This window comes from Corvus cornix, chromosome 13, assembly GCF_000738735.6.
Source record: "Corvus cornix cornix isolate S_Up_H32 chromosome 13, ASM73873v5, whole genome shotgun sequence".
NCBI lineage: Eukaryota > Metazoa > Chordata > Aves > Passeriformes > Corvidae > Corvus > Corvus cornix.
The window spans coordinates 2,007,868-2,142,874 of NC_046343.1; the positions used below are offsets into that span (position 1 = coordinate 2,007,868).

General features: G+C 59.4%; 6 protein-coding genes and 1 long non-coding RNA gene across 30 annotated transcripts in view; 2 read left to right on the forward strand and 5 right to left on the reverse strand.

The window, feature by feature from the left end:
• Positions 1–6,637: 6,637 nt before the first annotated feature.
• On the reverse strand, positions 6,638–15,566 carry LOC120410764. The gene is made up of 2 exons (XR_005603086.1): positions 15,348–15,566; positions 6,638–8,787 (listed from the first exon to the last, which is right to left on the reverse strand). It is a non-coding gene; the product is annotated as an uncharacterized LOC120410764 (long non-coding RNA).
• A 3,864-nt stretch (positions 15,567–19,430) lies between these two features.
• On the forward strand, positions 19,431–25,406 carry IL17B (interleukin 17B). Of its 3 annotated transcripts, XM_039559948.1 has the most exons (4): positions 21,486–21,710; positions 23,143–23,208; positions 24,104–24,390; positions 24,578–25,406. In XM_039559948.1, the coding sequence occupies exons 2-4, from the start codon at positions 23,188–23,190 to the stop codon at positions 24,834–24,836; spliced, it is 567 nt and encodes a 188-aa protein (XP_039415882.1). In that variant the 5' UTR covers positions 21,486–21,710; positions 23,143–23,187; the 3' UTR covers positions 24,837–25,406. The 3 variants fall into 3 exon arrangements, with proteins under 3 accessions (XP_039415884.1, XP_039415882.1, XP_039415883.1); XM_039559950.1 differs by lacking the exons at positions 21,486–21,710; positions 23,143–23,208 and adding an exon at positions 19,431–19,553; XM_039559949.1 differs by lacking the exon at positions 23,143–23,208.
• Positions 25,407–25,835: 429 nt separating this feature from the next.
• On the reverse strand, positions 25,836–28,892 carry PCYOX1L (prenylcysteine oxidase 1 like). Its single transcript, XM_039559904.1, has 6 exons — positions 28,784–28,892; positions 28,309–28,515; positions 27,698–27,872; positions 27,406–27,617; positions 27,177–27,317; positions 25,836–26,651 (listed from the first exon to the last, which is right to left on the reverse strand). The coding sequence occupies exons 1-6, from the start codon at positions 28,890–28,892 to the stop codon at positions 25,993–25,995; spliced, it is 1,503 nt and encodes a 500-aa protein (XP_039415838.1). The 3' UTR covers positions 25,836–25,992.
• Positions 28,893–30,943: 2,051 nt separating this feature from the next.
• On the reverse strand, positions 30,944–42,744 carry GRPEL2 (GrpE like 2, mitochondrial). Of its 3 annotated transcripts, none has more exons than XM_039559710.1 (5): positions 42,625–42,744; positions 37,985–38,153; positions 36,742–36,823; positions 34,590–34,791; positions 30,944–33,540 (listed from the first exon to the last, which is right to left on the reverse strand). In XM_039559710.1, the coding sequence occupies exons 1-5, from the start codon at positions 42,690–42,692 to the stop codon at positions 33,384–33,386; spliced, it is 678 nt and encodes a 225-aa protein (XP_039415644.1). In that variant the 5' UTR covers positions 42,693–42,744; the 3' UTR covers positions 30,944–33,383. The 3 variants fall into 3 exon arrangements, with proteins under 3 accessions (XP_039415644.1, XP_019141635.2, XP_039415645.1); XM_019286090.3 differs by lacking the exon at positions 42,625–42,744 and adding an exon at positions 42,205–42,461; XM_039559711.1 differs by having other exon boundaries at positions 33,448–34,791; positions 42,625–42,743.
• A 1,226-nt stretch (positions 42,745–43,970) lies between these two features.
• On the reverse strand, positions 43,971–64,748 carry AFAP1L1 (actin filament associated protein 1 like 1). 3 transcript variants are annotated; one of them, XM_039559844.1, is made up of 19 exons: positions 64,655–64,748; positions 52,101–52,229; positions 51,534–51,617; positions 51,137–51,234; positions 50,888–50,999; positions 50,455–50,553; positions 49,867–50,078; positions 49,435–49,614; positions 48,691–48,777; positions 48,370–48,463; positions 48,091–48,243; positions 47,476–47,687; positions 47,072–47,217; positions 46,680–46,758; positions 46,452–46,566; positions 46,132–46,296; positions 45,750–45,928; positions 45,369–45,497; positions 43,971–45,112 (listed from the first exon to the last, which is right to left on the reverse strand). In XM_039559844.1, exons 1-19 carry the CDS (start codon positions 64,668–64,670, stop codon positions 45,089–45,091), a joined length of 2,313 nt encoding a protein of 770 aa, XP_039415778.1. In that variant the 5' UTR covers positions 64,671–64,748; the 3' UTR covers positions 43,971–45,088. The 3 variants fall into 3 exon arrangements, with proteins under 3 accessions (XP_039415778.1, XP_039415777.1, XP_039415779.1); XM_039559843.1 differs by having other exon boundaries at positions 46,452–46,569; XM_039559845.1 differs by lacking the exon at positions 50,455–50,553 and having other exon boundaries at positions 46,452–46,569.
• A 1,700-nt stretch (positions 64,749–66,448) lies between these two features.
• ABLIM3 (actin binding LIM protein family member 3) lies at positions 66,449–112,731 on the reverse strand. 10 transcript variants are annotated; one of them, XM_039559725.1, is made up of 23 exons: positions 112,424–112,731; positions 85,556–85,693; positions 83,208–83,391; positions 82,962–83,074; positions 80,921–81,047; positions 80,725–80,818; positions 77,655–77,742; positions 77,060–77,118; positions 76,758–76,829; positions 76,232–76,387; positions 75,360–75,389; positions 74,722–74,851; positions 73,858–73,956; positions 72,531–72,581; positions 71,214–71,348; positions 70,909–70,973; positions 70,448–70,595; positions 69,744–69,773; positions 69,267–69,325; positions 68,712–68,772; positions 68,506–68,513; positions 67,900–67,980; positions 66,449–67,623 (listed from the first exon to the last, which is right to left on the reverse strand). In XM_039559725.1, the coding sequence occupies exons 1-23, from the start codon at positions 112,434–112,436 to the stop codon at positions 67,108–67,110; spliced, it is 2,457 nt and encodes an 818-aa protein (XP_039415659.1). In that variant the 5' UTR covers positions 112,437–112,731; the 3' UTR covers positions 66,449–67,107. The 10 variants fall into 10 exon arrangements, with proteins under 10 accessions (XP_039415659.1, XP_039415660.1, XP_039415658.1 ...); XM_039559726.1 differs by having other exon boundaries at positions 71,214–71,333; positions 85,556–85,696; XM_039559724.1 differs by having other exon boundaries at positions 85,556–85,696.
• An 8,613-nt stretch (positions 112,732–121,344) lies between these two features.
• Positions 121,345–135,007, forward strand: part of SH3TC2 (SH3 domain and tetratricopeptide repeats 2) — a 20,195-nt gene continuing 6,532 nt past the window's right edge. The window contains exons 1-14 of one of the 9 annotated variants that reach the window (XM_039559790.1): positions 121,345–121,560; positions 123,806–124,266; positions 125,890–125,994; positions 127,760–127,864; positions 128,110–128,237; positions 128,635–128,740; positions 129,027–129,170; positions 129,253–129,454; positions 129,917–129,990; positions 130,604–130,799; positions 131,723–131,859; positions 132,020–132,061; positions 132,333–134,018; positions 134,113–134,293. In XM_039559790.1, coding sequence (XP_039415724.1) covers positions 124,134–124,266; positions 125,890–125,994; positions 127,760–127,864; positions 128,110–128,237; positions 128,635–128,740; positions 129,027–129,170; positions 129,253–129,454; positions 129,917–129,990; positions 130,604–130,799; positions 131,723–131,859; positions 132,020–132,061; positions 132,333–134,018; positions 134,113–134,293 — 3,239 coding nt within the window. In that variant the 5' untranslated portion in view covers positions 121,345–121,560; positions 123,806–124,133. The other 8 variants (XM_039559789.1, XM_039559788.1, XM_039559795.1 and 5 more) reach the window with 8 other exon arrangements.

Below are 135,007 nucleotides of genomic sequence, written 5' to 3' on the forward strand. Positions count from 1 at the left end.
CTTCCAGCGTGCGAGCTGCCAGCCCAGCTCCTTCCTGCAGAGAGGCCTCCAGGTGCAGCGTCAGCTCCTGCCGGGGTTGGGCTGGGACAGGCGGCTTTCCCAGGCTCGGGAGCGGGAGGGGAGGCTGCCAGCTCCGGGAGGCAGAGCTCTGGAGGCTGAGATACGCCTCGGACTTGCACGTCCTGTCAGATAAGCGCTTCTCCTCTCAGCGTGCTCCCTGGGCACGACCAACGCCTTCTTCTCAAAGCCGCCACGCCGCTCCTGCTGTCAGCAGGATTTCATCAGGAGAACGTGTGCTCTGGCTGCTCACCCCAGGGAAGGTCCCCTCCTGCACTGCTCCCACCTCATCAGCTGACAGCCCTGGGAGCCCCCAGCCACTGCTGGCCCACCCTGTGCCTCTCTCCTGTCCCTCCACCTGCCTCTGAGTCCCTGGGGCTGGCTGGAAGTGTCCCCTGGCTGGTGGGCTCAGGAAGGAAGGAATGTGCAGCATGAGGTTCCTTCCAGACTGGGCTTCTCTTTCCCTGGCAATAAAAACTTACAGGGCAGTTTTTAAAATGCTCTGAACTGGCTGCTCTGTCCCGAGTGACTCTGGAGCTGCCGGGCTCAGGCAACTTTGTGCCACCCCCAAGCAGCCGGTTCCAGCTCCTTCATCCCACTTAGCCCAGATTTTCTTCTAAATAGGTCACTCATTAATTGAGGGCAAGTACAAAGTTGCTCTGTTTCTCCTTGTTCTCCGAGGCTGGATGGACCCACTTCAGGAGCTGCCAGACCTGGGGCAAGGCCGGGAGGTGAAATCCTCATGGGCTGCGGCAGCTCCGCCTGCATTCGGCAGCTCCAGGACTCTGCTGGAGTGTGAAGCTGTGCAGGGCAGGTTGGGGCTGACTCTCTCCCTCAAAGGCCGTGTGAAAGCCCAGCCCTGGCTTGTTTGCAGGAGGAGAGGCCAGTAAAAGTCTGGGTTGTGGCTGCTGGGAGGGAAGGAGAAGCCCTGGTCTGGCGGGATGGGGTTTTATCCTCCCTGGTGGACAGGAGACAAGTGCTGTGTGTGTTCCTGCCTCGAGAACTGCTCGGCTCGGGGCTGGTGGTGGTAGCCCAGCTGCTGGGGAGGGGGCTCCGGGGTGCAGACCCCCACAAGGACTCAGTGCTGGGTCAGGGGACACCGTGAGCTTGCTGTTCCCCGCTGTGGCTGGGCTGTGAACACCCCAGGGGTGCCCCTGCTGTAAGGGGATCCCACAGGGCCCATTCCAGCAGCTCCCTGCCCCTGCCCCGTGCAGGCTCTGCCTCCCATCTCTGTGGCTGGGCTTGTTTAGCTTGCCCTGCTTGTTTCCATGCAGCCGAGTGAGGATGGAGGGAGCCAGCTGCAGCCTCTGGATCCCAGGAGCAGGGACCAAAGTCCAGCTGGAAGCACAGGCACAGCCAGCTCGTGTCTTTTTGCTGCCCGGGGAGGATCTGTTGGAGCAGGATTAGGAGTGGTACAGGGTGCCACCACCTTGGTCATGGCACTGCCCTGCTCTGGATGGTCCTGCGCTGGTTTACCCTGCACAGGAGCTCATCCCCAGCCCCGGGGTGGGGTTAATGCAGCCTCAGGACCCGGTGGGAGGACTTGGGCTGCTCCCCCAGGGCAGGAGGAGAGATAAGGCCGAAGCCAGGCCCATGGCGCCGAGGCGGAGCTGTGCCTTGGGTCAATATTGGCTGATGACAGCCCGCGGGCAGCAGGGCCCTCAGCTGCTGCTGCCCCTCCGGGCTCAGCCCGTGCTCCCAGGGCAGAGCCAGCCCCAGCAGGATCCAAACCCGCCCTCATCCCAGGCCCCACGGCGTGCGGGAAGGAGGGAAACGCGGTGGGAACCTGCCCTGTGCCTCCCTGGGCAGGTTCATCTTCCCCAGGCAGGGAGCGGGGCCGGGCGAGCAGGTTTGGGGCTGGGAGCTGCTGACGGAGGCCTTCGGGAGCGGGGTGAGCGGGCAGGGCTGTGCCTCCCCCGGGATGGGCTGGGCACGGCTCTGGGCACGGCTCTGGGCACGGCTCTGGGCACCCTGGAGCTGTGCTGGGGGCTCCCACCGAGACCCCTCATGCTGGGGACACAGGGCTGGTGAGGGGGTGCTGGCAGTGCCCAACCCACCTCCGCTGTGCCCAGCCGGGCCACGGCAGCTGGGTTTGGCCACGGCAGCCGGGTTTGGCACCAGCTCTGGCACCGCAGGCGCTGGGGCGCGCCGGGCAGGCCTGGCGAGCCCGGCTGGGACGCGACCTGCCTGCTGCTGACTCAGCAGGGTGGTGACTGCCAGCCCAGGCTGGGTGGCTTCGAGTGCTGGGCAAGCTGAGCCCCTGGGCAGGGACAGCCCTGCCAGGCTGCCACCCCGCTCCCTGCTCCAGGGCTCCTGGGGGGCCATGGTGATGCCTTTTCCTGGTCTTAAAACCAAGAGTCAAACACGGTTAGAAGGGGAAAAGGGATTTTACCTTGGGATTTATTTTAAGGATCCTTAGGTGCACACGTCCAGGTCATATGCACCAAAATGTACCCCACAAAATGCCCACCCCAAAAGATCGGGTATAACATTCTAGGTGTTACTAATTAGCAGATCTATCAAAGATTCCCCAATGAGAGGCTCAAGTGAGCCGCCCCTCCCCAAGGAGCCTTCCCCTGGATGGTTCTATCTCAGTTTACAGAATGTGTTCTGGAGAGGACCTTGGGGCCTGGGGCACACTGATCCCTAACTACGAAGCTTCTAAAATGTTTAGTCTCTCAGCTTGACAAAAAAGTCCAAGAATGTAGGCAAAAAGCACTGAGAATACAGAAGTTGTAAAAAAGGTATAACAGGGGGATAAAAGAAAAGGCAAAAAATCTTCATGGCATCAATGGCTGCCCTGTTCCTCTCCCCCATCCCATCCCATCCCATCCCATCCCATCCCATCCCATCCCATCCCAGCAGCAAGAGCAGCTCACCCCTGTGGGGCTGTGTTTGGGGGGCAGCTCCTGAGCTGGGTCCCTGGGATGCTGGGAGACCCCAGGCCTGAACCACACCGTCCTGCTTGCATGGAGCTGCCCAAGCTCCCATTCCCGTGTTTCCAGCGCAGCTCAGGGAGCTGGGGGCCGCTCTCTAGAGCCAGGGGTGGGTGTGGAGGGTCCCGGGAAGGGCTGTGCGGAGCAAGGAGGAGCAGAGACCCTCGGGAGAGCCCTGGGGACGCAGATGGGCCCTGGTGCGTGGGTGAGCGCACGCTGCACTCCCAGCCCTGCCGAGCCTTGGAAAACCTGTGTTTGCAAAAAGCCCCAATCCAGAGCCTTTCCCCAGCCCAGGGGTGCTCCCAACCATGCTGGGGCCCAGTGCTGTGACACCCACAGGGCTGAGCGTGCTGGGCACGCGGGGCTGGCACCTGGGCACCCTCACACCATCCCAGGAGCTTGGAGAAGGGCAGTGAGCTGCCCTGCCGGGGGTGACACGTGTGTGCCAGCGTCATCCAAGGGCTGCCACAGCAGCACCCACCAGCCCTGACTCAAAATGCCCTGTGGGCCCTGGCAGGGGCATTTCCAGCCCCCCGGGCAGCCCTGAGCCCGGGGCCAGTGCAGGACACGGCCGGGGATTATTTTTAAGCCGATTGCTGCTGCCCGTTGACGAAGTGCTGAGGTACTGGGCTGTGGCTGTGGGCCATGGGGGGAGCGTGGCCACCGTGGGGCTGGCACTGCCCCCCCTGGGGCAGGGGGAGGTTTTGCCCCTTCCCCAATCCCTTTGGGTTTGCCAAACACTGCTCTGAGGGCCTCTAGGAGTGAGGGGAACCATCCTCTGACACCCAGACCCTCTGCCCACCTCCACCCCACAGGGACAAACCTCCCTGCCTGGCACAGGGACGGCTGTTTCCCTGCAGCCTGTGGATATAAATAAATATATGGGAAGAAATTCCCATTTCTTGGGAATGGGGTTTGACTGCCAGCACGGTTCTCTCCAGCAAGGCTCTGAGAGCCCCCCAATAAATTTTTTTGAGGGATGTGGCCATACCTGGCTCTGGGAGAAGATGGAGACGAAGTAGGGAAGCACAAGCAGGTGGTCCTGGGGACAGAGGAGGATTTATGGCCACCGAGTTTCTGCAAAATTGGGGGTGGCTTGAGAGCACCAAAGGGTTTCAGGCACATGGGTGCCACACCAGCACCCACCACTCCCTTACTTTATATCCCAGTGTTTCCCTGCACACCCTGGCAGGGAGGCACTGCCAGGGAGCCCTGAGCGTGGGGCCAGCCCAGGACTCTTGGAAGGGGAAAAACTGCCCCCAAAAAAGGGAGCATGGCAGCTTGGCCTCCCCTCCTGGGTGCTTTGCAGAGAGCGGCGAACACGTGGAGCTCATCCTGCCGGGAGCAGGGAGGCGAAGAATGAGCAGGGAAGCAGCCCCGCTCTGCCACTGCTGCCACCTCCCTGCTCCGTGCCCGGGGCGGTGCCAGCGGCTGCTGCTGCTCCCAGGTGGTGCCGGTTTTGCCGGCTGAGTCAGGACAACTCCCTTCCCTTCCTGCTCCTGGGCCAGCCGGGGAGGCTGAGCTGTGCTGGGAGGCTCAGCATTCTGCAGGGATCCTGTGCCAACAGCGGGGAAACTGAGGCAGGGAGCGTGCGGCGCCTGTTGTGGGTGCCCAGGGCATCCTCACCCACACCATGCTGGGGTGGAGCAGAGCCATGGCTGGGTTGTTCTGGATGCAAGACAGTTGTGTGTGCCTCGGTTTCCCTGTCAGGTGGCTGGGGCAGCACTCCTGGAGCTGGGGATAATCCCGGTGCTTGGAGCTGGGGATGCACCTGGAAAATTCCAAGGAAACCACCTGGCTGGATGCTGAATCCCAGCCCTGGGCAATCAGGAATTCTCCAATTAAAGAGCTTTTTCTGGCCAGAAATTACTAATATTGCCCAAACCTAAATCTCTCTCAGGGACAGGGTCAACTTTGATGAATTTTCTGGCTGAAAAAAAAAAAGGGGGAGGAAAGAAAGAAGGAAACAATCAAAGCTCTCTGAGCTGGCATTTCCTCCACTAAGTGCCATATTTTTTTAATTTGGGTGTGTGAGAGACATGGCTTCCCCTCCTGCCCCGGCATGTCCTGCAACCCCCTGACAACCAAAATCCAAACAAAAGCTTGGAAAGTGTTGAAACGGAGCGGTTGGAGCCGTGGCAAACCAGCAGTGCTGTCACGGGGAGGAGCACGCTTGGATTTGGGCTTTCCATCTCCAGAGAGCTTTTGTGATTTCCACTTTTCCTTCTCGTGAGGGGCAGGAAGGACTTTCCCCATGTCTGCCTTCCCTCAGCTGGCTTTGGGGTGTCCTCCTGGGCGGGTTCTCCTTGCCCATCCAGGGACCCCAAACCCTTCTGTGTGCCCATTCCATCTCTCCAGATGAGTTCCCAGGTCCTGGCAGAGCAGGCAGCGAGGGGAGGTGGGCATGGGGCGTGTGGGGGGTCGCAGCCCACGTCACTGTCCCCCAGGGTGGGCTGTGCCCCGCTGGCTCAGTGGGATGGGCAGGGAGGTGGCTGGGCCGGTGGCATTGCCGGAGCTGGGAACAGGCCAGGTGGGCACACGGCTGTGGGGTGTGCCAGCCCAGCAGCGTGGGGCTGGTGGCATCCCCTGGCTGGCCCCGGGGTCCTGTCCCTGGTGGGGGTGGCTGGAGGACCAGGGCCTCTCGCCTGAGCTGGTGGGGTGACGGAGGCCAGGCTGACCAGCCCATGGTGTCCCCTGCACTGTTCTTACAGCCAGGGGTGGGGCTCATCCACTGCTGGAGCAGGGACAAGCAGGGTCCCTGTCCCCATGGCACCCGCCCGGGCTGGCAGGGGGCAGCGACAGCGGTGGGTGGGAAGGGGGGGACAGCGGCTGCTGCTGGCCTGGGGACGGCTCTGCTGCTGCCAGGCGTGGGGGAGCCCCTGTGGGGTGGCCCGGGGGGCTCCATGCTGGGAACTGGCGAGTGCGGGATGGGCAGGAATGGGACGGGATGGGATGGGATGGGATGGGATGGGATGGGATGGGATGGGATGGGATGGGATGGGCAGGGCTGTCCCTACCTGCTCCCATCGAGGCAGCAGTGCCACCTGCCGGCCTGCCCAGCCGCTGCCTGCACCTGCCTGCTGTGCCAGGGGAGGCTCAGGGTGGACAGCAGCAGGAATTTCCCCAGGGAAAGGGTGCTCAGGCCTCGGCAGGGGCTGCCCAGGGAGGTTTGGAGTGCCCATCCCTGGAGGTGCCCAAGGAAGGGCTGGAGGTGGCACTCAGTGCTCTGGGCTGGGGACAAGGTGGGGATGGGGCACAGCTTGGACTCGATGGGCTGGGAGAGCTTTTCCAACCGAAATGGTTCTGGGATTCTTCTGTCTCCATCCAGTGCTGCCCACACCCACCCTGGTGCAGGCAGGGATCAATGCAGGATGCCCGGGGGGCTGCACGGAGAGCCCCCAGCCCATCCCCAGGCAGCTGCTGCCTAAGACGCTCTCACTGCCCCACAGGATCACACATCAGTGTCCCTTTTGCAGGAGCTCAGCAGGGCTGGGAATGGGGGACATGGTGGGGGACAGCACAGGAGGAAGAAAGCAGCCCCCAGGGTGGTTCTTGTCCCACCTTTCTGCCCCAAACGGTGCTGGCACCACCCCCTTGGGTCCCACCCTGCTCCCAGCCCCAAAGGACCCGCCAGGACAGAGTCACTCAGGAATGGAGACCTTTATTGACCCTGGGTGGCCCGGGCAGGGCAGGAGGGGTGTGAGGCCACCTACCCACCAGCCACATCCCCTGGCAGTGAGTGGTGACCCACGGGGACATCCATCACCCCCCGTGTGGGATCTCCAGGGGCTCCCCTCCCACTCCCACCCCTCCCCGTGGCCCTGTACCTCCATTCCCGGCTCTTCCGCAGGCTGTGGCTCCCACAGGATGGGCCGCCGAGCCGTGGCCCCAAGAACAGTATTTCCAGGAATCCCCAACCTAGTGCCTAAGGGATTCCTGGGAAAACTGGACCCTGAGGACACGGCAACCCGGGCTCTGTGCCAGCCCGGCGCGTCCTCGCCGCTCTCCCGGCTCCGTGTGTGGCTGATGGGGGGAGCCCCCACCCCTCCCATCTCTGTGGGACCCCTCCCACTGGTGCCCAGAGCCGGGCTGGGGGTCCCCAGCAGACACAGGGGTCCCTCTGCTGCAAGGAAAAACCTCCCCACCCTCCTATCCCTGCTGGATCTCTGCAGGGAGCTTTGGGATGAGCCCTTTTCCTGCAGCCAGGGCCGAGCTCTCCTTGTGTCACTTGTCCCAGCGGGGGGGGTCCCCAGGGTGCGCAGTTCCTCCCTTCCCGAGCTACAGTGCTTCATCTCAGACTCCCAATTGACCAGAGATGCAGCACTGCACCTTGGGCTGGGAGACATGGACGTGTCCGGGGTCCCCCTCGCTGCGTGGCCGTGGGTGGGGACACGGCCAGGCTGTGTCTGGGTGCGGGCCAAGAGGTGTCCCCCGCCTCCAGAGCTGTGTGCCCGTGTCCCCAGCATGATGGCAGCACAGGCCTGGGCTGGGAAGCTCAGCCTGGCCCCAGCTCTGCAGGGACAGACAGGGACAGGGGATGGGGATGTGGTGGGGCTGCCTCTAAATCCCAAATGTATCCCCCCAGAGAGCTGGTGCAGAGCTGGGCAAGAGGGTGAGGGAGATGGGGGTGACCAGGACAATGTGGGGCTGCGGGTGCCACGCAGCACATCCCTCCCTGCCCCAGAGGATGAGGAGCATGTGAAAGCTCCTGCTGTCCCTCCCTGCCCTTGTCCTTGTCCCTGTCGCCAGGAGAGCCTGCAGCTGGCTGGCACCTCGGCTTCCCAAGCTCAAACCTTGGCCTGATCCATCCCCAGGCTGGCAGAGCCCAGCCCAGCCCTTCCCATGGGCAAGAACCAGGGGCTGTGGGACAGAAGCTCCCTGGATCTCCACCCTTGGGTCTGGAAAGGCTTCGGCCCACCTGGCCTGGAGAGCAAAGATCCGGGGGGAAGCAGGAGGCGAGGGAGGATAGAGGGAGCGACCGAGCCCAAAAATATCCTTCTCAGGCGAACACTAACATCCTGAGCAGGGCTGAAGCTGATAAACAGACCATCTATCACAGCCCCAGCAGCCTGATGAGAAGCAGATGCTGCATCTCTGCCGTGAGCCCCTGCATCCGGCCCGGCCCCCCCGGCCACACGCACCCAGCTGGGACCCGGGGCAGGAACCACCCCCTGCACTGGGCTGGGCTCCCCCCACTGCTGCCCCTTGTTCTTTGGGGGGAAAGAGCCCTGGGGAGCCCCAAGATTGCAGCATCCATTGCTCAGGAGAGACAGTTTGCAGCAGCCTTGGCCAGCACGGCGTTGTCTCTGTACCAGCCATGGCCAGGCCAGCCCTGAGCCCTGGCCAAGTGTGACAAGAGCCACAGGGACCCAGAACCAGGGGAGGTGCTGCAGGGACCCTCCTGCCTTCACAGAGCCTCTGCCTGGTGCCCTGCACGCCCCTGGGAAGGGGCTGCTGTGCTTTCTGCAGGAGGGATGTGAGGCACTGCAGCGTGCCCTGCGATCTGTGCACTGGGATCCAGTCCCTGGGAGCCAGTCCCTGGCATCCATCCTCTGGGATCAAGTCCCTGGGCTCCAGTCCCTGGGATCCAGCCCCCTCTGCATGACTGGGCAGGGGAAAATAAGCCCACGGCCTGTCCCTGCCTGTGCCCAGGAAAGGACCTGCGGTGGTGCCCCTGTGGCGGCGTGGTGGCACATCAGCTCTGCCCATCGCTCGTGGTGGCCATTTCGGGGGGCTGTACCATCCTCTCGTGTGTTCAGCAGCTTCAAAACCCCATGGACAGCCAGAGCTGAGCCTGTAAAACACAGAGGGTGGGAGTCAGCAGAGCAGTGAAGAGCTGAGCGTGGAGCCACGAGCCCTTGGGTCCTGTCCTGGGCAGCAGCTGTGGGGCCCCTCTGGGTGCTCAGCACCCCATGGGCCTGAGGACGGCAATGCCAACAGCTCTGTGCACGCAAAAAACCTTAAAACACTCACTCAAAATCCTCCCTTTGTTGCTCAAAGCCATCTTTTCTCAAAGCCCACAGGTGTGGGACACGTCTCCTCTCCTGGGAGTGACTTCCAGGTCCCCAGGTGTGAGGGGATCCCTGCACTGGGCCTGGGGATGGCCCTGTCCTCCCCCTGCCACCGTCCCCTGGTGGGAAAAGACAGGACAAAGCCTTGTCTGCCCCTGTGGTGCAGGGCTGGGAGAGCTCAGCTGCCGTCCCCGGGGAGGTGCTGGGGGGGGGAAGAAACGCCGAGAAACTCCGGAGGAATGCGCCGGGCTGCGCATCCCGCCGGGATGGAGGCAAAACATCCGCCACAGCCCACCCAGCCCTGCCCCAGAGAGGGTCCCAGGGCAGACAGACACCCCAAGCAGTGTCCCCAAGATGGGGCAAAACCCCAGCACTGCAGGGCCTGCCCTGTCCCCCTTGATTCCACTTGGTCTTCTCCCAAATTCCCACGAAAGACAACTGCTACCAGCACGCTCTGGTCACCACACTCACACTGCTGCTGGGGCACCTCCGTGGGGGGGACACCGGTGTCCCCCGAGCCAGGAGAGCCCCAGCCCCAGGCTGCTCATCCCACTCGTGCGGGTGCCAACGCGCCACACAGATTCGGAAGGATCCAGAACGACAAATGGCTGGATCATGGTCCTGCCAATGCTGGGGATCCACCAGCCACTGCCGCATGCGCACGTTCAGCGTGTCTGGAGGTGCCCAGGGCATGGCCAGGACAGTCCCCTGGCACCTTCCATGGTCACAGCAGCTCTGCTGGCATTGCCCGTGCCCCGACCCGCCGCTCACCTCCAGCCTCTCCTGTCCCAAGCCGTTTCCCTGCGTGTCCCCTGCTGCTGCTGGCGATGCCAGAGGGCGAGGAGTGGGCGAGTGCTCCGAGAGAGCTCCGTGGCCACCCCGAGCTGCTCCCGGCAGCGCTGGGCTGAGTCAGAGCTCGGCCCTCCCCGCGGTTACAACACAGCGCCCTTTCCCCTCTCCAGGCAGGCCTGCGCTGCAGGAAATGTCCTTTTTTAATTGCACTTGGGATTTGTTCCTCCTTGAAATTCCCCAGCCTTGCGAGGCCAGGCTGGGGCTCCTCAGGGACGCCCGAGCCCCCCGGCCAGGAAGGTTCTGCTGTGAGCAGCTCCCTGCTCTCTGGAGGGTGGAAGGCACTGGGTGATGCTCGATCCCATGCAGGAGCCCTTTCCCCTCCTCCTGGCCCCCAAAATCCAGATCTCTACCAGCCATCAGAACCCCATCCCTGCCCCAGACAATCTTTAATCCATCAGCTTCCCAGACAGCCCTGATGACACCACCAAGGTAGCACCAGGCAAGGTAAATCCTGCCTAAGAACCCCCTCAGACACCTCTCCTGGGTGCTGAGGACTGGGATCATGTAGGAGAGCGTGCCCTTGCTGGAAGGACTCACTCAGCTCCAGGAATGTAAGGGGCTGACCCCAGGGCAGCTCCTGCTGCCTGTTGGGTCCCTGCAGCGATTCCACAGGGATGCTGCTCCCTGGCACTCTGCAGCACGAGCTGGTGGCAGGACAGCTCCAATGCTCCTTCCCACTGGGGCCTTCCAGCTCTCCCAACATCTCCATCCCATCCCTCAGTGTCTCCATCCTGTCCCCCACAGCCCAGGGTGGCCTCTGCAGAGGAAAGGTGCCTCCTCTCTCCCTTCCTCCCTCCTTCCCTCGCCAGCGCTGGTATTAAATCAAAGGTTTATGAGAAAATGGAGGGGCCAGGGGAGATCCTAATCTGGTCACAGGCTGATTAACCCCGAGTTCAGGCTGAGGTCCTGATGCTCAGCTATAAATAGCTCTGCCTTCCCTTTCCCATCCTCCTGCCGGGGCTGCGTGCCTGCCCTTTTATGGTCAAAAAGGCAGATTTGGAGCCCAAGCGGCCCCCATCTCCCCCCATCTCCCTTGCTGGGGACGAGCCAAGGGGGCCCAGGGGGATGCTGCTCTTGCTCGCTGGGTTTTGCTGGGATGAATTATGATGCCAAGAACAAAGGAGCAGGTTCGGGGGGCTGCGAGCAGGGGATGGGTGCAGAGGGGAGAGCGCATCTGGTTTGTGGGGCCAGGGCGAGGGAGAAATCACCCAATTTGGTGTCTCTGCAGAGCTGGAGCCTCCGCACTCAGCTCTGCTGGTGGTGGCACGGCCTGGCATGGCATGGATGGCTGGAGGGACAAACGAGGCCTCTGCCACCTCCCTGTTTGTCACCGCAGGGAAGGGCACTGACCCCGCTGTCCCTGCCATGCAGAACCCACTGGTGCCAGTGCTGTGGTGAGGGGCTGAAACCCTCCAGCTACAGAGCCTGCCTTGGGGGTGAGGAGTCTCCATTCGGGGAGGAGCAGCAGAACAGGGACTCGTGGCTGGAAGAAGCCATGGAAGCTACGGAAGAGTCAAGGCACACAGGAGCCTGGTCACCGCCTTTCCCACGGCCTCAGCCTTTCCCCGCTGCTGCCAGCCCTCGCGTCACCATCTCCCCATCCTCGGCTGCTTTCCTCCCCCCAGAGCCGCTCCCCGTGCCCCAGCCCCATGCCCGCTCCCCGTGCCAGCCCTGGAAGGTGTTTTGGGGCACGGGGATGCTGCTGGTGCCGGGGCCGGCCCTGGGGCACACGGAGCGTGGGAGCCCAGGCCAGCACCAGCCTTCCCACTCTGTTTACACGTCACATTCCCGGCCCGCAGGAAGTGGTGCAGGGGTGAAGTCCCAGAGGGGACAGGCCAGCACGTCAGCGGCCTCCAGCCCGGCTGGGAAGGGCTGGTGGGAACCTGGAGCGCCGCGGGGAGAGCTCCCCATGGACACGGTTCCCAAGCAGGGCAGGGAGGCTGCTCCAGCATCCTCCTCACTCCCAGGTTCTGCTCCTCATCCCACTCTTGCAGGGCTCTGAGGAGCTGCTGAGGGGACAGCTGGCATGGTGGGCATGCAGGAGCTTCCCAGAGCCTGGAGCGGGCAGGGAGCAGCCAGGCTCTGTCTCCTCGGGCAGAGGCACAGCCCATGGTGTGCTCCTCAAGCTGCCACAACTTTGGCTGCTTCTCCTGGTTCTATCCCCTTATCTCTGCTCCAGCAGAGCCCAGGTTACAATTCATGTCCCTCACAGGCTCCCAGTTTTCCCAGCCCTGCCTGCTGCCCACGAATCCGAGCAGTAAAAATCACTAAATAAAATGCCCTAAATGGCTCCAGTTCCCAGCACTCGGGAGATGAGGTGTGGAAAAACAGGGAGCAAAAAGTCACACTGGGACTGGTGTAACAGGCATCGTTCCCCTGCAGAGCCTCCAGCAGGAATTGTGGGGCTGCAGGTGGGGAAGAATCAAAACGAGAATTTAAAAAAGAAGGTTGAAAAGGGAGAGGAAAAAAACAAAAGACAAATTTGCAGTGAGGGATCCCAGTTAAAAAGGCCAGGCCGGGAGAGAGACGTTCCCCTAAGTACCAGTGGCCACTGAGCTGGTCCCACAGCAAGACCAGGGTGACCTGGTGGCCACCACAGAGCATCTGCCCCACACATGGCACATCAGACCCCACAGCCCCATCGCCCGGCCCTGGCTGCTGCCATCCCTTGTCCACGGGGAGCTGCTCATCCCGGCAGAGCTCAGCCCAGGCTGTCCCTGCTCAGTGGGGACATCTGCTTGCTCCCAGAGGTCTCAGGGCAAGGACCACAGCACCAGCCAGCCCCCACGGGTCCTGCTGGCCCAGGGTGGGAAGCCTCCAGCACTGCCAGCGCTATCCCAGTCCCTGCCACCACAGCACGGCACCGTCACAGCCCATCGCAGCACAGACCCAGCCAGGGCTGAGCCCCCTGAGATCCCCTGGGAACAGGTGGCACCGGTGCCCTCCAGGGCTGCCAGAGCCCTGGGCAGCCCCACCAGGACCTCCTGCTCCTTGGCCATCCCCTGCAGCTCCAGCACTGCACACAGCAGGTTCCAGTGATGGTAGGACAGGGAAGGTGCTGCTGCTCGGAAGCTCCTGCTTGGATGTGTCACCTCACGCAGCGCCTGGGCAGGGTGACCACACACATCTGTCACCCCCACAGCTGACAGCCACACACGCTGTGTGCCTACTGGGGGCACAGGGCTGGCCCAGGGGCCTGCCAGCCCTCCAGAGTGCCCTTCCCCATGGACAGCATGACCATCCCCAGCCTGTCCACCAGCACAAAGCAGCCCTCACCTGGAGCCAGCAGCTGCAGCCCAGGCACCGACTCTGCAGGGAGTCTGCTCCCATCACCTCCTTTCTGCTCCCAGCCAAGGCCAGGACATGCTGAAACAGCCCCAGAGCTCAGATTTCCAGCCTCTTGCCTCACTGCTGAGCTGGCGCTGCCTCTGCCCCGCACACGCTCGGGTGCTGGGGCTGCCCTGGGGACAGCCAGGTCCCCAGCCTGGCACAGCCCCTGCGCTGCCCGTGCTCCTGCCTGTGCCACGCCACTGCCCAGCACCCTGCCGTGGAGTGGCAGTGACCAGCGGCACAGTGCAGAGCCAGAGCTGTCACTGACCCGGAGGCTGCGGTGCCACGGCCGGAGCAGTCACTGACCAGGAGGCTGTGGGTGCCGTGGGCTGAAGGAGCCACTCATCCCAGCCCTGCTCTCCAGGAGCCACTGCAGGATGAACCACCAGGCACCAAGCACTGGCTCTTCCCCCTTAGTCCCAGAGAGGAGCAGGATGCCAGGGATGAGCAAAGGCAGGTTACCCCGGGCTGCAGAGGAACAAGCCTCGGAAAAGCCTGATCAGGGACAAGGGTGGTTCTTGGACAGAAAAGGAGACGAAGAGGGAAAAAAAGGGCTCTTAATCATCTGCAGACTCTCTCTTGACAAGTGTAGAGGGAAATGCCACTCTATCCAGCAGCCACCCAGAGCTGCAGCCTGTCTAGACGCAGCCTTTCCCGAATTCCTGCTGATAACTGCCTGGGAAAGCTTTGGCGGAGGCGTCTGCCTGTGTTTGTTGGGTGGTGACTTCTTTCCCACCGGCCGGCAGCGGGGAGGCAATTCCATCACCCTTTGGAGGGCTCCCTGGATGGTGCATGGGGTCTGGGGAGCCAGGCTGGGCACAGGCAGGACAGCCCCGTGCCAGGGACATTGCCACTGGGATGGGGACACAGGTCATGTCCCACCCCTGGCTCCCCAACTCCATCCCAGTGCCAGGATGCTGCCGCTTCCCCAGGAGCAGCCAGCAAAGGTGGGAAGCTCTGGAGGAACAGCAGAGTGGGGACAGACTGGGACCATGGTGGCTGAGAGGCTGCAGTGCCCTGGTCACTGTCACTGTCCCATGGCAGAGGGACACAGAGCCCCTACAGAACCTGTACCCCCCCCAGGGATATCATTGTGTCCTGGCTGGACCCACTGTCCTTGTGGTGGACCCAAATAACACCTGGTGGTTGTCCCTGCAGAGGAAGGAGGCAGGAGGACACAGCACCTTGCAGCCACAAGTGTCCCCAGGTGACCCACTGGGAGGGGACAGCCACTGCCGCCGCTTTGGGAGCAGAGGGAGAGCACAGAGCCAGCCATAAACCCCACAAAGGCAGCCCTGAGGGAGGAGACACCACCCGGGGAGCCTCTGCAAGGCCAGCAGCCCTGCTGGCCATCACCTGCTGCCCTCCCCGTGCCCTCCCCTGCGGCCAGGACAGGGCTCAGCCCCCGCAGGGTCACACACACTGCAGCCACCATTCCCTCAGAGAGCGATGGAGCCGGGGAAGTGCCCCCGGCTGGGATAACGTCCGTGGGGCCGGCCGGGGCCATTCCCGGAGGATAGAGAGAAGCAGGGCACAGGCGGGGCTGGCCCCGGGATCCCAAAAGCCGCGGGCAGCGGGATGCTCCCAGTCACGGCGGCTGCAACACCCTGCGAGCCTCGGGCAGCGAGCCCCGGCCCCATTCCCTCCCCAGCTCGTTCTCCCCAAAAGCGGCAGCAGCACAGGCAGAGGAGCCAAGCAGGGGTTCCATGTCTCCGCTGCGTGGGAGCCTCCAGTTTCCCAGTTTTTCCATCCCAGACATCCGCGGAGCAGAAAGCAATTCCTCCCCCAGCCCCGGGAGGGTCCGTGCCCGCCTCTGAAAAGCTGGGCGAGCCCCACCAAGGCCAGCGCCAGGACGGAGCTGTAAGGGAACAGATTTTGGGGAACCCCTTTGCCCAGGTAACCCCGAGGAGGCTTCGGCCACTTCTCGCCAGCCCAACACCCGGCACATTTCCCTGCTCGTGGCTATGCTCCGCTCACCTCCCGGGGTGCTGAGCATCCCGGGCTGGGCTGCCACAGGGGGATGCCGGAGGAGTTGTGTTTTCCAGCGGGCACAGCCGGAGCTCCAACCCTGCACAGCAGCCCCAGCACCAACCTCCCCATCCCCACTGCCCCACACACCCACCCGTGCCCCCTCCCGCTCCCTGCACCCACAGCCACCTACCTGCGACCCCACACCAGCCCTGGGGCACCGCGGGGACACGGCCACGTGCCCGGTACATTATAACCCGCCAGCGGCACCCCGACGACGCCGGGCAGGCCCTTTGGAAGCGGCCCGCATGGGAGCCCTGGGTGCAAAACTCCTCGCAGGCTCCTCAGAAGCTGGAAAAACCTTTTCTTTTTACCTTATATGCGCTGGCGGGGGAGGCCAGGCCGCGGCGGGCAGCGCTGTCAGGGGCGCCGTGGGGATCCATTGGCTGGGGGGCCGTCACGTGGCCCCCGGCCGCCACCGCCGCCGCGAGGCCCAGTGTTGCTTTTACCCCCTAAGGAAGGGCCGCTTGACAATTTTCATATTTCTTCTAAATTTGGAGATTTCAGACAATGCTGGGAGGCTTGGCTCGGGCTGCCAGAGGCCCATGTGGAAGTCATTAAGGCGGAGAGGGGGAGCGGAGGGAAGGAGGGTTGGGGGAAGCGAGGGGGAGGAGAGCGGCCAGGGCGACGCGCCTGGGAACCCGGGCCGTGCCGGCCGGAGAAAGTTGTTTGGAATAACTCACTTCCTCCCGACCACCGTGCACGGGGGGGATGTGCATCCCACTGCCCGTGGGGTGGGGGTCAGCGGGGCTGGATGGCCCTGGGGAGCCAGGGCGGTGCTGGCGCCCGTCCCACCGGCCAGCGGAGGAAGAGCGGAGATGCTCCCTGGCCTGGCTGGAGGTGTCCCGTGACTCCCATGACTTTGAAAAGCTCCATCTGGCCTGGGAAAAAAAGGCATTGTGGCAGCACCGGGGCTCTGCTGTGAGCCCAGGGTGAAGTCCCTGAGTGTCCCCGGGGCTGGGATCCCTGCGGGGTGGTGGTGGCGGGGCACATGGGCCTTTCCCGGGTGCCAGGGGCACGGGGAGCCTGTGTGAGAGCTCTGGCACCGGCCCCATGAGTCCATGTACGGCCTCCAGCCGGCACTGGGTCCCACAGAGAGCAGCCAGTTGGCAGCTGGGGCGGGGAGCAGCCGGCACCGAGCGCCTTCATCCTCCTGTTCCATCGGCCCCCGCATGGCAAGGAAGGAGTTTGTCCCTGCTCCGGACACTGCCGCGCTGCCTGGGTGACGCAGGGCTGTGCTGGCCCCCCTGGGCAGTGAATCCAGCACGGAGCACAGCTCTGGAGCAGCAGGAACAGCCTCTGCTGCATGAAATCGCTGAGGGAGAGCTGGGGAGCACAGGGAGACACCGCCAGCTCCAGCTCTGGCTTTCCAAGGTGGTGACATTCCCTGAGGGGAGCACAGAGCTGGGTTCTAGGGTCTCATGTCCATCAGAGGGTCCTGGCTTCTGGGAAGGAGCCGGATCCTGAGCCATGCACAGGCACAGTGGAGGGGACAAATGAGTAAGAGTCTGGCAGGGCAGGACTTCGACCAGAAACACATCCCAGGGAGGGCTCCTACCATCCCCAGACCCCTGAGCCTGTTGGGACAGCCCCAAAGGCCGGGCCAGGGCCTCTCTGCCATCATGCCAGGCTTTGCACAGGGATGGTGTGGAGTGCTTGGCATCCCTGATGCCCCCCCCAGATTTAAGCATCACTTCAGCACCAGAGCCACTGCTGCAGGAGCTGAACATCCCCTCAGCACCTCTGTGTGTGTCCCGGGGACATCCCTCATCCCGGAGGGAGCTTCCCTGCCAGCTGCAGGAAAGGAGAAACTGGGAACCAGCCTGTGCTGGATGAGGCAACAGAAATCTGCCCAGCACCTGCCAGGAGAGCAGGGATGGGAGCAGCAGTGCCTGGATCTGCCAGCAGCATGCCCAGGCCCAGCAGGGACAGGCATCTGGTGTCCTGCAAGGACTCAGAGCTGCCAGCCAGGTGGTGAAGCACTTCCCGGTGGCTACTTGGGAAAAAACGCCAATTCTTGTTGGAATTGCTGCACACACAGAGATGCAGCAGCCCTTGGCAGCACAAGCCTTGGTTTTGCCAGGGTCCAGGAGCAGCAGGCTCCCAGCAGGTGTGCCCGCTGTCACCGGGGCACAGAGATGAGCCCAGGCTCACTGAGCACATGATGGGCATTGCACAGCCCACAGCAGGACATCCCCTTCCCCTGCTGCCAACAACCTTGGTGCACGGCACTGAGCTGGGACAGCGCCCGTGGGATGTCCCTGGGACACGCTGGGGCTCTCTCTGGGCACAGACCCTCCCTCACTGCTTCCAATCCCCAAACCCCTCGCTGTCCCCAGGCTCATCCCCATCCCATGCCCTGGGATCCAGCAGGGAGATCTCCCAGCCCTGCTGATCCCCTCTCCCTGTGCTCTCGGGGGGCTGGCTTTGAGGGAGGCACAACCACGGGCTGCCATTAAACAAACACTATAATTAGAAACCAGGTTCCCTAAATGAAGTGAAAAATGTAATGTAAGCCTCTGTTTGTTCGCTGGATGCTGCGCTCTTGTTCCATGACCCAGAGGGGTCGTGCCCTGTGGTTTCTGAGAAGCCTTAATAAGGTAATGTTTAGGAGGTTACTATCTTTACAGCTCTTGTCTTATTACAACTCCATAAGAAAAACATTTGGGGCAAAGCAGGATTCCTTGGCGCGGGTTTGTTTTTGTTACTCCTTTGCTAAGATGCTGCCCAGCCATCCCTCCTCACCACGGATTCAGTTTCAGTATCTTCTCAAAAGTGACTTTTTTTCCCAGCTCCCGCTGACCTCCAGCCTCTCTGGCTGGGTGTAAGGGCAGGGGTCAAGTGGCTGGGACAGCTCCATCCCAGGCAGGTGGGGAGGGGACCACTGGCTGCAAACAGGGTGATGCCACTGGGCAGTGATGGAGAAGGAGCCCCAGGGCTGCTTGCAGCTTCCCAAGAGGCTGGGACGTGATAAGAGAAACCCTTCTCCTACAAGCCATCCAAACACACCAAATTTACAACCCTTTCATCTGCTGCCTGACGTCAGAGGGGGCTGCTGGAGGGCAGGAGGGCATTTCTCAGCCCATATATTATTACAGCCCCTGCCTCCCTCAGCCCCTTCAGGGGCAGGACAGTGATCAATGGGCGAGCTGGGCTGGGGCAGCTCTGAAGGTGACCTTCAGGACTGGCCTGTGCTGCCCTGTAAATCCCTTCCCTCCCTGGACTGCAGCACACAGGAGCAGGGAAGGGGGACCGGGACAGGAGATTGTCTGCTCTAACTTCAAACCACCAACTCCCACCTGGTGATGATTCCCCAGGAGTTTGGAGGTCCCTGCATGTGATCCCTTGCCCAGGGACACAGTTTGGCTTGAGCACAACCCTCCAGGACAGACGTCAGTGCCACCGCCCAGCTTTCCATTTACCTCCACCCTTCGCCTTGCCCTGGGAACTTGGACTCCTGCCCACAAGAAAAAGCCACCAAAGCCCTTAAAATAAGAGGCTTTCTCCTCACAGACCCAGAGGGCACTGCTGCCCTGGCAGCACGTCCCTGGGAGCATCCTCCAGCCCCCTGGCCTTGCAGGGAAGGCGGTGGGGAGGCTCCAGGCTGCTCCGTGTGTCCCACACGGGGCTGAAGGACCAGCCCTTCCCACAGCCAGGAGCTGGGATGCAGAGGGCACCCTGGCAGGACTGTCTGACCTTTGCAATCCAGCACAAAATGAAGCCACCCCTCCAAAGCACTCAGGGGTTGGTGTCCGACTGCCTTAGGCTGCAGGGGGAAAGAGAACTGAGTTGTTTGGAAAGCCAGCATTGCCCACCCATGCTCTACGCTGGTGGGCAGTGGGGCACAGCCAGGACAGGCTGAGGCCAGGAGCCCAAGGGGCTGGAAAAGGTCAGAGGGCAAGCACAGGGGTCACGGAGGGAGCAGGGTATGGGGCCAGGCAGGATGAGGGGACCCATGTCCAGATAGTGCCTCAGTGGTCCCTGCAGCCTCCCAGCCTGGAGGAGACCGTGGTTCTGTCCCCCTCTGTCCTATGGGGGCCTGAGACTGACCCGCACAGAGCTCCCAGAGGGAGCAGTGCCATGCCCTCACACCAACCTCCCCCCAGTGCCACCATCGGGGACCAGACCCAGAGCACCAAGGCAGGGCGGCACCGGGGCAGCCACCGGCCCCGCAGCGGGCGCTGTGCCGGGCAGGGACGGAAGGAAGCGGCTGTTTCCAGCCCGGCGAGCGGCAGAGCAGGCTTTTTCCATCAGGTGCTCTGTCTCCAGCAGCAGGAGGCAAAAGAAAACAAAAGGCAGGAGAGGAGCGGGCCAGGAGGAACCTGCGCGTCTGGATCGTGTAAGCAGCGCCGTGCTGTAAACGCCGGGCGGGTGATGGATGTGCCGGAGGGGCCGCGCAGGATGTGCCGGACGCGCATCTTCCCCCGCCCCGCCCGCCCGGCGCTGCCGGCAGCCCTGGCCCGACGCCTCCGGTCCCCCCGGAGCCTCCCAGCCGGGGGCTGGCGGCTCGGGGTGCTGCTGGCCCCGCGGCCCCCAGCCCCAGCGGACAGCCCTGCTCGGCTCTGCCTCCCGCCGCCCAGATCTGGCTGTTATCTGCCGCGTGGGATCCAAAGGGCGTGATTTACAGCCAGCCCCGAGCATCGCCCAGCTCCCCGCCCGGGGGGGCAGGAGGGCCGCCGGGACAGCTGGATTAGGGCTGTGTAAATAATATTGTGCAGTGATGCAGAGCCCGGGCCAGCGAGCTGCCAGCGTGGGCACCCCTCCTGCCCGCGGCACCCGGGCACCACAGCGGGGCAATGCCCCCTCCCTCCCTCGGGAAAACCCGTCTTGCCAGGATGAGGGCTTTTGGGACAATGCGGGCAGAGAAGAGGATGAGTCCTTGTCCCACAACAGCTGCTGGGAGGAGAGCACCCATCCCGCTCGATGCCAGCAACAAATTCCTGGCCGCCCTGTCCAGCCGTGCCGTGTCTCTGTGTTTATGCAATGGCAGGAGCCGGCAGAATTAAGCACTTTTTGTTTTTCCCTTTTTTGAGAACGGGGAGTTTTAATTCCCACCAAACAATGTTCTTTTTCCAGCAAGCTTAAAATAAGCCTTTTTGGCTCGGGCGTCTCTGGAGCCGTTGTGCAAATAAGGATGTGAGCTCCGTGCTCTGGCTGGGCCAGCACTACCTGCCAGGGGGGTTTTGGGGGGACATGGGAGGCCCCCAGGCCTGGCCCTCCTCCCACCACGGCACAGGGCTGGCTCTGGCCAGGACAGCTCGCTGGAGCTTTCCTTTGATGAGTGGAAAATATTGCTCACACAGAGATAGGGATGTGGCCGTGCTGGAGCCGCCTGCCAGACGCGTCTGCCTGGCCCCGGGGTGGGTGTGTGCTCAGGTGTGCTGGGGCCTCACAAACCCCATGAGGAGCCGGGTTCTGGAGCTGCCTGGTGCCCAGAGAAGTGGCCATGCCTTGCAGAGTGGCACCAACAGTGATGCTGCCCACCACTCTCTGTGGGCAGAGGGGACTGGAGACCCCACATCAGCAGCTCCCACCCTGACGGGGACATTCCTGCCTGTGGGAAAAGGCACAAAGCTGTTTTCTGCCAGCGTGGAACTGTGGCCTGGTTTCCCCGCATTCTCTTACCTGCAGCCCCCGTGGTGTGCTCTGCCACACGAGCCCTGCCCAGCACATCCCTGCTGCCAAGCACAAGCATGGCATGACTGCCCTGCATCTCTTGAGCTGGGGTGGGTTCCATGAGGGTTATCTGCCAAAGAAGCACCTGGGTTTACTCAGGCCAGGTGGAGCCAATCTTCACAGCCCCTCCTGCCCCACCTGGATCCCTGTCCCCCACCTCCAGGCCCTGCTCTCCACCCAAGTTTTCCATGGCAGTGTGGCAAAGAGGTGACAGCAGCAGAGACGAGCACGTACAAAACCTGAGGGCACCTCTCTGGGTAGCCCCCTCCCAGGAGAGCTCTGGGGGGGTTTCCAGCACTCCAACCCCAGCACACCCTGCTCCCTCAGGGATGGCACTGCAGCCAGGATGGGCACACAGAGCCCTCCAGCCCTCCTGTCCCAGCCTGGAGGCAGAGCTGGCCATGACCCAGCCTCCCCATCCCAGCCCCTTCCCTTGTGCGAGGCCGGTGGGGAAAAGCCTCCCGTGCCCGCCCCCGCCTCCCCCAGCTTATCAAATTTGGCCATGTCTGAAAAGGCCTGGTTTCCTTTTCACCAAAAAAGATCAAAACTGGGTAATTGGCTGCCGGCATAGATGCCTCTGTGCCTCTCTCATGTGTAAACAGCATTGCCGAGCGCTGACACAACGCAGGCGGCCGCGGCACACGCAGGCGCCCCGGGGCTGCCACCGGCCCTTCTGGGGGTCCCACAACGGGGTGAAGTTGCTGGGTGCAGGCAGGGGTTGGCTCAGCAGCCCAGAAAATGCTGGTGGCCAAAGGCCGGGTGCTGCCGTACACCTGAAGCACGAGCAGGTGGTTGCAGGGCTCCTCTGGCAGGTCCTGAGGTGAGGAACGGGACACTGTGTGCTCAGATCTCAGCCAAGGGGACAGCAAAGCCCCCGAAATGCTGTGCTGGGGCTGTCCTTGGGGATGTTAACAAGGGTTGGGGTGGATGGGAGCAGCCAGGCTGTCCCCTGCTGCATCCCAGGGCTGGCAGGAGGAGAGGGACAGCATGAGTTGGGGATACAGAGACCTTTACCCTATTTATGGAGTTTTCTAGAGGCCCAGTTCAGGGACTGGGAAAAGGAGGTTGAAATTTCCCACCGCCCTACAATGCCCAAGGGCCTTCAAATCCCTCGGGACGTGCAGCGAGGCGGGAGGAGGAGGGAAACAACATCCAGTGCTGCCACCGAAGGAGCAGGGCAGAGCCTGCTGCCCGGGAGCGTGGGGAACAGCGCCGGGCACCCGCCTGCGGCTGGGCTGGAGGGGAGGAGGGAGGGATGGAGGGCGGGATGGAGGGGCGGAGGGATGCGGGGAGCGATGGAGGGCGGGATGGAGGGGCGGAGGGATGCGGGGAGGGATGGAGGGCGGGATGGAGGGGCGGAGGGATGCAGGGAGGGATGGAGAGGAAGGAGGAGGGATGCAGACGGGAAGGACGGAGAGCTGGGAGCGGTTGGGTGGCGGACAGCACCATCGCGTGGCACTTGACCGCAGGGACAGCGACAGCCCAGAGCTGGGGTGCAATCCCAGCCCCTGGCCCCCGCACGGGGAATTACAGCCAGCACCCCCGTGCCTCAGTTTCCCCCACCGCAGCACCCTGAACCCCGGTACTTGGCCCCGGGAGGCCAGAGCAGCACCCACCAGCACCCCGCAGATGCAGGGCCCAGCCCCACGGCCGGCTGTGGGCACAGCTGGTGTGTCCCCACGGCAGGAGCTGGAGGACGGCAGAAGGGGAAGGGTTTGGGGACAGACAGCCCAGGGGCGCAGGGAGTGATGGATGCCATCATCTCACTGCTGGCCAGAAGGGTCTGGGGGCTCCTGGGGACAGCAGAGCTGCCGGTGGTGGTGGCACGCAGATGGCAGTGGGCCCTCAGCCCCAGGTTACCTGCTCACCTTGCTGCCAGCACAGGACACAGCCACGCCTGCTCCTCCTGGGAGCTCCTGCTCCGCCAGCCCAGCAGCCGTGTCCCTCCTGGCCGTGTCTGGGCTGTGACCATGCCAGTGACACCAGCAGAGCCCAAACCCCCTCCCCAGAGCACGTTGTTGCCAAGAGAGCCCCTCGGGGCTGCCTGGTCCGGAGGGGACCCGCCGCTGACCACAGTCGCCACCGCCAGCGGAGCCAGCGCCCAGGGCGGCGACGGGTGGCCGAGTCCCAGACCACGCTGGCCCCCTGCCCTGTCTGCTCCGAGGCTCCCTGGCACCTTGGGGACCGGACACACCTCCGGCGGGGCACAGCCAGGGGCTGGGGCTTTCCCTTTTTAGCTGCCCGGTTTGCAGGGACCGGCCACACTGCAGGACAGCAGCCGGCACCCCTCCGCGGCCATGGAGCGGGCTCCAAACCTGGTAGGTGCCTCCCCGGCGGCTCAGGGCTTGCTCCTCGTTTTCTTTCTCGAACAGAATTATTTGCACGCTTGTTTACCTGGGGTTGTTTGCTTTGGAGGTGCCCTCTGTGGCCTGCCAGGGCCATCGCTGCCACGCCTGGCACGGCGAGGATGCAGCAGCCTGGGAGAGCAACGCCACGCCAGTCCGGCCGGACAGTCCGGCACCGGCCGGGGAGAACAGCCCTGGCCGAGCGGTCCCTGCCCCAGAGCACTGCACACCCACGGGCAGGGTGTGGGGCTGCCTGGGCCGCTGCAGGGACACGAATAGCAGGGAGCAGGACTACAGAAAGCAACTTTGTTCCCTGCTGGGCAGCCTGCCGGGTGGCAGCTCACGGCAGCTGGGCCCGGCGAGGCCGGAGGGAGAAGGGAAGGAAAAAGCATCTTTTCTCTCTCACCGTCCTCAGAGCACAGAGGGAGGGAGAGGAGGGTTTGGATAAAGATTCCATTCTTGACTGTCTCATCTCTGTAAGGCTCCTTTTAAACCAGAGGCTGCCCAGGTACAGCCTGAGCTGGGTCCCTCCCAGCATGCAGCTGCCTCGGGGTGGGCAGGGAGGGGACTGGGCACAGCTCGGGCAGCACAGGCAGGGGCACTTTGGGCAACACAAATTGCCAGCTGCGAGCAGGGCGAGGGGCAGCCACACACCTCAGCTCACCGTGACCATGTGCCCACCATCCCTGCAAACTGCCCTCAGGTGCTTCTCACCTGCAGGCCAGCGCTGCCTTTGGGCACTGAATGTGCCACCCCAAAGTCAGTGTGGTCCTGCCATCACCTGGTGATCCCCCAGAGGAGGGAGAGCTCCCCCTCCATGGCAGCCCTGCAGCCCGAGCAGCCGCTCACCATCTGCCTCCTTCCTCAGCTTCTCCTCTGCATCTTCACCTTCGCCATGGTCCTGGTGCCCGAAGCCAAGGACCAGAGCAAGGCAGCCAAGGGCAGGAGAAGGGGCCTGGCACGGCCACCTACGGCCACCCCTGCCCTGGCCTGGGCCCCGGACGACCCCTACAGCAGCATGGCAGAGTATGAACACAGCATCCAGGACATGGTGCGCCAGCTGAGGAACGGCTCCGAGCCGGGGGACACCAAGTGCCAGGTGAACTTGAGGCTCTGGAGGTCCAACCGGAGGAGCCTGTCCCCCTGGGCCTACAGGTGAGCTCGGGGCAGGGACCTCTGGGACAGGCAAGGTGCCTCTGTGCCAGCACAGGGCTCCAGCACCTGGGGCTGTGGTGGCTGCTGGAGGCTGTGGCAGGATGAGATGCAGAACCCATTTCACCCCGGCCACCCACTGCCCCCATCACCACCTCTCCAGCCTTATCCTGCTTTCCCTCTCCTCCAGGATAAACCACGATGCCACACGGATCCCAGCAGACATCCCCGAGGCACGGTGCCTCTGCACTGGCTGCATCAACCCCTTCACCATGCAGGAGGACCGCACCATGGCCAGCATTCCCATCTACAGCCGGCTGCCCGTGCGCCGCCTGCTCTGCCCGGGCACGGCCGAGGCGGGGCACAGGCCCTCGGGGAAGAAGAAGTGCCACAAGAAGTACCAGATGGTGATGGAGACCATCGCTGTGGGCTGCACCTGCATCTTCTGAGGCTGCACAGATACCCCCTGCAGCTCCCTGTGGGCATCTAACCAGCTTGCTCTTGCTTCCCGAGCTTGCCCAACCCTTTGGGAGAGGTCACCTGGCTGGGCACCAGGGTGGGCACCCTGTGCGAGAGCTCCTCAAAATTCCCCTGCAGACTCCGTCAGCCTCAGCCCCAGCAGCCACTCTGGGGACACCCAGTGCAGTGGAAGCCCCTGCAAATCACCCAGCCAGACACCCACTGCCCCGAGGCTTCAGGGCAGCTACGGGCTGGGGGAGAGGAAGAGGCAGCTGCCCATGGTCCCTCTGGCTGGGCACGATCAGGATCAGGATCAGGATCAGGTCTCCTCCCTTCCCAAAGTCCCTACTTCCCTTTGTTCACTCCATCGCTGCAACGGCTCGGGCAACACCCAGCCCTCCTGTCCTTCCCAGTCCTTCCCAGCCCTCCTGTCCTTCCCAGTCCTCCCCAGCCCTCCCACAAGTTCCTCTGTGCCAGGCTGGGCAGTCCAAGGAGTGGGGAGAGCTGCTGGTGGTTTGGGCAGCTTCTGAAGTCTCAATAAAACGCATTGCTGGCCCTGGTCTGAGCTGGCCCTGCCTCGGCCCCTCACGCTGCCCCTCTGCCCTGCCCAACTTCTCCCACCGAGGCCCTTCTGCCCCCCAAACACCCCCAGAAACACAGAGCACCTGGCAGGACCTGTGATGGCCCACCCTGCATCCCTGGGGCACGGGAGCAGGGTTAGGCTCCGGGCATGGGAGAGGCCATGGGATCTCCAGCCTCACCTGTGGGTTTCCCAGAGGCAAAGCCAGGAAGGCAGGAGAGGCTGTGGTGTGACCTGGGAAGCTCAGGGGGGACCCATGTACTGCCAGTGCCAGCCAGCCTTGCTCGGGAAGCCCCCCAAGATCCCTCCCAAACACAGTGACCCTTTTTCAGGAGAAGGCACAGGCTCCTTTCCAGCAGAGCCTGGGGAAGGGGAACAGGGAAACTGAGGCACACAGCACAGACACAGCAACACTGGGCAGGAACTGTATTCCTGAAGGCCTTCAAGCCAGCGGGACACAGCCTGTCCCTTGTCCCCCAGCCCCCCTGGCCTCCCCAAGGCAATAAATACTCACTCCCCAGGCTACCACACACCAAAGCTCCCACCCCACCAGCCCCACATGGGTGTCACAGCTCCGTCTTCACCTTGTGCATCAAGTCCTTCTGGTCGATCTTCTCCAGGTCCTGATGCCAACGGTTGTAGGCCAGCAGGGCCACGTTTTTGGCCGCCACCGCTATCATCTCCATGGAGCTGGCCACCCACTCCACGCCGCTGAGGTAGAAGAGGTTCTCGTGGAGCACGATGGGCGGCAGGGCCTTGGCGGCATCGTAGCGGGGGTACGCCTGCCACTCCGTCACCTGCACCGAGTAGTAGGACCTGAAGAGGGTCTTCAGCTGGTGCTTGTCCAGCGGCTGCTGGGACAGGACGCGCCACACCGCGGCCTCCTGGGGCTGCTTGCGCCGGAACGCCGCCGAGATGTTGACGGGGCAGATGTTGTCCATGGCGTGGAAGAAGAGGTCGGGAGTGTCGGTGGTGAGGATGCTGGTGAAAGGGAACAGCTTGGGGTCGGGGAAGCCGAAGTAGGAGGAGTTGAGGTAGCCGTGCACCACGGAGGTGACGGAGGGCTGGAAGGCTCCGGGGAAGTCGGCAATGGGGGGGTCGAAGTTCTCGAAGGTGAAGTTGCTCCTGCTGGGGTGCAGCGGAGTCGTCACCACCACCATGTCGTAGAAAGCCGAGCCCTGGCCTTCAGTGCTCTCGTAGTGGACCTGATACAGGGCTCTCCCCTCTGAAAAGAGACAGGGGACAGTCAGGAGCTGCCCTGAGCCCCAGGTGGTGCTGCCCTGGCCCTCCTTTTTCCAACCTGACCTCCATGCCCTGGTTTTCCAGTACACACCAGCGCTGGACCACAGCACCTGATGCTTGTGGGTGAGTTGCTGACACCTTAGGGTGGCAGAAAGACTTCATTAAGACTCTGGGAAAATGTTTCCAGAGACGTCCAGCCTAGTGGGGGCACAGAGGGCTGGGGGAACACAGCCCACCCCCCAGGCCCCAGATATTCTTCTGCTGTGCTGGATGGGGGAGCAAGCCTGCAATAAGGATGGTGCCACAGGAGGACCTGAGGGACCTCAAGAGGGAGACCTCAGGTACTGCAGGGTCCCAGTGGATCAGAAAATTCCCAGGAGGATGTTCCCAGGCCCTCTCCCAAGTGCCTTACCAGGACCAGGATGCTCTCCAGCCCCAGCACCCCCACGCTGCCACCATCAACCTCCCACCCTGGTGCACCCAGACCCACAGCCGTGCCCAGGCTCACCCGAGCTGTGCAGGGAGATGCCTGTCACCCTGGCTGAGATGACATTGGCCTTGGTCAGCTTCAGCAGACCTGAACACACCAGCTTGTTCCCTCCTTCCACCGCCCAGGTGCTGCCCTGGGCTCCCGCCAGCGACATGGCTCCTGCAGAGAGGAAGAGGAGGGTGGCTCCACAGCCTGCCCGCAGAGGGGACACTGAGGGGTGTCACACAGCAAGGAGAGGTGGCTTCACCTGCGAAGGCGGGCACCAGCACGGACTGGCCGTAGCTGGAGCGCAGGACGGCGGCGATGACATCGTCCACAAAGCGCTGGGTGACACCCACCTCCAGCAGAGACTCGGCCACCGAGCGCTGGGTCATGTTCACAAAGGCCTCACCGCCCAGCGAGCGCAGCAGCTCCTCCAGGCTGGAGAAGGCGTAGCCGTGTGCCTGGTACTTGTAGATCCTGGAGAGGATGGGAGCAGGGGGCACCCGGTGACGCCCCAGTGCCAGGGAAAACCCCCCCAGCCCTGCGGGCTCTCCTACCTCATGAACTTCTCCATCACCTCCTCCACCCACATCTGCAGGCGCAGGAAGCTGATGCCGTAGTGCCACCAGAGCCGGAAGAGGTTGAGCAGGTACCAGTCGGTCTCCTCCAGGACGAAGTGCTCCCCGCTGAAGATGGCGCTTTTCCCGGCCACCTCGCGCCGGTGCTTGAGGCCTGGCGGGAGCAGAGGGAGCGCGTGGCTGGCCCTCCCTGGGGCTGCCCGGCTCCTGGGAAAGGCCAGCGCTGGACACATCCCAGCAGGGACATGGGCGAAGATGCTCTTGGAGGAGCATCAGGAATGAGAGACCCCAAGGCATGGGATCCCAGCCAGATCATGTTGGGGCACCGCACGGAGCTGCTGCTGCCTACTGGGACAGACTGGTGGGAGTTTGTGAAGAACCTCCCAGCACTAATTCCACCCCATCCCTTTCTCTTTCCAGAGCACAGCAGGGCAGGGGTGCATGGACAGCAAGGGGATCACCGCATGCCTGGGGTGCCAAGGGGGGCTGGCAGAAACCCTTCCCACTGCCCCAAGCACAGAGCCCGGGGGTGTCCCAGCCCCCCAGCTCAGCGAGGGATGCCGTGCAAGCGCTGGGACGCCCACGCTCACCCAGGATCTTGACGAAGTCCTGCATGTGGAGGCTGAGGGCGTGGATGGAGGCTCCCCGGCTCTCATACTGCTGCTTGTTGACGGTGACGGTGGCCAGGCGCCCGCCCACGCCCGCCGCCTCGTACACGTCCAGCTGCACCTGCGGCCCGAAGTGCTGCTGCAGGAAGTACGCGGCGGCCGAGCCCCCCAGCCCGGCGCCCACCACGGCTGCGGGCGAGAGCGGCGAGAGGCCGGGTCAGCGGGGCCACGGGGGTCCCGCCGCTCCCCCAGCCGCGGTGGGGAAGCATCCCCGCGAAGGCGGGGATGCGCTGGGATGCGCGGGGATGGGGATGCAGCGGCGCGGAGCCCCTCGGCCGCGCAGAGGTGCGGAACGCTCTGCGCCGGCCCCGGCGGGGCAGGGAGGCGGCCCGGTGCTGCCGGCCCCCACCGCGGGCACCCGGCTGCCCAGCCCAGCCCAGCCCGTTCCCCCGCGTACCGATGGAGCGCGGCGCGGCGCGGGCGGCGGGCGCGGCCGGGAGCGCGGCCAGGAGCGCGGCCAGGGCCGGCAGCAGCGGCAGCGGCAGCGCGGCGGGCGGCGGGGCCATGGCGCGGAGAGCGGGGCCGGCAGCGCCCGCCCCGGCCCGCCCCTCCCGCAGGCTCGGCCCCCGCGCCCCCCGCGCCCGCCCCGCCCCGAGCCCGGCACGGGCGGGGGAGGCGGCGCCGGGCCCGGGCGGCGCGGCCCCGCAGGGTCGGGGTGCCGGAGCCCCCGGCGGGGAGCGGCGCTGAGGGGACGCGGGGGACTCTGGCATCCTGCGAACAGCCGCGGCGAGCATCTCCCTGCCCTCCGCTCCTCACACGCGGCCCACAGCCAGGCCCCGAGCCGGGAACTGCCCCGGCAGCACCGCGCTCCCGCTGGTGCTGCCAGGGCACGCTTTCCATGTGCTCCGTGCGCACACGGGTGATGCTCACAGAGCTCGGTCCCCGGCTGAGCGGAGCAGGCTGGGTCCTGCCTGCCTCATGCAGCAGCACGGGCTTTTCAAGCTTTCCCTCGGACTTTCTGCCCTGGGCAAAACGAGGTGCCTGACAGCGAGCAGTTTGTGCCAAGGGCATCCCACGGGAGCCCGGTGCTACTCGGATTACAAAGGAGAGCAAAGGCTGAGCAAAAACTCTCGAACAGGTTGGACATGTAATTACAGACCCAGAGCCTGCTCCAGCCCAGGGCTGGCTCCTTACCAAGGGGCAGAATTTTGTTTGAGAACGCATCCACTTGAACTTTATCTCCGGGAAACACAACACGAGCACAGGCCCCTTCCTTTCTCCAGCCAGGAGCCACTTCAGCCTTCCTGCATGGGGAGCACGTACAACCCTGAACCTCAAGTGGGAATATTTGGGGTGGGCACAGACAAAAATTACCTTTGCTCAGCTCGCCCTCACAATGGGCAGATCCCACTGGGATGGGGAGATGACGATCCCAAGCAGCTTAAAACACAGCACACAAATATCTTCGCAGCACGTCTCGGGTTTTAACAAGCTCTTACTTAACCAGCCTCATTTCCCCAAGGGCTGTGGGCGACAAGGAATCTGCTGTGCACACAGCAGGGCTCCCAGGCAGGTCAGCACTGCTCCCAGTCCCCTCCCTGCTTGCAGGAGTTCTGGAATATCCTGCCATAAGCAAAATGCTCTGCCCCAAGCCCCAAGGCTTTTCTGCAGATGGTGGTTTGAGAACTCCCAACTCTCATTGTTGCTGCAGAGGAAAACCAGCAGCCCCAGAAATTGCCTAATGCAGCAGCAGGATTTCCTGGCGTGGTTACACCAAGAAATGCCCGTGCATTTTAGCAGGATGAGGAAAAGCCCCCACAATGGGACATCATCCCGGCACCATAGCTGGCTTTGCTGGCAGATCTTTAGCACGGAAATATGGATCTCACCCCATAAAGGCTATCTGTAAATGGTCTTTTGAAAAAGCTTTTTATTGCAGGGAGAAGCGCCCAGGGGCATCCAGAGCTCTGGGAGAACAAGGCCCACCCACAAGGCACCAACTGGCACGGCAAGAGCAGGAATGGAGGCCCAGCTATTTTTGCAGAGAATGAAGTCTGTTACAAACACACCCTTACAGAGAAAGCCTCGTCTTTTCTCTGACAAATCCCTGAAATCACAGCCTGCCTGTGGGTACCACGGGTGTGAATGCAGCCCGTAAATGAAGCCACCGTTAACTGCACTGCTGCACAATTCGCTGGCTGCAGCACAGCACACGCAGGGGCAAACGGGCAGCAAAGCCAAGCAAAAATAAACTCAGATATCCAGATTTCAGCTGATGGCAGAGCTCTGCTGAAGCAACACCACCAGAAGCTGGCAGAAAACATTTCTCTATGCAGTCATCCAGGAACAGACACAGCAGAAGGTGTGGAAATACCATGGACTGACACACCTGGGTGGGTTGTCAGGGCAGGAATCCTCGGCAGCAACTCTGTGTGTGTGCATTTCTGGGAGTCCTCCTAAAGCACCATCAATAAAATGTTCAGCCAAGTGCTGCTCTGGTCCTTTTCACAGACAGTGGGATCAGGAATAGCAAGAAACCTTCCAGTGTGCAGTCCCAGCTGGCTGGAGTCGGAATGAGCAGCAGTTTGGGGCAGGGAAAAAAGGCAAGAGAAGCCACTGCAATTCTTCTGTTTTATTAGCAAATGGGCAGTATCTGGACATCTAAAGGAAATCAGCCCTTTCCAACATCCACTCAAATGTCGTTGTCAATTCCTTGCACTGCTCCCACACATCTCTGTCTTTTGTACAGCCAGAACCTTTGGGTAAACAAAGAGCACAGAAACACACAAAAAATACAATATATATGCATCTTCCCCCCACCTAAATGGCCTTCGATTTTTGGAGATTAGCAACACTTTGTTCGTTTGACTTTGCAAGAAATATCAAAACATCTCGAGTTTTAAAATAAAAAAATACTACACTATTCACAATATAAAACTTAAATACTTTTTTTTTTTTTTTTTAATTAAGGGACTGCTAAGAGCTGTTGAGTGATCACAGCTCTTCCAACAGAAACTCTGCTGCTGAAGCACTGAGAAGTTAAGGTTCACAAAGCAACATTCATCTCATTCTGCACTGCTCCTGGTCAGAGTTCAGATCTTGCCATGCTCATGACAGTGCCACTGGAGACTTGTCCAGGTGTGGAAATAACTAAAAGGTACATGAGGTCCTCTCCTCTGCTATTCCTGCCCTGCTAATGTATTCCTGTGTTTTATTAAATAGTCATTGGATAAAGTGACCATGGGTCAGTCCCTCCCTGCAAGAGTTACACAAACAGGGCAGAAAAGGTAGTGAGAACCAAGGAGAAATTCAATCCACCCTTCCACAATCTCATCCAGGACAAAAGACATCATTAAATGTGCTTGAAAGGCAAGAGAATCAAATTTTGCCTGGGGAATCTGGATTCTGTGATGGAATCCAGGTTTGGTTATTTCATTTTCACTTCACCTTTCAAAGGAAGCAGAAACTGGGACAAACAACAGCTACAGGATTTATCTCTTTGGTAACATCTGTGAAAGAGTCTCTCAGCACTGGGTCCATTTCACATGAATGATAAAACCTGATAGGATCCTGCAGAAGTTTCGTAGGTTTGACCGGGAAAAGAACTTGCCCCAAATTAGACAGGGCCTCTGTGAGGGTGGGAAAGACTGCACAGGAACTGGATCCCTCAGATCCTTGCTGCAGCCACACTGCAGTGCCTCAGTGAACGCAGCCCCCAGACAGACAAGCTGAATAAACCATCTCTCAGTACAGACAGAAGGTCGGGAGTGCATTTTAGGGTATTTCCTTAAGGCAGAAGTGGGTGACTGCTGGCTGAGGACACAGGCAGAGTTGGCAAACCCAAGCTGGACTGAGTGGCTGTAACATTTTTCTGCCAGTCCAGTGGCTCCATGGGTGAGTTTAAAGAGGGTTTGGATCCCATCGCTCCTGGTCACACCCAGCTGCAGCCTCTCTGTGACACAGAACTGTCTGTTGTGTAAAATCCTGCGCTTCTGTTCGGTTCCTTACAATTAAAGTTTCACTTTCAGAGTTGGTTTCCAGCTCTCCCCTCACACTGCAAGACTCAGCTGATACAGCAGGGGCTGAAGAGGCAGCAGAGACCCCACTGTTCCTTCCAGCTGAGGACATGGGTTCCTCACCTTTGAGGAAGAACAGCAAGATTTGTAGCGCCGCATTTCATATTTTACCCATTCTTCTCTGGAGGAACAGCGTACCCTGGTGACCTGCTCAGCAGAACAATAGGAAGTCCTGTTTATCTCTGAAACTTCCAAAACCATGATAATAATACAAGAGCACGGAACAAGAGGTCTGTCCATGAGCTAAAGCTGCCAGAAGCGCCGTTTCAGGGCTGAAATCTCCAGTACCCCCCTCAGAACCAGAAACCCACACTCCAGAAAGGATCCACTACAGACTCACACCACAGCTGCCACTAAAAAAGGTTGCATGGGGCAGGTGAGAAAGGTGCAGATTCCCTAAATTTCTGGGATGACAACCCACTGACTGCACACAGTCTCCCCAGGTGAAAGACTGTCAGTATTAAAGGCTGTGGTAATCTTGAAGTCCACCACAAAAGGGTTTTTCAGCTGAAGCCTGCAAAGGAATGGGAGAAGAATAAATTTTCTACCAAACCATCGATGGCATCCACTCCAAGTAATGCGTTTTTGGAAGTGCATTTGTCAGGTTATGGATCCAATTCCAGAAAGTAAAAAAGGAAGGGATGAACAAATCAGTTAGAAACAACCTGAAAAACAACCATTCCTGGTTTTGTGGCTTGTCTGTTCTTCTGTCATTTGACTGCTTGCTGCTCTGCAAAGGGTTAAATTCTGATCCTCCTCAGTGACTGCATCCTTTCAGCTGAGACAAATGAACTCCCAGGCAATAGGGCCAGTGGGAAATACATATGTGCTGTGACAACAACATGCCTCCAAGCAGGAGGACAGCTCGAGGTCAGCTTTCACTTCCTCAGCCTTCTGCTTCTCTTGCTTTCTTCTCACTGCTGCTAAAATTGGTTCAAGGGCACTTGAGACTTTGGAGCAGAGAAGATTTTTCTCCTTGCGTCAAAACCCAAAAGGTTTCATATTTGCTAGGACCATTGAAAGTAGGATCAGAATGTGGACTGGAAGCTGGTGTAATCTGAGGATCTCTACAGGAGAGCTGAGAAAATAGAACAGTCCAGATTTCCTGCTTAAGGGCACAGCTCCATTTTGCCAGCAGCTGCAACAAAGAGCACACAGTTTATCATGCTTGAAAGCTGCACAAATACCCACCAGGGAAGAGAAATTACTCTCCTCTAAAATATACATTTGGGTTGGAGATTAAGACATGTGAGGACAGTTTTCTGGCTCCACCACAAATCACCGTTCCCTGTTTTACCTTTGGGAACAAAGAGTCAAGCTGGAATTTTACCTGGAGAAGGAATATTAGTCTGACCTAACAACTGAATTCTTTTTAAACCCTCATCTCTATTCAACTCTAGTACGACAGAGATTCCATGAATTCCAGATTGCTGTCCTGAAGCAACATAAGAAAAAGCTGCCCCTAAATGTCATTTCAAGTGATCATCTTCACCCCATCCGAGGGGTCTGGGGACAAGGGAAGACATCAAATCCAGGTGACAATAATACTCATCCCTCTGGACTTTTTCCAGTGCTTTGCACGGGAAAAGCCTCACCACATCCCTGTGAGGTAGGTCAGTATTATTACAGTCCCTTAATACAGCTGTGGAAAGTGAGGCAGAGAAGCTCCTCTCCTGAAGGCCACTGCAGGAGTCTCCCTCAGAGATGGAACAGGGAGACAAGAAGAGAATTTCCCTTTCTCTCCCTATCTCCCCTCTTCCCCATACATACCTTCATGGAGAAATAAGCAGAGAAAGGGGCTACAGTGCCACAAATTTCTGACAAACAGCAGGACTCCTACAACTACTCCACGGACTCCAGACAGGATTATTAAACACACAAGTACCTCAGAACGAACGGCGACACCGCCGCGCGCACGACCCCGAAGCCATCACACGATACAAACCCAGCTCAATAAATAAGTAAATACATGCAGCTGCAGCTGGGACTGTCCCCAGCTCAGGAAGGTCCCAGGTGGAGCAGGTGAAGCCACGTCACTCCTGCGCCTCCACGGCGACACCAACCAGCGCGTGCCTGATGGTGCGGCCGTGCAGTTTGTAGCCGTCCTGAGTGACCAGCGCCACTGTGCCTGGCTGCATGCCCTCGGCTGGCACGTGGCAGATGATCTCGTGGTCGTAGGGGTCGTACCTGCCACCCACAGGGTTCATCTTCTGCAGGCCATGCTTGGCAAAGACGCTCTGCAGCTTGGCCTCGATGAGAGAGAGGCCCTCGTAGATCTTCTTCAGGGTCGGGTTGGGATCGCTGGGCTCTGCCTGGCCCGCGGCGCTCTCGGCTGTCTTCTCCAGGATGTCTGCTACCTCCACCAGGTCCCTGCAGAAACTCTGGATCCCTGAAGGAAGGAAGTGAAGGACAGTTTACAGAACATCCAGAGCTCCAGTAGCGAGGACAGACACAAAGTCACAGTGGTTTGAAGGCACCTTTAAAGCTGCTCATTGATTTGAACTTAATTTAGCGAGACCAGGTGGTGTCTCCTGGTTCCTGGAACCAAAGCTTCAGCACTAGGAGTCATCTAAAGACTCCCCAAACGAAGGAATATGCAGGAAATGCACATCTATACCAAGAACATTTATATTTTTGGTCTTCCTGACAGAGCAGAGCATTAATGTGTCACTCCAAACAGATTTTTGCAACTTGGATTTGTCATTCAGGACTCTGCTCCACACCCCCTGCTCCAGTCCCACTGACATAATTTTGTCGTAGGAATGCCATTCCACAGGGAACAAACACAATGGGGGGAAGCAAAAACAATGCATGGCTATTCAAAAGTACAAAATCCCCAATTTATTCATAGCTTAAAAGCACTGTGGAGGGACTGGACCAAAATGGGGCTTGGGTTGGTCATGAACAGCCAGGCAGTTTTTGTCATTAGAAAAACGGGGTTAGATTGGCTGCATTTCCACAAGTGGTTTCTTGCACAGTGCAGAAATTCCAGGAAAAGCAGCGTCCCTCAGTTACACAAATATCATAACTCCCTGACTGGAATGACACATCAGGGAAACAGAGAAAATGAGGCAATAGTCAGGTGCTGTCTCCAGCTTTACATGTGAACAGGCACAGAACAAAGGAAGAGGAAGGAGATGCAACAAAGGAACAGACAGAAACCCAGCAATTACCACTCATTTCACGGAATCAGAGTCATTTAGGCTGCTCAAGACCTTTAAGATCATCAAGGCAGCACTGCCAAGGCCACCACTAAACCGTGTCACCGAGTCTTTTAAACATCTCCAGGGATGGTGACCCCACCTCTTCCCTGGGCAGCCTGTGCCAGTGCTTGGCAACACTCTCAGTGAAGCCATTTCTCCTAAAAGCCAATCTAAACCTCCCCTGGCACAACTTGAGGCTGTTTCCTCTTGTCTTACCCCTCATTAATTGGGAAAAGAGACCAACCCCACCTTGCTACAGCCTCCTTTCAGATCTTCCTCTTATCTACAGATCTCACTCTGTAAGCAATTTCTAATAAAGAGCTAATTTTTTCTTCATGTGTGAGGCATGCTACCTATAAAATCCAAAGAGCTCAAAAAACCCCTCTCAAAATCAATCATCCCGTTGTTGATGATGCCCAAACTCAGCAGCCATTTTATAGCACCACAGGTGGAAGGTAAGCAAATACAGCAGCTCTAATTTCAAGGCTGCTAGAATTAACTGACAACAAACCTCTTGAGATTCATGCAGTATGGAGAAAAAACAGTTTTTCATTCTCAGAGATGGTTCTGGCACAGTGCAGTGCTTGAACAGCAGTTTCTTCCCCCTTCACCTGCTTCTGCTGCCAAAGCTACAAATCCAGCTCGTTTCACTGGTGCTAAAATATTTCTTTTAGAAGTTTTAAACATCTAATCTAGAGATTGACAACTACTGCCCCAGGCAGCATCTACCTCCAATGAACTGGAGCAGAAGAGGCTGTTAATATAGTAAAGGAGATCACAAGCTGATGACACAGCTGAGTATAAAATACACCCTGCCAGAGCCAACCCTCAGCACACAGCAGAACCTGGATTTTCAACCAAGTCAGCAGAACTAAACTCAGCTGCACTGGGACTATTTAAAAAAGAAAAAAATAGTCACAATTCTGGGATTCTGTGGGTAAACCTGATAGGACAGGACACAGCTGGATATGGAGAAAAAATAGTGATTAAGCCCAGATATCAAGAGTCCAAGCCAAACATCCCACCAAGCTTTGCAATGAATGAGGGAGGGCAGCTCAGGGGGACAGAAAAGCTGCTGATCAGCATTTCTGCTCAGACAGGCAGGCCAGTGCAGCAAACACAGCTCTTCTGCTCACCAAAGAGTTTGGCATCTTCCACAAACTTCTGTGTTCTCCTCCGGACATTCTCGGAATCTGCCAAAGCTTTCCGGTATCGCTCCTGCAACCACAGAGAAGACACTTCAAACCAGGAGGCAAAACCCCTTTCCTGGCACTGGAAACCCCTCAGAAACACTTTAAAAAGAGAAGGTTGTGCTGGGCTCCTGCATTTTCATACAAATGAAAAGTCCTTCTCCTACTGGATTAACCAAAAACTGCAACTCCCTCAGAAGGGCAGAAGTCAAGGCCAGAAATATTCTGGGCACTGAATGACTGAATTCAGCTAAACACTGACTGCCAGGCTGCTGCTGAGAGCCTCCCTTCTCCAGCAGGCAGCTCTGTGAGCAGCTGATTTCTCACTCAGTGCAGGATTCTCAGGGTGATTATCCCCAGAACAGTGGGATTTAATCCCCTCCTCAGTCACGTGAGCTCTTCAATATAGAACCTGATTGCCACCACACACTGGCACTTAAAAGGACTTCCCTTCTTGGATAATCTGGATCCAGTGTGACATAAAGATATTAAGGACTGTCCAAAGGAGGGGCACGAGAATGGAGGGGCCATGGAGGAGCAGCTGAGGGCACTGGGATTGTTTGGTTGGAGGAGACTGAGGGGAGACTCCTCGGGGTCTGCAGCTCCTCCCGAGGGCAGCTCCAATCTCCGCTCTCTGGGACAGGGACAGCACCCAGGGAATGGCTGGAGCTGGGTCAGGGAGGTTTAGGTTGGATATCAGGAAAGGCTCTTCCCCCAGAGGGTGCTGGGCACTGCCCAGGCTCCCCAGGGAATGGGCACGGCCCCGAGGCTGCCAGAGCTCCAGGAGCGTTTGGACAGCGCTGCCAGGAATGCCCAGGGTGGGGTTGTTGGGGGGTCTGGGCAGGGCCAGGAGCTGCACTGGGTGATCCCTGTGGGAACTCAGGATATTCCATGATTTCATGCCAATATGTGATGCTAATCAGCACGAAGCTACTGCCACAAGGCTGTGAAAGAAGTGACCAGCTCCAACACCCAGCTTTTCCTGCCAGGATCATACCATCAGTGCCCTGCTGACAGATGGTGTTTTTGGGGAAGGCAGGGTGGAATTTCACCCTCTCACCCTCAGGGCACAGCTGCTCTGGAGCTATGTGTGTGTCACAGCATTTAGGGAAAAATCCAGGGCCGAAAGACAGACCAAGGCAAGGGGACTGAAGCAAAGGCACCCTCCTGATGCCACCAGCACACTCACAGTTAAATCTCGGACTTGCTCCTCCAATTTTATGGCTTTGTGCTCCAAGGCACAGTCAGAGAGGGAGTGCTTGGGCTCATCACTGGGATCCTCTGGGCCACACTCGTCTCCTGTACTTCTCTGCTGAGCTGCAGTGCTGAAAGCACAGGAGGACCCTCTGAAATACAAACTAAAATAAAGAAAGAAACAAAATAATAAAGAAACAAAGTTGAGTAACTTCAGGGTCAACAAGAATTCAAGATTAGTGTCGTTATTAAAAGCAGGCTCTCTTAAAAAAAGTACACAGGATTCTAAACACAATTTTAGCTCTTTCCAGAAAATACAGACAATCAGCATAGAAACACAAAGAGGTGTTTTAAAACTCTTTATTTTAGACTAACGTGGCACACAGAGGCTTTACACCACTTCTTTGGCATACCTTGAGAAGAGTCAGATTTTCACAGAAACACAGAATAACTGAGGTTGGGAAACACCTTCAAGACCATCAAATCCAACCTGTTACCAATCCCCACCTTGTCCCCCAGCCCAGAGCCCTGAGTGCCAGATCCAGTCATTCCTTGGACACTTCCACCACCTCCCTGGTCTTTTCCAACCTAAACAATTCAGTGATTCCCTGATTGTTTCACTCTCCTACTACACCTCCCTCTCACACCTTACACCAGGAAGAATCTGCAGAACAAAACACAATTTACTTCCAAACCGGCTCCATACAGGAAATATTGCAGTACACACCTAACAAGGAAAGGTGTATTCTCCTTTTTTGGGAACACCTGGGCTCTTCCTCTGAGCAAAGCTTTCACCACCCCCTTCCTGCAATGTTTTCTATCCCCCCTCTGCAATGTTTTCCATATACTAAGTGCACATCTACCCAGTGAGAGGCAGCACAGCCCAGAAATCCCTGTGCTGGCACCAACTCCACTCCTGTGTTTATACAGAACTATTCCACACTGCACAGAGACTTTAATTTAGACCCCAGAATCGATTCAGCTGAGTTCACATTACCAGGCCTGAACCATTCTTACTCTTTAGCAAGGCTGCATTGCTCAGGCTCAATGTCACAGACGTGCACAGAGGTTGTTTTGGGGTCCACCATGAGGCCTCAGTGCTCTTCAGCAGTTTTGCCCCCTTTATTCCAGTACTGGAGTTGAGCAGAATTCAATTTCAAGGAGTTAAACCAGCTGAAAAAGCACCCTATAAAACAAGAGGACTTTTCTCTCTGTGTCCCTGAACGGGTTTGCTGACAGATCAGATCAGTGCAAGTGCCAGTACCAAAGAGAAGCCAAAAATGCGAGATGTGGGGCAGGGAGGAGGTGTCCCTGAAGTGGTTCAGGACTGGCTCAACCCTCAAAGCCCAGCTCAAGAGATCTGTGTCTGCCCAAAGACCACCAGGCATCTCCTCCCACCCCGTGTTTAGCAGCCCAGGTGTTCCCTCATTTAAATCCCTAATACCAGGTTGCTAAATGTCCCACAGCACTAATGACAAACCTCCTTTCCCCACCTGAGGACATTTGCATCTGCAGTTTTTATTAAGTGGGTACTTAAATCATCACCTGTATGTCAAACCATTCCTTTTCAACAAATTATATATGCCAAATAATACAAATCTGAAAGTGCTTTTTCTACCTACACTTGCTCTAGAATAGGATGTTCCTCAGGCTAATCTTTAAAGAACCATCTGGGTTCCAGGAATGCCAACACAGGGGGAAAAAACCTCTGTATTTTATCCCTGGCTGCTGTTTGGGGCACAAGACCCCATCTTAAATGACTTTTAACATTCCTGTCACATTCATTTTATTATTTATTAAAAGTGCTGATTAACAGCACTTTTTCAAAGTTAGAGAAAGTAGATTAAACTGGAGAGGAGGACAGAGCAGGACCCCTCCACCAAGCCTTCAAAAATCAATCTGTGAGGCTTTCTTTCCACTTAAAAATATCCATGGCAATCACCAGCTACAAGCTTTGTCCTTTATCATCTCACATTTCATTTCCAAGAGCTGCAGGGATGGAAATCAGCCACGTTACAGACACACCAAAGAACCCGAAACACAGCTGAGAAATCTCTGGGCCCCTCAGAGATGAAACTCTATTTAAAAATAGGCTGTGCAGCTCAGTTAACTCCTCTGCACCCAAGAAGCCAAAGTTGGTGAGGTATTTTCCCCTGCCAGTGGTTACAGTGCAGGGATGGGTGTGTTTTGCGTGGGAGAGGGGCAAGGAGGAGCCGGTCCCAGTTGCAGGGAGCTGCCTACGTGGAGCAGGGAGCTGCCTGCATGGAGTTCTCTCTGCAGCCCGTGAACCCAAACCCCAGAGCGCTCCCCCGTGCAGGGACATGCCCTGGGTGCCACGTGCAGCCTGGAAAAGTTGTGGCCAAGAAATCGGAACCGCAGCCTGACTCCACAGGGAATTCTTCAGGTCTGTCATGCAGGGTTGAAAATGCCGCTCAATTTGCTCCTTCCTGCAGGATGAAAGGAATCCTCCCCTGCAAGTGGCAGGAGCTATTTACAGGCTGTCCCACTGACTGGGCTCCATCTTCTAAACACTGGCTTGATCACAGCTGCCCTAAAAATAGGCATGGATCCCACGGGAGGAAGCTGACACATCCTGAAGTGACAGACACGTGGAAGTCGCTGGGTGTGTGAAGGGGGTTACACGAGTTGGTGTTACAGAAAGATTTACAAAGTGATGTCACAGAAAGCCAAAGAGATAAGAAATAGCAGAGGAGGTGATTGCAGCCATATGGCTCAAGCCAATTGGCCTTCAAGATTAATATTTCAATGATGAGAACGGGTCTCTGGTCAGGGATACAACGGTATCACCTCTTTCTGGAGCGCCCGACCATCCCAAAGTGACCATCAGCTCTCTCTAACCCAAGGGTCCTTCCCCACCTCTCCTGGAACACTCCCTCTGACCATCCCAAAGTGACCATCAGCTCTCTCTAACCCAAGAGTCCTTCCCCACCTCTCCTGGAACACTCCCTCCTCCTCCCAAATCAGCATGACAAAGCACTCGAGTGCTGAGACACACAGAAACATCTGCCCTGGTTTCAGCTCTGATGAGCCTGCTTTGGAAGGAAATCTAATTACTCCCAATTCCTTCGTGCTGTTTCATCAGGGAGTGACTCCAGAGATAATGCAGTGGAAAGAGGGGATTGTCCCGCTCTGCTCTGCACTGGGGTGGCCTCACCTCGAGTACTGGGGGCAGTTTTGGCTGCCACAATGTAAGAAAAACCTGAAGGAGGGACAAAGAAGGGACACAAAGACGGTGAAAGATGCGGGGGGGCCATGCCAGGGTTGCAGGAGCATTTGGACAACACTCTGAGGCACAAGGCGGGATTTCTGGGGTGTTCTGTTCCGGGACAGGAGCTGGATTGATGATCCCTGTGGGTCCCTTTGCAGCTCAGGATATTCTGTGATCTCTTAACACCATGAGGATTCCTCCTCAATGAAGCTGGAGAACAGGACTGTGCATTGCACCTCCACACAGGATGGCTGCAAATTGGGCAGGGGGCTCCCAGATTAAGCCAGTCCAGGGTATGGAATCCCTGGGATGGGAGCCTGGACCCCACCAGCCCTGCCTTGCTCATGGAGCTGTTCCCGTTGATGGTGACCCAGGCTGAAAATTTGTGTACAATGAAGCGTTCCACACCAACAGCAGGTCCTGCTGATCCTTCAAGATGGAAACCTGCTCAGCTTCATCACTCACCTACTTCACAGTCGTTGCACCTTTTTTTAGAGGGGCAAAGCAGTCTTCATGCATATAAGAGGGAGAATTTCCTGACATGCATCTTTACACTTAGTCCCAAACACAGCTCCCTCTATTACGTGCTGCAGATTTATTATATTACATTTAAAGAGTCTTTTGGTGGTGTTTCTCATCTAGACAAAAAAAATAATTACCATGCATTTTGGCTTTTTTTCTTTTTACCTGTCCATACTTCACTCAAGTAACCAAAGCATCTTTATGGATTTCTCTTTTCTAAGGCATACTCCGTGACGTAAAAAAGCATGAGTGGACACTGTTTTTCTGTCTAAATATTGACACAATTAAGTGGATTCTCTTCCTGCGACCACCCAAAACACGCTGATAGCACATGTGCTGCCTCACCACCAAAAACAAAACCCGAGGAGCACATTAAACCCGTAATTAATGAATAAATGGTTCAGCCGGCCGAGACACAAGAACCCACCCACAGCGGCAGGAAACCACCTCCCAACGTGACTTACCGAGCGCGGAAACGCTTTGCCTTAATAATGAACATAATTTAAGCCCCCCAAAAAAATCACTTTTCCGGCAAAAGAGCTTGGTTATCGGGGGTTATTTCTGCTCCAGGGCGTTTTGAGGAGCGGAGAACGGCAGCGTGGCGTTTTGGGGGGTGAGATGGGCACCGGCGGGGGATGATGGGCACCGGCAGGGTGCGGGTCGGGGTCTGGCTGCGGGTTCGGCTCGGGCTCCAGATCCGCATCAGGGTCGTGCTTGGGGTCCGGGTCTAGATCCGCTCCCGCCGCCGGCGCGGCGCCCGCCCGGGCCCGGCCCCGCGGCGCTGCCACGTCTGTCCCCGACCCCCCCGCGGCTCCGGGCCACCCCTGTCCCCCCGTACCGTGCCGTGCCGTGCCGTGCCATCCCACCCAGCCCGCCCCACGTACCTGCCTGTGCCAGCCTTGCCGCCCGCAGGCAGCAGGGCCCCGAGGCGCCTCAGGGAGCGGGCGGCCATGGCCCCGCACGGCGCCGGCCGGGAGCGGCGGAGGAGGCGGCGGCGGCGATGCGCCCGCGTCACCGCGGAACTACAGCTCCCACACGGCCCTGCGGAGCGGCGGGCGGGGCCGCGCTGAGGGGCGAGGGGATGAGGGGATGAGGGGGATGAGGGGGATGAGGGGATGCTCCGCCCGCCGCCGCACACGCGGCTCCGGGACCCCGGAACTCGGCTCCGGCCGCAAGGGGCCGGGACCCCGGGTTTGGCTCCGGCCACGTCTCCTGTCCCCTGAGATTCCGACCTGGACACACGGCACCGCCCCCGGGACTAGGACCGGACACGGCCCCGGTTCCCTGGAGCTCGGGCCCGGACACGGCTCCAGTGTCCCAGGGATCGGGCCTGGACACACAGCTCCAGCTCCCTGGAGCTCGGCTGCGGACGCCGCTCCGTCCCCCGGGACTCGGACCCGGACACGGCCCCGGTTCCCTGAAGGAGCTCGGCCCCGGACACAGCTCCATCCCCCGGGACTCGGATCCGGACACGGCTCCAGTTCCCTGGAGCTCGGCCCCGGACACAGCTCCATCCCCCGGGACCCGGACCCGGCCCCGCTCCTGCCTCCCGCGGAGCTCGGACCTGGGCACCGGGGACACAGCTCCGCTCCCCTTGGCTCGGACATGGGCACACGGTTCTGCCCCCCGGGGCTCGGACCTGGTCCCCACAGTGCTCGGACACGGACACACGGCTCCTGCCCCTGGCTGGGCGGGTTAAGGGGGCGAGAACAGGACAGGTTTCACCTCTAGTTCAGGAAACGACTGGAAGAGACTGCGACTGTGCCTTACCTGTGGTGAATAAACATCAACCAAAACCCAAAGCCTTGGCCAAGGCTGCCAACAACTGGGAGCCAGCATGAAGGATGAGGGGGAATGGCCTCAAACTGGCAAAGGGCAGGGTTGGATGAGATATTGGGAATAAATTCTTCCCTGTAAGGATGCTGAGGCCCTGGCACAGGTTGCTCTGAGAAGCTGTGGCTGTCCCATCCCTGCAAGTGTCCAAGGCCAGAGCGGATGGAGCCTGGAGCAACCTGGGATAGTGGAAAGCGTCCCTGCCCCTTAGAATGAGCTTTAAGGTCTTTTCCAACCCAAACCAGTGTGGGAATCTCTGATGTGCTTTCAGGGGGCTGCTTGTCCCAGCGGCCACTGCCACAGGGGTGCTGCGCCCACCCCAGCCCCACCCTTACCCTTTTCCCTGGGAGCAGGAGTAGCATTCCTGCACTGCTCCCTCCGCCAAAGGACCCAGCAGGCCGGTGTCAGCGTTTTTATTAAAAGCTGCTTACCTAGCTACTAACACAGGGCTGTGGAAGAGCGAGCTCCAGAGGTTAATTGTGGCAGTCCATAGCGTGAGTGGGTGATGGTGACTCCCTTGTTCCCCACACAAAAGCCGGGGCCTTTCCTCTCCATTCCTGTCCCTCGTTTCTGCCCATGCTGAGTGACCTTACTCTATTTCTCTTTTCTGCTCCAATAGCACTTCTGTTATTTTTTTTTAAATTTTTAAACTTCCCTTCGCTCCATTTTGATCACATGCCTTACCAACCTGTGTCTGAGTGCAGCAGCCAGAGTGTAGATGTGCTGTTGGCCAGGAGACAGCCCTGTCCCCTTCCCTGCTCCCCCCAAAACAGCATGGGACCAGGGCAGAGAGCTGAGCTGCCTCCATCCCCAGCCCTTTGCAGCACTTCTAAGCTGTTTAGGTGAAAAGCGTCCACTGGTAATTCGCTTTCTAATGCTGACACTTGAGCTTCCTTCATTCCCAAGGGAAGGCAGCATGCCCTCACCCTTACTGCCTGGAGGACAAGAAGGAAACACTGGACAATGGCACTTGGTTGAGGCACAGCAAGCTGGAGCCATGAGGAACCCTGAGATGAGACCCTGCAGAGCTGGGAGCAGTAAGCAGGGTGACCAATTGGCATCTCCGAGGTGGCTGGTCCTGAGCAGCTCCTGAGGGGGCCAGAAACCCCAACAAGTCCTTGGTTGCTTTGGCAAATGTCAGCCTGGACACACGCTGATCCTGAAAACCGGAGCATCTGCTGGGCAGTGCAAACTGGCAGCCCCAGGCTCTCCCCTCCTTCCTCCTGCACCCAGAGTTTGTGTCGGACTCCTGGCTCCGGGGCAGGCTCCCCCCAGAGCTGGGTCTCCCAGTGGTTTGTGACCCTGATCCACGAGGAACTCCCCTTCCCCACCCGCCTCCCAAATCCCCTCCCGCCCCCTTCCCCTGGTTTATAGCGTTGGTGGTGCCGCAGTGGTGGGGGCTGGGAGAACGTCTCTTCCCACCACGGCTCCCCAGCACCCTCCCAGTGTCTTGGAGAAAGGGGGCTGGTAGCTCCTGCGTGATCCCCAGTGTGTCAGGGCCTTGGGCAGGCTGGCTTAAGTCTGCTTCTTTTCCCATTCCTGCAGAGAAAGGAGAAATAAAAAGGGATGAGGAGACAGCGCTGGAAAAGCAACACTGAGCCCTTCAAGGTTTCCCTCCCTACTGGAGGCTTTGGGTCACCTCAGCATTTTCCAAGCATCTTCACTGCTACCCTGGGCATTGTAGGGGCGATGCTTTCCCTTTCCCACCCAGCCCTGCACTTCCCAGATTTCATGGTTAAACAAGGGGCAAAGACTGAGGTTTCCCATGGGGCCAGGGAGGAGAGTGAAGCAGGACCTTGGCTTTCCGCAGCACGCTTCCCGTGTTGGCAGGGATGATGGAGGGGCTTCTCTTCCTCAGCTCTGCTGCACAGTTCACAGGGACCAAGTGCTCCGGGGGGCCCCCGTTTGGCTTGTTTGTAGTTTCCTGTGGAAAATGGGGAGCAAGAAAAGTTTAGGAGACCCAAGAAGCATTGACAACCAGATTAAAAAAAATTTAAAAAGCACGAACTGTCATGAGGTGAAAGTTGAGGTGATCATACCTAATTCACACACCACTGTCCACAATGGGACAAAGCCACAGGGACGTCCCCTCTCCCCTGTGCTGCTCCCCCAGCACCCCAACCACTGTCACTGGTTGAAACTGGAGCTGTGAAAGTGAGAAAAAAAGGATGCATACCCCATTCTCAGCCTTGCTGGTCACAGCCAGCCCCAGGGCTGGCCCTCCTGCTAGCGACTGCTTCAGCTGCTCCTTCACCTCGGTCAGCTTGAGCTCCAGATCGACCCGAGACTCCTCCTTCTGCCGGCATCGCTCCTCCAGCCCCGCCACCCGCTGCTCCAGCTCCTGCAGCCTCGGCCCTGCTGGCACAACCACCTGGCTCAGGGCTGGCACAATCCACCCATCCTCCTGCACGGCGACACTAGGTGGGGCTGCCAGCCCGGCGGAGTGCTGCAGCCAGCCCAGCTCACGGCCACACTGTCCCCGTGGCCAGCCCCGTGTCCCTGTGCCAGCCCGGCTCCGTACCCGAGCGTCTCGGAGCAGCTGCACGGCCCCGACCTACCCGTGCTGCCCTTCATGGCTTCCCGCAGCTCCCGCTTCTCCTTCCGCAGCAACATCAGCTCGCTGCGGATCGATGCCTTCTCCTTCTCCAGCTTCTCCTTCTCCGTCAGGAATCGCCTGGCGTCCTCCTCGGCCCGGTTCTTGCCGTACCTGTACTGGTTGGCACCTGCGGGCATGGGGAGAGCCCGTGAGGGGCTGCACTGATGGCACCCGTGCTCCAGCTGAGCCCACCCACCACCCGTGGCTGCACATCTCTCTGGGGAACAGTCCCTCCTGCCCTGGCCAGCAGCCCTGGGGAGGTTTGTGGGCCCGGGGACTCACTGGATGCGTGTCTCTTCACTTTGACTTGCGGGTCCACCCTCCGCGATTTCTCGCTGCAGGACGAGGCGTGGCGCTTCACCTGGGCCCCACCCGGCCGCCCCGGCTCCTCCTCTGCCTGCTGGGAAGAGGGAGAGTGAGTTGAGACACATGCAGGGCCATTGCAGCCCAGCCAAGGCTCCCTGGGCCACTGCGGTGGGAGAGGATGAGTTCAGGTGAAGTCGTGCCCACCTGAACCTTCTCATAGGGGACATCATCGTACACCACCCGGGAGGAGTCCGCTCGGTGATCCTGGGAAGAGCTGGCCCACCTGCACAAGGAGGGATGGGGTCTTTATTCCCACACCAGCCTTACCAGCCCCTCAGGGAGCCTTTCCAACTCTGCATCGCTCTCCCAGCTTCACTCATGACCCCACCCTACCACACCCTCAGCACTGACTAAATCCTTTCTGCTTCCCATCCTGCCCAAGGGAACAACCCCGGGACACTGACTGTGCCTGAGATCACAGCCGCAAACCACAAACCACAGCCCAGCCTGAGCCCCTTCCAGGGAGTCTCCGGGGCTAAGGATCACCATCCCCAGCCCAGCACTCAGCCTCTGGCACAGCACGAGCACAGCCTTACAGGTAGGAGTGTCTCACGGCCGTCACGATGTTAGCAATGGTCTCCACATCCACGTAGTCATAGTGCAAGGCCTCTGGGGCTGTCTGGGAGCCTGTCTCCACCAACAGGAGACCCAGCCAGCGGCCCAGGTCTTCGGAGCAGCTTGCCTGGAGGGCAGAGGAAGGGTTGGGATGCATGCCCAGCTCCCAGCTCCTCGCTGCCTCCTGACGCAAAGTCCTGCTGTGCACAATCCCCCTCTGTGCACCAAGTTCCCGTGCGGCTGCCCCCAGCTCACCCAAATGGTGCCCTGAGCTTTCCAGGGGAGGGGGAAACAAGACACTGCTTGCATGGGCTGTTGATCATCCCCAAGGATCGCTCCCCCAGCCTGGCAAGCCGTTCCTTAAGGCCCGTCCCACCCCGCTCACCTCCAGCGCCGTCACCTCCTGCCCGTGGCGCAGGATGCGGAAGGCAAAGGGGTGCTTGGGGCCCAGCCCGGGCACCACCTCGCAGCCCCGCAGGACGATGGCGTTCACGTGCGTGCGCAGGTCCGTGCGGTCCTTGTGGAAGTAGAGGGTGTTGCCCTTGAGGCGACACCAGCGCTCCTTCCAGCACTGGTTCACCAGCACGCTGAGGTAGCCTGGGGGTGCCGGGGGAGGGAAGGGCATCAGCGCCTGCTCGGCTGCGCCTCGGGCAGGCTTTGACAAGGCAGAGGTTACAGCATGGCTTCCTACTCATCCAGCCCTTCTGTGCGTCAAGTTTCCCCCCACGCAACCAGCGGGGCCCAGGGGAGCTGCCAGCTTCGTACCAGACAGCCCCCCAAGCCTGTTTTTGGGGACATGGGTGACCCCTTGCCCACTCATCATTGGAATTTGCAGAGCCAGGCCTGGGCAGCATTTCCCAGCCTGTGGCAGTGTCACAGTCCCCCAGTGAGCTTGTCCCCACCCCTTACCCCCTACAGCCCTGCTTGGGGGAAGGATGTCACTCCCCACTGATCCCACTCCCACCCCCCAGCCCCATCTCTGCCCCCAGCCCACACGAACCGCAGCAGGGGATGTCCTCCTCGGTGGAGGAGGTCTGGTTGTCCTCGGGGGATGGCTTCTTCTTGGAGAAGCTGATGATCCTGGTGATCTTCTTCCCCGCTGCCCGGCTCATCGAGCCCTTCAGGTCAGCCAGGCCGCTCTTTTTGCCTTTCCCTGGAAGGATAGGGCAGCTGTGTGACCCCAGTGCGTGTCCTGGCATCCCGCCTGGCTGCAGATGCTGCCCAGCTGTGGGCACACAGCTGGCCCTGGCTGGGTGGGCAGTGGGGACAGGGACAGTACCATGCTCGCCGTGGTCTCTGCGGGTGGCCGGGGACCCGGTGTCACCCATGGCCACACTGTCCGAGTCTGAGGTGTGCTTCTCCTGGGACAGCCGCTGTGGGAGAGCAGAATCCCATCAGCACCATCCCCCAGCCACTGCCAGCCCTTCATCCCCCTGCATAGGGCTGGGATATCCAGCTCCTGCTCCGCTTCCCAGCCCTGCAGAGCTGCTGTGACAATGGGAAGGGCTCCTTGTGCAGCCCCAGGAGTTTGGGGTCCCCCAGCCCCGTGTTCCCCAGGTTTGGCCGCAGCAGCCCCTCACAGCCCCTTAGAAACCATCACCTTATCCAGCTCCATCTTGCACGGCATCGCTGGGGAGGTGGGGGCCTCCATCCCGCCCGCTGCTGGACTGCTGGCTTCCTTTATCACCTGCAGGGACAGCCCCAGCTGTCACTTTGAAATGACCCGAGGGCCAGGGCTGCCCTCCCTGGCTCAGCTCCTTCAGTGCCAGCGCCAGGCTGAACCACAGGGACAGGTCCTGCTCTCCACAGCACACGGCAGCAAACCCTGCTCAGGGCTGCTCACATCTTGGCCCCTTCGAAACTTCAACCAGTTTTGTGCATTTTGTCAGGGATTTTGGAGATCTCAGAAGGGAGAAACTTGGGTGCCAAGCCAGCATCATCCTGCCAGCACAGGACACCTCGTGACCCCCGTTTTACAGGCGTGGCGTGTCCTGGGTGCGTAAAAGCACCCTGTTCTCCCCGATTTGGGGTGACAGCTCACTCAGAGGTGTGCTCAGAGGCTCCTTTCCCACCCGCCACCCCTTCCCCACAGCCCCTGCTTCCCGGCCCTGAACAAAGGCAGGAAAAGGCCCTGGGGAAGAGGAGGGGGAGAGCAAACATCCCCCCAGCCGGGGCTATCAGCACCGGAGACGCCCAGGCCCTGGGAAGCGGCTGATAAGAGACAGCAGCAAAGCCCCCTCCCCTTCCAGCGGGGCAAGGCCATTCCCAGGGCAGCCCCCTCCCCAGCTCAGGCAGGGAGATGCCAAGGGGAGTCTGTGGATGCCCCTGGGGGGACCAGTGGTACCTTGAGCCACTCCTCAGCCTGCTCCTTGCTCTGCACCGCCAGCACCAGTGCCTCGGCCCCCGGCAGCGAGAACCGCAGCTCGTGCTTCTTGCGCCGCCCGTCCTTGGGGACATAAATGACGTTGCAGGTGCTCAGGGGCACCTCCACATGTGGCTGCCGGTCCTTGGAGCTTTTGTAGCACTAAGGGAGGCAGAGAGAACTGCTCAGGGCTCAGGAAAACCTGCCTGTCCAGCTGCTGTGCTGGGGGTCTCACAGGCAGCACAGGGTCTCAGGGTCCCTCGCTGGTTGCACAGATGGAGGTCGCATGTGCTGCAGGGTAGTGGCAACCCTGGGGCAGGGGCTTTGTTTGGATGGTGCTTTTTTCCCTCAGCTTGGGCTCAGCCACTCTCCCAAACCCCCAGCAGGTTTCTGTCCCCCCAAGGCCAGGCTCACCAGCAGTTTGCTGTCCCGGATGATGGTGAGCTGCTTGGCCCACTGCCCGAAGCGCTTCTTGCGCAGGAGGAATGCGCAGATCCGGCAATCCTTCACCAGGTTCATGGAGGCCTCCTCCGAGGGCCACTGGTGTGTCAGCTGCTGGCCCTTGCCCTCCTCCTCCTCCTCGTCATAGGACTCGTAAGAGCTGCTCATGGCATCCGAGTCATTGTCTGGAAGGAAGCAGGGGAGTCACCCTAAAAGGTGCCGCACACACTTCCAGGGTTCCCCGTGCCCAGCGGGCTCCAGACCGAGCTGGGCTGGGTGCCGGGACAGGCGGATTCCGTGTCATCCTCTGGAAGCAGCAGTGTTTGGCACCAGCCATCTCCATTTCCCTTGGAATCCCAGCGGGATGCCCGTGGGCCGAGCGCCAGCCCCAGGTGCATCTGCCCAGAGCCCTGAGCTGCTTTATTTCTGTGCAAGGCTCACACTGAAATTGTGCTTCCCCAGCCTCAACCCCAGCAGCCCCCAACCCACTGCTCAAGCCCCACCTCGGGCCGGACTTTGCCAAAGCTCGCCCCTCCCTCTTGAGGACACCCAGATACCTACAGGAGTTTTTTTGCTCCCCATTTATCCTGGTGACGGGGTAGCTGCTGTCTGCATCCTCGTAATAGCCGTCCTCGATGGAATTGGGGGGGCTGGAGCTGTCTGCAGGGGAAGCAGAGGGAGCTGGGGCTGCTACACCTGGTTTTCCCTCAGGGATGCTCAGTGGGGCAGAGCCAAGCACGCTCTCCCAGGACATCTCAGCACTGGTCCTCTGTGGCTCTGATCTCTCCCCATCACCCCATTCCGGGTCTGGCTGGAGCAAACAACTCCTTGCAGTAACAAGTGGGATGGAAGGAAGTGGGATACAATTCCTTCCCCAGGGTGAGCAGTCAAACCCACTGAGTGCTGCCTGGTTTTCCAGGCAGGTGAGGGATGCAGCGGGCAGCTTGTGGGGCTCCCCCCACCCTCCTGCTGGCCTGGATGGAGCAGGACTCACTGCGGGAGGTGATGTACTCAGGGGCCTTGCCAGGGCCCAGGGGCAGCGCTTCCTCGTAGTAATCCTCAGGAGGGGGAGTGGTGGGCAGTGGAGGAGCAGGATCCACAGGAACCTATGGCAGAAACACCTCCAGTGTGAGCCAGGCAGCAGCAGGAGCGGGAGCAGGGCACGGGAAGGGTCCCACCCTGGCCACTGCCACCTCCTGTGAGGTGCAGAGCAGACCTGGCTCGGGGACAGCCGGGCACTTACAGGTTTGGCCGTCTGGTTCCCTGCCAGTTCCAAGCCAATGCCGTCGCTGGTGTCCCCCTCCTCCTCCTGCATGTCCTGCAGGTCCCCCAGGTCACAGTCTGCATGGGGTAAACGGAGGGTGAAGGGAGCAGGAAAGCAGAGCTGGACATCCCAGCTGTGCCCTCCAGGGATCTCCATCATCCTTCCCTGGGAAGGTGCTGGGAGGTGGCATCATTGGTGTGTGGGTTCCCTCGTGGCCAGCCCCCAAACAGCTACAAGGGAGCAGGAACAAGCACCTGGAGCGATGATGCCCACTCTGGACACAAGGATACAGCTGTCACCCTCCCTCCAAAGGACTCCAGGACCGTGCACCCACCCAGTGACCCCCAGAGCATCCCTCCAGCCCAGCCACACGTACCAAACTCCTCAAAGAGGGACTCCACGAAGCTGGTGCCGTTGCCCAGGGACGCTGTGTTGACGTACATGTAGTCCACATCCTTCCCTGGAATTGAGGGGGATGATCTGAGCCTGGGGCAGGCACTGGCACCCACAAACACCAGCCCAGGGACACAGCCCACCCCACCAGAGCAGGCAGCGGGGATGGAGGAACGCCCAGGGATGCTGTGGCTTCCCCAGGAGAGCAGGAAGGGGGCAGACTGTGAAGCCCCAGGTGCACAGCGCCGGCCTTCCCGCGGAAACCCCTGCGCTCAGCACAAACCCGGGGCAGGAAAAGCTCTGGGAAGCAGCGTTTCCGCAGGGAGCAGCCCTCCCGTATCCATGGCAGGGCTGACGCCAGCCCTGCTCCCGGGGCAGGGAGGAGCTTCGGAGTGAAAGCAGGGAGCAAAGTGCCCTGAGGGCGCTGAGCAGGTGCTGGGCTCAGCCCTGCCCTGCAGAAGCTTTTCCCTGCCCTGCTGGGTTTTGGTTTCCCCTGCTGGGGACACCCACTGCCCCTGGAACAGCCGCTGGACAGGAGAGGCACACAGACCTGCAGGCGGCTGCAGCTTCTGCAGGATGGTGGAGACAGCCAGCTTCTTCTCCTGCGTGGTGGCACTCAGGTACTCGTGGTCCAGCAGCTTGAGCAGGACGCTGAGCTCTGGCAGGAGCTGGTCCAGCACTGGAGAGAGCAGGAAAAATCCTGTCAGCCAGGGGAATGTGGGGATGCTGGGGTTAGCACAAGGCCAAATGGGCTGGAACCCCTGGGTGTGGCAAACCCCATGATGAGGGGTTTTCCCAGCTGGCCCAGCACGGCTCAGGTGGTGTTTGCCAAGTGCTCCTTCCATGCTCCACCTCCACACAGACCCCAGGATGAAGCCTGGATGGGAACACCAGCTCCACAGGCTGCTGGACCTCTATCAGAAGGCTCAGAACATGTATTTTTCCACACAGATGAAACTTCACCTCCGTCTGCCTCACTGCGTACCACTGCTGCTGGTGCCCCTTTGCTGTGCCAGGCACTGGGGGGTGGTGGAAGGAAAGAGGGAAAGGAAATCCAGGTGCCATCTCCAGAGCCACCTGGCAATGCCACCCTGAGATGTTCTCCCACCCCTCATCTGCTGGGGGATATTTATTCGCTCCTGCTGTGCTCAAACCACCAGTTTTCACAAAGAAAAAGCACACAGCAGGTCTGGGGTGCCCAAGTGGCAAAGCTCCTGAAAAACACTTGGATGTTTCCATGCCAGAGCTGGGCTACAAAAAGAATTCCTCACTGAAGGCAGCATTTACAGGGATGGCAGCAGCTGACAGAGCTCTGGGAAAACCCGAGGGCCAGGGGTGGGAAGGATGGGGAGGATGAACGCGGCAAGCTCTGAACTCCAAATCACTCCCGAGCTCCCACACCCTCACTTCTGCAACAACACCCTCATCCCAGGTCTCTTCCTTATCTCCACCGAGCAGGGTAAGACAAAACAAGCCTGATCTGGACCCAAAGTGGAGCCTCTGTTCTACCACACACCTGCCCTGTCCAGGGTAGCTCCTGCAGGATCCAGCACCTGAATGGGAGAGGCCAAGCTCAGGGACACCAGCAACCCCGGAGCTCTGGAGAGCACAGAAATACAGAGCTGCAGTTCCTCCCAGGGCACGATCCCTCCTCTTGGCAGCCACCAAACATCCTCCCAGCGCAGCTGGGGTGGCACACAGCTGGCTTTGGGTCTCCAGGGACAGCAGCAGAGGCCAAGGGTCACCACAGAGGCAGCTCGGACGTGCTGACTGATGGGGATGGCTCGAAGGAGGGGACAGTGTGTGCCCCAGAGCTTGGGGACACCCTGGCTGGGCTGTAGCTGTGCCCACACTGCCCCTTGGCAGAGCAAAGCTGGGCAGCAGCAAGGGGCTGGCACGGGGTGTATTTCCCAGGGAAAAGGAAGGATTCTGAGCCACTGATGGGATCCTCCTTCCTCACATAAGGAACATGGAGCCAACCACTGCTGCCCAAAGTCCCAAAGGTGTTCCCAAGGGTGAAGGGGAGCCCAGCAGGAGGGAGATGATGCGGAGCAGTGCCAGCCAAGACGAGCCCCTGGGCACAGAGACAACGTGCCCACCCTGAATCGCCACCGGCCCAGCACACGGGCCAGGATGCTGCTCACGAGGCTCTTCCTGCCTCCCTGCATTCTATCTCCACAGACCTTCTGCTTCCTCCTCCCTCCCCAGCGCCAAGCTAAACAGCAGCCTCAGCCCTTCTGGCCACAGCACCGGGCAGTGCCCATCTCCCACGGGCAGGCCAAGCCAGGACAGGCAGCCCCAGCCTCAGCACTGCTCCAGGAGGAACAAGCACCCCCCAGACCTTGGGCAAGGAGAAGGCAACCACAGGGAATGGGATTCCTGCTCCTTGAGCTGGAACAACATCCCACAGCCAACAGGCAGCCACAGGCCAGGTCCTGCTGATGCTCTGCTCACACCTCCTGTGCTGGGGACCTGCTCTGCCAGGTGACAGCCTCGTGTGTGGGGTGTGGGGGAAGCACCCAGCTCCCAGTGCCCCTCTGCAGAGGCAGGGAGGGAGGGAAGAGGGGAAAATCCTCCTGCGATGCTGCCGAGTGCTGCACAGGCAGGGTGGGATCTGCTGGTGATCTCCAGGCAGGTGAGACATCCTCCCTGCAGGGCTTGGCAGGGCAGGGGACTACAAGAAAGCAGCTGGGACAAAAAGCAAGATTTCCCCTGTCCAGCCAGCAGCTGCAAACATCCAGGGCGTCACCCATGCTCCTGCAGCCCCAGCTCAGCCAGGAGCTCTCACAGAGGGCATGGGGACTGTGCAGGCTCCCACACAGCTCACCAAAGCCCAGGCTGTGGGGTCAGCAGCATCCCCCCCACTCCCAGAACACCCCAAAGCCCAGGCTGTGGTGTCAGCAGCATCCCCCCACTCCCAGAACACCCCAAAGCCCAGGCCATGGGGTCAGCAGCATCCCCCCACTCCCAGAACACCCCAAAGCCCAGGCTGTGGGGTCAGCAGCATCCCCCCCACTCCCAGAACACCCCAAACCCCAGGCTGTGGGGTCAGCAGCATCCCCCCCACTCCCAGAACACCCCAAAGCCCAGGCTGTGGGGTCAGCAGCATCCCCCCCACTCCCAGAACACCCCAAAACCCAGGCTGTGGGGTCAGCAGCATCGCCCCCACTCCCAGAACACCCCAAAGCCCAGGCCATGGCGTCAGCAGCATCGCCCCCACTCCCAGAACACCCCAAAGCCCAGGCCACGGGGTCAGCAGCATCCCCTGCACACGCAGGACATGTCCCATCACAGCCACCAGCTCCGTGTCAGGGCCCGGGGCCAGCCCAGGGCAGAAGGGCAGCCTGGTTTCTATTAATAGCACCAAAGCGGGCGGGGAGGGGGGCGAGGGGACCCTGCTGGGCACCAGAGCTGAGGGTGCCTGATAAGCCAGGGCTGCTGGCAGGGGCTGAGCTCAGCAGCAATGCCCCGAGCCGGGCACACTCAGCACGGACCGAGAGCTCTGAAGGCGCCTTTGTTTCCCCCCAGCTGAGCTGTCCCCTCCATCTCCCTTGTTAAACATCCTCCAAAATACAAGGGGGAGGGAGTGGGCACTCAAAGAGGCCTGTGATGCCAGGAGGGCACACTGAGCAGATCTGGGGAGATCCAGGGGAGATCAGGGAGGCAAGGAATTAATTTCCTACGCTTCCAGCCTGAAGGAGGTTAACGGGGGGGTGGGGGGCTGCAGGAGGCGAGGGGAGATTGCTCTGGGGGGCAGCAGGGGATGGTGTGACCAACCCAAGGTCACCTGGCAAGCAAGGACCAGCACAGGCACTTCTGCAAGAGCTGCTGGGAGCGAGCACAGACCCCGCAGAGCTGGCCTGGGGACAGGGGACACGGCTCCTGTGCTGAGGGGGGGCACTGGTGGCAGTGCCCTGGGGGGCTCTGAGCTCAGGGACAGAGGCAGCAGAACAGCAAAGGGCTCCTGGGGAGGAGGGGGTGGGATGTCAGAGTGACCACAGGTGACACAGCTGAAAAGGGACCCTGTGTCCCTTGCCCACCCTGCTCTGGGACATCCCCTGCTGCTTTCTGCTGGGGCTTCTCCCGCACCCAAAATCCTGTGGGATCACCCCACCTCCCTGCACTCAGGCTTTGCACAGATCCCAGGACAGACAGTGACACCACAAACTCCCTCCTCCTCACGTTTACAGCCTCTCGCACTGCTGTGACAGGATGGGAGACGTCCATGAGGTCTCTGAGCCTGGGAAGGCCAGGACCCGTGGCAGCAGATGGCTTTAGCATTAACCACAGGGCTGGATGGGCTGGGGGGACCCAGGGCAGCTCTGCTGGGACGGGGTGACCCAGGGGACAGCACCAGGACACTGCTGCCATGCAGGACACCGGGGTGGTGTTTCTCTTGCTGCCAAATCCTGCCCTGGCAGCAGCACCAAGCAGGGTGCTGGCAGAGGAGCTGCATCCCCTCCAGCCCCTCTCTCCACCCTACAGCAGGCCAGCTCTATTTTTAGACCCCACAAGTGTTCCCCCCCTCCTCAAGGACCCTTTTCCCAGCACAGAGATAAGGTCTGGACACAGCCTGCAGCTGCAGAGCCTCCCTGCTCCACTACAGCAGCAAAATCAGGTCCTGCTCCAGTAACCTGCCAAGAGGAAGAAGAGGAAGAGGAGGAGGAGGAGGAGGAGGAGGAGGAGGAGGAAGAGTCTCTGGCCAAGCCAAAGCAGGAGTTTCCTGGTGTAAAGGCCCAGCTTTTGCAAGGGGAGAGATCAAACAACCCCATGGAGTTTTCATGCCAAGAAAAGCCCAGCCTGCAGCTTGAGAGAGCCCCGGGGAGGGGAGATGCTGAATCACAGCTCTGAAATGCAGTGGGAGGTGCACAGGGACCCCTATCCTGTAGCTCTGCTGCCTCCGGCCGCGCTTCCTCCTGCGCCAGGTGATGGCTGGGGCCGAGGGGGGCCGGGGGAAATCGGATGCTGGGAGTAACAGCCATTGTCTGTAGCTAAAATAAAACCCAAGCACAAATAAATCCTTCCTGTTGGCACGGGCAGGGCCCTTGGACGCTCTGCCTGCCCCCACACGGCTCCTTCCAGCTGCCACCCGCAGCAAACAAACCTTTGGAGCTCCTGGGATGCCTTGAAGAGGTGGGGACAGCACCTGGTGACACCCCAGCCCCTGGGGGAGCCCTGCAGGGAGGTGCCTGTGGGACCAAAGGACCCAGAGGAGTTCTCTGCAGCACACAAACCGTGCTGAGCTCTCCACAGGCTGATGTGGAGCCACCTGCAAGAGCCACACAGTGCTGGGACGTGTCCCCATGTCCTGCTGGGTGCCCCAGCGCGGGCATCACCGGAGGGTACTGCCCAAGGAGATGCTGGCAGCCCCCTCCGGCCCCAACACCGCTGCTCCTTGAGGAAGCCCACAGCCTCCTGAGCACTTTGCTGAGCTCCCAGGGCAGTTCCTGTTCCCATTCTCATTCCCAAGGAGGTTTCTTCCCGCCGGGGAGGAGGAGGCAGGCGAGGAAGTGCCTCGGTGGGGGTGGCTCGGCGCTCCCAGAATTGTTCCTTTGTGCAGGGGACAGCAGGACAGAGCTGCCTGCGGCCACTGCTGTGGCACTGCCCTGCCAAGTGGGCAGGAGAGAGGCAGCAGCTCAGCCCCGGAGGTGGCAGGAGCCAGCCAGGCTCTGCTCCCGGCCACTCAGCACCTGCTGGGTGCGGGGCAGTCCGGGATGGACTGGTGGAGCCAGGAAGAGCAGCCTGGAAAACACCTCCTCCTCCTCCCAGGGTGTCCTGCTCCAGGCCGGAGGGGTTTTAGGGAAAAGCCAACCATTAATGATCACACTTGAGCCCTGGCAACATCCCCTAAAAGTGGAAGATTTGCTGAGGGGCCGCTCGGTGCACATGAATCATCTCCTCCCTGCAAACAAGGGCCCCTTGAGTGGGGCGGATGGGGAGAGCCTCTGACTCCGCATCCAACAATTCCAGCAGGAGCTGAGCACTTGGGGCTGGCTCCGGCCTGGCTGCGACCCTGCCACCCTCCCTGGGATAACTCACGGGATCCTGCTCCCAATTTGGCTGCTGCAGCAGCATCCCCGAGTGTTGAGGAGCACAAGGCGAGCTCAAATCTTTTGTCTGGTTCCCCAAAGTCTCAGCACGTCCCCACTGTCCCTCCAAGCAGGCAGAGCAGCCATGCACAGCTCCTGGGGACCTCATCATCGTGGCCTTGCAGTAATTAATATCCTTAGCTGATAGCCTTGGAGAATCAGTCTTGGGAGCTAAATGTGCAAGCTGCTTGCCTGAGGGGGCACCAGGCCCCCCCGGTTCTGCCTCCCAAGCAGCGGCTTCTCCCCTTACACGAGGAGCCCGCAGGGTTTGGAGGGCTCCTCTATCCTGCTCCAGCCCTGGGAGAGGGGCAGATGAGCCACCAGAATGGTTAAAAAGCACAAAGGGTGCCCTGGCTGTGCCTCCCGAGCCTCCTCCATCAGTGTCCCCCTCTGCTCCAGTTGCACCCCAGCGCTGCCAGCAGCTCCGGGGATCCCTTTCCCAGCACAGCTCCAGTGGCAGCAGCTCAGCCACTCCAGCAGTGCCCATGGAGGCTCCTGGGCCTGTCCCAGTGCCTTGGCCAGCAGAGGCTCATCCCCCCAGGACACACAGCCCCGCACAAAGCCTTATCTCAGGCCTTGCTGCAGCCACTCACCCACCCCAGCAGAGACCAGGCGAGTCCAGCCCAGAGCTGCTCCCTCAGCCAGGCTCTTCCCAGTGCCCTGCCTCACCCTGGCTCTCTGCACAGAAGGGGTTCCGAGTCCTCACCACCTCCCAAAAACGGGAGAAGAGCAGAGGGAGCTGTGGGACTCACCTGGAGCCACAGCTCTGCCCTGCACGAGGGAATCGGACACAAGCAACGCTCCGAACATCCCCCTCGGAGCGCACTCCTTCCCGCAGGAGACACAGCTTCTCACATCCTCCTCCCGCTCTAAAACGAGCAAACAGCAGTCCTGAATAGAGGGAAGTGTCACTACAGGCTGACAGAGCGTGCAGAGGGCAAGGACTATCCCCTGCATTCGAGTCCCTGGCAGCTCCCACACTGCAGGAGCCATCCCTCACTCCGGGGGGCCACTGAAGCCTCTTTGCTCTGTAATTGCATTAATGAGACGTGCAGAACGAGGGGATCGTGGCAGGAACCACCCAGCCTGGTGCCAGCAGGACACCCCACAAGGAGCGGTGCTGACTGCACCCCCTGGCTGGGTCGAGGCTCTCCTGGTGGTGCCAGACCCAGAGCACGGCTGTGGGTGCGAAATCTCCCCATCAGCCCCAGCCCCTCACCCTACACAGCCCCCTTGGCACCCCAGTCCTTGGGCAGCGGCTCCCCAGCACAGCCATGGGACATCAGAGGGACCAGAGGCTCCCTGAGGTGACATCGCTGCCGGGAGAACCCCTGGGACAGCCCCTGTTGTCCCCCATGAATGTCCTTCCTCACAGCAGCTTCACAAGTGCTGCAGGTAATAATTAACAGGCTGATTAAATCATCGACAAGCACCTCCTGTGTGAGCCAGGCCGCCGGTGACCCCCCAGTGCCCCGTGCTGGGGCAGGACCCCTCCTCCAGGGCCTGATCCCCCCTTTCTCTGCCTCCTGGAGAAGTTTGTGGCTGTTTGCTGCAGCTCACCCAAAGCAAACTTTATCCCCCTGACCCGGAGCTGCAGCTGCCCCCACCCCAGAGGAGCAGGGGTGGTTTTTGGGTCACCCCCTCTTGCAGCTGTGCACAGCGAGATGGTGAGCAAATAAATCACCCAGGTGAGAGATCTCTGAGTGACCCTTCCGTGTCCCCAGGCTGTGGGCAGCCTCCAAACTCAGCTCCTAACCCCGGGTATGAGGTGTTTCCAGCCCCAGCTCAACACAATCAGCCCTGGAAAATCCCATGGGATCACAGGTTTAGTACTTCCAGACTACATTTCAGGACTCGGTGCCAGGCTCAGCAGGCTCGTGGCAGGATGCACCAGCCTGGGAGCAGAGCTCGGGAGCTGCTGGCTGGAAAATACATTTAAATAATGAATGAAAAAGAGAGGTTTGAGATGCCCTTTAAAGGAATAGTCAGGCAGGGGTGAGACCTGCTGAGTAATGTATAAAAAACAAGCTTCAGGCAGAGGAGAGATGTTAGCATTACTCAGAACCCAGAGTAAACTGTGTTTCCTCCAACCAAAATTTTGGTGTCGGCCTTTTCCAAACAAACTCCAGCAACAGGTTGGCTTGGGCTCCCCTCCAGCACTGGGAGAGGCCCTGGGATGGTGCCCCGAGCGTTTGCCCACTCCTGTGCCCACCCTCTGTGGTGGGCAGAGCACCGGGAAGCCTCCCTAGGTCACCCCTTCCTGCCCGTGGCTGGCTCTGCGGGGACCTGGAGCTGTCACCTCTCTGTAGCCCTTGGTCTCCACCAGACCTCAGCCTCCAGGACAGCTGGGATTACAAACTTCAGCCTCCAGGAAGAGTTGGAATTCCAGCTAATTGCAGGCATTCTAGTGGGAAACCCCAATTCCCACCAGCCCACACCACCAGCCAGGGCTGGATCCAGCGCCCACATCCCCAAAATCCCCGCTGGTGGGGGTGGAAAGCTCTCTGCACCCCAAGAGACGCCTCTCCATGGCCTGTACATCCCCATTCCCCAAAGCCACGTTCCGGGATGCAATTCCTGACCTGCAGGAGTGAGACATGGGGAGGCCAGCAGGGCTGGCACATCTTCCCGCGAGGAAAAGTCACACGGGGAGGTTGTGACAGGATCCTGAGAAGGGGAGGAGGATCCAAACCCTCACCTAGCAGGGTATGGGCAGGGATTTGCAGGAAGGAGCTGGCGGATCAGCTTTCCCAAATCCCACTCCGCTGTCCCGAATGCCATCAACAGCAGGATATGGATCCTTCTTTACAGAGCTGGTGGGAGCAGTAATCCACAGATCCCAGCGGGGGAAATACCCCTGTGGCCCTGGGGGCAGGGAGACGTGCCCAGCACCAACCCCCAACCTTGGCATCCCTGCCCTGACCCCCACAATGCCCAGGAGTTCCAGAGCTGTGCTGGACACGAGTCCCCCTGCCTGGTGGGGCGATTGGGACCCTCTCAGTGGCCACCCCAGCCCTGTCCCGATGTCCCCAGGCCGGGGCACAGCTGAGGGTCTCCGGGTGTGGGGGCTGGGGCCGTGCTGCCCCGGAGGACCCTCGGCGAGCAGGATAAGCGTTATTTTCTCAGCCCTTCCCTTTCCTTCCCTTGCCAAGCTCCGCCGGGAGCATCAGGTGCAGCGGCAAGGCCACCATCCCACAGCACTTCCTACCCGTTTAACCCCTGCGGGGCAGGGCTGGAGGGGCAGGAAAACCGGGATATCCCAGCGGGAAAGGTGACAAGGTGTGACCGACTGCTGTGGTGCCTGCCGGTGGCTCCACCAGTGCTGGCACCTGGTTCACCTGCTTTTAACTCCGGGACACCAAAACCAGCTCTCAAACCTGCTTCTCCTTATGTTCTATTCCTGGTTTTGTCCTTCACAACCTCGGTTTCCCAGAAAATGAGCAGCTGCTCCCCCCATCGCAAACTCGGGTGGGTTTAATGCTCAAAAAAAACCCCGGAGAAAGCCAAAGCCGTTCTTCAAAGTGCTCCTTACACATCTCCTGCTAATTGCCAGCAATCAGAGCATACCAGCGTCTCCCTGAGCTCCCTCTTATCACTGCCAGGATCAAATGCACATGGAAACCACTTCAAAAAAAGGAAAAAAAAAAAAGAAGTATTTTGAGCGTGGAAACCCCTTGCAGCAAAGCTGTTTTTGTTCCAAACTGTTACGAAATGTCAGTGTTTTCCCTCGCCTGCCAACGAGCCGGCTTTGATGCCACGGGAGGCTTTATCAGGAGCAGCAAAGGAAGGGGCTGCAGCAGCCGCGCCCTGGGGGGAGGCTCACAGAGGTTATTTCATCCTTCCCCAGCGCAGATTGTCAGCCCAGAACCCACGCAGGGACCTGAGCTCCCCAAATGCCGCTGCTTTCAGCGCCTCGGGGTGATGACAGGCGGCTGCTGCCTGCCAGGGTGCCCTTCCCGCTCTGTCACCTCGTGGGTGCCCTGGCACGGGTGCCAGCCCCTTGTCTGTGCAGTGAGAGGTTTCCAACCCAACTGTCTTGTTGCTGGCCTGGGACAGTGACATTTAATAGAGATTTTACAGGACAGAGAATTGTGACATTCATTTTAAGGTTCCTTACAAGCAGGAGGAGATGTGTTCCTCAGGAGAGAGTCTGAGCTGTGCCAGAGTGGGTAACAGGGAAGGGTTAAGGGGTTAGGACATGAGTCTGGGATGCCAGAAACCACTTCGAGCCTCCACTCTGCTCAACTGTTATCTCCTGTCCCCCAGCAAGTGATTTGGCCACGGAACAGCAGGCAGAGCTTGGGTCGAGCCCAGTGTTCTCCTCTGAAAAGGCTTCCCGCTGCTCGGGATGAGACAGCTTCTTCAAAACCTTAAACAAAGTTTTCCTGGGCAGGGATAGGAACCTCCTGCAGGCCCGTGGGAGCTCCGGCGCTGCTCCACAGCAAAGGGCACGGCAGCCTCGCAGCTCTGCACGTTTGCACAGGAAAAGAGCATTTCCAGGTCAGGAGTGGGAAAGAGGCAGGTTTCTCCAGACAGCTAAGGCAGTCCCCAGGGCTCCTGGCTGGGGGACACTATCCCACAGCGTCCCTCCCCTCTCATCAGCTCCTCTGCCAGGGCTGTGCCCCTCCGGAGCTGCCAGGAGGCTTCACGCGGATCCAGGATTTCCCTGTGAAGGCCAACGCTGCACACCACGGATACTGGAAAATCCAGAGGGGCAAACAACTCCAGCGCTCCATCAGCATCCCCAGGGCCACCCTCCCACCCTGTTTTACCCACCCTGAGGGGCTCAGCCCCCTTCCCCACACCCCCGGGCTATAAACAGGCTGAGTTTCCAGCGGAAGGAATGGCTGCAATGCGGAGGAGAGCTCGGCACTTGCCCGGCGCTAACAGCTGGCCCGGGCTGTGCTCCTCACCACCCCAGACCCCTTCCACCGGCAGGATTCCTGCTGCCAGCTCGCAGGCGGCAGGGCAGGAATGATCCCGGCAGCCTCCCCATTCCTGTGGGCGAGCTGGAGCCAAGTTTATCCCTGACACATCTCCGCCGGCTTTGGTGGATTTAGAGCCCAGATAAGTTTGGGGCAGGACCTAAATTCTGGTGGCTCAAAAGGTCAGGGAAGAGACACTAATGAGGGAGGAGAAGCCATGTGTGAGCACGGGCGTGTTTGAGCAAAGGATCACCTCCCAAATCACACACTGGGAGCCGGGTTCTCCATCAGCACAACCTGAAACAACTCTGCCAACAGCCCACAGCACCAGTCCCCCCACTGAGCCACTGGTGTAGAGCTGGGCCACACTGGGCGCTGCTGGGCAACGAGAAGAAACTGGCAGATGATAAAATCAGGATACAGCAGAGCTCCAGGTGAAGAAAGGGGCTGCCAGGGAGCGGGGAAAGACTGGGAATGGGCACTGAGCTCCTGCCTAACGCCAGACCCAGCCCGTCCCTGGGGAAGGGAACCTTCCCCCTGTGAGTCACAGCCCCCAGAGGGACCCAGCAGCTCTGGCTGATGAGCAGGAGGGGCTGGGGGAGGTTTCCATTAGCAAAGAGCCACCCAGGTGCCAACAGCAATTCATCACAAGCACTCAGAACAAAGCAGGCAGGCGCTGCTGTCGCTGCTGTGGCAGGCACCAGCGACGGGGATAAAACAGCTCTTCCCTGGCAGGGTGAACCTGTGGAGAGGCCAAACCATGCCCAGACACGGCTACCACAGCTGGGCATCCCCTCCTTCCCTGCCATAAGGTCCTAGGTCTGATTTTTGGGGTGGGCTGGGGTACGAACAGGGAATTTCCCATCAGGTCACCCCACAAGAGAATGGGGAAGCCAAGACCCTCTGCTCCCCCCTGTCCCCAGCAGTGATGTCCTCTGGGACCCTGAAGGACAGCTCTGGCATCAAGTGTCACTTGCCAACACTCCCTGTCCTGCCACAGCTCCCTCCTTCAGAGCTGGCAAAGCCACCCTGGCTGGACACTGCCACGGGGGACGGATGTCCCTGTCCCTGTCCCCTCCCGGGCTCCAGGCCACTGGCACTGCTCCCTGAGCACTGACACCGTGCCTGTGTTTCCACCAGTCCCCAACTCCTCAGAGCTGTGTTTCCACTGCGGAAACGCCACCCCATCCTTTTACATCGGGAAGGGGAACTCTTGACCCCTGGGTCTCTGTGGTGCTGACCCGGAGCTGCAGACACAGCACTCCTGAGCTGCCCTGGGACTTCAGCGTGGTCCCAGCCCGTGGAGCCAGAGAGGCCCCTGGCCACTCTCTTATCATTTTTGGCCAGCATTTCTGTAGCACCTCCAAGGACAGGTCAAGGGCCAGGACCCCCGTGCTCCATCATGTCACCACCTGCTCCTCCTGCGCAGCCCCAGGCTGCAACCAGCAGCAGCAGCAAGAAGCAATCCCCCTGCAAACTTCCCCCTGCTCCCTCCAGGGACCTGCCAGCCCCAGCAGAAAGCCAGGACCTTCTCTGCAGAGCTGGCCCAGAGCCCTGGCAGGTTTATACAGATCCCAGATCAAAGGCCAGGAGCTCGGTGAGCCCGATGCCACGGGCTGCAGGCGGGAATCGCACACGTGTGGGAAGGCAGCTCCCCCCAGCAGGGTGGGGATCAGGCCCTCCGTGGCTTTAGGAGACTCCTGGCGTCTTCCCCAGACAAGGAAACCCTCTGAACCCGATCAGCCCCATCTGGAAACGTCACCTCCCTTTCCACGGCCACAATTTCCCCTAACAAGTGCTTACACCCCACGGCCTCCCTTGCAGGCTGCTGGTGTTTTCCCCATCCGACCAATAAAGAGAAACTGGTTCCAGTTCGTGCCCCAACCGGCCCTGCTGGAGGAGTGGTGGGGAGCAAAGGCACGCTCCGAGCACGGTCCCACATGGATCCCGGGATGCGCCCGCTCGGCTGGGATGGGATGCACGACCGGGGATTCCCTGCGACGGGCACGGGCATCCCTGTGCCCTCCGCGCTGTGCTGCGGGAAGGGGATGCCGGATGCCCGATGCCCGTCCCGTCCCACGTCCCCTTACCGCTGAGCCGGTCCATGGTCCGGAGCCGGGGGAGCCGCGGCCGCCCCGGGAGCTGCGGGCGGGCGAATGTCCCGGGCAGCGGCCGCCCGGCGGGGCCGGCTCTGGCTCGGGGCGGCCAATCCCTTCCTCCGCCCCTCCCTCCCTCGCTCCCTCCCTCGCTGGGGCGCACGGCAGCGCCGAGCACCGGCCCGGCCCGGCACGGCACCGGGGACACCCCGCGGGGACAGCCTGGGGTCCCCCTGCCACGCTGCGTCTCCCCTGGGAAGGGTGGGGGGTCTTGAGTGGGCCACCTCCACCTGCCCGGGCTCGGCAACTTCGCTTTAGGGGGAAAAAAGGCGAATTCCCACAGCCAGTAGCAAGCGCAGCTTCCCCTCAGCCCTTGTTTCCCCTCCCCGAAATCCCGTCCGTATCTGCTCCCTCCTGGTGGCCCTGCTGTGCCCTGCTGTGCCCAGCTGTGCCCAGCTGTGCCCAGCGTCTCCCTGACCATGCCACTGTCATTGTCCCTCCCCGGCGACCTGGGCTGGGGAGACCTGTGGGCCGTGTGACAGTGGCCCAGGCGTGGCAGCAGGGATGGTGGCTCCTGGCACTCCCAGGACAATCCGGGCTGCAGCTCAGCCCTGTGGGGACAGCGGGTTGTGACAGAAATGGGATGAGGTTTCACATGTACCCAATTATGGCTTGGGAAAGCAATAATTGAAATATAAGATGTGAATTAGCAATGGGTCTGGAGAAATTATCTTTTTGGGGCAATTTCAGCCCAGGACCACTTGGCCCCTTTCATCCGCCCCATGCCCAGGTGGGAACCAGCTCCTGCCTGGATGGTGCTTGATCGTCTCTCCATTCTGGATTGAGCTCCACTTTTCTTCCATAATTTGGGATCACCTTTGGGGCTGTGATTAGAGCAGGAATCTCAGTCCAGGGCTGCCAGCACTGCCAGGCTCCAGCTGCTCTGGGGCTTTGGGACAGCTTCCAGGACAAGTGGTGACACCTGGGGTGTCTCTCCCTGGTGCTGGGACACCAGCAGGGACCCTCACAGTGTCTGCTGCCCCAGAATGGCAGGGGATGGAGAGGCTGCCCTGGCTCTGAGGGATAAAACCAAGCCCTGCCTCAGTTTCCCCACCTTTGCCACGCAGGCCCTCGTGGAGAAGAGTTACCGTCCATAAAATGCTTTGGAAATGAGAAGATCCTGCTGTTGTGTTAATTATTGTTATTAATAACATCCCCCAGGCTTCATCACTGGAACCGCTGCTGGAGAGGGAAGATTCCTACAGCCACAAACAGTTGAGTTTGATTTAGGGAGGCCTGGTTTACATGAGGAAAATAATTATAAATAAACCCGTCTCATTTACTGCTGCACTAAAGCACACAAGAGCAATTCCCGGGGCAATGCTGCCATGCCCACCTCAGCCCCCAGCCCTATCCTTGCTGGCATAAACTTCCCAGAGCTGGAGTTGCTGCTGATGGGAAAACTCCTGCCCTGAGCCCTCTGCACCCCGGCAAACCCCTGCAAGGGGAACCTGCTGATGGATTTTGGGGCAACAAACTGGGCAGATTTGGATGGCAGGGAGGGCATTGAATCCACTCCCCATGGGGGACACCAGGACAGGACGGTTCCAGGGGGGACCAGAACGTGGCCCATGGCACGGTGAAGGTAAATCCCTCGCTGTCCCCTCAGCTCCTGCTGGTACCCCCCAGTTCCCTGGCCTGTTTTTGGGACTCTTCAGTCCTGCTGTATGCCTGAAAATCCTGCTGGACGAGCAAATAGGAAAGCAGAGCACCACGGACACCAGAGAAGATGTTTGTGTGGAAGCGACCTTATTCGTTTTATGAAAATAAAAATAAGCAAAAAAAGAAGTTATCCCATAGAGTTTGGGATACAAATATGTAGAGTTTGCAGGGGAGGGAATTTCCTTCATTCCCAGAGGGATTCATTGGGCACTCAGGCAGCTGCGATGGGGAATTCAGGAAAAGCCAGGAGAGGTCCAGCAGCTAGTGGGACCTGCATCTCCCACTCCTCTCCTCCGGCCCTCCCCCAGCTCCCAGCTGGAATATCCTGGAATACTCAGCCCTGGACAAACCTGAAGAGCAGCAAGAAACTGCCCAAGGCAGGACGTGCCTTTGGCTGTTCCGTTTAAGAAGGGCTGGGTTTGTGGATGGAAAGTGGCTGTTCCAGCACCCTGGGAGGATAAACTGTCTCTGGAGCACCCCAGGGTTTGCAGGGAAAGTCACCAGGCCAGGAGAGATTGGGGCTCAGGTCTCACCTTGGCCCCACCACTTCTGTCCGCTGCCCCAAGCTCTGCATTTCAGATCCTCAAGTGCCCCAGTCCTGGCCATGTAAAGGCAGGGAGGGATTTAAGGAGCCTGCAGTGAGATCCCGCTTTCCTGCCATTGTGCCCAGTGCCTTTTCCACCCCTAATCCACAGCCCAGCTGAGCAGAAGGTGATGGGACACCCCTATCCCACCTCCCATCCCAAACCCTGCTCTCTGCCTGCCTCAGGCACCATGGCTGCAGCAGGAAAATCCTCCCCCTGCCCTTGTGTCCCTGTGGGGCAGCAGTGACAGACACCAAGTCTGGGGAGAACCCAGGAATCGATACAGCAATCAGGAGAAGGAAAGGAAACACAGAGCATCCAACGATCTGCGAGACTCCAATTCACTCTCAGGGGTGCAGAGAGGGCCCCTGTGCCCCGTACAGCCCCGAGAATCATACAGAGCTGCCATATAGAGATCTCTCTATGTATATATTTATAGGTATGTATATATTTATAGTGCACTGCATTTAAAACAGCCGGGCCTGCTTCTTCAGCTCGTTCCTCTTCCACAGCGCCAGGCGGTCGAACTCGGCCATGGTCATCCCGAAGATCTGGTAGAATTCCTCCTGGGACAGGTGCCTCTGAGGAGACATGGGAGGCTGGGCCAGAGCTGGGCACCTTCCAGGGCCAAGCTGGGGGTCTGAGGGCATCCCCTGCCTGCTGGGACAGTGGGGTGACACAACCCCCAGCACTGCTCCCTCGGGAACTGCCTCCCTCCTGCCCCTGCCAACGGCACAGGGGACAGCTCTGCCCGGCCAGGGGAGCAGCAGGAGCACTGTGACAGTGCCCTGACACTCGTGTGCTCCTGGGCAGACGTGGAGATGCTCCTCACACGGCCACAAGCCCCACAAGCTGCCTGCCAGGGCCACCCTGCGGGATCAGGTGCCTCTGTGCCCTGAGGAGATTGTCCCCAGTGGAAAAGGCTCTTCTCACCTCTAACCGAGTCCTGTCCACATCTTTGGGCAGCTGGTTCCTCCCCCTCGTCTTCACCAGGAGCAGCTCGTAGGGGTAAATCTGCATGGGGACAGGGAGACCATGGGGCAGCCACGAGACACCTGGGGCGCACTTGGGGACGAGGGCAAAGCCTCCTGCTGTATTTAACAGGGTTTGGGTGGCACAGCTGACTCCAGGGCTGTGGGTGGGACACAGAGAGGTGGGAATTGCTCTCAGGGTGACTCTGATCCACCCTGAATCTCCGTGGTGGCTCTGGAACAACCTGCTCACTCTGCGACACCAGGAACGACCCAGGCACGAGCGTGAGCAGCAAAGCACCAGCACAACCCCCCTGCTCTGTTCCTCACCTGAGGGACAATCCTGCTCAGCCAAGCACTTGGGACCTGGCAGGAGGGGAGGGGACTCTGCTCTGACCCCCACAGTCCCGGGATGAGGAGGATGTCAGGTGAAGGATGGAAGGGGATGAGTGCAGGGCCTGCAGGCAGAGGGTAAAGCTTCCCCCTGAGGAGCCTGGGGACACAAGGACACATCCCTGGGACTCCCACCTCTGGCTGGAGGCCGCTCCTTGCAGCAGAAGGGTCTTACCTTGTACTCTGGGGAGAGAGAGAAGCGAGACATGAGCCACGCTGTCCCCTCTGCTGTCACCACCCTCCCCCACAGGCTGCGGAGACCCCGCCCGGATCCCCCCCATTCTCCCTCCAGCCCCCCCCTTTCCAGAGCTGCCTGCGGGAGGTTGGCAGCCCCACAGCATCGCCCCCGGGATGCCTGCAGGGTCCCCAGCCCCCCCTTACCTCGCATCCCCCAGTTGACGGCATTGGTGCTGTCGTAGTGGAAAAGCTCCGCGCTGGGAGGCTGCGGGAGGGATGGAGAGAGGGAGGAGTGAGGGGGAGGCTCCTCCAGACACTGAGCGGCTCCTCCCGGGTCCCCAGGGGAGGACACCAAGGTCTCCACCCAGCAGCGGGGAAACTGGGACACGAGGAGGTGAAGTGACAAGCCCAGGTCACACGGAGGCAGGAGCAGAACTCCTGATCCCAAGCAATCCCGGGCCCAGGATATAAAGCAAAGCTTTATTTATTTATTATTTAAAGTGTGCTTGCTGGAAAGCAACACCAGCACCCCTCTGAAAATCGCCCTGTGGGAGTTTCAGGGCAGGCGCTGCCTGGACAGGGCACTTTGGACCCCAATAAGCGTCATTTTGGACTGGCACAACAGTGAAAGCAGGGATGCAGAGAAGGGGGAGGACATCCCAGTCATGGAAAGGGAGCACTGGGGACATGGAGGAGCCTGGGAGAACGAGGAATGCCTGGGAGAATGAGGAATACCTGGCAGCAGCAGGAGGCACTCACCCTGTGCAGCCCATTCCTCCTGTAGGCAGGGAGGGAGGCCGACTTAGAAATGAGGGGATCTGCAAAGAAGCCACCAAGGGGCATCAGGGAAGAAGCAGGAATGAGCCTCACCCCCCGGGACAGCCCCCACTGGGCCACTCTCGACCTCTGTGCTCCCAGCTCCAGTCACCCAGCTCTGTCTCCTTCCACCTCCGGCTCATTTCCAGCCTGGCTTCCTCCCGTGCTGATACTCCTCTCCCCAAAATCCCTTTCCTGTGGCAGCCCTCCCACCTCACCCTTCAGAGCAACGCATTCTCCTCTCTCAGTTTCCCCGACTCATCCTCTCTGCCCTGGTTCAGCTCTATCCTATCCCAGGCTTTCAACGGCTCCTTCTTCGTTTCCCTTCTCCCTTCCCTGGTCCCAGTACCTCCCCCAGCTCGGGCTCTGGACCCCCGGGCTCGGGGGAGCAGCTGGGGAGGGCCCAGCTCACGCACTCACCGCTGTCAGCCAGGTAGTGGGTTCGGGGAGCTGCAAGGAGAGCAGAGCCGGCTGTCAGGAAGGGCCAAGCACCCCATGCCATGCAGAACTGCCCGTTCCCAGCCCCACAGATCCTCCTTGGGGCTCCCAGTAGCCCTCAGTCCTCAGAACTGCCCATTCCCAGCCCTCAGCCCTCGGAGGGGCTCCCTGAGCATCCCCAAACAGCTCGGTGAGGGCAGATGTGCCATGAGGAAGGAGAGCATGGAATGGACAGGGCCACCTGTGCTGCCAGGCTCTGAAGTGCCCCCCAGCCCCCCCGTGGCCCCAAGGACAGGGCTGGGTGCCCTGGGGGCTCTGTGACAGGAGCAATGCCAGCGAGGCAGCCCTGGGGCCGCTCAGCAGGTCTGGGGTGCCAGGAGGGCCCAAAACAGGTCACAGCAAGCCTGGCGTGGCTGTGCTGCCACATTCCCAAGGGATCCTTCAGCCACTCCATACGGCGCTTCCAGGCTGCCCAGACACCCACCGGGCAATGCCCCATCCCAGCTGGGGCACAGGGAATGGATGGAGCCCTCCAGAGAGGAAAAGGCCCTCCTGAGCCCAGCTCCATGCCCAGGACCTCTCATGACCCCTTCCCTTGTCCTGATCTTCCCTCTCCACCCCATAAAATTCCCGAGGGGCTGTGGCTGTGTGGGGTGGGACAGAGGGACGGACAGGGACAGCCTTACAGCCGTTGAGGGAGCCCTCGTAGCCCGCGGTGTGCAGGGCCTCTCTGCTGCTGGCTGAGCTGCGAGGGGGTGTCCAGGGGTCTGCGTAGGAGTTGGAGCGAGCCTTCATCTCCTCCCTCAGGATCAGCCTCCCGATGCCACTCTGGATCTGGCAGGAGGGGAAAAGCCACCTTGCACTCTTCCTTTCCCTGCCCAGCCCTCTCTGGCACATCACGGACGGGCACAGCATCCCCTGGCATCTCCTGAGGGTGAGGTGCTGGGGTGGGGGTGCCTCGGCAACGTGATGCTCTCCCCCTCCCGCAGAGCCCATGCCGGGGGTGGCCAGGAGGGGACAGACGGCCGAGGGCAGCAGGGATGGTGGTGGCACCTTCTCGGGTGGCAGAGCTGGGCTGAGCCTCCTCCCCAGAGCCAACTGGGGACAGTTTGGTGCTGGCTCTGTGCCCAGCAGGGCTGGCACTCACCTTGTGCATGCCCCGGTCGTACCCATCCTCTTCACCACCTGACGAGAACCTCCGGGCCCGGGGAGCTGCAAGGAGACACGTGAGGGGTCAGATGGGGACAGAAGTGGGGACAGGCAGGGAGGAGACAGTCCCCAACTGCATGGGGACATTGGATCCCAGAGACTCGTGTTTTGGGGTCACCTTGGCAGGTATCTCAGCCCAACCCACTTTTGTGTCCAGACCCAACTCAGAGCGGGGTTCCCTCCCAGATAATTTGGAGGCAGGAATGTGTTTCCCGTTCTCCCAACCCCGGGGGCATTTGTTACCTTTGGGTGAGCCTTGGAAGGACCAGTACTCCGACTCGGAGTGGTAGTAGGGGTCCGGGGAGTAGGCAGGGCTGTACTTGGATGACTGTGCGATGTCCTCGCTGGTTTTGCTTTTTGTGGCTGCGGAGGGGTTGTCTGCAAAAGGAGCAGGCAGAGCCAAGGTGAGGATCTGCAGGGATCCACCCCAAATGAAGGCAAATCCTCTTCCCTCCCCAGTGACTGCCATGGATTCCTGTCCAGGACAGCACAGAGCAGAGCTGGGAATAATCAGCCTTCCAGCTGCTGACACCTCCTTGAGACAAGGCTGCTGAGGCAGGCGGTGGGGACAGCGACAAGCAGGGGCTGTCGCTGATGTGGCTGGGAAGGGACCCAAACGGCTGAGAGCCCACGGCACCACAAGTGCTGGCTCCTGCACCGTGCTCATCCCTGTCCCACCACGGCCACCAAGCTCCCTGTGCTGTCCCGTCACCAGGAGGTGAGAGAGGGGCTAGAGGAAGGTTCAGACCCAGGAGGGACAGGCCTCTCTGGGTTCTGCCAGGGGAAGGTGGCAGCAGGGGGGGGGAGCAGAGGGGCTCTGGCAGGGCTTGGTCCTCATGGCAGGGACACCCAGAGTGCTCAGGCTGGGGGCAGAGCCTCAGCAGCACATGGGGGAACCCAGGGGGGAGTTCTGCTGCACCAGGAGAGTCACAGGGAAAGGAGCACCAGGGACAGGAGGTGGCAGAGCCACCCCACCACCTCCGGCAGGCGCGGGGGACCCAGCAGGTACTTACAGCAGCAGGAGCAGGCAGCAGCGGGCAGTGGGAGTGGGGCAGGAGGGAAGGGAGAGCCCGGGGAGAGAGAGGAGACACAGTTACTGCTCAGGGGGAGCTGCTGTCCCTCCGTGAGCAGAAGCAAGCGGGGACAGTGCAAGCCAGCCCCGCTGCGAGCCACCAAACACCGAGAGCCACCAAACACCCTCCCCATCCTGCGGCATCCCCGTTTCACCCTGGAACAGCCACCCAGCATGGGCTGTGATTTTTCTCCAGGGCTGCATGTGAAACTGCCAGTTGCCTTTTTCATCCCTTTTCTGAGGCTGCTCTGACTCCCTTGTCCCCTCTGCCACCCCACCATCACCCTGCTCCCCCTCCCCCAGCTACCCCCGGTGTCACTACCAGCCTTTGCGCCACCCCTCGCAACAGGGACGTGGTCCAAAGCCACATCTGTCCCCGAGTCCATCTGTCCCACCTTGGCGCCTGCCCCACCTCCCACCCAGCCCCTGAACACGCCGGTCCCCTCCCGGGGTGACACGGGGACAGGGACACAGCAGCCAGACCGTACCGTGGCGCTTGTAGATGGGGGGCTTCCTGTAGATGTTACTCTCGCCAGCGGCTGGTGGGAGAAGAGAGAGAGAAAGGGAAGAAAGAAGGGGGAAGGGGAGGTCAGTGTGGGCGTGCTGGGAGCGCACAGGACACGGGTCCTGCAGGAGCCACCACCCCCACGCCACATTTCCATCACACAACCGCCTCCGGGCCCGCCGAGTGCCCCGGGAGGGCTCCGGGCCGGCGGCACGGGCACAGGAGCACGGCCCCGGCTGCCCACGGTGACAGGACATGCAGTGAGCACCCAGCGACAGCATGCACCGGGGCGGCGGGCACAGCCTGCCAGCCGGCAGCGAGGCACCCGCGGCGGGTTCTCGGGGTGCCAGCTCCTGCAAGAACCGCCTGCGAGCTACCTGGGGCGAGCCAACATCAGCCAAAGCCTCTTTCCGCAGCAGAGAGAGAAAAGAGCGAGTCGGGAGGGAAAGCGAGCTGGAGCCTGGAGCAGGCGGAGCAGGGAGGGGGCCATCCATAAACCACCGAGCGGCAGGGCAGGGCAGGGCAGGGCAGGGTGGGCAGCGGGGCCGGACCCTGGCAGGGATGGGAGGGGAGCTGGGGGAGCCTCTGGGTGTCCTCACGGTGCTGTCCCAGGGCATCAGAGATGCGTCAGGGAGGCTGCGCCGCTTTTGGGGCAGGGGGAGATGCCAACAGCTGGGTGGACGGTGCGGGGTTCTGACCCCGCTGAGGGCTGATGGGCAGCTCTGCCTGCTTCCCAACCCACTCTCCCTTGCTGCCCGCTCCGTCCCCGTCCCCGTGGGCTCTGCGTGGCCGGCAGTGGGTGGTGGCCCTTACCTGGTGGCCCCCTGCAATCCCTGCAGAAGGGGAGCAAGCATCTGGCAAGCCCAGAAGACTCTGGGGGGAGGGAGCGGCGGGCCCTAGGGGGAGTATAAAATAGTCATCTGTAGCGGATGGGTGTGGAAACGCCTCTGGCACACACGCTCCGGCTGGTGATCCTGGGGGGAAGGCAGGGGAGGGCACAGGCTCTCACCAGGGGACTCATCTTCGTGTGGGGAGTGGAGGGAGGGCGGGGAGGAGGAAGAAGAAGAGGGATGTCGCAAGGATCAAGCAGACTCCGGGCGCCTCTGGGACCTCCGGGTGGTGACGGGGGGAGAAGGAGGAGGGTTCAAGCCGTAGGTCCTGTTTATGGATGGCCTCTACCGGGGGTAGATCCTGCTGCCAGCTGGCTCTAGGCAGGCGGCGGAGCTACGCATGCGACACAGCGGGGACGGCACATGCGGGCATGCCACGGACACGGCGCTCCCCCGGCAGCGGGGCGCTCCGGAGCCTACCTGGGATGTGGAAATGCTTGGGCGCTTGGTATGAGGTTGGAGTGGAGGACCTCACATCTAACTGGCTATAGTAGGGGGAGCTGCGCCCGCTCTCGGTGCCTACGCGGGGCCGAGCAGAAGCAGCCGTGAGTGACCGAGAGAGAGAACAAGAGGCAGAAGAAAATGGGTGTTAAATGCAGCGGTGTTAGAACAGCGGGGGCGGCCCGTGTCAGGGGGGTGTGACGGGGACGTGCGGCCCGGGAGTGGCAGTGATGGAGCGGGGGAGATTTCCCGCATCTCCGGAGGCGGACGGGATGCAGAGGAAACCCCAGTGCGGGGCCGGCCCGGGGCAGCGCTGCCAGGAAAGCCGAGCGTGCTGCGGAGGCTGACGGCGAGGAGCCCTTGAGGTGCAGCGGGACTCGCAGCGACCTCAGAGTGTTCCAGTCCTTCCTGCACAGCTCCAGAGGACAGGAGACACGGCCCAGGCACACTCTGCTCGCCTGCCATGCTCCGGGGTGTGCGTGCATGCGCATCTGCGTGTGCAAGGACCTGCCTGGGCACAAGCGCTGCCTGCACACCCCTCCCAGAGCCACCAACGCAGCTGAGGGGTCTTCACCAGAGCCGGAGATCACCTGCCTGCCACCCCATCCTCCACGAGCCTCAGCTCATGCCTGAGCTGCAAATTCCTCTCGGCCTCTCCTTGCCGCTCGCAAGAGTTTGGAGAACCAGGGGCTGTGCAGAGCTGGGCACTGCTCCCACCATGGGCCACCCCAGGCCTCCTTTCCAGAGGAGAAACCACAGAAATCCCAGGGACATTTTTGTGATCCTCGCTCCGCTTGGTGCTGTGAGCTCAGCTCAGCCTGGGGTTGCAGCTGAAATCCTCACCTGAGCGATAGAAATGGTGGGGGGACCTGGGGATGGTGGGGGACATGCCCTGGCGGCTGTAGGTGGGGGAGTCGATGTAGCCGGGGCTGGAGGCTCGTCTCTGCCGCGTGTCAAAGCTCTCGAAGATGTCCTGGGGGTGGGGAAGGTGTGGAGAGACTGGGGTTAGACTGGGGCAGGAGGTGTCCCACGGATGGGGGTCTCATGCCTGGGGCAGCTGGGGAAGCTCTGTGCTCTGTGTGTGACACTCTGTGTCCTCTGAGGCTGGAGGGGTCCCCAGCCTGCTCTGCCTCCCCCCTGCCAAGGCACAGGCAGCAAATCCCAGGGTTTGGCACCAGGTGACAGTGTCCAGCCAGAGGTTTTTTGCCTGGAGATTGTCCCCTTCCCTGTGCTTGTTCCCAATTATGGGTGTCTCCCTCCACAGGGCAGAAGCTGCACCCTGGGGCCATTCTGGGAGGGAGGACTTGCACCCTGCTCTCTTTGGGGCCTGAAGGACAGGATCCTCCTGGATAGTGTCCTCCCTGTCACCCCACACCCTGGGGCAGCCACAGCTCAGGGGGATGATCAGCAGAGCCCCTGGGCACAGGGACATCGTGTGGCAGCAGCAGGTGACAGACCCCCAGTGCCCACAGGGGCATTACCTGTGAGTACGGGGAGAGGGTCCCCAGGGACTGGAGGCAGCAGGAGGCAAAGTGAGGAGGAAAAGAGAGAGAGAGAGAGAGACAGCACATGGTTAAGAGGAGCAGTGACAGACTGGGGTCCCACAGCAGCTCATTTTCCCCATGTCACCGGGCAGTGAGGGGGACTGGGGCTACAGCTGGAGCTGGACTGGGGCAGGATGCTGGGCAGGAGCTCCTGGCCAGGAGAGGAACCAGCAGGGGGAATCAGCAGTTGCCACCTCTCAGAGACCTCTGTGGAGGGGGGAGGGCACAGAGGGCCATGGCCACGCTCCTGGGTGGGCTGCAGGACTCCAGGCTCATGACAAAACCTTGGGGTGGGGATGTAAGAGATGCTACTGCCAAGTGCTCTTGCAGGACCATCTCTGTGAGCTGCTCAGACCTCCTTCTTCCATGGGCTCCCTGAACTCACCCAGCAGCCCCAGCTGGGCAGGTAGGACAGTCCTGTGCTGTGTGTTGCCTGAGCATCTCCTCATCACACTTCCAGAAATGCACTGCCCAAGCCCCTTCCCGGGCTGCAGGGCCAGCACCCAACAGGGCAGCCCTGCTCCAGAGCTGCTCCAGAGGTGATGGGTGAATTCCCTGTCCATCGCTGCTCTCACACAGCGCTGTCTGTCCTCGCACATGTCCTGAGGTCACTGGTTTCTTTCTGACTCTACAGCAGCAGCATCACCTCGCCTCCACCCCAGACCCTCCCAAGCCTCTGGGAGAGGTCCTGCCCCATTCCTGCCTCCCTGCACTATTCCCACTGGGATGAGCAAAGCCCCACACTGTTCTCCCCCAAACTGGGCCCCGTTCCTGTGCATCCCAGCACGGGGTTTCTGGACACTCGGTACCTCCCCATAGCTATATCTCTCCAGCGTCTCATCCGATGTGTATCTGTGATAGGGCTCGTAGGAAATGAGGTCAGGACGCTGCACTTCATAGATGGCTTTAATCTTGGGAAGAGCTGCCAGGTCTTTGTAATTAAGGATCTCATTATCCACTTTAGCCTAGGGAGAGGGAGAGACGGAGACAGAGAGGCGGAAAGGAAGAGGAGGAGAGAAGGGAAGGGAGGCTGGAGCACGCAGTGTGGAGCCAGCACAGGGCAGACAGAGCCCACTGTCACCCCAGCAGCAGGGACAGGTAAGAGGAGAGGCCTGAGAGGCAGCAGTGGGGAGGGCAGAGGAGCTGGGAGGGCAGGACTGTGCCCCTCTGAGCACTCCTGAGCTGTGCCACGGCACTGGTGGCACAGCGTGCTGCTGGGACAAGGGGGTTTGTCTGTGCTGTCCCCAAATTCTGGGCTTGTCCCACTGAAGAGCAGCACAGGAAGTTGCTGTTCCCATCCCTGGGGCCCTGGGCGAGGGGCAGGGCTGGACTTACGCAGATGACACGGTTTGGGGAGCCGATGCTGGAGCCAGGGGGGGAGATTGAGGTTTCCGACGTCCTTCTGTGCTGTGGAGGCAGAGAGGTGAGGGCAGGTGAGTGCATGGCAAGGAGGGACCCCTGAGCAGGCAAAGTGCTGGTTTGGGGGCTGAATTTCACTTTCACAGCCTCAGCCACGGCCACCCATCATCCTGTGGGCAGCCACTCCAGGTCTGGGCAGTTCACTCCCAGCAGGGACCCGGGGACAGTGTCACCTGGGACATGCCACCTCTCGGGATGCCCCTCACCCTGCTGCCTACCTTCAGCTTCTTCTCTGCTCTGGCTGCCTGCTTGCAGATGGGGTGCCACACTTCAGAGCCTGCAAGGCAGCAAAGGGACAGTGTTTCAGCCCCACACACGGTCACCCCCCTGCCAGGGGTCAGCCGGGTCCCCCTGCCACGTCCCTGCCACCTGCAGCAGTGCCCCGGGAACGTGCAGGGCAGTGGAGACTGTGTGTCCAGGATGAGGAATGGAACAGCTCTGGAGCACTGAGGGCAGTGGCCAAACCTCAGCTGGGTGGATTTTGGGTGACCCAACCAGTTCCTGCTGCTTAAACTGGGGTGACACTGAGCTTGGGGCATCCCAGCACCTCCATCCTTTGGGTTGGAATGAGCAGAAATTGGACTGTGCCCAGGTGTGCAGGGAGACAAAAAGTTCCCCGTTCAGTGGCAGGGAAGATTTCATGGAGAGAAGTGATTTTTGCAGGGCTCTGGAAGAGCACAGGGTCTGGGGAGCAGTGGAGAGGGGGATCTCTGGCACTGCTGCACAAAGAGACCCCTCCAAGTGCCATAAGGAACCAAACCCCCCACTCCCCTCAGCAGGAACCCCCCACAGCCACGCTGGTCACAGCCCTACCTGTCAGGTACATCTCCTCTCCCTCTGTGAACATCTGGTGGCAGCGCACACATCTGGCACAGGTGGGGTGGTAGTGCTTCCCTCCTGCCTGTGCGGGCGAGCAGAGAGCAGCCCCTGAGCACGGCAGGGCACGGACCTGCCCCTGTCCCTGGGTGACCCTGCCAGCCCTCGCTGCTGCAGACAGTGACACGGTGAACAAACTGTCTGGGGCGGCCTTGGAGACCTCCATATCCCATGGAGAAAACCAGACATGGCTTCATCCCTGTTTTCAACCTGCTGGGCTACGAGTCAGACCAGGAGCCTTCAGCTCTCCTTGGAATGTTCAACAGCAAGCAGAGCCAGGAGGTCCCAAACCACCAGGGACAGTGTCCCTACAACCCTGACACTCTGGGAATGGCCAAGGCCCTCTGCAGCCGTGCTTTGCATCAGCTCCTTCTCTACAGATTTGAGCAGAAACAGCAAATTTGGCCCTGGATGTCACAGCAGGGGAGCAGCAAAGGGACCCCAAAGACCTCCCTGTCTATCACTGCCAGTTCCTGACCCTAAAGGAACTTTTCTCCTCTTCTGCTCCAATTTCAGTGCCAGGAACAGGCTCTTCCCCAGATGAGAGGAAGCTGGGCTGCTCCTCTGGCTCTTTTGACAGGGCTAAGAGCTGAAATTGGGAGCTTGCTCCCCTCAAAGTGTCTGTCAGCATTCCAGTTATGGGCTCTCTGCTGGGCTGGGAACTGGGAGCCAGCTCAGGGCAGGAGGAATCTGGGCTGTCACAGCTCAACCCGAAAGAACTTTTTACACCCATAACAAAACAAAAGAAGAGGGAGAATAATTGAAGGTGGCAGAGGGAAGACGAGGCTTTTGCTTTTAAAGGAGAGGGTTGTGGTAGAGGGGGCTGAAAAAAGAGGGCAATTTGCTGCAACTGAGAACCTGCCCGTGGGCTGCCCATAAAATCAACCTGGAATTTAGTGTTCTTGGGTGCAGATGGCAGCCAGTCCCTCCAGTTTATGTGAAAAATGAGCGGAAGGTTTTAGGATGGGCAGGAGGATGAGTTTGGAGAGTTTGGACCCCTCTTCCTTTCCTTGCAGTGCAGGGAGGGGACAGCCCTGTGCCAACCCAAACCAGTCCATGTGGAGGGAGGCTGGCTGCTCCCTGGGAATGTCCCAGCCCATTCCCAACTTCCATTTCACCACACACCTTCTCCAAAAGCCACCCACCATCTGAACACCCAGAACTCCTCCAAACCATGCACAAACCTTGCTCCTTTCATTCTGGTTATTATTCCAGCTTGTAGTGGAATACTGGTGGAGCAGTGAGGGAAAGGACCTGCTCGTTATCTCTTGGGTCCCTTAAAGACTCATTAATCATCCAAGCCTGGCTGGGCAGCTCGGAGCAGTTGGGAACGCCCTGGGGGCTACTGGGACAGCACCAGGAGGCTCCTTAATGCCTAAAATTATTTAAAGGCGCCCTTTCCATTTCACACTCTGACAGAGAGGACAATTCAAGCCTCTGGATTCACAGATGGTTCAATGCTGGGAGCAAACACATCCCAGGGAGGGTGGGGAGCTCAGGCTTCCATCCCTGGAAGTGTCCAAGGTCAGGCTGGACGGGGCTTGGAGCGACCTGGGACAGTGGAAGGTGGGCAGAGGGGTTGGAATGAGATGAGCTTTAAGGTCCCTTCCAACCCAACCCATTCCACGATTTTATGACAGGAATCCCAGGTCCACCCTCCCACACCGGATGACACCACCCTGCTCACACCCGTGGGTGCCTGAGGATGCTCTACCCTGGCACGGGGCTCAGACTGCCCAGGGGAGGAGCAGCAGCAGGGAGTTGATGTCAGGGCTTTGTTCTGCTCCATTCGGATTTGCTGATCCAGTGAGCTCCGGCCTGGGGCAGCTGCTGCAGGGCTGAGCTCGTGCTCCCGGCAGGAGCCTGGAGTCAGCAGAAAGCAGGGACACACAGCCCCCCAGGCTGGGGAGAGCTGCTGGGAGCCTCCTGGCCATTTGTTCCAGCTTCCTTGGACAGGCTGGAGCTCCCAGGGCAGCCCGACTGGCAGGAACAGGGACGGGGATCACTCCTTGGTGGGCTGTGAGTGGAACAGGCTGGAGACCCACAGCACCTGCAGAGCCATGGGACCTCTGATTTTAGGATGCAGCTGCGACCTGGGGCTGGCAGAGGTGTGGGAGCCCTTCCCTCCTGCTCAGCCGTGTGAAGGGGAGGTCTCAGGAGTGACAGAGCACAATTCCAGCATTGCTGCTTCTCTGTGCCATCTAAAAATCACACCAGGCTTCCCTGTCTGTGCCTCCTGAGCCTTTAAATTACCCTCAGACTGGATTTTCTGCACCTTTTTTTTTCCTTGCCAGCACTGGGGTAGAAGAGAAAACACGAGAGGACACATCCGTTCCAGGAGATGGGAAGGACCAGCCCTGATGGACCTCTCTGTCCTTCCCCAAAACCATCCCTCACTGCTCTCAGCAGCTGTGCAGCCCCAACGTGTCCCACAGCCACCTGCATCCATGGTGGGATCCCTGGGGAGTCCCTGCATCCCTCCAGGGCCCTGCCAGAGCAGCTCCTCCTGCCCAGCAAAGCCTCTCCCAGCGAAGGGGACCCTCTGCTCCGGTTTCTGCCCTGCCAAGGGGTGTTCCACGGGCACCGCTGCCCACGGGGAGGGTGCTGCAGCCCCTCAGCCCGGCTCGGCAGCGGGCAGCAGTGCGGGATGCGTTTCCAAGGCAACAGGAGGCTGCCGGCACGGGGATGCGCTCAGAGGAGGGCTGGGGTGAGCGTGCTGGGGACAGCAGAGCCGGGCATGGCAGCGGCTGCTTAGGGCTGATGTCCCCACACCTCCAGACGTGTCCCAGCACCCCCAGGGCACTGTGGGTGTTTCCCGAGCTCTGCTATCCAAGGTCTGGTGTTGTTTTCCCCTCTCCCACCCTCTGGAGAAGGTGGTCACGCTGTGACGGAGATGCTGCAGCACGAGCCACGGCCCCCAGAGATGGAGGGTGGCACCTCCCACAGCTCCCCAGGGCATGTTCCTGTCACAGAGCCCGCGATGGGGCGGCTCAGCCCCGGGACTCACCTCCAGGACACGGCCGCTGATGTAGCGGTCACAGGTCTCGCACTTGATGCCGAACTGGGCGTGGTAGTCGGACTCGCAGTACGGGATGCCATCCCTTGGGAGAGAGGGAGAGGAGGGGGTGAGCGGCAGGCGAGCCCCTCGCCACCCGCCCAGCCGCGGGGACAGCCCGGGAGTGTCGCGGGGCGGTGGCACTCACTTGCTGATGTACTCGCCGGTGAGGATGATGCCGCACGTTTGGCACTTGAAGCAGCTGACGTGCCACTGCTTCTCCAGGGCCAGCAGGGACTGGCCCTGCTTGATCTCCTCCTTGCAGCCGGCGCAGTCTGGGGGGACAGGAGGGAATGTGGGACACGGCAGCACAGCAGGGACACCCACAGCTGCTGGGTCACCCCGAGGCACCCCGGCTGTGTGACCTGGCACTCCACTCACGCCCTGCCTTTTCCAGGGATTTTTCTTACACCCTGCTCCTGAGGCAGCCTCGTGGGGATCATTTCATTATGGAAATCTGTCACCTCTGCTTGTCCCCAGCACAGGAACCAGGAGGACAGCTGGGACCTCTGAGGTACTGCTGGCACAGAGTGGGGTCTCCCTCAGGGTGATGAGTTTGAGCCAGGGCCAGTTGGAAAAAATTCCTCACAGAAAGAGTGATTGGGCACTGGAATCCTCTGCCCAGGGAGGCTGTGGAATCACCGTCCCTGGATGTGTTTAAAAAAAACCCTGGACAGGCTCTCAGTGCTGTGGTTTAATTGATGAGGGGGTGTTGGGTCACAGGTTGGACTTGATGATCTCAAAGGTCTTCTCCAACCTGGTTCATTCTGTGATTCTGTGATGGGCTGAGGGGGCCACGCTGCCCTGGCAGGTCCCCAAGGGTGGGAAGTGTCCGGCAGAGGAAGGGCTGTGCTGTCCGGCAGCCACGTCCGGCCCCGCTGCGCTATTTACCGGCCTCCCTTCCTCCCCTGCTTCCCCTGGCTCCCATCAGGGCTTCGAGCAGGAAGCACATGGGCCTCGGACCCCTGACCTTGGCTCCTCCTTGTCCTCACCTCCCCCTGGGCAGCAGGTCTGCCTGGAGGGGGGTTTTCCTTAACCCCCTCCCTGCCAGGGGGAAGCAGGAGCAGACAGGCCCCTCCCAGGCTGCCCCGTGCCAAATCCCTGCCTGCCGGACCAATGGGAGAAGATTTCTGACCTCTGGAAAAAAGCAGGATCTGTTCCCTGCTTCAGGTCCTGCAGGGCTGGGGCTGCAGGGAGAGGCTCGGCATCCTCCTTCCAGAGATGCCTTCCCTATGGAATGCACCAGCAGCCCGCACAGCTCCCCTGCCACCTTGCTGGTGGCACTGCCAGGGCCACCGGGGCTGCGAGGGACACGTGCCGGAGGGGCAGGCTCCGTCTGCCTGCAGCTGCCATGAATAAGGCATGGTGTCCTCGGGTGACCCCGCTCCAGGGCCGGGAAGGGGATGGGGAGGGAGAGGAAGGCGGGAGGGAGGCAGAGCCTGGCTCTGGGCAGCTCTGGGAGCCCATGGAGGAGGAATTCCTGTCCCTGGGCTCATTCCAACCCTGCCACGTCCCCTCCATTGAGGGCTGGGGGGAAGGAGGCAGCTTGGGGGGCTCGCAGTGGGGCCCATCGGCACCTGAGCTGCCACCAGCAGTGCCACCGTGGTGACTGGGTGACAAGGACCATGGGTGACAAGGACCATGGGTGACAAGGACCAGGGGTGACACTGAGTCCTGGCTCTGGTCTTGGCACTGACCTCCAGGGCTTGCTGAGCATGGCAGGAAGGGAAGGTCCCCGCAACCTGGGGTCTAAAGCAAGGCCAAACCCACCCAAAAGAGCTTGCCCGTCGCTCCAGCTGAGTCCTAGGGGTTCCCCAGGGGATGAGCATGAAAAGCCTTTCAGTGCTTGCAGACACACTGAGGAACGCCAGCGCTGGGACAGTCCCAGGAGTATTCCCAGGGTTGCTGCTCCGAGCAAACCCAGCTCCAGAACGTCCCCATGAGCTCAGACAGCGCCTGCCAGGGTGGTGACCCTGCCCAGGTCACAAACAGGCCGGGGGAGTTCCGAAACCAGCGGTGAGCTGCAATCCTGGGTGGAGCCGCAGCACTGCCCCGTCCCTCCTCCCACACCTCTGTGACACCCGTGGCTCTGCAGGGCTGCACAGTGGCCCCAAAGCCCGTCCTGTCACCCTCTCCAGGGGCTCATGGTCCCTCTCTTAGCATCCATCCCAGGACAGCAGTCAACTTACGGCTGGGCCCGTGGATCTTGATGGGCTTGGTGCTGAGGAGGGAGTGGGAGCAGTTCTGGCAGACGCAGTCCTTCCCGCTGAATGTGACCTTGTCTCCGATGGGGAACGGCTTCCTGCGGCCAAGAAGAGGTGGGGAGGGGTCAGCTGCTCATCTCCCTCCTTCCCTGGGGCCAGCAGGGAGCACAGGGGCTCTGGGCAAGGGCTTCTCCAGGAGGTCACAAACCCTTGGTGACAACCTCCACTCACCTGCAGGTGCTGCAGACAAAGCACTTGGGGTGGTAGGTCCTGCCCAGGGCAGAGATGACCTCGCCGGTGATGAAGTCCCCACAGCTGTCACAGCGGGTCCCGTAGAGCTGCTGGTAGTCGTGGGTGCAGATGTACTCCTGGTTCTTAAAGAAGAAACCCGACTGGGCCAGGTCGCAGCCACACACTGGGGAAAAGGACACGGACCCGTCACGGCAGGGCCAGGGGCCCTGAGCCACCTCTGCCGCCTCTCCAGCTTCCTGCGGGTATCTCCGAGGGTTTCCCTTCCCACCAGAGCTCTGGGGCCTCCCCCGGCACCACAAGATGTCAGTGTTGGGCTGTGGGATGGGGCCGCTCCCACAGGGAATCCCATAGCCGGGAGAGAGCCCCTGCACTGCAGCGCTGCCGCACCGCACACGAACGGCTTGGCACGGCCTGGGCATCCCCTCCTGGAGCCGCCGCACCCGGCTGGGGCTCAGCCCCTCCGCTTGGCACTCCCGTGGTGTCAGGAAGCTGCGGACAGGGCTGGCAAAGAGCTGGGAGTGCCCTAGGGACAGCTGGGGAGAGGTCTCGTCCCTGCCCTGCCTCTGATGAGCTCCCCGCACACGGAGCCGTGTCCTGACGGGAACGGCTCCCGGGATTTTGGGCTTGGAGCTCTGTCTGCTTGTTTTTCCACAGGTGTCCAGCCCAGCCTCGCTTCCTGCCCTGCCGTGGGAAGTGTGAGTGGTGCACAGCCCATCACAGGAATCCAAGCAGATGTGGCCAGCCCCGGCCTCAGCATCAGCTCCCTCCTACGGCTTCTCCAGCCACAGAGAGATCTGGAGAGCAGCAGAGCCTGGCACTGGAGTGGCACAGGGAGATCCTGGGGCCTGGGCACGGTGCCCATCCCCTGTCCTGCAAGGTGACAGCGCGGAGAGGGGACCACAGAGCGACTGAGCACCCGCTGGCACAGCCCACCTCGGTCTCTGCTTTGTCCTTCAGCCCCCTCTGTCCTGTCCCTGCACCTGTGGGCCAGCTCAGGGTGACAGGGGACAGCTGGACCCGCTGCTGCAGGGCCCACGGGAGCAGAGATGCAGCTCCTGTCCTGTGGAGCATCCCTTGGCTGAGCTGCTCCCTGCAGCTGGGGGTACCCAGCAGGGGGAATTTGGGTGTCCCAAACATCCTGTTAGCAACAAGGGACAGGCCAGCAGCTTGGGGACAGCATCAGGAAGCAGAAACAAGAAAAAACGAGGCTGCTCTGTGCCCTGTTTGCTGTGGGAACAGCACATCCCATGGCTTCACTCCCGTGCCAGCTCCCGGGGACACGTCAGGGACAGGCAGTGGGGCTGGAGCCAGCCAGAGGTGGCAGGAGGTGAGAGCTGCGAGGGAAGGTGAGACAGGAGGATTTCCTCTCATTATTTATTCCCTTTCACTTGGAAATCGGGCAGTGAGCGCTGCCAGGCTCTCCCTGCTGGCTCCCGGGCCCTTTGAAGCTAGCGGCTGTCTGAGCTCTTTGTCTGCATGCTCAGCTCCTGCAGGATCGAGCTGGGAAAGGGCAGCATGCTCAGCACGGGGCCCTGCAGGTGCAGGTCAGCCCTGAGGGCATCCTGAGACACTCCCCTTTCCCAAAAATCCGGGGCTGCCCACACCGCGGGGAGACGGGGCTGCAGCAGGGTGGGGACGGCCCAGGGAAGCGTCACCTCCAGCAAACCCATGGCTCCCTGGAGAGGAGCACAGTGTGGCCAAGGGGGTGGGGATTGTGCTCAGCACAGGGAGCTTGGGAGACCAGAGGCCTTTAAAAAGCCCAGGAATGGGAGATTTTGCAGCCTGCAGAAGCTGGTTGAGAGCAGCTGCTCCAATAAAGGTGCTGAGGAGCCCTTCAGCAGCAGCAGCCACGCACCACGAGCTTTACAGCCCTGCAGCTCTCCTCTGGTGCTCCAGGAGGACCCAAACAACCTCTCTGCTCCACTCCTGCCAGCCCTGGGGGCCACCAAGTCCCAGCTGCATCCCACAGGCAGGTGGCAGGGATGTGTCACCCAGCCCCAGCTCCATCAGGAACTGCTCTGGGCATCTCCCCACCTCAGCCAGGCTGGCAGTGCCTCCTCCCCCTCCTCCTCCTCCTGCTTTGGGAGCAGCTGAAGGACACGGTGATGCCCCCAGACACAGATGGGCTCCAGGGTGGTGACATTGGCCACCCCTTCAGTGGCTCTGGCACCACTCAGGGGCACTGCCTGCCCTGTGCCCCACCACATGCCCCCTTTAGGTGTGTGACCACACCTCAGTGGGCCTGGTAGGTGTGTCCCCAGCCTTTTGCTTGGCACCCAGAGCTATGGGACAAGCTGGCAGCAGCTTTTTGGGCATCCTTATCCTACCTTGGCAGGTGAAGCAGCGGATGTGGAAGTGGTTGCTCTGCACACGCACGACCTCGCCCTTGCAGGTGTCCCCACAGCGGTAGCACTGGATGACAGAGGAGCCGCTCCCAGGGGTGTAGGGGTTTTGCTGATAGGGAACTGCTGGCAGAAAGGAGGGAGGGCAGAGGGAGAGAGGGGAAGGGTGTGTTAGGATTTGGGTGTCACTGCACTGAGCTCAGTCCGGTGGCTGTGGCATCAGGGGACATCAGGCCAGCACTGAGGGCAAAGGACAGCACCCAATGACTCTGAGATGGGAGCCCAGCCCTGTCTGGATTTGGGATTTCCCTGTCCCACAGAAGAGGCTCCCTGGTCTGCAGTCCCAAGCTCTGTGCAGTGTCAGCACCTGGGCACCGCTCCCTGTCCCTGCATGGACAACGAGGTCACAGCATCATCCCAGAGCTCCCCAGATGCTCTCCTGTCCCCATAGCAGGTGCAGGAGGACCCTGCAGGGACCAGCCCCCAGTGCTCTGCTCAGCCCTGGTGGCTGCTGACCCTCTCTGAGACAGCCCAGCGAGCTCCGAGTTGGCAGCAGCACGGGAAGGAACTGTTGTGTTTTCGGAGCTCCTCCTTGTTTGCTTAGGAACTGGGGGAAGAAGTCATTTGTCAAGGAGCTTTCAAACATCACAGCAGCCGAGTGCTTGGCCCTGGTGGGACTGTCACCTCCTCAGCCAGGAGCAGCATCCCGAGGCCCACGGCTCCTTCCGGAGCGGCCCCACGGCGCGTGGAGGTTCTGGAAGGAGCTGGGGGCTGCAGGGCAGGGCAGGGCAAGAGCTGAAATTCTCCTGCTGCAGACAGTGCTGGGATTCACCTTTGCTCCTCACCCCTCTGGGAACACCACACAGGTGATGCCCAGCAGCATCAGCAGGGTAAAATCCTCCTGCTCCGTACAGATCCTTCTGTCTCAAGGCAATTCCCAAACACGTGGAGAAAACCCAGAGCAGCTCCTGCTTTCCCTGCCCCACCTGGCAGTGCCTGGGCTGTGCAGGAGCTCCAGCCAGGCTGACACCACACCAAGCACTGCAGGCAGGGCCCGAGCAGCACGGGATTTATTTGCTGTAAGATTTCTGAGAGGGAGTCACAATCTGGGCAACTTGAGCAGCAAAAGGCAGGAGCTTTTCTGACCCAGGGCTGAACTGCATTCCCAGGAACAAGAGAAGCAGCTGATTGAAAGCCAGCCTGTGAAGTCGCTCCAGAGCAGGGAAGAAGGGGCACAGGACAGAGGAGATCACTCAGCAGGGGCTCCTCACTCACCCAGGGGCAGATCAAGTGACAGTGAACAGAAACAGCCCATTATTGCCTTCAAAAGCCAAGCAGGAGAAGTCAAAATGACATTGAGACCCTGTCACAGTGCAATCCCATTCCCTGTGCCAAGTGCCCAGAGACACAGCACCGCTTCCCTCCGGGAAATGGGCTGACCCTCCATCCCTGGAGCTGCTGGGAATGGGCTGCGAGGGAAGCTCTGAGTGCCCTCCTGCAAAGCTCAGACTCCGGCCTTGACTTCCAAGAGCTGCTGGGACTTCCCTTCCCTGCAAGCCAAGAGCTCTCAGAGGTACCTGAGACACTAAAGGACGCCAAGTGCCAGCAGAGCAGTGGCAAAATGGGAGTCAGGCCTGGAGCTCAGCCCAGCAGAGACTAATTAGTCTAGACCTAAATCACTCTGAGGTCCCAAACACAACGAAGGGAGCAGGGAACCCCGACCCAAGAGGCACCAGCCCTGGGAAAAGCAATCCAGCACCTCCTGTGATGGTAATGGGTGCCCAGGAGCTCTGCAGCTGCCTGAGGGGACCAACAGGATTTCCTGAGGCTGGAATAAATCAGGGATCTTCCCCGCAGGGGTCTCCAGCAGAGCAAGAGTTACAGAGCTGAAAGTTCCTCCCACGCACCCACTGCTCACACCCTGGCCCAGAACGAAGCCGAAGCCAAGCCCTGGGACACAGCCATGGAAATGCACAAAGCTGGGAGAGGAAAGCAGGACAGAGAGGCAGGGGGAAAAGCCAGGAATTCATCCACACTTCAACATTCACGATGAAGAAAAGGGGAAGGCAAAAATAATAATCTATGTCAGAACATGCAGGCATCGCTTAGTGCGGGCTGCTGGTCTCCAGGGAAAACTTCCTGGTGCCCATAGCAACACATCGCCAAGCCCTTGCTTGGTCTGATGGGAGGAAGGCAGAGGAAAAGGAGCTGAGGATGGAAAAGATGCTTTCAGCTGTGCCCCACCACGGGCAGAGATGGATCTGAGCCAGTCACTGCTGGCAGTGCCCGTGGGGACGGGTCAGGACCCAGCTCAGGGCACCCTCACCCTCCCGCTTTGTTCAGCGCTGCCCAAAGCTCCCTGATTCGTGCTTAACCTCCAGCCCAGGCTGGAATTTTGTCCGGGAACATTGGTGCATTGTGTGCCTGTGTTCCAGGCAGCAGCTGCCCGCCTTGTGGCCCCGTGCAGGAAGTATTACACATCCCACAGCCCCGAGCACAGGGCCAGCTGAGCGGGGCAAAGCTCATTACACCCAAATAATCCACTAATAATGTAAGTAGCATTAGTGGCCTCGCAGGCTGGGATACAGCAGGCGTGGAGAGGGGGTGGGAGCTGCCCAAGGAATGCCATAATCTGCCCCCACTTTGCTCCTGTTTTGCTCGGAGCTCATCTGGGCCAACAATTCCTGCGTTTGTGCTCCACTCTCAGCGCAAAACTTGCCCAGGGCCAGCTCCTGTGGGGCTGTGCCCGCATCCTGGCCGGTTCTTGACGGGCTGAGGGCACAGCCAGGCAGGGAAGCGCCACGGGGCTGCGTGGGCACTTGACAGATTTCCCACTGATCCGGATTAAGGTGGCACCTCCGGTCAGGGATTGCTGCCCTGCGCAGCCCCGGGGTCAGGCAGCGGTGGCCGTGCACAGCCAGTGTGCGACCCGGGCAGGGGGACAGCCCCCCAACAACCCCCACGGCTGAGCAGAGGAGCTCAGTCCCCCAGGAGGGCGCAGGGACCGTGCCCAAGGGCTGCTCCCATGAACAATCTGCAATTCCCACCCCTGGGCAATCCCCCTCCTTCGTTTCAGGAGGGTCAACGACCTTGTTTGTCTTCCTGTGCTCTTCCTGCACAGCGTCCAGCCCTGCACCAGGATGCGGAAATGCTGAACCTCTGGAACACTTCGAGCCCTTCACGAGTGGAAGGAGAATGGGATAATTTCCATCTGCCTTGGAGGGTTTGCTGCTCACCACCAACACGAATAACAGGGCACAGCTCCACCAGCAGCTTGGGTTCCCCCCCCGGCAGCCCCATATCCCACAGCCCCACATACCCCAGCAGCAGCTTTCCAGGGGCACCCAGAGGCATCTTTAAAGATCCACCCCTCCTTCCTTACTGGGACCAGAGTAGGTGCTGCTCTTTCCCACCTATTTCCCTCTCCTAGCCCATTGGCCCTCCGGGAAGGTCTATCAGGGAGAAGCTTTTCCAGGTGGGGTTGGGATCATTATCCACAGGAGCTCCCACCCAGCTCTGCTGCCAGTGTGTTTGTGACCCAGCATCTCCACAGGAGGATGGGCATGCCGAGCTTAATTAACTGCCAGTAATTAATATTTGCACAGTGCTGGGAGCGCCACAGGTGAAAGGGACCATGGAAAAGCAAAGTATTCACCCTGAAATTAATCAGGAGAGGCAGTGCCACTGTGGGAAGCTGAGGCTGGTGGGTGCCAGGGGTGATGCAGGGACTGAGAGTTGGCACCTGCAGCAAGGGGGTGCCAGCATGGGATGGATCCAGCCCCTGGAATGTGTAAGGAGGTGTGGGTGTCACCATGGGATGGATCCAGCCCCTGGAATGATGTAAGGAGGTGTGGGTGTCACCATGGGATGGATCCAGCCCCTGGAATGCTGGATGTCAGCTGGACGCTGGGGGAGCAGGGCAGATGATGCTGGCAGGAATTGTCACACCTCCATGGGGCTGAACTCCTTCCAGCAGCTTCCCACTGCTTCCCACTGCTCCCCGGCACTGAGCAATTCCCCACCCCACCCCCAGCGCGGTCCCTGGGGCTGGAAATCCTCTTCTCAGAACCCCGCTGTGGGTGGTGGCACCAGCGTGGCACAGCTTGGCGGTGGGATGCAGCTGCAGCGGGGAGGGTGAGGAAAGCTGGGCATTCCCACCGGGCATTCCCCGTGGGCACGGCTGGCAGACCCCGGGAAGGGCCGATTCCACGGCTCTGGGGTGAGGAGGGGGTCGGGAGCAGGGCTGGGGAGGCTCAGGAAGAGGAAGCCCAGCCCTGCCAGCACAGCAGCCCCGGAGGCGTCAAGGCTGAGGGGCGGCAGTGACTGGCCAGGAAGGAATTTTGCTGGAAGCACTGGAGGCTGAGGGAGAGGCCGGGGTGAAGCACCGGGGATGGGACACAGCGGGCCGGGCTGGGGGCAGAGAGCGAGGTAAAGGAAACCTCTGCTGGGGTATGGGGACAAGGAGGTGGCACTCCAGGAGCCTGCACCCCAAATCCTCCCGCTGCAGCACGGATCCAGGGTGACCTGGCCGGCTCCAGAGGGGAGCTGAGGGCGAGGGGGAGGATTTCCCCTCCAGGCAGGAGCTGTGCTGTGTCCCAGGGGCGGCCGGGGAGGAAGGGTGGGAACTGCAGGGCCACGGGATATGGGTTTCTCATCAGCAGCGGGGCCAAAGGCTCCTGCCTGCTGTCCTGCAGCGGCCAGGGCTTGGCTGCAGCCGTAAAAACGCCTTGGGAAGGAAGGGAAGGATGGGCTGGGAGCCAGATGGTGCTGGTCCTTCAGCAGGCACGGGACAGCCTCAGCCTGCGTCCTGTGGGGCTGCCGTGACCCCGGCATGTGGGCATGTGCCTGTTCCAGACACAGAATCAGAATTAACGAGGCTGGAAAAGACCTTTGAGACCATCGAGTCCACCCCAGGTCCCTGCTGAGGAGCTGACACTGTGGGGGTGCCAGCAGCACAGAGCTGGGTGAGGCACCCAGGTGAGGGATCAGCCAAATTATCCCTGAAATAAAGGAAGGGACCAACAGTCGGGATGCTCGGCTCTGGTGGTGAATCTGAGCCCTGCACGGCCATCTCGGTGCTCAGCCCACGGCTCCCCATGGAGCTGCCACGGATAAAAGCCATTCCCACCAAGGAGAAAATGCCAGATTTACCTTTGGGCAGAGGATTTTCTCTCCTGATCCTTCCCCTCAGTAAAACCCAGAAGCATCCCGTGGTTCTTTATTGAATATTTACATTTTTAGGCTGGGGCGGGCTGAGTGCTCCTGATGGGCTGAGGACGGGTAGCAGGGATCTGCTGTGGGACAGGCTGAGCCTGGAGCAGCTCCGGCTGCTTCTGCCACTGTCTGCACTGAATCCACGAGGACTGGGCTGGGACAGGCGGTGTGGGACAGCGGGCTGGGGGCAGCGGGGACCACCCAGCTCACCCAGAGCCAGCACTGGGCTGCTCCCAAAGCTGTCAGCCAGCTTGGAGAGTATTCCAGGTGGGATTATGAACCCCCTCCAGTCCATGCCAGCCTCTCCTGGCTCCCAGGCAAAGCCATCTGTGGCTTACAGCTAAAAACCCTCCACTGCCACAGCTCCTAATCCAGCCCTAGGCTTCCCTAATTAGATCAGGACCAATTATTGCTCCCACCTGCTTCACGCTGGCCCCTCGCCCCCCGCCGCTGGCACTCCCTTGGTGGGACACAGGGCACAAGCTGTGGGTGCTGCAAGGATGGCACCAAGGAGCTGGAGGGGCACATGCCGCCATGGGAGAGGGCACGGGGCTGGGGGTGCTGGGCCAGCGCTGGCATCACACGAGGGAGGGAACACCCTGTAGCTGGGAGCGGGAGGCAGGGCTGTGAGTGTGGCAGGTGCCCAAATAGGTGCCAAGGCATCACGAGGGCGTGACAGGACATTATGCCAGCGTGGGAGCTGGGTCACACGGGGACACGCTGCAAAAAGAGAGAGGAGGGAGGTCAAAAACGCCCAGAGGAGACAAAGGAGAAGGGTAAAGAGGGAAGGAGACAAGGGGAAAAAATCAAGAGGTTGGAAGGAAAACAAACAAAAAGCTGGAGCAGCGAACAGCCAGGGCCCTGCCTGCACAGCAGAATTTGTTTCTGGCTGCATCCGTGGAAATTATTCTCCAAATGAGCGTGGAGGAAGCCGTGACTGCCTTCCCATGCTGACCTGGCCGCAGGCAGCTGCCCGTGCCTGCCTGCAGGATGTTTACTTCCCACACAGGCAGGGCTGGAATGTGCCAGGGAAACCCAAAAACCCCGCTGGGGCTCAGCAGAGGTTTCACCTCCTGCCCTGCAGGAACCCCCAGCCCCATTCCAGCAGCACCCTGGGGGTGTCCTGAGCGAGGGATCTGGGATCAGCCTGGTTTGCTGGAAGCACTGGCTGCTGCTGCTGCGGTGATTTTCCCAGATTCCCAATAAAAAGAGGGAAAAGTTGCTCTTCCTCAGACCTGATGACCTGAGTGCAGACAACAGAAAGGCACGACAGTGCTCCCCCAGCCTGACAGCTCCACCCTGGGCTGTGCAGAGCCAGGGAACACGCTGTATCCCAAGAATTCCACTGCATCCCGAGAACTCCCAGCCTGGCAGTGGCCAGGGAGCACCACGAGCACCAGCTGCACGTGCCATCCTCACACTCAGGGCTGCAATGACACTCCCCAGGCAAAGGAGCATTCCCAGCACCTCCCTTGGAAGTTCCAAGGCCTGAGCACCCGTCCCATGCAGAAATTCCTGCTGATGTCCAACCTGACCCTCCCCTGGCACAGCTTGAGGCCATTTCCTCTTGTCCTGTCACTATTTGGGAGAACTGACACCTTCCCTTTCCTGCCAGGACCGTGCCAGGATGGCTGTTGGGGGCTGGAGGAGGGTGAGGGGACAGGAGCAGGGCTCTGCACCCCCAGGTGTGGGAATTTGGGGGGCACAGAGCTCGGGAAGGGGCTGGAGCACCTGGAGGTGTAACCCTGGAAGATCAGAGGTTCAACCTGTGCAGTTGAACATCCAAGCCACACAGCCACACCAGAGCGCAATTCCCATGGGATCCATGTGCCCTCCACACTGGCAGCCTTCCCTCCCATCCCCAACTGGATCTTTTTTTCCTGGATAACACTCTTACAGCTTGTCATGGCAACAGGATCTCCTGGAACTGCAGCTGCAGCCAGGGCTCCTGGTGCTCACATGGTTGTGTCTCTGCAGACACCACGGGAGCCCCTCCCAGCACAGCTCTGGGCTCCACAGCCCCCCACACTGGGAGGGACTGGGACCCCCAAGGGAGGCTGCTGCCTGTCTGCCCACACCAGGCCTCTCAACTGGGATGGAACTGGGATTTGGGGGAAAATCCTCCTGGCTGCTGCCCAGCTCTGCTCCCGGCACCATGTTTGCACCAGGAGCTGCTCTCCACTAGGATTAGCCACAGAATCCCAGAATTGTTTCAGTTGGAAAAGCTCTCTCAGACCATGGAGTCCAGCCCCATCCCCACCTTGTCCCCAGCCCAGAGCACTGAGTGCCACCTCCAGCCCTTCCTTGGACACCTCCAGGGATGGGCACTCCAAACCTCCCTGGGCAGCCCCTGCCAAGGCCTGAGCACCCTTTCCATGGGGAAATTCCTGCTGCTGTCCACCCTGAGCCTGCCCTGGCCCAGCCTGAGGCCGTTCCCTCTCCTCCTGTCCCTGTTCCCTGTGAGCAGAGCCCGACCCCCCCGGCTGCCCCCTCCTGTCAGGGACTTGTGCAGAGCCACAAGGTCCCCCCTGAGCCTCCTTTGCTCCAGGCTGAGCCCCCCACATCCCTCATGGGACACCCAGATCCTCATCCCCACACCCAGCATCACACTCAGAGTGCTTTTCCCCCTGCATTCCCAGCAGGACTGGGATTTCCAGACAGTGGGGCTGGAGATGCAGAGCCCAACAGGGAATCGTGGGCTCCAGGAACAGCGAGAAATCTCCAAAAGGCACAGCTCAGATTTCCCAGGAACTGCTTAATTCCCCTCCCTATTATCCCTGAGAATGTTTTAGCAGTTCTTGTTGTCTCGGGGAGAGGATGAGAAAGGATAGATTGCATTTTAATTAATAATTGCTGCAATGCATGGCTGCCCAGGGCAGGAGCCCTGGCGAGCCTGGAGCAGGGAGCTGTCCCCAGGTACCACAGGGCTGGTGGCAGGTCCTGTGCTGGGGTGGGTGCCCAGGACAGCTGTGAGCTGCCACTTTCCCAGGCAGGAGCAAGGACACTGCACCTCTGCAATCCCCTGCTCTTGAAATCTCTGCGAGGATTTCAGCTGGGCCCAGCCCTGAGCTCAAATCCTGCTCTGACACAAGGTCAGGCTTGTGGAGGAGACCCAGAATAGCTCAGTGAGGGAGGAGCTGCCCCAGCGGGGACAGGTGACACCAGGTGTGGCACAAACCCAACCCTTTTACACCCAAAACCGACACCAGCACGGCCAGCACCACGGCAGGAGGCACAAACACCTTCCTGCCCTCTCGCCTCCCACACATGCCCTGCCCATGCTCCCGGTGTTTGCTGCAGCTCCCAGCAGCTCCTGCAGCCCTGGCAGATGTGCAGCACTCCCTGGGATCGGCATTTTGGGCTGCAGGAAGCTTCACTGGAAGCAGCTGAGGAGGGAACCCCGCTGAGAGGCTGAGGATGGGATTTGGTCCTTACATCTGGTGCAGCTTAAAAACTCTGGCCTGAGCTGTTGTGGATGCAAACAAACAGGGCAGGAGCGGGGAGGCGTGAGGGGGATGATGTGCACGGGCACAAAAGCGGGGTTGGGCTGGGAACAGGGACACAGCAGCCTGGGACAGGGATCTGGGTGAGCACAACCCCGTCTGAGCAGTCACAGTGACACGTGGCTGTGCTTGGTGGCCCTCTGTGAATCCCAGGGGCAGCAGGACCAGCTGAGGCCACACTCTGGAGGACACCACCCCGCAGCCAGTGTCCGGCCAAGCCCTTGGGAGCAGCTGCCCTGTGCCCTGCTGGACCTGTCACACCCAGGGGACACAGCCCCAAATCCCCGGTGCTGCAGAGCAAGAGCAAATATGAAAAGCTTCCCCACATCCCCTCCTCCACTGTGGTCATCCATGGCCAGTTTGGACAGGGCTTGGAGCAATCTGGGATAGTGGGAGGTGTCCCTGCCCATGGCAGGGGGTGGAATGAGATGATTTTTAATGTCCCTTCCAACCCAAACCATTCTGGGATTCTGTCACACCCCTCACTGCATCCCCCCCACCCTCCGGGCATGGAGCCAAACCTGAGCTGGCACTGCCAGCAGGAGCTTTGGGCCACCCCAGCCTCTCTCCTGCTCCCCTGGCAGGGTGGTCTCGAGGGACACAGCCACCTTGGCAGCCAGGCAGTGGCCAAAGTCCATCTCCTCCCCTGGATTTGATTCCTGAGGTGTGACAAGTGGGGGAGCCCCAGCCAGAGAGAGCAGGAGGGGCGACCTTGACTGAGGCTTGGACCCAGCCCCAGCCCACAGGATGCTATTTTCCGCTCCAGCTGGGCTGGACAGGTTTTGGGGGGGTCCATGCAAGGGGCTACACTTGGTCCTAAAGCTGAGGGATGTGCAGAGTGGAATAATCTAAACTTGAGGTCCCGGCCAAAAGCTGAAAAGCCTGAGCTCATCATTTTGCTGAGGCCAGATTTCCTGCTAAACGGAGGCTGTGTTTAGTGCTGGGAGACAGCCCTGGCTGTGTGCGAGTGCAGGGAGCCCGGGGGGACCGTCCCCTGGCTGCCAAACCCACCCACCACCACCCCCAGCCCGGCCCGCAGCAGTCTGGGCGAGCTGGAGCACGAGGGACCCATCCCAGCTGGAAAATCCCCCTAAAACCCCCAAAGAGAAAGCAGCAAAGGAGCTTTCTGAGGAAAGGAAAGGGCAAAGCAGCTGTCAGATGGTGGCATCTCCTGCTGGGCGCTGTGGAGGCAGTGCCAGGGTGGCCGGGACAGGAGGTGACACAATGGAAACATTCAGGCTCGCTCCTCACACCAACACCCGGAGACAGGCGGGACAGAAAGGAGCTTATTCCTGGCTGCTGCAGGAGGGATTTGCTGCTCGCTGCTGCTGTGTTTTGTGTTTGCAGCTTCCCGTATGGAAATGCTTTTTCCCTTTAACCCCCGCCCACCAGCCCGGTGGATTCGGGTGCCGTTTCCCCAGCATATGGCGCATCCATCAGAAAACAGAAAGGGTGCTATATTTAAAATGTTACAAAAGAAAAGCCAGGAGCTGACATTTTTAAACTAGGGCAGCGTCTGAGAGAGAGAAACGTGGGGATTTAGGATTTTCTCTGCCAGATCAGAGAAGCAGCCCCGTTGGATGAGGCAGAGCCAGGCTGGCACCTCGCCACCTTGCAGCAGACTGTTGCTTCCAGAGTCTGGGAGCACTTTTGGGAGAGGATCCGTCTGCTCTGTCCCTGCCTGCGCCCTGCAGCTGCCAAGGAGCCTCGGTGCTGCTGGATCCAGCACATCCCTGCCCTGCTGGCCGGGTTTAGTGTCCAGCTGAGCCTTGGCGAGGTGCTGCCGAGCAGAGCGCACTGAGCTCATTCCTTCCTGAGTTCTCCTGTGGATTCCCTGGTGGGCTGAGAGCCTCCTGAATTCCCCCACTAATCGCTGTGTGTGTGCAGCATCGCTTATCTGGCCATGAGCACCGCAAGGGGGACAAACTCCTGCGTGTTTTATAAATCCAGAGGCTGCTCCATGTCTTTCCTCCAGGCTGGAGCTGCTTTCTCCCACTCTGCAGAGTGCAGAGCACTCCCTTGTTTTATTTTAAACCCTATTCCTGGCGGCTTTGTAACTCCAACCTGGGAGATTGCGTCACAGCCAGGGAATGAGGGGTGTTGGATTTGCTATTTTTAACTCTTTCTACTCCGGAGAGCCAGCTGAAATCAAATCCCCATCCAGAAGCACTGCATGGATATTAATGCAACGAAATGGGAATTTGGGCTGGGGGTGACAGCTGGCAAAGCAAGCCCTGGCGTCACAGAGGGGACGATGGCCCCAGAAATAGGCTGCAGGGCAGGGATATTTGTTACAGAGCCCTCTCAATGCCGCCAGCACGTGCTCAGAGGGACAGGAGGCTCGAGAGCAGCAGCCCCCCAGCCAGTCCCATTCCAGGGGATGAGTTACAGCTCAGGGTTGGGGGCAAAACTCCAGCAGAAACTTCCCTGGCTGGCTCCAAATTCCTCCAGCTGCTCTTATATCCTGGGAAGGTGCTGTCTAAAACAACTGAGAGCTCTTTCAGATCTGGGGCTGCCGCAGGGAGGGCACTGCCACATCCCCTTGGAGCCCTCCTGAATCCAACTCCCTGCAAATTATGGGGTTGGAAGAGATGAAACCCACTCCTGCAGACCTCTAACACAGAGCATCCCCCAAAAACTGTGCCAAGCCCCTCCAGGGGGAGCTGAGCAGAGCCTCCAGGGGCCCTGCACAGAAGGTGTTGACTGCTTTTCTAAATCTACCATGATCCCCGCTCTAATTCTGTTAAAGGCAACAAATGGAGCCTTTACATGGCCCTAAAAAGATTGTCCCCACCCCGCAGGGAGTTCATTTGAGACACCTGGCCTTGCATATGGGTGGCAGAGGTGGATGCAGCAGGTGGGGGGGACAGGGACATGCCAGGGACAGCCCCGTGGCCACACAGAATCGTTTGGGTCGGAAAGGCCCTCCAAGGCCATGGAGTCCAGGCTGTGCCAAATCCCCACCTCATCCCCAGCCCAGAGCACTGAGTGCCACCTCCAGCCCTTCCTTGGACACCTCCAGGGATGGGGACTCCACCTGTGGTGTTCCAGGCACCACGAGCAGTGCAGGGCAGCCTCTCTGACCCACGGGATAGCGCTGGAAAACCCCACATCCCCAGCCCATTGCTGCCTGATTCCATCGTTCCAACCCCATCCTCAATGCTGGGGTCAAACCCCGTGGGACAGAGCTCTGGGGAGCCCACACAGCCCCTTGGCACAGAAGGGCACCCCGAGGGGTGCAGCAATACCTGGGCAAGGTGGTGCCAGGCTGGTGACAAACGGCAGCATCCGAGGTCTCTCTGTGAGCCACCACCCACCCCAGCGGGCAGAGGTGAAAGGTGGGTTCAGAGGGAGGATGTGCCAGGCAGGGATGCACTCAGCAGTGCCAGGGACACAGCAGGCTGGAGTGGTCACACGCCACCCCTGGGAGCCAGCCTGGGGCTCGTGGCACCTGCCAGCCCTGCCTGGGGCTGCCACCAGCACACACAGCTGTGCACAGCTGGGCATCCCTGCTCCTCCACAGGCCCATGCTGCTGCCCCAGGAGAGGCAGAATCCCCCTGGGCCGGGCCCTGAGAGCTCCTGCTCTCACCCAAAGCTGCTAACGCTCAGCTGCTGCCCGCTGTGGCCGGGCACAACGCTGTCCCCATTAAAAGGCAGCAGGTTTTGCTCTCCTGCCATCTGTACGTTTGTGGATTTCCCACACCACCACAATCGGCAGGCTGGGCTCCAGCCAGGCTCAGGAAGAGCTCTCTGACATCTTCCCAGCCATCTGAAGAGCTTCATAATTTCTTCTATGGCTCCCCCAGTGCAGTCCTGGGATCATCACAGCCCCAGCCGACACCCCTGAGACAGCAGGGATGGGGGGCTGCATTCTAAAACCATCCAAAACCACCCTCACCTCTGGGGTGCAGCAGCCCAGGTGAGGCCAAAATCCCACACCCTGAAAGGCAGCGGGACGTTTGCCATGCCCCCACCAGGTCCCCAGCACGGAACACATCAGAGCTCTGCCACAACCACCCAGCTCTCCCTGCCCTCCCTGAGGTGCAGTTCTTGCAAAGACAAGGAGATAAAATAAGTCAGTGTGGCCCCAACAGCAAACAGAGCCCAGGTAATGGCTGGAATCTCCTTCCAGCTCCAAAGAAAGCTGGTGGCACCTTGTCCTGCTGGTCACCTTCTCCCTGCAGGATGTCCCCACCCTCTGAGCCCTCCACCAGCACTAAGGCTGGAAAAGTCTCTACAGTGGCCCAAGGGTGGCCAGGACTCAACCAAGCCCAAGCCAATCTCAGCTTCCACCCCAGGCAAGCACTGCTGAAAGCCCCCACATGGGTTTTGGCAATTCCATCTCCCCTCCCGGGGATGGTGCAGAGGCACAGCCTCCTCCTGCTGCCCTCACTGCCAACCCCAGGCTGGAAGAGCCAGGCACAGCAACGTGGGAGCAGCAGCAGGGAGCTGGGATGTGCTGGATTCTCCATGTGGGACCACGGGAGAGCAGCGGTGCTGTTCCTGGGGCTGCTCTGCCTTGGCAGAGCCCATTCTGGTTTCAGGCTGTCTGAAAAACAGACTGGAGCTTGCACATCCCCAGACATCTGCCCCAGGCAAGCAGCAGGATGCACATGCACAAGCAAATTTGGCAACTTGATGCGAGTTAAATGTGCATTTAATTGAGATTTATAGGGGAACTTGCAATGGCAATTGATTATCAAAATCAGATTATTTATGGGGGTTTAGCAGCTATACAGGAGATTAATGCTGGGTGCAGAATAAATCCTCGGTAAATGTATGTTTCCCCAGTAATCAGCTAATAACACGTCATCCTAATTATCTCCTGAAAGGGGCCCAGCGATTCTGACACACACTGCAAGGAGATCTTGTCATCTGCAAATCGACACCAGAAGGCCACCAGCAGCTCTGCCTCCACACCCATGGGGACTCCCTGCGCTGCAGCAGCTCCTCTGTTTCCCTCAGGTAGGGTTTGCTCATTAAAAAACATTTATGGAAGGTTTTATTGGAATGTTTCTGGCAGCAATAAAGCTGTGCCGTGCAGCCAGCCCTGCGCCCCAGCCCCAGCCTGAGCTGCTGAGGGCCACCCCACGCCGTCCCCTCCTCTCCCCAGACACCAGGATGTGTCACAGGGATGTCCCCAGGGAATTCCATCCCTGGGAGGAGGTGGCAGGTGGCCCCTGGGAGGGGCAGGAGGGTGCCCTGCCACTCGCCATGGCCAGGGCAGCGCAGGACCACTCCTGCGGGATGCAGAGATGCTGTGGCAGTCACCATGGCAACCCCGGTACACAGCCAGGAGAACAAAGCTGCCAGGAGAGAAACGGGGAAAGGGAAGAGAAAAGGAAGGTGGGGTGGAAGGAAAAAAAGCAGGAAAGGCAAACAGTCATGGAGCAAAGGCTGGGGCAGGGGGGAGCCGTGGGGAGGGACAACAACGGTGGTGGGAGATGGAGCTGCCTCGAGGCTGCTCCCCTTGGGATGACCTTCAGCACCACCACCCTCTGAGCGCCCCACTGAGACATTTTCTGGCGGCCCCACTGTCCCGGCAGAGATCCCTCCTGTCCCCCTTCCCAGCCTGGCAGCCCCAGGATGTCCCACTGTGGTGCAGGAGGTGACACCTGCCAGAGACACAGGAGGAGCCTTTCCACCCCCTGAGGTGGCTCTCAGACCTCAGAGACCCTCAGGGAATGGATGGATGGATGGATGGATGGATGGATGGATGGATGGATGGATGGATGGAGTTATTGTTCCCCTTCCCCAGCACAGATGGGTTGGCACAGATGGGTTGGCTCAGATTTTGGGTCACACACATCCCACCAGCTCAGGGCTCTCCCACTCCGCCCCAGTTTTGGAGTCCAGGCACATTTCTCAGCCCAGCGGTGCCAGCTCTTTGTCCTGCTGCTTCCCAAGTGGTGCAGGGCTGCCTGAGACCCCTGAAAGGTATTTTAGGGGTCAGAATAGTGAGACCCTCAAGCGGAGCACAGAGCAACAGCCAGTCCCAAGCCCACAGCTGTCTCCATTATGAAAGGAGCCTGGAAGCAGTGGAAAACAAAGTACATGACACTTCATTGCATGGCTTGGGGCTCACCTGAACCCCAAACCAGGGTCAGAGTAGGAGGCAGAGGTGCAACCACCAATCCCTTGACATCAGCCCTTGCCCTGCAAGAACACGAGCAGCATCCACACGCTCCACTCTTGCTTCTCCTCCCCACTTCAAAGGCAGAGAATCCAAAACCAGACATCAGGGTTTGGGGCAGAAAGCAGCAATTCCAACCTCCCTCAGCTGGATGGAAAATAACATCCCACGTGGCTGTTTATTCCAATGAAATAACAAATCCCAGAGGGAAGATCCCCCTCTGCAGAGCCGCAGACACAGCCTCTTGCTGGGGCCTCACCCACCACTTGTGAGGACAGGAGGAGGTACCCAGGGGGCGGGAGGAGGTCACAGGTACATGGAAACCTGGCAGGAATGGGAGAAAAGCTGAGAACACTCCCAGGAAAAGGACTGGTAAAGCAGCTCAGCCATTTGAGCAAAGAGGAGATAAAAGGAACCACTGAGGTGAGCGGCATGGGTGCCACAGGAGTGGCTGCAGTAGGGCACGGGCACTCAGGGAGCTGCTGCCGTGGGAGAGCTGTCTCCTCAAGTACAAACACACCTCTGCACCAGTGTGACACTCCCAAGGGGGCTTCACACCCCTCCAGCCACATCCTGAGCCTCAGCAAGAGGAACCAAGCAAGGCAGGGCCAAACCTGGCTGGGGACAATGGGGATGTGGCAATGAACTGCCCCGGGCACACGAGGGGCTCGGCACACACCTCATCCCCTCCCCTCCTCCTTGCCACACTCGTGCTCTCCTCAGCTCTCCAGGACGCCCAGAATCCCGACTTCCAAAGGAGGGGGAGGCTGCCAGCGTGGGGAGCTCCGGGCAGGCAGACACGGCTGGCTCCTGCTAAAAGCCCTTGGTGCCTTTCATCAGGGCTGGGCACAAAACAGCCTCCGACTGGCGGGCTGGCGGCAAGGGGCCAAGCCCTGGCATCGTGTCCAGCTGCTCATGGGCCACAGAGGCTGAGCCCTCCCTCCTGGGCAGGGTGGGTTCTGATGCCTCAGGTTTTAACTTTTCTGTTTTTCAAATCCTGCACTGCCCAGTGTGTGACTCTGGAGTCTCTCGTAGCCTGTTCATTTCTGCTCTCTGTGCTGGGCAGACATAACAAAGCCTGTCTGGGTCTGCTCTCCGAGGTCACCCAGACTGTCCTAGGCCCAAAAGGTATAAACTAAAGAGCCTCTAAAGGGGGGCAAGCTTGGGGAAATTCCATCATTAACTGAAGCTTTAATTGGAGAATTAACCCTGCTATGCAAATGAACCAAACCTATAAAAGTGTGAAGAACTCGTGACCTGGGGTCCACCTTGGGGTCCATCTGGGCAGTGGCCTCTGGCCCCCAGGGGTACCTTTGAAAGCCTTTCAAATAAATCCCTGCCTGTATTCCCTTACTCCTGTCCAGTCTCTGTGTCTAGGAGGCCTCTTAAGGCATCAGTTTAGACCTCTCCATCCCAACCTCTCCACGTGTAAATAAATCCATCTGTGTACGGGAAAGCACCGGGGATCCTCTTAACCCTCGCCAAGTCAGGGCACGGCGCTGCCCTCCCGAGCTGCAGGCGCAGGAATTGGAGCGCTCCTCGTTAGCGAACCCATTCATGCAGCTCAGCTCACCCACGCCGAGGTCACGGCTCCCTTCCCCGCTGAGATGTCCCTCCCGAGCCGAAGCGACAGTCTGTCCCCAAGAGCCTCTGGATGCCGCTTCGCCCAGCTCCTCATTAGCGACAATTAACAAGCAATCAATGGGCCCGGCAGAGCTGGCACTTTCCAGGGAACAAGTTCCCTTTCAGCAGGAGAAAAATGAGCACGGGCTTTGTTGTGCTTTTGGTTAAGTGAGCCAAAACCTGCCTGCCAGGGAACAGAACTGTGTCCCAAACTGGACCCTTGCTGCCACCTGAGCAGCCAAGCAGGCACAGAGGGCTGGGGCAGCTGCCTGAGTCCTCTCCTGGCCAGTGCTCCCTCTGGACACCCACGGGATGCTCCCAGCCAAGGGCAGGCAAGGTGGGAGCAGGGACCAGAGGTAGCATCATGGAATGGTTGGCATTGAAAGACACCTTAAAACTCATCTTGTTCCACCCCCTGCCATGGGCAGGGACACCTCCCACTGTCCCAGGCTGCTCCAAGCCCCAATGTCCAGCCTGGCCTTGGGCACTGCCAGGGATCCAGGGGCAGCCACAGCTGCTCTGGGCACCCTGTGCCAGGGCCTGCCCACCCTCACAGGGCAGGATTCCTTCCCAACATCCCATCAAACTGTGCTCTGTCAGTGTGAAGCCATTGCCCCTTGTCCTGTCACTCCATCCCTTGTAAACAGTCTCTCTCCACATTTCTTGCAGGCTCCCCTCAGACCCTGGAAGGCCACAATCAGGTCACCCCAAAGCTTCTCCTCTCCAGACTGGACAATCCCAGCTCTCCCAGCCTTTCCTGTGCTGGGATCCCAGAGCAGGATGCAGCACTCCAGGTGGGGAGGGGGATGGACACTCTCCAGCCAGGACAGTGCTGCCAGCTCAGAGCCACCCACAAGGATCAGGCAGGATCTCTCCAGCCTCACTATTCCCCAGAGTTGGGCAGTGCCAACCCCCACAGCCTCTGCTTCCCTGGGTTCCTGTCTAGCTGAGGGAGGGAAAAAAAAAAGATAAAAAAGACGAGAAAGCAAGAGGGAGATAGCCTGGATGTGACAGGCTGGCGGCTGTGACAGAGGAGCCTTGTTAGCAGCGTTCTTTCCCTGCAGTTCGAGCAGGGGCAAAGCCAAGGAATGTTTCCCAGCTGCCTGCACCAAACAAAGCCACCTGCACAGGGCTTTTCCTGCCAGGGGCAGAGCTGGGGTGGGCAGTGGCACCCCAGGGGCTTGGGAGGACAGACAGAGCACCACTGATGGCTCCTGCCACATTCCCAGGATGGGAAACTCCCTATCCCTCCAGCCACCCTTCCTGCAGCGCAAGGGGAGCACTGACTCCACGCTGTGCCTGCCGGGGGCTGAGTTTGGGGGGTTTCACATCCCAAAGAGAGGTCACAGTGCCTCGTGCCACTGGATGTCGGGACCACAGGTCCGGGCCAGCTTGGGGAGAAGATGGGACCCGGGGATGTGGGGCTCAGCAGTGGTCACGGCAGACTCCACCAGCTCTCCAGGGGATCCAGAGGGAGGATCTGGCAGATCTCTCAGCTGACTAAGAGCCCTTTGTGCCCAGTGGCTGTGCTGTACCAAGAGAAGCCAAAGCAATTAGCATTTCTTGGAGACACTGGAAAATCTTCCCTGAGTGATGGGGAGAACTGCTGCAAGCACAGCAAAGGGCCTGGAGCCCCTCCCCGGGTCCTGGAGCCGCTGTGCTGGCAATGCCACACGGCAGAGCAGGACTGTCCCCCTGCAGGGCACCCCTGCCAGCGGCTCTGGGAATGCTGCTCCAGCCAGGCCCCGGCAGCTGTGCCCTCACGGAGCCCCAGCCCAGTGCCACCATCCCCACATCTCACCCCTGGCATTACAAATCAAAGGTGCCAGGGCAGAGGCAGCTCCCAGCACCTTTCCCAGAGCACAGCCCAGGTGGGAAAGGCCACCAGCTCAGGGAAATCCAGGAGCGAGCTCATCCCTCAGCTCCAGCCTGAGGCTGCGGGCAGGGAAGGAGCAGGGATGAGCTGTTTGGGGATCACGCAGGAGCAGCAGCTGCAGCCGGGCCGAGAGCTGAGGATTATTTTTAACGGGTACTTGTAGAATGCAGCGAGTGCCTGCAGGAGACACAGCCCGGGCTGATGCTCACCCCAGCACGTGCAAGGCACAGATCTCCCAGGCAGGCTTTTTATAGGGTTTCCTGCTCCCGCTGGGCACGCAGCTCAGCGGCTCGGTATGGCCACACCACCCCCCTCCCTCAGCAATCACTCACATGCCGTTCACCAAAGTCTTTCCATTCCCTCTCGAGCTGTTTCCTCTTCTCTCCTTATTAGGGATCCACCTACCTATCCATCTTCTCATTCTCTCCCCCTCTGTGGCTATTTTTAAGATGCCATAAAAGCTTTCAACGGGGAGCATCCTCAGGGAGGCGAGGGATTTTATATGTAGCCCATCAGAAGGAGTCATCACCACATAACTCACCGTGCAGGCAGTGACTTTTCCTTTTTTTTTTCAAAAGCAGGGGAGGGGAGAACATCCACACTCACTGCCTCAGCTCTCCCTGGCCAGCTCATCCAGGCGCCTCCTTTTCCAGAGGGGAAGGATCAGATCCAGCCCACTCCTCCCCTGGTGGGGCAGCTGGGCCAGATGGTTGGACACCAGTGCAAGTTCTCTCAAATCACATCTGGGGGTGGATGAAGGGATGGTTTTGCTCCCTGATCAAAGGCTCCAAGCTGGGATCATCCAGCTTCGTGCTCGATGGAGCAGCAGCTGCCACCAGCTGAAGGATGGCTTCCTTGCCTTGGCTCTCCCTGTGTGCCCACGCACCTGGAAGCTGCTCTGCTGCTTGGTTCGTGGGCAAAAGGTTGGGGAAATGCCAGCAAAACCGACCCCCAAGGCACAGCCTGGACAAACAGACAGGACCCAGGTCTTCCTGATCCCCACAGGCACTACATCAACCCCACAAGCCCCTCTTGCCCCTCCTAAATCTGCTTATTCCCTGTGGAATAGCTGCCATCCCCTTCTGTCCCGAAATCTGGCCACAAACCCAGCCCACACCCCAAAGACCCCCCACCCACGCCACCTGCGCCCCGGCACAGCCTGGCAAGAGCCAGAAGCAGGCTGGCCCACCGCGGGGGAAGGATGCCCTCCTGCCACTGCCACGGGGGTGCGGGCACAGCGGCGCTCAGGCTGCGCAGGAGCCGAGCGCTGGCCCCACGGCAGCGCTGCTCGCCCAGCCCGGCTGCGCCTCGGACGGACGGAGCCGGTCCCCCCCACCCCCCTCAGCCGATGCTGGGCTGGCGCTGTTATTTATAGGAGCTGAGAGCGGGCTCATCTTACCTTGCTCCACCTTCTCCATCCTCTGAGCAGCGGAGCTGGCGCGGGAGGTGCCAGCGGGGGATGGGGACGGAGGGAGGGACACGCCGGACACACACACAGCGCAGGGAAGGAGGGTCCGCGGGGACCGGCCGTGCTCCATCACACCCAGGGCTGCTGCCAGGGGAGCAGAGAGAGGGGAAACCCGGAGCAGAGCTGCCTGCTCACCCCTGTGTGCCCCACACGGGTTGGTGCTGAGAGAAGCGGGGTCTGCACCACCCTGGAGGGGCTCTGGGACCTCTGCCCGCCCCAGCCCTCGTTTCTTTGGGTTTGGCTTCAAGGAGAACCTTCCCATTGCTGGTCTCAGCACCTGACCACTCTCTGGTTCACCATGGGGACCTGCTGTGGGTCCTTGCTGTGAGCCCAGGGACCTGCTTGCTCCTGTGGTCACCACGGGCATCCCGGATGGCACAGAGCTTGCAGCCACACCAGCCTGAGAGAGCCACTCACCGCCCCAACCCCGGCCAGCACAGCCAGAGGGGATTTGATTCCTTCTTTTAGGAAAAAGCCCTCGGGGATTCAGTGCAGAGGAGACAGGCAGGGCAGCAGCAGCTGCCAGACCAGCCCTGAGCCAGCCCTGCTGCATGGCCAGGGTAAGGAACCCCCTTCTTTTGGAGGGAGGCAGCTCTGGGCCATGGAGGGGCTGTGGCTCCTGCCGTGCCTCAGGAATGGGTTCCACGCACAGCTTTGCTGCCCCCTCCTCCTCCTCCTTCACCAGGGGGTGAAACAAAGCCACCCTGGGGCATCCACCCTGCTGGGACCCTCTGTGCCTGCCCTGGGAACCCAGGCTGGGAGCAGCTGTGACTGGGAGATCCCCACCACATGTCCCAGCAAGTGCCTCTGAGGCAGGCAGCGACCCACCCAGTCCCCCAGAGGATTTAAAAATAGCTCCCATTCTCCAGCAAGAGCAATCCCTGGAAGTGTCCAAGGCCAGGTTGGGCAGGGCTTGGAGCACCCTGGTCCATGGAAGGTGTCCCTGCCCATGGCAGGGGGTGGGACAAGAACTTTAAGGTCCTTTCCATCCCCGGCCATCCTGTAATTCCATGAAAATTCCTTGATCCCCAGGGCTGGCAGCACAGCTGGGATGCTGGGAAGGACAGGCAGGGCCCTGCAAGGTGCTTTCACAAGCGAGGTGTTCCTGAGGGGGGCTGTTCCCCAGGGCCCAGCACGTGGATTTGGGAGCTCACACCGAGTCCTGCTCCACATTTGGCTTGTCTGATCCTGCAGCCTGGCTGCATATCTGGGAAACAGTCACGTAACTCCCTGCTCTGAGGACAGGTCAAACCCTGGGACTCAAACTCAGGCTGCTGCAGGCTCAGGCTGGGCTGAGGAAAGGTTTTTGAGGCTGGCATTGCAGCAGAAAAGCTTTCCCTACCCCACAGCTCTCCAAAATGTGCCACTTGTTGCCAAGGAAAACCAGGAGCCAAAGGGATGGCTTCAAACCTCGAGCACCTGCCCACCCCCCCTTACACTGCTGCGTTCCTCAGAGAAACCTTCCCACAAGGACCTTCCCAGCTCTGAGCCTTTTCCAAGACTCAGGAAGAAGCTGATTCAAAATGGAAGGGGAGTAAAATGTCCACAAACAGAAAAACAAACGATCCTTGGGGCTGTGCAGACCTTGCCAGGCCAGCAAGGGGAAGAAGAAAGGAAGGTCAGACAGGCTGGGTAAAGAAACCACAGCAGCAGCTCCTTTTTCTTTCTGCTCTCCGCCCCAGGCAGTGGAGAAAGCTCATCAATTCCCAGGCCAGGGCTCATGGCTGATACTGATAAAGCATTCAGAAAACTCCACCTGAGCCGAAAAATGCACCGAGAAACTGGGGCTTATCAAATACCTGAGCCACCAGCAGAGAAATGGGACCTGTGCAGCTGAGTTTGCTGCTGTGAGAGATCGCTTTGGGCCTGTTAAACCCCAATCAGCCCTTTCCTGGAGAGCCAGGTGTGCCCACAGGGGCTGTGGGAGCACCTGTGACCGGGAGATCCCCACCACATGTCCCAGCAAGTGCCTCTGAACCAGGCATTCCAGCTGTTCTACTCCCCAGGGATGCCCTGAGACCCTGACTGGGCACAGGAGGACCCAGCACAACCCCCTTCCCTTCTCCAGGCTTCCAATCCCCCACAACCAAAATCCCTGCGCCTGAGGCACCTGGGCCTTCCCCTCCACGTTCCCTTTCATCCTGCAAAACTCTCCATCCCTCCTCATCCCAGTTCCTGCCGCGACCGCTCCACCCCCAGATGCTTTCTGGAGGTGCTGCAGCGCTCCCAGCTCAGGCACTGATGTATTTGAGAACCAAAAATACCGAATGAGGTGTCCCAACCACTTCGTGATGGCCCCATCACGACAGGACCGCGGGGTCTGGCAGGAACTGGGTGGGTTTGTGTTCCCTCCTTCCCAGCAAAGGCAGCAGCACACGGACTCCTGTCACCAGCCCAGCCTGCTGGCATCCCAAATGCTGTTATCCTGCTAACCCACTCGTCACTTGGTGATTAGAAAATGTGCTGTCTATTTTAGACGAGCACGGTAGGCCCTTGAAAGAATTCAGTCGCTTCAATCGACCTTACAGCACGCACTCCACGGGCCTGCAGGGCCACTTTCCGTGGCTCCTGCTCTTCCAAGGGCCAGCTGCCAGGAAAGAGGGCTGGCAAGAGAGCCTGGAGAGAGGACAGAGCCCATCCACCAGCCCAGGGACAGAGCTGCTGCCTGGGATCGGAATTTTCTGGCAGCAGAGTGAATGCAATGGGCGATTGTCCCTCTGCTAGGCTGCCCAGGAAAACAGGGGATGATTTGTGTCTGGTTGTTTGTTGGAGTCAGGGCATTGAGAGGACTAAAATGTGGGCAGGGAGTCTGGGAGTGCCCCTTGGTGCCCAGATTCTGGAAAACACCCTGCTCATGACATCAACAAGCTGATCCCTCCGGGTTCCCTGCACTTTGGAACATGGGGGGAAAAAACCTCCCTGTGCTCCCCAGCAGGTCCTGCCCCACAGGGTGGGGACACCTGGTGAATCACCTGCCTGAGGAGCCGAGCTGGAGCTCCCAGGGATGTGCAGCACCACGGGATTCCTCTTTAATTACACAGGGCCTTAATGGAGTTTGCTGGTAAACACCTTGTAACCACATGTGCCTGGAGATTACGGCATAATTACGCTTAGAGGATCACGATCTGAGCGGGAGCACGATTTAAGGGAGACAAAAATAACCAGGCAAACATGCTGCGTTCACCAGGGTCTGTCAGGAAGCCTCCCCTCCCAAATGCTTCGCTGTCCAGCCTTTCCCCACAGCTCCTTCTCAGAGCAGGGGAGCCTCTCGGCAGGAATTTGAGAGGTGGCAGGGATTGGGATGAAACTTTCCACTTGGCATACCAAACCTTCTTCGGGAGCTCTCCGTGCTCCAACAGGCTCCCAGCTGCTCCAAGGATGGGGATAAATGGCTCAGCCCACCCTGAGTTAATTTGCCATCAGATTCTGGCCTCCTTTTTCCAGGTGCACACTGGAGACAGAAGGGAATCTGGAAGATCCCAGGTTTGTGCACCCAATCACCCAGTACCACACTGATCCAGATCCTGCTGAACGCAGCTCAACCCAGGAGCTGGGATGTCCTTTGCAAGACCCAGACCAACCAGGGGCACCTTGCTCCTGGCAAAACCAGTGCCCAGACTGGCAGCAGCCCCTCTCCCACCCCAAAAGAGCTGGGCCAAAAGGGATGATGTGCAAATCCCACGGGGTGACTCACAGAGAGCACTCCATGGACCTGCAGCACCCAGACCTGCTGGCTCCCTCCAGAGCAGCAGAAGGGATCCTTCCCACTCCAGAGGCTGAAATCCTTGGGGCAGTGACAGCTTGAACCCTTTCAGCACAAACACAGCATCAGTCACATCAAACTCCCTGCCCAGATTCCGAGGGAGATGCTGGCTGCAGGCAGAGGAGATTCCAGGGGGTGATTTTAAGGGACGTTGTCTTACCCAAGGGTTTGTCCTACAAGCTCCAGCTCCCCTGGAAATGCCAAGCAGCACCACAGACCTGCTTGCTAAGGCAGGAATCCATTTGTAACCAATTAGTGAGAGGCAGTGATAGCCTAACGAATGTAAACACTGACACCGTGCCCTCCAAACCCTCACTGCACTCCTGGAATCCCAGGAGCAGAGGCCACCTTCCCACCCCTTCCACCCTCAGGGCCACCTGAGCTGCTCTGCAGCCTCAGGATAACAGTTTGGGCCTGAGATCGAGTGGTTTTACCTCTTCACCTTAAATACACATTTTCCATCTGGCTTTGCCTTCATCACGGGAGAGATGGTGACGTGGGGTCCTCAAATCCAGGGTGAAAAGCAACCCCCATCCCCTCAGCAAGGACAGGTGTGCTGTGCATAGAGCATCCCCACAGACAAACCCAGCAAATCCTGCCCAGAGCTCCTGGAGTCCTCGCAGATTTGCTCACCAGCATGGCTTGGGGCCAGCAGTGGCCCACAGCCACAGGTTTCCTGCCTCACACCTGCTTCAGGCAGGAGAGAAGCGTTAGCAAAACGGGAAGCAGTGGTGGGAATTCACAGATCAGATGGTGGCATTTCATCCTCAGCTGTGCTTCTCCTTGGTTTGCCAGCCCCAGAATTTTAGCCCTGCAGGCCCAAGTACACCTGGACATCATAAATCTATGCACAATCTGGTTTCTTCAGCCATCCTCCTCCTCCTGGGCACCAGGGGAGACTGGAGTGCCCCTGGGGGATCCCACCACATCCAAGCCCTCAGACACTACAGGATTGAGGGGAAAAACAGCCAAAAAAACCAAACAGCAGAGCTGGCCATGCTGGCAGGGCTGGGAAGCCTCTGACAAGTGGCACCGAGCTCCACTGAGCCACTGGCCACCAGCAGAAGGGGAAAAAACCCATGATAGGTCAGTGCCAGGTGGCATCGGGGGGGTGAAATGGAGATGGCACTGGCACAAGGCTCCCGGGATTTGTTTTTTGGTGCCTTGTGGGCAGAGGGATTTGAGGGCTACAAGCTGGGGAGGGATGGCCAGAGCTGGGCGAGGCAGCAGCAATGGGCAGAGGCAGCAGCAATGGGCAGAGGCAGCTTTTGGCAGTGTTCACACCGGTCCCAGAACTTGCTGACAGCAGAGATGGCCCCACACCCCGGCCTGCCTCCCAGAGCCAGCTGGGAGAGGCTCGGGCCATGGCTGGGAACAGGAGAGAGGCAGCATTTGGGCATCCAAACCCTGCTCAGAGCACCCCAGCTGCTGGGAAAACAACTGGGAGCCCAACAGGGCAGAGCCAGTGCCCTGCAGGGTTTGCACACCCCTGGTGTGGTCCCAAAGGGACCTGGAGTGACCCATAAATCACCAACCTCCAGCACAGCGAGTGACCAGGAGATGACACAGAGTTGCCAAGCCTTGACTGAAACACGTGGCTACTTAAAAGGGGGGAATGGCAACTTAGGCAAAGACTGCAGAGCCCCCCAAGGGCTTGGCAAGAGCCCTGGCAGCTGCTGGCACTGCTGGGTGATGTGCCCGGGGCCACAGAGCCAGGCGGTGGCAGAAGGAGGAGCAGCTCCCAAGGGAGTCCCGGCTCTGCCCCGTGGCCTCTCCCCGTGAGTCAGGGCAGAACAGCGGGCAGGCAGCGCGGTTGGGCTCCCTGGCACCTCGCTGAGTGTGGGAGGCCCCAGCTGAAGGAGTTCTGCAGCACGATCTGAGAGTTAGAAGACACCAGCGCCATAAACAGCCCTTATCTCCCGCAGCAGCCAAGCCAGCTATTAAGAGCTGGGAAGGAATCCCAAAAGGAACCAACAGGCATTTGGCAAAATTGGCTTAGAGGAAGCTTAGCAGTCCCACCTGACCACGGTGGCCACTGATCCCACCAGTCCTCTGCACCAGAGCCGAGCTGCTCACCCAGAGGAGCAGAGGGAGGACCCTTTGTTAGCAGGCATCCTACAGGCTCGGAAAGAATCAGTCCCTATTGTTTCCCACCTAGGCAGCGCCAGCCCCGCTCCCCCGGGAGGGGGGCTTGCCCCTGTCCCAGGTGTGGCTTGGGCAGCGGGCACCTGGAAAGTTTCCTCGCCTGTGACACAGCCCAACAGAGCTGGAATCACCTGTTCTGTTGCCTCGCAGCGTGCCACGGCATTTTTCACGGTGTTTTGCTCGGGAACCACCCCAAGCCCTCGGATTGAGAAACCTCAGCACGCCAATGCAATGGAGAAGTTGCTGCTCTGCTGTTTGGTGCCTGGGGGAGGGCTCCGCTCCCCACACAGCTCCAGGACCCACGCGAGGGGCAGAGGGGCTTCCCTGGGGGGGTTATCCCTGGAAGAAGCCCCTCAGGTGGCCATCGACAACAACTCCTTTGCCAGGGGCTCGCTGCTTTTAAAGGAAGGGATTGAAGCTGCGCCAGCAAGGTGGGCACAGCTGTCACCCAGCACATCAGGCAGGAAGAAGAAATTGATTGTGACTTGCTCAACCCTGATCAATCTTCCCAGACTTTCCAACAAGGGCACAGAATCCAAAGTGAGCAGCCTGGTGCCAGTTCTCATCTTATGCAGCACATTTCCGAGCTCTGCTTCTTTAGAAATTCATCCACGGCGCATGAGTGCCTCTGTCCCTGTCTCACACGCACAATAGGAACACCCACATCCCCAGCTGCAGAAGGTTTGGGTTTTTTTCAGGATTGCACCTGTGCTTTGCTCAGGTTTCTGGGTCTCTCCTCGCCCTTCTCCTCCTCCCCTCACATCCATTTCTTCCCAGGCAGAGGCAGCAGCAAGTGAGGCTGTGCCTGTCAGAGCGCTCCTGGCTGCCTCTCACCATGTTGCGTATCGACATTTCAGTCGATGCTCTGCCCTCCAAAACCCCAGAAACCCAAGCCAAGAAAAGTACTCCGTGGAGATAAGCACCACGGCTCAGCCCACATCAAACACGGCAGAGCCAGAGCCTGGCAGAAAGCAGGCAAGCAAAAGGCAGGCAGGAAAATAACCCAAAATTCCATCCCACTAGGCTTGTCAGCGCTGTTATGACATTTTCTTTCCAATTCCTCCCAGCCAGCTCGGTGCGGTATCAGCCCCACTCCCACAGCCGAGGCGAGAGGACGCCGTACTCACTGCTAGTGCTCATCCTGCCGCTCCTTCCCCGTCCTTCTCATCCAACAAAGGGCCAAAGATGCTCCTTAAATCCGCTTTTCCTGCCGCTCCCCGGCCGCGGGAGGAGGCTGCCGCTCTCCTTTTCCCAGCAGAAATATTCCCGTGCGATCCGCCGGCTAACGCATCCCACGGCGGCTGTCCCCGGGGCTGGCGGATGCCAAGGTCACGGCTGGCGGCTGCGGGGGGCGGCCGGGACCGGTCCGGGGGAGGGTCCCGGTCCGGGGGAGGGTCGTGGCGGAGCGGCGGGGGCCGGTCGGGGCTCGGCCATGCACTGCGGAGCGCGGCCGCGGCCGCCCGCTTATAGCGGCTGGGAGCGGCGGCGGGGCCGCGCAGCACCGGCACCGCCCCGGCACCGCCCCGGCACCGCCCCGGCCCGGCGGCACCGCCCTGGCACCGCCCCGGCACCGCCCCGGCACCGCCCCGGCCCGGCGGCACCGCCCGCGGGCAGCGACCGGCCCGGGAGCCTCGGGCGGGGCCGGGAGGGGAGTGACCAGGCAGGGCGTGGCAGGGCGGTGGCCGCACGGACACGGACCCCTGCACGGAGCCGGAGGCGGCTGAGAGATGCTCAGCCTTGGCACTGCCCTGTCCTGCCCTGCTTTGCTCGGCCCGCTGCCCTCTTGTGCCCACTGCCCTGCCCTGCCTTCAGTTCTGCCCACAGTCCAGCCCTGCGCGCTGCCCTGCCCTTCCAGCTGCCCTGTTTTCAGCCCTGCCCTGCTGCTCCCTGTCCTGCCCTCAGCCCCTCCTGCAGCCCCCGAGCCCCCTGGCTGGTCCCTCCTTGCCACGGGGCTCCCGCCCAGCCCTGGGTGCCACCGCTGCCAGCTCTGCCCTGTTTGCTCTCCAGCGTGGCCCCGCCGTGGCTGGGCATCCCAGAAATGCTGTCCCGGGACAGAGGGATGCAGTTCATGCAGTAAACTGGATTTCTTCCAGTGCCAAGATTCCCTCCCGCAGCTGTCCAGGCTGGCACCGCCGGCTCTCCTGGCAGCCTGGGTGTCTGTCCCACGCCAGGATCGGGAAGGGAGCTGTGGATGTCTGCACAGGATGGAGAGGGGCTCTTCCCTCGGGATCAGCGAGCAGCCTTCCCTGCTGGCAGCACCTCAGGATTCCTGGAAGGGCTTCAAAGCCCTGAGCTCCTTGTTTTGTGGGTGAAACGCTCCCTATCAGAACAAACCCATACCCAGGCTGCTCCCCAGGAGCCCAGGGAGCCGGGGCTGTGCCCGCCAGCCTGCGGAGCCCCCAGGAAGCTGCGCTGGGATTCCGAGCCGTGATTCTTGCTGTGATTCCCGGATCTGAGCTCCAGCCCTGCCATTAATGAAAGAGGTTTTTCATGCAGCGTGACAGGCGCCGCATCCCTCCCGCTGCTGGGGCTGGAGAGCTGCTCGGAGAGGCCCTTTGGCTTTGCCTTTCTCTCGCTGTTTTGTCTGCAGCAGATGTTTGTTGCGGCGTGACTAGACAGGTAGCAGGTCGCGTGAGCCGTGCCGGTGCTGCCGGCTCCCTGCAAGCCCTGCTGCCTGTCCCCTTTGGCAGTCCCTTCCCCTGAGGCTTCAGGGAAGAGCAGGACGAGCGGTAGGAGGGGGAGCCTGGAGGTTCCTGCAAGGCTGGGGGGAACAGAGCTTCTGATACAAGGAAGATTGAGAGACGCTGTTTACAAGAGCATGTAGTGACAGGACAAGAGGGAGTGGCTTTAGAGGAGGTTTAGATTAGATATTGGGAAGAAATTCCTCCCTGTCAGGGTGGGGAGGCCCTGGCACAGGGTGCCCAGAGCAGCTGGGGCTGCCCCTGGATCCCTGGCAGTGTCCAAGGCCAGGCTGGATGGAGCTCGGAGCAGCCTGGGGCAGTGGAAGGTGTCCCTGCCCATGGCAGGGGGGTTGGAAATGGGTGATTTTTAAGATCCCTTCCAACCCAGGCCATTCTACAGCTCTGTGGTGATTCCATGACACAGCACGGTGGGATGGCCCGGGCTGTCCCATGGCACTGAGTTTGGCCTTTTGTAAAGTTTCCCGTGCCTGACGAGTGTCCAGGTGCCCCCTCCTCGAGGAAAGGCCCCCATCCCAGCCAGCCTGACGTGTGTGGTGTCAATGATGCCCATCTGAGGAGTCAATAAGAGGCCACGACGTGAGCTGGTCCCCACAGTTCAGCAGCTAATTGAGCTCCTTCTGCTGACCTGGTTTCCAAATCTTGTTAACTTGCTGCCTTTAGAACAACTTGAAATTTCCAGCACAGGCAGGCTGGGCTTGCAGAGGGCTGCACAGGAGCACGGCGTGCTCAGAACCTCTTCCCTTCCATCCCCTGCCCAGCTGGGTGGTCCCAGAGCTGCTCTGTAGCGAAGGGCAGTGGGCACTGCCAGGCGGGCAGGGTGGCAGGTGCTCCCTGCAGTGGCATCTGTGAATTTTGGTGCTGTGGAGGTGGCAGCAAGGAGCCCTTGTCACCTCCCCAGCTCTGCCAGCAGCTCCTGGGCGCTGCTCAGAGCCCCTCACCATCAGCGCCGGCCCAGGGGTGTTTTGGAAATCCCATTTCCTTTCCTTTGTCTGAGGGAGCTGCCTGCAAAACCTGCCATAAAAGGATGTTCGGGATGCCTGAGATGAGAAGTCAGAAAGGAGGAAATGTCAGGATGTTGAGGCAGCCTCCTTTCATCCCTTTGTGTCTCTGCACTGCAACATGAATTTGCACAGCAATTATTAGATGTGCTTTTCCCACAAGGCTCCGGCTCCGTTCAACACCTGCAGGTCCCACGGAGCTCAGGCTGTGCAGAGGAAGGGGAACCCTGCATCCTTCAGTGGGAAGGGACACAGGAGTGATGGAAATAAGAGGACAGAGGAGAAAAAGGTGCTAATTTCATTTAATTATCCCCCCACCCCGGACACTGGGTTTTTATCCCTCCTCCATGCCCTTGTGAGATGCTGAGAGTCACCTGAACCAAACTTCCCCCACCCGGTCAGTCACTGAGTTCCTTCTTTCCCTGATGCCTGATACCTGCTGGAGAGCTGGAAGTTGCTGGTTGGCACGTGGAATCACCGGGAGCTGGGCTCAAACCCATCTCGTGCCACACCTGCACCAGGAATTCTGAGAAATCGGGCTCAGTACCTCTCCATGTGCCTCTGCCCTGCATTTCCGTGAGAGGCCGTGCTCAGCTGCCGTCCCTGGGAAGGGATTTTGGTTCCCGGGGCTGCAGGGGCAGCCCCCATGCTGCTCCCACAGCCCCCCAGGGAAGGGGATCCCTCCTCACTCCCGCGGGGCTTGGGCACACATGAGGAATGATGAGGGAAATATCGGATAGCAGGTCCCAGAGCTGGGAGAGACAGAGTTAGGAGAGGTCAGAGAGTTAAAGGATCCCATAAACACCCTCATCCTCGAGGCACAGGCGGGATGGTCCATCAGCAGCCTCAGCTCTGGCGTGTCTGGTTTATTTGGAGCTGAAGCATCCCTCCCGACACACCTGGACACCACACACCCCCCGTGTGCGCGGCACCAGCTTCCAGAGGTCTCCCTGTGGTTTTCCCTTCCCCTTCCACTGGGAGTCATTTGGGTGCACAGCCTTTGCTGCCGGGCTCTGAGGATCCCCGGAGGAGTGGAAATGCCTCGGCTGCAGATCCCAGCTGCAGCCCTCGCCCCGGGTGCTGCAGCACGGATGTGTCTGTCTGTCTGTCTGTCTGTCTGCCCCTGGGGCTCCAGCTGGCCAAACCCAGCCCTGCCAGCCCCAGCCCCCCGGCTCAGCTCCTGCCCGAGCGCTGCCGGCAGAAGCCTCTCCTCTCTCAGCAGGAAGATCTGAGTGCAAAGAGCAGCAGGGAGATGCCCGTGGGGACAGCCCCACGCCTCGCACGAAGCAGTGGGCAGGCTGCAGAGAGGCTCGACTGACTCATCACAAGCTGGTGACATTTTCCAAAAAAAGCCTCTAAGTCCGGGGCTGTGATGTTCCCAAAAGGCAGCAGAGGAGCCTAAGGGGGCTGGAGACCCCATTCTACCGTGGCACATGGGCTGTGTCATGGGATGGACACATGGGAGGAAATTCTGCCTCACTGGGCAGTTCCCATCCATTTTTCTCTTGTCCCTGGTTCCCCTGGGAGGTGGGATCTGGCAGGGGTAAGGTCAGGAGCGGTCAGATGCTGCTGCCCACTGCCCCAGTGCAGAGCCAGACACTCCTGGTGATGACAGAATTATTTTCCATGTGATGGAGATGAATATTTTAATTTGTGACTCCCTGGATCACAAATGGGACCAGAGGCAGTGAACTGGGCATGGGTGTTCTAAGAGGGGCCCTGGTGCTTGATTCAGCAAAGGTCCCCTCTCATCCTCCTCCTCCTCCTCCTCACAGCCACCACCAAGGCATTTGCCAGTGGTTTGGCTCTCTTCCAGTATCCCCAGCAGCCCTTCCCAGCAATTCCCCACATCAGCAGGAGGAGACACAGCCTGGCAGAGGCAGCTGTTCCCCGGGCTGCCTGCATTAAAGCGATAATCAAATGATAGATTATTTTCAAGCAAACTCTCATTTCCAGGCATTAATTTTAGAGCTGTGCAAAGAGAGGCAGTGAAAAAAGCACCCAGGCAGTGGAGAATGGGTGGGATCTGGATGTGCTCCAGGCAAAGCTGATGCACCACAGCCCATCTGTACCCAGAGCCATCCTGCAAAGCCACGAAGGGATGGCTCCATCCTCTGGCTCCATCCTCTGGCTCCATCTTCCTGCATCCTCCTCCCTTCTTGTCCTCACCAAGGCTGAGTTTCTGGGTCAAATGCAACAAATATTCCCAAACCACCAGCAGGTGAGTGAAAACAAGCCCTGCAGAAGCCCTGCACTTCAGGAATGTTCACACTCCCTCCTGAAAGACCAGGACACCAGGAGAGGAGAGGTGCTGCATGATCCAGGCTAAAGGTGCAGCGATGGCAAAAGTTTTAGGGCGTTGAAATCCAGTGGTTTTCCCCAAACCTCCAAATCTTTCACCCCAGAGCCCTCTGGAAAAGTCGAGGAGCTGTTGTTGTGTCCCACAGCAGGGCCGGGGCTCCCAGGCTCTGGCAGGGCTTAACGCCTGAGCTCAGGGCTGCTTCATGCCGGTGTCACACCCTGCGTGTGACCCCTTTTTGGGGACAGCCGCCCCGCTGAGCGCAGCTGGCAGCTCCTGCCTGGCACAGGGAGCTCGATTCCAGCTGCAGCCCGAGGTACCTGCCCTGCTGTCCCACTGAAGGGCAGGGGAAGTCGGGGTTCTTTCCAGTTTGCCCTTGGAAGTTACCCCGGAGCAGCGAGGGCTGCTGGAAGAAGGAGTTCCTCCCACTGGGTCGGGATCACGAGGTGTTCATGGACAGCCTTGTCCAGCATGAACCACCTGTGGGAAGCCCAGCTCTGGGATCTCTGCACTCCCAGAACTTGCCTGGAATTCCTCCCGCCTTCCCAGCGCTCCTCAGGGAGCACCCCCTGCTCAGAAGGAGCGATTCACCTCGGGAAATGCTGCTGCTTTCTCATTGCTGCAGTGGCATTATCACAATAATTCCCTTTTCCTTCCTCATATTATTCCATGGGAAAACCGGGAATCAGGGTGATTCTGGCAGAATTTAGGGCACCTCCAGGGACTGGAGCTCAGGCCAGGTCTCCAGATCCTCAGGAGGAGGCCAAATGCTGTAATTAAGGGGAGATAATTTCTTTTTCCGCTTCTGAGCTGCAGAATGGCTCGCCCCAGGTAAGCAGCAGGTTATCTCTTTTCTAGGAAATCTCACTTTTTTTCTCTTCCTCAGTCTAAAAATGGAATGCAGACCCTGGAAATAAATTCCCAGGGAACACCACTGTGCAAACATCCCAGGCTTTGATTCAAAGCGTTTGGATTAATTGGCTTAAACTGAAAGCTTTCATTCTGATTTCAGCCTCAGCTTTATGGACAAAAAATTAAAGCAGCAAAGCTTTGGAAGTCGAAAAATCAAAATGTTCCACCCTGGAAATATCAAAACAAGATGCTGAGCCTCGCTGAGCTGCTTTGTTGCTTTCTAAAAGGAAATGGCATCGAGACCAACACCTTTACAAGAAGCTCGGATCATTAAGCACTTCAAAAAAACCCACTAGATCAGCATAAGCAATTAATTTCTTAATTAGATTTTCTCTTTTTCTTCCAGAGGGAAGTCTAAAAATATTGATATTTTTTCTGTTTTATCCAAAGATTTCTCTAAATATGGTCCCCTCACTGGATGGTTCAGCTGGAGCTCCAGCTGTGGGAATTAGATGGGGTGGTTCACATAAATTCACTTTGTCATCTTTCCTTCTCCTTGGCCTGTTTATTTCTGTTCCAGTGGCAATATAGGACCAGGGTAAAAGCAGAGGATAATAAAGAAAACGAGAGACTGGAAGGGAAACTGAACATGAAGATGAAGTATTTTGAAAGTCTCATTTTCTAGAGGCATTTCCAAGTGAAACCCATTTCCTTTGGAAACCTCTCAGAGGAGAGCAGCTTTGATGTTTGGAGCAGTTTTTCCTGCTGATTTTCAGTCAGCTCCATCCAGGCAGCACCTGGATGAACCTTGGCTGGACATTCCCAGTGGGATTTGCCAGAGCATTACCTGACCCGGGGTGACTTTAACTCAGGAACGATAAAATCCCCGCTGGAATTGCGTGTGGCCTCGCTGACCACTCACTCCTGAGTCATACCCAGCTGTGAGCTCCCAAAAATCCCTTGGAGAAGGGCTCCAGAGGGTTATTTCCTCTGGAGATATCCTCCAGACCCGGCTCTCGTGTCCCTGTTGCTGCTCAGGATGCTGCTCCCCTATTTCGGAACCTTCCCTCGTTTTTCCTGGCGGTCCCAATTCTGCAGCCCCACAGGGTTTGGGGTTTTTTCTGCCAGCCTGTGGAGCTGCTGGGGGCAGCAGGGCGGCAATCCCGTTTTCCGATGCTGGGATGCTGAGCAGCGGTTCCTGCTGCCATCTAATGGCTCCGACCATTCATATCCAGCAGGGATGCGCCGAGCGCTGCTGGCTGGGGAGTCCAGGAGCCCTCCCGAGGGCTGCAGGAGGCCACGCCGGGCCCCAAACACGCCACGATGTCCCTGAGGTGACACTGGGCACAGGGGGAAGGGCAGGGAAAGGCATTCCTGTTGCAAAGTTTAGGACAAGCTCCTTAGGGATGGTGCTTGTGGTGCCGTGCGCTCTGCCCTTCACATGCCCTGAATGCCCCTCACACCCTGAAATGCGTGGATCAGGGAATATCCCGAGCTGGAAGGACCCACGGGATCATCCAGTGCAACCCCACACCCTGCACTGCTCCCCTGGGTGGTGACACCGAGCTGCTGCCTCTGGAGAAGTGCTCAGGGGCAGGAGCAGCGAGGATTCCTGGCATTCACAGCCCAGTGCCAGGGAGGGGACCTCAAACCACAGCTCCCGCTGTGGCAAAGGCTGGTCCTGTCTGTTCTTATCAAGTGGAAGGTTCTCCTCAAGTGGTGGAGCTGGCAGCTGTGGTCAGAGCATTTCAGCTCTTTCCAGAACCTTTTAATATGATTGCAGGTTCTGCATACGTAGCAAATATAGTAAAAAGAATTGAAGGGTCAGTTTTAAAAGATGTTAGTAATGACAGTCTATATCGTTATCTTACATGCCTTTATTCAATTTTACAAAACAGAATAAAAATTTTGATGAATCCACCCGTGGAAATAAATCTATATCAAATATATTGCCAATATGGCGAATAATTGTTGAAATATTGAATAATCCCTTCTCTAAATTCATAATTACAGTCCCTGCAGTAGAATCTGATAAAGAAATATTGCAAAGTCCAGTTTCAAATTCTATATCACAGCTAAACATTAACAGAGAAAGTCAATATTTTGTTCAATGTTGACAGCATTCCGTGAGATGCTCTATTATGTTGCTGGCAAAGCAATAGCCGTGGCTATTGGAGTTTTTGCTGGAATGACAAGTGGAGGATTCAGCCTCTGGAGCCACACGGATCCATCCAACACACACAGAGCCAGTTTTCCAGTTTTCCAGTTTTCCAAGAGTACTCATTTCCTCCAGCTCTGGCTGAATACAATACAAGAGGAGCAGGACTCAGCATTTCTGAACACGAAGCGCTGAGTTCAGCTCAGTTCAGCCCCGGAGCCCTCTTAACCCTTTAGCTGTGGGATGGAGCAGAATTCCCAGTGCAGCAGCCGCAGCTTTGGATTGCCTTGTGTTGAGAAAAGTAGGGAAGGGTTTAGAGGTGGAAGAAAATTCCCGAGTGAGGGCCATCGATGAGAAGGAACACCTTAAAGCCAGGCCAGCCTGGCTGCATTCAGGGACTGGCCACAGCAGTTTGGCTGTGAAAGCCTTGAGATTTCCCCGTGTCCTCAGCCATGCATGAACCCCGCTTCCCCAGTGCCCCAGCTGCCAAAAATCACCGGGGAAAATGCTGTCCCAAAGCCACCCAGTCTTGGGGGCAGGTTCTCCGGGTGCGCAGCCCGAGGGGTCCTGGATTGCAGGAGGGTGGAAAACCTGGAGGGGGCAGGTGCTTATCGCTGCTCGGTGCCCAGGAAAGCAAAAGCAGAGCGCTGGAACGAGGAAACGGCCCCAGGAAATGGCCCCGGTGCTCCTGCCCGTGTCCCAGCGCTCCCCCGCGGGCATTGCAGAGGCGGAGGGAAGGAAAGCTCCGCTCCACCTCACCCCAAAGTGGGTGCTCCCACCCGTACCAGAGGATCAAACCCGTGAACCAAGAGTTTCTTTGGCCTCAGACGAGACCTTTCATGTTTTATGTTTGCTTCTTCCTCCGGTGAAGCCGGCTCTGGGCTGACTTCCTTTGCTTTCAGGTTCAGTTTGAAATAACAAGCTGAAAAGCCACGAGGCGTCGTTTTTGAACCTGCCGAGGAACGGGCGGCTTCAGAAGGAAACAGAAACATCGGGAAAGCTCTGGATTAACTGTTTCATTGTTTCCAAGGGGAAAAAATTCCCTGTAATTCCCTCTGCCGCGGACTTTAGCCGGGATGCACAAATACTGCTGGGTCCACAGATCTCTTGTTCTGTGCGCCTGGATTTGCATTTTGGCAGGCAAGAAGGGGGGTTCGGAGCTGGAATTCCCGGTGGGAATGCCTCTCCCGGGATTTCGCTGTCGCACGGCGAGGACGGAAGGTTCCCAGCCCCAAGGACCGCGAGCAGGACACAGGTGAGGCCGGGAGAGGCTGCTCCTGGCTGGAATGGGAGAGCCCTGCGGCTGGGATTGGCCACACCGAGCCCCTGGAAAGCCTCCCTGGAATTGTTTCGGTGCCTGGGAATTCCGGGAGCCGGCGGTGTCCTGTTGATAGCCCAGCCCCGGGTAACTCATTGACCTCTGCTGGGAAGCGGAGGTTCCCAGGACGATAAGGAGCTCTTGGAAGGAATTCCTGCCCTCGTGTGAGGGAGTGGCAGCGCTGGGCACGCTCGCCCGCCCCGCAAACACGTCCGCAGCCCTGGGAGCTCCATCCCGGCACTGCAGCGTTCCCTCGGGGCTTGGAGAGGCTGGAATTTCATCCAGGAGTTCCCCGGGAGGGAAGCGGAGCTGGGAGCTGGGAGCAGGTCAGTACAGCCGCTGTCTGTCGCCGGGGCTGTCCCTTGCCTGTGCCCTTTGTCCCCAGCTGAGCACACACAGCCGGGACGCGCTGGTGGCAGGTGCTGGAGCGATCCAGCGCCTCTGGAATTCCAGGTTGGGCCGCGGAGCTGGGGAGTTGAAGGCTGGATTTGAGGCTCAGCTGTGGCAGTGATGAGCACGGTGGGGAGGGACAGGTTGGGTTTGGGTGCTGGGAACGGACGGGAGAAACCAGAGCTGGGTTTGGGAAAGGGGGTTTGGTGCCAGGGCTGGGTGGGGCCGGGTGACAGCCCTGGAGAGCTGCGGTGTCGGTGCCAGCTCTGTCCCCGTGCCAAGGGGTGCCTGCACAGCCGCTCTCATCCCGTCCCGTGCCCAGGGGAGGGAAGTGTGGCCGGCTGGCACTGGGATTGCAAAGGGAACAGAGCCCCTGGAGAGCTGGCACAGGCAGAGACCCCCCCTCTGGAAGAGGCTGAGACTCCAGGAAATATTCCATACTTCTCAAGACCGGGCTTTTCCAGGCCAGGCTGCAGCAATGGAGGCCCTCTGGGGGAGATCCAGGATTTGTCGAGAGGCAGAGAGGTAGGAAGCGGAATGGGAGGTTTTCAGCTTGCTGGCCAAAAGGCAAATTCCAGTTCAGGTCAAACAGGAGGTGACAGCTTTGCTTGTACAGGGATGGGTTTGGTTGCTGAGTTGCTAAGGTAGACTTAAAAACAAAAAGGAATTTCACAACCACAGAGGAAGACACTTGTGTTTAGAAAATGAGCAAAACCCCCCATTCTGTGGACTAAAAAAAAAAAATAAAATGTTCCCCTGTGCAGAAGAAATTGATGCTAATTGGTGAGCAGGAACTGCTGAAACCAAGAACCTTCTGAGGAAGGCAAAAAGCTTTGTTTGAGAACCCTGCCCTGCTCAAGGTCTGACAGCTTGGACAGCACGGGACCAAAGCAGCAATTGTGCAAAGATGTGCCTGAATCCATCACAAAATTCCATCTGTGCGTTCCGAGCACAGGCAGGCTGAGCTCCCCCTCTGATTCCTGCACCGGCAGAGCACCCCTAGGTCAGCTCGGGGAGGTTTTTAGATGTGCAGTTTCCCAGGGCTGGCGAGGGATGGGAACGGGCGGTGCCTTTGCCACAGGGGGAGCAGCGCTGGCCTGGCCCAGCTCTCACCTTCCTGCAGCCCCAGAGCTCGGAGTGCAAACCCCAGCCCGGAGAACCCCCCGACACCTGGGGCTCGGCAGGATGATGGAGAGGATGCTCCCTTCTCCAGGCAACCCCAGATTTGGAGATCTGGGTTAGGAATCCCCACTCCTCCAGTCTGCTCTGGCTGTGCAGGAGCATCGCTCAGTGCAACCCTCCCTGCAAAGGCTTTTGCTTTGGCTTCACTTTTGTGTGGAAATTCCCAGCCAGCTCCATGCAGGTGGGTTCCATCCTGCCATTCCCACAGCCAGGTACTGCTCATGCTTTGCTTTAGGGGCACTGCAGTTGTGCCAGCCGTGGGAATCCTGACATTCCCTCTCTGGGTCATGGAATCATGGAGACCACCAAGTCTGGGTTAAAAAGGACCTTAAAGTTTACCTCTGTTCATGGGCAGGGACACCTTCCACCACACCAGTGTGCTCAGAGCCCCATCCAGCCTGGCCTAAATTACTCCCTGGATTAATTATTCCCTACTCTGGAGAAGTTCAAAGCACTGCCATGGCTTGTGATGCAGCCCGGGATGCTCCTGGAGCAACCCCAGCACACAAATCCCTGCAGTGGTGGCACTGGCTGGTTGCTGGAGTAAAAATCCATCCCTAAAAAACCTCCTTAAGTTCTCTCCCTAAACCTTTTGGGTTTTATTTTGCAGGGGCTGTGTTGTTCTTGCCCAGAGATGCTCTGCAAACCACCCACAGCGCAGTGAGCCCACCCAGCCACCCCAAATCCTGATCCTGGGGGATGGGAAAGGTCTGAGGATGTGAACAAGGAGGGAATGAGACTCGTCCTCATCCTGGGAAGCCCAAGGGATCCTGCACAGCAGCCAGCTCATCCCTGGCGGTGTTGGATCTGGGGTTTGGACAGCCCTGACCCCGGGGGTGAGGTGAGCCCTGCCAGTCCCCTGGATCCCGCAGTGCCTGGGCTGCAGCACCCCTGGATGCTGTGAGATCCAGGAACTCACCTGGATGTAGCTGGCAGAGATGCCCGTGGTGCTGCCAGCTGTCCCCACGGTGACACGGGAAAAGCATCGGGCAAGGAGGAAGTGCAGGATCACAGCCAGCCCCGGGTGGAGGATGCTGGACGGGCCCCAGCTGGGTCTGGGTGTCCCCACAGGTGAGGGAGGTGCTGGCAGCGGCGTCGGGAGCAGCTCTGCCTTTGGAATTGGGCGGAGATCAGCTGGGAGGGAGCAGGTGGAAGCTGGGGCAGGCTTGGCAGAGCGAGGGAGTCCCCAGGAGGAATGCCAGGAATGTGCCATGTGGGATGGGCACTGCGCTCCCGGAGGCAAAGGCAGAGTGGAGCAAAGGAGGCTCAGGGGGGACCTTGTGGCTCTGCACAAGTCCCTGACAGGAGGGGGCAGCCGGGGGGGTCGGGCTCTGCTCCCAAGGAACAGGGACAGGAGGAGAGGAAATGGTCCCAGGATGCACCAGCGAAGGTTCGGGTTGGACAATAGGAAAAAATTCTCCATGTAAAGGCTTGTCAAGCACTGGCACAGCCCGTCCGGGACGTGGTGGAGCCACCACCCCTGGGGGCATTTATAAGACATAGATATGGCAGTTAGGGACACGATTTGGTGGTGGCCTTGGCAGTATCAGGTTTGTGGCCAGACTTAAAGGCCTTTCCCAGCCTGACTGATGCTGTGACTCCAACCCAAGCCCTTCCCTGAGCCCGTGCCCGCCGCCCCCGCCGTGCCAGTGCCCGCTCAAAGGGGGCATTGTGCATTGTGGCCGTGCCCAGCCGCGGTGCCGGGCGGGCAGCGAGCAGCCCTGCCTCTGCCAGCCCACTGCTGGTGTCACTGCTGGTGTCACTGCTGGTGTCACTGCACGCATGGGCTGCTGCCTGGGGACCCCCTGGCACCAGGACCTGGCGCTGGGATGCACAGGTAAGGTGCCCACAGGGCTCTGCTGTCGCGGCGGGGCTGCGGGAGCTGTGGCTGTGGCGCTTGTCCCACAGGATGGGACCCATGGGGACACTCTGGCACTGAGCACTGGCCCCTCTGGCTCCTTGCCTGCCTTTCCTGGGATGGCTCCTGGTGCCCCTCCTCTTGGACTGGGGTGTGCAGGGAGTGAGGCAGCACGCTTGGCCAGGGAGGGGACAGGATCACTCGGGGGGTTGGCTTATTCCCATGCTGTTGGCTTTTCTCCTTGCCACCCTCCCTGCCCAGGAGCCCCCCAAGCAGAGCCCGTGGGGTGCTGGCATCTCCCAAGGCACCATTCCCATTCCAGCGTGTCCCAATGAGCTGGACGAGGGACATGGCTCAGGGCCAGCCGCTGTGGCCGCGTGTCCCCCAGCAGAGCCAGGGCCAGAAGGTGCCACGGGCACCCAGCCCTGGGGCCAGGAGTGCAGCCCTGAGCGCTGGGACCTGCCTGGCTCGGGGCTGGAGCTGTTTCCTGCCCACTCTTACAAAATATTTTGGCACCGGGGAGGTCACTGAGTCACTGGCACAACCGGGAACAACTCCCCAGCCACAGTTTCAATTGGTCCCTTGAAAAAAAAAGCTCCCAGTTCCCTTTCTGGCCCAAATGAAAATAAACACTGAACCCTGAGAGCAGCCAGAGTGAGCCCTGGCCCCTTCCTGGCTCTGGGCACCCATGGACAGGCTCTGTCCTGCTGCTGGCGGAGGTGGCACGAGCAGTGTCCCACCTGCCACCTCCTGTGGCACATCCCACGGACACCTCTCGGGCAGGGAGAATCTTGCCAGGGATCCGGACACCTCTGCCCACCCTCCGTGTTCCCCAGGTGAGGAGTGTGAGTCCTGCTGGCCCCGCTCCCCTGAGCTCCTGCCCCGCTGGGACCAACTGCAGCGCCGGGGACAATGGTGGCAGGACAAGAACATGGCAGCAGGTACCCATCCCTGGGGAGTGGCATCAGGTACCCATCCCTGGGGAGGGGCAGCAGGTACCCATTCCCTGGGGAGTGGCAGCAGGTACCCATCCCTGGGGAGTGGCAGCAGGTACCCATCCCCAGGAGGGGCAGCAGGTACCCATCCCTGGGAGTGGCAGCAGGTACCCATCCCTGGGGAGGGGCAGCAGGTACCATTCCCTGGGGAGTGGCAGCAGGTACCCATCCCTGGGGAGTGGCAGCAGGTACCCATCCCCAGGAGGGGCAGCAGGTACCCATCCCTGGGAGTGGCAGCAGGTACCCATCCCTGGGAGTGGCAGCAGGTACCCATCCCAGGGAGGGGCAGCAGGTACCCATCCCCAGGAGTGGCAGCAGGTACCCATCCCTGGGAGTGGCAGCAGGTACCCATCCCTGGGAGTGGCAGCAGGTACCCATCCCTGGGGAGGGGCAGCAGGTACCCATCCCTGGGAGTGGCAGCAGGTACCCATCCTGGGAGTGGCAGCAGGTACCCATCCCAGGGAGGGGCAGCAGGTACCCATCCCAGGAGGGGCAGCAGGTACCCATCCTCAGGAGGGGCAGCAGGTACCCATCCCTGGGGAGGGGCAGCAGGTACCCATCCCCAGGGGAGTGGCAGCAGGTACCCATCCCTGGGGAGGGGCAGCAGGTACCCATCCCTGGGGAGTGGCAGCAGGTACCCATCCCCAGGCCCTGCCAGGGTCTGCTGGGGCACAGGGAGGGCCGAGGACAGGCGGGAGTGGAGCAATGGCAGCAGCCAGCTCAGATTTAGTTCTGCCTCAGCCTCCTTTCGCTTCCCCTTCTCCGTTTCCCCCACATGTGGAAGGGATGGAGCTGCCACATGAAATCCTTTGCTAAGACTTTGTTCAGTGTAGGGCTTTTTCTTCCAAAGAAAAACTACTTCATGACATGTCCAGCCTTGGGCTGTTCTTTTCTACTTGCTAGCTCTAAATCAGAATTCTATTTCTCTAAATAAGAATTATATTTCTGCACACAAATCCCAGTTTATGTGAGTGACTTAGCAAATCCCAGTTTATGTGAGTGACTGGCAAAGCTGGCTCCATAGAAAGAATTGTAGAGCAGAGTTGTGGTCACAGCAGGGACTTACCAAACTCCACATCTCCAGGTACGTGTTTCTCTTGCAAACCCAATCTGATTACTGACAGAAATTGGGCTTTAATCTGGTTATCCCTCTGCCACCAATGCAGCTGTGGAAGAGCGGGCAGGAGTTTTGTGTGCCTCAGCCCTCGTTAACATAATTAACACCTCGAGTTGCAGGCCCTGAATCCTTTATGGCAATAGTTGATGGTGTGTGGAGCAGGGAGAATGCAGCCTGGATGTGGGATACCCACCAGAGGAGAAAATCTCATTTTGGTTTTCAAAGAGTTTTGCAAGGCCTTGGCTCTCCTGTGCTGGGGAGCTGAGGCCTCCTCCAGCGAAATCTCTCTTGGGGATTCGCCCTTTTAACAAATCTGCTCAGTGAGGGTCTGTCCAGGAGCAAGGAGGGAAAATCTCCTCGCTCCAGAGCCATTCCAGCACTGGAAAAAAAAGCTGGACAACAAGGGAATGATGGAATTAGGCCCCAATCTCATGGATCTCTCCAACCTTGAGCGAGACTTTAGGGTGGCTCCAGATCCACACAATCCCCAGCCAGATCTGCAGGGCTGTGCTCCCAGGAGCTCTCAGCTGAGGCAGAAGATCCAAAACCTCTTCCACCTTTTCCAGCAGCTCTGCTGTGTCCCCTCCTCTCCAGGTAAGGCTGGGGTGACAGAGCAGAGCAGCCCCGCTCCCGAGGCAGGACACGGCTCCCCGGACCCCTCCGTGGTGCTGCTGGCTCTCAGGGACAGCTTTCCACCAGGTAAGGGGCTGCCTGTGGGATCTCCCAGATTTCCTGTGGTTGAATCCACTCCCGCAGTGCCTCGAGTCTCACCTTGGTGGCTGAAGGGGGAGGACGGGCTGGGCTGGTGTTGTTTGAGCATCACAGCCAGGCTGGAGGCTCTGGTGGGCCTGGCAGGGTGGCAGGGGTGGCTCTGGGTGGCAGGGGTGGCTCTGGGTGCCACAGAGCTCCTCCTCCCCTTTAATGCTGCTCTTCTCCTTTCCAAGAGATCTCGCTCTCCTTCTCTGTCGAGAGCCGCTCCTCCCGATGCTGCAATTCCCAGCTCCAGGAAGCTGCCAGGAAGAAGCTGTGGGCTCTGGAGAGTGATGATAGACGTGTCTGTGCCCTGTTCAAGGTAGAAACCCCATCCCAGTGCGCTGGGGTGCTCCTGGAATGGTGGGATGTGTGCTGGAATGCCAAACCCAGATGAGAAGTTCCTCCCAAGCCACCGCAGGGGACTTTGGAGGGGACTGGAATGATGGGGGAGATGAAATGATGGCAAGTGAGAGGCAAAGCTGAGCCTTGTGCCATTTTGGGGGATCTGACCCTAAATAGCCAGGAATTCACAGGGCTGGGATCACCAAATCCATGTCCCTGCTGGAGGTGACAGCTCTGGATGGGCACAGAGTTCTCAGGTTGGGTTTTACATAAACAAATCCCAGCTACAAATCCCAGCCTGGACTGAACTCTCCTTCCCTGCTGGATTTCAAGGCTCCAGGACTCTCCCTTGATCCTGCTTTTGTGCTGTGCAGGAGCTGTCAGCCAGGCTGGTCTGTGTGCAGGCACATGAGGATCGCTTCTTCCTCACCTTCAAAACCCTGGAGGAAGTCTGGAAATTTTCCACGTATCTGACTTTAGGTAACGTTTCCAAGCTCTAAGTGTGAGAAGTGTTTTTGGAGAAGGCGTTGTCTGACACTACAGAGCTGTTATGTTCAGGGTGGACAGGGAGAATATGAACTGGAAAACTTTGCAGTCCACTGTTTATGAGATCTCTGTTTGGATCAGTGGAAGACACTCAGGAGGATTCCTTTTGGGAAATTTTGGAGACAAAATTAGAAGCTTTTGCCTCATGTCTGTCCCCACAGACCCTTCCTGCTGCCCAGGGAGGGAGATGCTGACCCTGATCCCCCTCTTGGCTTCTCAGGGTATGTGGGGACCTGCCTGGAGCAGCTCCTCTTTGGCCAGGAGTTCTGGCTGGACTGTGCCCTGGTGGAGGACACAGAGCTCAGGGTCACCGTGGATGAAGAGCACCTGGCCACCATCTACATGGATCTGCTCCTCCAGGAAGGTGTGATGGGAATTCCTGAAAATCCTCTGCTGGAGCCCTGTGCTGATGCCCCGATCTGATCTCTGACTCTTTCCCTCCGCAGGGAACTTTTTCTCCAGGGCAGCGCCTGGAGTCTGGAAGTCGGAGCAGGAGGGTGAGGAGGGCCTGCAGCTCTGCAGGAACGAGCTGATCCATGTGAAGAGTGTTGGACAGGATTCCAAGTGGGAAGGGATGTCCCTGCTGACTGGGCAGCGAGGCGTGGTGCCTGTGACAGCTCTGGAGCCGATACCACAGCCCTTTTACCAGTAAGTGGTGAATTAAAGGGCTCAAAGCAGGATCTTTTCCTGATCCTGATGCATGACTGGAACCAAGGCTGGGCTGTGAAACTGCTCACAATTCCATGAGGATCCACATTAGGCATAAAGACAGCCACTGGAATCAATGCAGGTGCTGCCAGTGGGACAGAGCAAGGACATGCTCCTACTTCAGCTGTCATTTCTGTAAGGTATTGATTTAGGTCAGGACATTATCTCTGGCTTACAGATGAAGAAGTGGCAGAAAAAATTTAGGCAATGCCTAAAGGGGGGTTTCCTGTTGGTCACCTGGCTGAGCCTCAAAGACACCCACAGCTCCTTTTACTTGGAGAAATCTTCCTCAAAGATGGCAAATTTATCCTGCTCTTCCCCTGTGTGTGACACCATCCCTGGGGCTGGCCTGAGGACAGGACTGCTCAGGGAGGACCAGTGAGGGTCCCTTTTGCCTTGCAGGTGGTTCCTGAAGAATTATGCTGTGAGTTTTGGCCTCTCCCAGGAGATCAGCGGGACGAGCTCGCAGGCCATTGGTGAGTGACAGCTCTTGGAAACCTGGATTTGGCCACAACTGCATCTCTGGCCTCTCTGGAATGCAGATCAGAGCTTGCAAATTGTGTGTGCTTAGAAAGATGATCTGAGGAACACAGAGAGCAGAGAGCTGCTGGTGACACCCCTCTGCCACTGTGTGTTCCTTCAATTTTATGTTTCCTTTAATTCTTTCAGGAGTGAGGTTTCAAATTGTGAGGGTCCAACCTGTGCCCACCATCCACCCACCAACCCCAGCCCAGTCCAGTTCAGAGCATGCTGGACACAGGAGGTCTCTGCAGCTGGGAGTTGGTCATGTAGGGATGGACATTTGAACTGTCCAAGATTTCACTCCTGGCAGACTTGAGACAGGGCGGTGTCTGTGAAGCTCCATATTTCCAGTGTGGAGTTCATCCATCCCTCCTTTATTTTTTATCATAATCCACTCCTCAAGGAGAAATGGCAGAGATCTGGATCCAAGATCACAGTAAATCTTAGGGGAGAGAGAGGCAGCCGTCTCCAGCTGGAATCATGGCCTCTCCTTGCCCAGGTCTTTTCCAGTGAGGGGATTTTAGCAGGGATCCCACTGACATTCCCTTGTTTGCCTTGCTTTTCCAGTCAAAGGCAGGTGCATTGCCACCAAGGAGCACAGAGGAGCAGCATGGGATGAGCTGAGCTTCTCCAAAGGAGACCACATAGAAATTATTGGCTTCTTCATCCCGGGACTCCCCTGGTTTGTGGGCAAATCCCTCAGCACCGGGAGCATCGGCTTCATTCCCACCCGACACGTCAGTCCCGAGGCTTGCGAACCTCTGTGAGTTTATTTAAATTAAATCCCGGAGAAAAGGGAGGGGAGGCTCCAAATCCCAGCTCAAGGCTGGATGAGAGCCTAGCCTTGCTTTGCAGGACCTCCACAGAGGGTGGGTTTGAGGTGTGAGCAGAAGCCTTGGCCAGGCTCTGCTGCAGCCCAGACAAAGCAATGTTTTCACCTGCCTCAGGTGGTTCTTGGAGAGGAACAGATCCAGCCCTGGGCTAATCTGGCTTCCTGCAAGCTGGCTTCCCAGTTTGTCCTAGAAATGTCTTCAGTTTGTGGCTCTGGAGGGCTGGGAGCCTGGCAAGGGTGGAGAGAGCATTCCTTGCTGAGGAAACCAAGTCCTGCTTCCCATCCTCCTGCCCCTGGATGTGGAGGCAGAATGGCCACTGGCACAGAGCAGAATCCCACACCCTCCCGAGGACATGGCAAGAGCTGTCCAGGAAGGGAGGGTGACAAATCCCACCCTGACTCAGGCAGTTGTCTCTGTTGGTGGTTCCCGTTCAATGCCCATCCCAAAAGGCTTCTTCTCCAAGAATGGGTGTGGGAGGACAAGGTTTTAACCAAGGTCTGCTGGGCTTTCCTCACTCAGAGTCACTCAAGCTGAGTTGCAGCACTTTTCTCTGATGCTCCAGAAGGGACAGAGCAGATCAGGTGCTGTCCTGTGGCTTCTGGATTCCAAAAAAACCCAATAGGTCCTTTCCTCTAGTACCTTTCTGTTCCTTCATGGAGAACCTGGATGGGGAAGATGTCCAAAAATCCTGTGTTCATCTGCAGCAGAACTTGTGTGGTGGGAGGAAGAGAACGGATGGGAAAACATCCCATCCCATCCCATCCCATCCCATCCCACCCCACCCCACCCCACAGGCCAGCTGCAGTGTCAGGGGCTGGGGACACGCTGACTCTTTTCTCCTGCCCCACCCCAGGGGAAAGGGCTTCGTGTTTCTGAGCGAAGAGGAGAAGTCCCCGGTCCTGCACGTGCCCTGCAATGGTGACGAGCAGCGCTTTGCCACCCTCCTGGGGGACCTGGCATGCACTGACATCACCTCTGTGTACCGGCTGGGTGAGTGTCCCCTCTCCTTTCCCAGCCCCTGGATCCCCGTGGAGAGCCCCAAGTTGGGGGCAGCTGCTGGAGTGGGTGGATTTGGGACTTCGGCTGATTTCTGCACATTGACACTGGCCAAGGATTTGGGGTTTTGTTTTCTGTTTGTCTCCTTGTACAGATGGTTTTGAACCCACAGCCATGTTCCCAAAAGTGCCACCAGGTGAGTATGAGGAGGGGACAGAGGGGGAGGCTTTGGTGATGACTTCTGAGGGTGAATTTAGACATGAGGAAACATCAGAGAATGGTTTAGGTAAGGGAGGAACCCTAAAGGTCATCCAGTGCCACCCCCTGTCACAGGCAGGGACACCTTCCATTATCCCAGGCTGCTCCAAGCCCCATCCAGCCTGGCCTTGGACACTGCCAGGGATCCAGGGGCAGCCACAGAGAAGAATTTCTTTCTAATCCCACTATGGTTTCCCTGTCCTTTCCAGAGGCTGCTCTCCGTGGCAGTAAAGAAATCCAAGTGCTCCAGCCTTGGGAGGAAATCAATGACTGGGCTACAAGCAGCACCTCGGAGCTGTCCAGCCCAGGCAGTGAAGCCGCCCCTGCCACACTGGAAGATGTTCTCCTGGAGAAGCTGGACGACCTGGATTATCCCAAATTCTTCATTGACCTCAATGCTGGGCACATGGAGGATGCTGATGTCTTTGACCCCATATTGACCTTCCTAAACCAAGACAATTTTGTGCCCAGTTTTCAGAGCTTTTATGACCTCAGCTTTTCCTTTCTCCACTCCACTTTTTATGGTTTCTCTGATGAGGATGAACTGGTCCTGTACCTTGAAACGTCCCGGAACTGGGCCAAGAGGACTCGTTCAGTTTGGGCTCACGTCAGGCTCTGTTTCCTCTTGGGTAAGCTCTGCATCAAAAAGGTCAAGTTCTCCCAGGCTCGGGTGTACTTTGAGGAAGCCATGAGTGTCCTGGACAGGGGCTTTGGGGACCTGCCCCTGCTGGCAGCGCTGCACGTGAGCCTGGCCTCCATCTACCTGAAGCAGAACATGAAGCACAAGTTCTCCTGCCTGCTGGGGAAGACGGTGACCTTGCTCGTGTGCCTGCCTGGCCGCTCCTTCAGCTCAGAGAACGAGCTGGAGCTCCTGACGTACATCCTGAGGGAATCCATCGCTGTGGGCAACGCTCCCCTGGAGGCCCGGATCTGCTTCCTCATTGTCAAGCTCTTCCTTCAGCTGGGCAGGACCGAGGAGGTGCTGCCCTTTCTGGAGCATCTCCAGTGTCTCAGCACCACCTGTGCTGGCCCACTGGATGCCACTGCCACCCTGTGCCACCTCTACGACAAGAAGTGCCTGCCAAACATCGCGCTGGCCTCCGCCAGGTCCTTTGTCCCCAGCGGCACCAGGGGGACACCGACGCCCATCTGGAGAGCTGGCTTCATCCTCCAAAACGCTTCCAAACTCCTGGGGAAGCAGCTGGACAGGAGCAGCATCCCAGCACTGGCTTGTTTGTACCTCAAGCAAGCGCTGCAGTTCTGCTGCGAGGGCAGAGCCGTGCCCAGCCAGAGGACGCTCTGCGCCGTCCTGTCCAGGATGTACCTGCAGCATGGGGCGCTGGATGGGGCAGTTTGTTACGCAGCCAGGGCTGCAGCCCTGGGCAGGTTGATGGGGGAGGAGGAGGCTTTTGAGACCTCGCTGTCTCTGGGGTGGATGTACCTCCTGCAGCAGCAGCCGGGCCCAGCCGGGGCCATCCTGCGGCAGCTGCTGCGGTCACTGCGTGGCACGGACAGCGAGACCCAGGGCGGGGCCGTGCACAACCTCCTGGCCATGGCCCTCAGGGGCGAAGGGCACATTCAGGAGGCTGCAGAGAATTTCCTGTGGGCCCTGCACAAGGCCACGGAGACGGGGAACAGGAGGAATCAGGCCGTGTCCCTGGCTAACCTGGGCCAGCTGAGCCTCTCGTGTGGTGCCACTCAGCTGGCCGAGCTCTACCTGCTGTGGTCAGTCCGGCTCTACGCCGAGCTCCAGGGACACCAACAGCTGGACGTGGAGCTGGCACAGGTGCTGCTGTGGCTGGCACAGGCCATGGTGGACAGGCAGAGGATGGAAGACGCCAAACTCTGCTATGAACTGGCGCTGGGGTTTGCCCTGAAGTGGCAGAACCTGAGGAGTGAGTACAGAGGGGTGCAGGGCAGTGTTCCACCCTGCCAGGTCCCCAGCGCTGTCCCCTGACCTGTCCTTCTCCCTTTCCCTGTGCCACACAGGTCAGCTGCACGCCACTGAGTGTCTGTGCCATTTCTACAGCAAAGTGTGCCCCGACCTGCAGGCCTGCATCACCTACCACGAGCACTGGGCGTCCTTGGCACGGCAGCTGCAGGACAGGGAGCTGGAGGGCAATGCCAGGCAGGCCCTCAGCCAGCTCTACCAGGCTTTGGGCACACCTGAGTGAGTGGCTGGGGCTGTCGGATGCTGCCAGAGGGCAGTGGCTTTCCTGGGGTGTCCCTCGAGCGGGGTGGGAAGGGGTGTGGTGGCTCCAGCTGCCCCCCAGCTCTGGTTCTGAGATTTGTCACTGTGCTGTGAGAGGGAACAGCTCAATGCCAGCCAAAGCTGGGCAAACGTTGTCCCAGATAGAACTGGAGTCTGGCCAAACACAGGTTTCCAGGACGTCCAGCCTTCAGCAGAGCTGACCCAGTGACAGGGAATTCATTGCTTCCCTTGGAGGCTTATCCAGTGATTAATCACCACTCCCCGGTGAAAACAGGCTCCTTATCTGCTCTTTGAGTAAGTCTGGGTTCAGCCTCAGCTGCCAAGGCTGCCCTCCCTATATCTGCTGGGAGATTGTCCCCAGGGAGGGACTTAGGACCCATGGAAGGTGCTTAAAACCCGGTATCAGCTCACCTTTAATCTCCTGCCTGACACCTGCGTGGGGCTGATGGGGTTGGGCAGGAGAGGAGAGAAGGAGGCTGGGACAGGCCACAGGCCTTGAAGGCAAATGGGTCAAAGAGTGGAGAGCAGGCTCCCACGTCCCAGAAGGACAAATGGGCAGGGCTGTCCCCAGCTGGGATGTTCACCTCCCCAGCCAGGCCACGGTGAGTTCAGGGGGAAGGTATTCAGGGAGCAGATGCCTGTCATGGGAACGGTGCTATTTAGGATCACAAA

Coding starts and splice junctions, on each gene's coding strand:
- ABLIM3 (XM_039559724.1), bottom strand. Junction 71,349..72,530: donor CCCCATCTACAAGCGCCACG/GTACGGTCTGGC, acceptor CTCCTTTTGCAG/ACAACCCCTCCGCAGCCACA. Junction 67,624..67,899: donor TGGACAGGACTCGGTTAGAG/GTGAGAAGAGCC, acceptor CTGTCCCAGCAG/GCAGGGGATGCCCTCAGACC.
- GRPEL2 (XM_039559710.1), bottom strand. CDS start 42,692: ATGGCCGCCCGCTCCCTGAGGCGCCTCGGGGCCCTGCTGCCTGCGGGC. Junction 38,154..42,624: donor GGCAAGGCTGGCACAGGCAG/GTACGTGGGGCG, acceptor TCTTTATTTTAG/TTTGTATTTCAGAGGGTCCT. Junction 33,541..34,589: donor ATGAACCCTGTGGGTGGCAG/GTACGACCCCTA, acceptor TCTTTGTTGCAG/CTGCTGGCAAAATGGAGCTG.
- IL17B (XM_039559948.1), top strand. CDS start 23,188: ATGGAGCGGGCTCCAAACCTG. Junction 23,209..24,103: donor TGGAGCGGGCTCCAAACCTG/GTAGGTGCCTCC, acceptor CTCCTTCCTCAG/CTTCTCCTCTGCATCTTCAC. Junction 24,391..24,577: donor CTGTCCCCCTGGGCCTACAG/GTGAGCTCGGGG, acceptor CCTCTCCTCCAG/GATAAACCACGATGCCACAC.
- AFAP1L1 (XM_039559843.1), bottom strand. Junction 51,618..52,100: donor GAAGCTGCAGCCGCCTGCAG/GTCTGTGTGCCT, acceptor CCTCAATTCCAG/GGAAGGATGTGGACTACATG. Junction 45,113..45,368: donor GCGTGCTGCGGAAAGCCAAG/GTCCTGCTTCAC, acceptor CTTTCTCTGCAG/GAATGGGAAAAGAAGCAGAC.
- PCYOX1L (XM_039559904.1), bottom strand. CDS start 28,892: ATGGCCCCGCCGCCCGCCGCGCTGCCGCTGCCGCTGCTGCCGGCCCTG. Junction 28,516..28,783: donor CGCCGCGCCGCGCTCCATCG/GTACGCGGGGGA, acceptor TCTCGCCCGCAG/CCGTGGTGGGCGCCGGGCTG. Junction 27,618..27,697: donor GTGATGGAGAAGTTCATGAG/GTAGGAGAGCCC, acceptor CATCCTCTCCAG/GATCTACAAGTACCAGGCAC.